This window comes from Tachypleus tridentatus, chromosome 2 (genome assembly GCF_004210375.1).
Source record: "Tachypleus tridentatus isolate NWPU-2018 chromosome 2, ASM421037v1, whole genome shotgun sequence".
Taxonomy (NCBI): Eukaryota; Metazoa; Arthropoda; class Merostomata; order Xiphosura; family Limulidae; genus Tachypleus; species Tachypleus tridentatus.
In genome coordinates, this window is record NC_134826.1 from 88,183,909 (window position 1) to 88,308,576 (window position 124,668).

Sequence of the window (124,668 nt, forward strand, 5' to 3'; positions counted from 1 at the left end):
ATACTGTATGGTGGTAGTAAACAATGTTATGTAACATTTCTAGGTATACTGTATGGTGGTAGTAAACAATGTTATGTAACATTACAAGGTATACTGTATGGTGGGAGTAAACAATGTTATGTAACATTACTAGGTATACTGTATGGTGGTAGTAAACAATGTTATGTAACATTTCTAGGTATACTGTATGGTGGTAGTAAACAATGTTATGTAACATTACAAGGTATACTGTATGGTGGGAGTAAACAATGTTATGTAACATTACTAGGTATACTGTATGGTGGTAGTAAACAATGTTATGTAACATTACTAGGTATACTGTATGGTGGTAGTAAACAATGTTATGTAACATTACAAGGTATACTGTATGGTGGTAGTAAACAATGTTATGTAACATTCCTAGGTATACTGTATGGTGGTAGTAAACAATGTTATGTAACATTACTATGTATACTGTATGGTGGTAGTAAACAATGTTATGTAACATTACAAGGTATACTGTATGGTGGTAGTAAACAATGTTATGTAACATTACTAGGTATACTGTATGGTGGTAGTAAACAATGTTATGTAACATTACTAGGTATACTGTATGGTGGTAGTAAACAATATTATGTAACATTACTAGGTATACTGTATGGTGGTAGTAAACAATGTTATGTAACATTACAAGGTATACTGTATGGTGATAGTGAGCAATGTTATGTAACATTACTATGTATGCTGTATGGTGGTAGTAAACAATGTTATGTAACATTCCTAGGTATACTGTATGGTGGTAGTAAACAATGTTATGTAACATTACTAGGTATACTGTATGGTGGTAGTAAACAATGTTATATAACATTACTAGATATACTGTATGGTGATAGTAAACAATGTTATGTAACATTACTATGTATACTGTATGGTGGTAGTAAACAATGTTATGTAACATTACTAGGTATACTGTATGGTGGTAGTAAACAATATTACGTAACATTACAATATAAATCGTATGGCGGTTGTAAACAGTATTATGTAACATTAATAGATAGATTGTGTGGTGGTAGTGAATAATATAATGTAACATTATTAGGTATATGGTATGGTGGTAGCAAACAATATTAGGTAACATTCCTAGGTATATTGTAAGGTGATAGTAAAAATATTATGTAACATTCCTAACTATACACTATGGTGGTAGTAAACAATATTAGGTAACACTACTTGATAGATTATATATCGTTGTACTTACAAATATTAGGTAACATTACTGGATAGATCTATAGTGGTAGTGAACTATATTAGGTAACATTCATTGGTATACTGTAAGGCATTAGTAAACTATATTAGATAACTTTACTAGGTAGATTGTATGGTGGTAGTAAAATATTATGTAATATTACTAACTACAAACTATGTTGGTAGTAAACAATATTATGTAGCAATACTTGGTAGAGTGTAGGGTGGTAGTAAACAATATTATGTAATATTACCTGGTAAATTGTGTGGTGGTAGTAAAAAGTGTTAAGTAACATTCCTAGGTGGATTGTATTGTGGTAGTAAAGAATATTAGGTAACATTACCAAGTAGATTGTGTGGTGGTAGTAAAGAATGTTAGGTAACATTCAATTGATTCATGGACTGTACAGCTATAAAGCATGCGTTAGTTAGTTTTGAAAGTTTGTATTTATGTAAGGTATAGAGAAGTTTTTATGGTGTAGAACACCAAATTCTCTTAACGTTGAAAATTTTGCACCTGGCACCATTCTGACGAACTAGAGTATGTGATATTATGTAGATCGATTAAAATGAAAATATGACATTTCAAAATATCTGTGTAATTACAACAAAATACGAAACGATGTTTTGAGCTGATATTCAAAAACTTGACCTGTATCTCCGTAAATAAATATGATAAAAACCCGAACTATGCTTTCAGAAAAGAAAATAGAAAATTTGAGCCGATAGACCGGAGAGAACATATATAGTTAGCAGCGCCAAACCCCGCTCTTGGGCAATTATTATTTGATCCAGTTGAATATGGAGGACATTTGACTGTCATTCCTTATATCGTATTCGCAACCACAATCTTTTGAAGAAACGAGCCATGAGCTCTCGGAAGTGCATTCTCGGGATCACTCTCTATCATACTGAATCTGGCCCTTGTGAAATTATACACACTAACGAATTAATCTTAATGTGCCCATTTCGAATGCAAATATAGAAGCGTGTAATATTTTTGGCCTATTGGTTTCTGATGCTTCGTCAAATTTTGGTGTGAAAACTTAACTTTTAAAACTTCAAAACGTATTTTTCCTCCTTGTATAGACGTAGTTTTAGTTAATTTTTGTATGTAGTTTGAACACTAGCTTGGAATAAGAAGTATTTTTCTCGAGATTTTCACGTGGTTTTATACAGGAAATAACAGACGGTCGTATCCGTTTTCAAGAGTTTAGCTTCGGATAGATACTTTAATAGTTAGACAGTGCAGCGCAGGAAATATGTGTGTAACGTTACTGCAGACAACACCTAGCACATTAACACATCTGGAGATGGGCCGGGCATGGCCAGCTGGTTAGGGAGCTCCACTCGCAAACTGAGGGTCGTGGGTTCGAAATCACTTCACAACAAAACATGCTCGTTATAAGGTTAAGTGAATCCCACTCTTCGTTGGTAAAAGAATAGCCCAAGAGTTGGCGGTGGGTGGTGATGACCAGTTGCCTTCTCTCCAGCCTTACACTACTAAATTAGGGACGGCTAGCGCAGTTAACCCTCGTGTGGCTTTGCGCGAAATTCAAAGAAACATACAAACAAACACGTGAAGCTATTTTGCGGTCAGTGGAATATTTTAAGCAGTTCACTCAAGAAGAATAAACTTTTCTTACCTATTGACACTCTAGGAACTTGAGATTTCATATAGTCTTCTGATAAGTTAAGGTAATTTGGACCTAGAAAGCAGCTCAAAATGGCGTAAGAGGGTATGTTAAAGAAATTATAAAGTTGTATTTTTACTAGAATTACACATTTCCCATCTTGGGGCGTGAGTATGTATGTGTGTGTGTTTTCTTATAGCAAAGCCACATCGTGCTATCTGCTGAGTCCACCGAGAGGAATGGGGTGTGAGAGAGGATAGTTGTTGAAAGTATGGAACTTCCAATCGAAAGATGAAGGAAAGTAGTCCCTGCTGACGGTTATTTTATGTAGAACAGAAAATAGTTCCGTTTGGGTTTATTCCAGAATATTTTTATCCAATAATAAGAGATGATAGTTCGTTTTAGGCTTATAAGGAGTATTCTGATCCAAGAATGAGATAAAATAGTTCTTTTAAAATCAACAAGTGTTATAATCAAAGAAGGAGAAGAGTTATTTGTTTTAGGTTTGTGACAAATTAGTCTAACTTGGAAGAGAGATACCATATGTTTTTAGGTGCAGTCGGAAACTTCTGCACAGAGGATAAAAGGAAACACTTATTCTAAGTATATCATTGGTTACCTGACGCTGTTGTGTGTGTTTCTAATAGCAAAGCCACATCGGCCTATCTGCCGAGAGGAATCGAACTCCTGATGGTAGCGTTGTAAATACTGAGACTTACCGCTGTACTAGCGGGGTACTCCTGTTGTTAACGAAACAATTATTTTAAGTAAAGTATGGGTTATCTCGTCAAAGTGTAAAAGAAACAATTATCTTAACTAAAGTACGAGTTATCTGATGAATATGTGAAAGAAATAATTATCTCATATGCGGGTTATCTGATAGAAGTGTAAAACAGTTATATTAGGTTTAGTGTGGGTTATCTTATAGAAGTGTGAAAGAAATAGTTATCTTACGTTTGGTGTGGGTTATCTGATACAAGTGTGAAATAAGTAGTTATCTTACGTTTAGTGTGGGTTACTTGATACAAATGTGAAAGAAACAGTTATCTTAAGTTTAGTGTGGATTATCTGATACAAGTGTGAAATAAGTAATTATCTTAAGTTTAGTGTGGGTTACCTGATACAAATGTGAAAGAAACAGTTATCTTAAGTATAGTTTAATCATAGATAATTCAGTATTAATTCCTCAGTGATACAACTTTCAGACAGCAGGTGGATCTTTACTTCTTAAGAGGATAACTATTTAATATTTAAATTAACACTTGTAGATAAGTGCATAAATAATAAGGCTGCTACGTGGGCAACGCCCATGGCTCCACGAATTCTTGATATAACTCTATTTTTATTAATTATCTATGACTTGAAGTTGCTTTTTTATCTTTCCTCCTGGATTAGATGGCTGTTTGCAACGACTGGTGTCTCCAGAGAATCAAATAAATCCAGTTGGTGAATTCAATTTAGTTTATTACCTTTATTCATTGCTTTTTCCTTTAATGTTCTGCAAATTACTGGTCTGGCTTGGACTATTAGTTACAACTCACAACCTGCGAATCACGGAATGGAAAAACCAGATCCCGAACCGGGACGTTAAAATTTACGGTGAATCCCATATTAGTTGGAGAAAGAGTATCAAGTGTTGGCGATGGGTGGTGTTAACTAGCTGCCTTCCCTCTCATCTGTCACTTCTGTATTAAGGATTGCTAGCAAAATTCAATACCTGAGCAGTAACTCCGAGAGACAAAGGAATGATGGGAAGAAAGTCACGTGCTGAATACTCATCGTTGATTGGATGTTTCGTTTAAACTCCCTTTATTGTAGAAACCTGAGAAACCGGGCCTTTTCCTGTCTCCCAGTGGCACAGCAGTATGTCTATGACTTCCAACGCTAGAAACAGGGTTTCAGTACCCGAGGTTAAGAGAAACACAAATATCTCATCATGTAGCTTTGTGCTTGACTTCAAACAAACAAAGAAAAAACTCCATCCAGAATTGTTGGCTTTATATATATATACTGATAGTATCAAGAGCGAAAACTAAGTGATATATTTGCAAGTGAAAAGAAACCATAATTTATAATAAAATTAGAAATTCGAGTTTTAAAATTTCAATCACAATGCTTTGACCTTTTCGTTTTTGAACTCAGTGAGAAACCAATTGTTATAAATATTTTCGACATAAATCGATTCTCACTCTTCGAATAATGATTGAATGTGATGTTCTGAGACTTTAGTTTTTAGTGTAATATTGAATATGTTTCAGTTCATTTCTCAAAGAAAATTACTTTCCATAATGTCCATATTTCTCTTAAACTTGTCCCCCCCCCAACAACTAGGTCAGCTAAAATCCGGAGTTCGACTCTCCGCGGTGGACATGGCGCAGATATCCAATTGTGTAACTTTGCGCTATAAACAAATCAAAAATACTTATAAATTATCTCGCACATGATCTATACGCTACCTTGTTATATATCACAATTTCTAATTGCCTAAAACTGAGTTAAATTGTAATTTAGATTTAGGAGTTACATAAATGTCAATATGTATCCAGTTTATGTTACTTGCCAATAAGACTGATACACACACTTTCTTTTTTAATACAAATATATTTTGATATACAAACAATAACACAATTTGCAATAACGGTTATAACGAATAATGATCGACGTACAAAAGTTTTACAAACTTATAAAGAATATTGAGTATTCTACCTGGTCTGAAATTCCTTGGTATTTTATCGAGGGTTCACAATAAGCGAATGAATTTCGAGTTGCTGTAAATACAATTCACTTAACAAGGAGCCAGCTAGCTCTGTATTTTTTTTTTCGCCAGCCATACACTGGGTTTTCTGCTGTTTAAATCATATAATGTCTTCGTAAAAATACTGACGTCCGATGTTACTGTGCTGACATTAAATTATTTGTAATGTTCGAAATATATTAATGTTTCTAGTCAAATATCGGAAGTTCCCGTTATATCAATTGCAGTTATAGCTTCTGAGGTTTATAGCACCCCAACTTATAGCAAACTAATAATATGTAATGTTTCTTGGCGCGTCGCATTCGTTACATTTATAGGAGTGACGAGAGTTTCAAGAAATTTCAGCCTGTACAACAGTACTAACGGTACACCAGTGTTTACGTGTACACATATACTGTTGATTCTTACTCTACACTTTTAGTGAATAGTGTGTGTGTCTATATTTTCTTATAGCAAAGCCACTTCGGGCTATCTGCTGTGTCCACTGAGGGGAATCGAGCTCCTGCTTTTAGCATTATAAATCTGGAGACTTATCGCTGTCCTAGCAGGGAACTTTAGTGAATAGACGGGAATTTCGCAATATAGATTTAACGACATAAATTATGTACATTTCTAAATGTAAATTTAACTTAAACATCTATATTAAAATAGATATATGATAATAAATACGCCACAAACTTAATTTCCATCAGAAGCTATTGATAATGTTTAAATATTTTCATTTACTACAGTTAAACTAGAATAAAGATATCAGATAACCTTGTATTTTGTATAATGTTTGTATATTTACTTACAGTTACGTTCCTCTATACAAATCTAGACCTATGATCTTCACCTTCATAAGATATATATTATTTCCATTGAATATAAAAATAAAATTACTTAAATGCATTGTACTTTATTATTTATTTAACAAATCTTTCATTGGCAGATTTATTACAATATTTACTGTATATATTTTTATTATTTTTAATTTCTTATTATCATGGAGGTTATTTAACATTGCTAACTTAGTAGATGGATTAAGAATTAATCTAACTTTCCTAAAATGAGAGAACCTCGTGAGATATTATTGGGTTTACGGCCGAAGAGGGTACCTAAGTGATGAAACAATGTATTTTCGTTTTTATAAAGTAATAAATGTGTGTTTAATTAGCTAAATTTACTACCAGGTTTACACACACATATATAGTTTATGTTTCAGTAAATTTTAATCTTATATTACAAAATTAATCTTAACAATAAAATAAAACGTTACAAATCATTTTATTTCCACTTTATAATATCTTCGTGACGTATCTATACCAGATACTGCATCTGTTTACAACAAACTCATTTTACATCTATATCTTTTATCAGTCTCGCGGAATAACATCGAGGAAGAAAGCGAAATGTTCAGTAACTTTCCTTCTCAAGTCTTGTGGTCATCTTTATAATATTTATCTGAGTCAGTTACACGTCGTTGTCCTGTCAAAGGTAGAAGAATGCAGTAACCTAGCTTCACGAATATCATTTCCATTTGAATGTTTGCGAGTGTTCTGTTTATTACACACAAAATATAAAAACTGCTTCACAGATGCTCCTGGTGGCTTAGCATTAAGTCTGTGGATTTATAACGCTAAACATGGAATTTTGATAATCGCAATGGTCAGAGCACGAGCAGCCCGTTGTTTAACAACAAATAGGCAAACGTTTAAAGCTTTTTACCGCATATTGTTTTACTCTTCCAGCTGCTATGGACTAATCTACGCACGTGACCCTATAACAAGGACATTTGCAATAACCACCATTAACGTATTTTCTTATTTAAGCTACTTTCTTTCTTATTGTGAGTTCATTACGGTTTCCTGGACTGAGTCTAAGCTGAAGACTTGAATAACAACATTCGTGGCATTTCAGGACATGAGTTCTAGGTTAAGGTTATTCAGTACATTTAATACAGCTGTGAAAATATGTTCAGTTCGTAACTAACAGATAAACTTGAATAAAAAGTTCCTTTGTTATTTATGTAACTACTGCGTGTGAATATTTGTTATTCATGTTATTTATGTAACATCTCTACTACTGCGTGTTTTATACATCAGGAATATTTGTTATATGCGCTTGTCGCATCTTCCTCTTGTTTTCTTTTTCTTTCTCATTTTTTGTCAGGATCAAGTGTTTCGAGTGCCTCAGTTGCTAAGGTTGAGCTGCACGTGACGCATGCGCGATTCTACCAATATAAAACTCCCAGGAGCCCTGGCCAAGTTACGTCAGTTGCTTCGGAAGACAGGAAAATGGCAGACGACAAGGTCGAGCATGTTGCGCCCGACGAATTAGGGGTTAAAATTTGGCCTGGCCTGAGAGGGCGGAAAGGAGCCCTGAAGAAGAAGAATGTATTTGTCATCAAAAACCACAAATTCATCGCTCGTTTCTTCAAGCAACCAACGTTTTGTAGTCACTGTAAGGACTTCATCTGGTGAGTACTTCTGTTACTATTGTTTATTTGTTGTCTTAATTAGGAGGAACTTTGGATTTTATCTTTACACGAATAAAGAAATAAATAAAACGGTACTTTTTCAGCTAGTATGTCACCGTTTCTGTTAAATAACTCGCAGCACAAGACGGGGAAACAATGACATTAGAATATCAAAATGTTTCGTGAAGTTTTAACCAAATAATAAAATTGTTATTACTATTACTGAATAGTTATACCGAAATCCAACAATGTTAATAAACATGTTATATACGACGCAGAATTTGTAAAAACTAAAATCAATAGTTTAGCATTAAGACCTTATAAATATTATAAATCTTAAACAAATTAATTTGTTTTCTATTAAGCACAAAGCTACCGAAATTGGCTGTGTCGTGCCCAACGCAGGTATCGAAACCCGGTCTTTAGCGATATATAGTCCTTCAAACTTTCTGCTGTGCCCCTTAAGTAGTCCATACATTAAAAAAGTCTATGTAACTTGAACTTTTTTGGGTATTTATGACTGAAAAGAATTTTTAGAACCTTTTATTTTACTCAAGTAGCCAGTTAGAATTAAATTGGTATGTTTTAGGCTTCGCTTAACGGATATATTAAATACTACCTAAACAGCTGTATAAGCATATTAAAACTACGATTAACCTTGGAATAAGCAAATGAAAACATGATGTCGGCAACACAGTAATTATGTATACGGTAGAGCACAGCCCGATGTTAGTGAGGAGCGTGACGTCAGTAAACACGGAACGCTCATGAATTCTCAGCGTCACCGGGGCTTGTCTGAAGGAAAAGTAATGGGCTAGCTAAGTGAGTGGCGAGCGTTTGTTTTTGTTTTTTGAATTTCGCGCAAAGCTACACGAGGGCTATCTGCGCTAGCCGTCCCTAATTTAGTGTAAGACTAGAGGGAAGGCAGCTAGTCATCACCATTCACCGCCAACTCTTGGGCAACTCTTTTACAAACGAATAGTGGGATTGACCGTACTTTATAACGCCCCCATGGCTGAAATGGCGGACATGTTTGGTGTGACGGGGATTCGGACCCGCGACCCTTGGATTACGAGTCGAACGTCTTAACCCACCTGGCCATGCTGGGCCAAGTGGCGAGCGAGGCCGTACGTTTAGAAAAAATGCTAACTTCGTCAGCTTGTGTTGAAAAAACAACAAAAAACACACAAATAGAGAGATTAAAACTGCTAATACTTTTAGGTCGGATTATATGTGAAGGTACATGTGTTGTGATAAATATAAATAAATAAAATGAGAAAAACCGGTAATTTATATAAACGTAATAGCACCGTCTGTTGGACGTCTGTGTAAATACTTCGCAAGGTATGGATGGATCTTCACCAAAACTGATATGGAAGTCCATGAAGGATGAGGAGGACACGTTCTTGATGACGAGAAACCCACTTGAAGTATAAATGTATCTCAGAACGGTTGATATGGGTATTAACACTTTAACTGATAAAACAGAAAACAAATTTTCGACCTTCCTAGGTTCTCTGCTTTATTAGTAAAAGTGTTAATACCCATATCAACCGTTCTGAGATACATGGGGAGTACATCTGAACTTTCAGTTTTGAATTTGCGGATTCTATGGGCGTTTTTTTCGGGGTTTTTTTAAGAACTAATTCGACCCTTGTTGACGAATCTTCGTTAACTTTGGTATAAAGATTTATTGGATCCTTGCGGAGATACTTGCAAACTCGCGGTTTGTGTTTTGCGGTTTTTATTTGCGTGTTTTACAATTGAATATAAGCTAAGCAACTTTTCGTGTCCTAATATAACCTGTCATTGATTATGAAATTACATAACTCCCGTTCAATGGCGTATACCCCAGCTAGTAAGTTAATAAAGTTGTTTCAAAAGTGATTTGTTTGACCATGACATCATTAATTATAAATAAAAACTTTCAATGCACGCTAAATTTTAAATCGCTTTTGTTGTAAGACTAACATTAAGTATTCATCCCGCCAGGCATGGCCAGGTGGTTAGGGCGCTGGACTTGTGCACTGAGGGTCGCTGGTTCAAATCCTCGTCACCCACAAACATGCTCGCCGTTTCAGTCGTGGGGGCGTTACTATGTGACGTACACACCCACTATTTGGTGGTAAAAGAGTAGCCCAAGAGTTGGCGGCGAGAGGTGATAACTAGCTGCCTTCCCTCTAGTCTTACACTGCTAAAGTAAGGACGGCTAGTACAAATAACCCTCGTGTAGCTTTCCGCAAAATTCAAAACAAACCCTTCGTCAGACATAACACAGACACAAGTACTGTTACTGTTATATAGCAATGGTGTCATAAAAACGATATTCTGTGTTATATTATACAGACCTAAAGAAGAGTAGTTTTAAAAAATTAAATGTCCAATTCGACGCCAGTGGGTGCTGCGATAGTCCAGTTTCTTCAACAATTTTCTTGTTTTAAATTGGGGGAAGTTCTCATGGAGTGACCTTATTTTGACTGATTTTGACTCATTTTTTTCTACTTTTATCTTATCTTACGCTAGAGTGAAACGACACTGGAATGTCCCGAAAGGTTTATCTATGTTGTTAAGCTTAAAGCTACACGATGGGTTATCTGTGCTGTGTCCATCTCAAGTATCGAAACCCGATTTTTAGCACTATGACCCTCAGACTTGCCTCTGAGCCACTGTGATCACTTGAATCTATTCTCTTGTGACAACAGATACTATGATTATTTATTACCTTCTTTGGTAATAAGTGATCGTATACCCTGAAAGGTTAGAAACGTCCAGGATCTGGCCGAGATTAAACAGTTAATGAAAACACTCAAGCACGGCAGTGTATTGTGTTAACACTTTCTGTTGAGGAAAATAAACAAAACAACAACGGTATCTTTGTTTCATTTTTTTCTCTTGGTCAGACGGATATCGAGATAAAACTGTCTCAATAGTAGTATTTATATCAAATACTGAAGTAGAACTAATCAAATATATTAAAGAGGTATTAATGTCAGTACTCTGCCATTTATTCCTGATGAAGTATTCTTGGATTCCTTTCAGTTACAGTCTTTATTGGACCGCTTACCTTTTTAAGCATTATAATTATAATTTATCTAATGTATTTATTGTATCCAGCGAGGTATGAGTTTACAATACTTTCAGTATTAGACTAAACCCATCTTTAATCTTTACCCTAGTTATGGTTTTAAATTTCTAATATAGATATGATAATTAAAGCTTTATCTGCTTAATCTAGTTCACACCATAATAACTGTTATTAACGCAGCCTTGAAATATTCATATGTAGCGAGCGTCACAACCACTAGCGTGACCGTGTCTATCGACTCCCAGCCGGACTGGTGATAGCCGGTATTGTGCGAAAGATTTTATTGGCACTCGGTATAGCGAATATAGTTTGCTTTCTATCACACTTTCCTAGAAGTTCCACCTATTCACATACGTATAAGTTGAGAGGGTGGGATGTCAGAATGAAGGTACGTAGAATTATCGATTGTTTTTACAATGTTCAAACACATTTGTAAAATTTTCTAACTGAAACTGTTTTCTTAAAGTACAGTGACAACCGAAGCCTAACAGTTTTTATTACAGTTACCAGAGGGCTATATCTGAGTTAGAAACACAAGGACACTAATTATTCTTCCTGTTTCTTACAAATGCTATATGAGTATAATATAATTAAAAGTAATACTAGGTTTTGTTTTTGTTGTTTTTTTTCAGAATAACTGTGATGAAATCATTTCAATTACCGCGATTAAAATAAAACTATCATGAAAAACAGAACACAGTGCAACTAATCAGCGATATGAAACTAAACCGATAAAGTATCTTTAATACGCTATATCGGCCTTTCTTAAGCCTCCTCAGCCAATAGCCCGATGTGGCTTTGTTATAAGAAAATACACATATATTCCTAACCCTTTTGGACACCAGAGACCAGCTCTCTGCTTCTCTTAACCGCCTCCAACCACTAAAATTCAAGTTCAACGACAACCATTACGACTTACACACTAATATTCTGCTAGTAATTTGTTTATTTGTTTTCTTGAAGTACCACGGATAGGCCAAGTGGTTACTAAACACTGCTCTATAGGACTGGCAGCAGCCATGACTCTTGGGAAAATCATGTTTCTTCATGCCTGTGGTTTCTGATGATGGATAAAATTTACCAAAACAGTTAAAATCGTCGTCTTAACCCAAAACAAAGCTACCGAAACTTTTACTGACATTTATTATTACTTTTTATCATTGAGTTTAACTAGCAAATGAAGAGCCGTAAACCAAGACACCACTGTCTGCCATTCTGTGTAACCAACAAATAGTCCCTCTAGTCGCAAGAAAATTCTGTAAATAACGATTTGGTGAATAACATTCAGTTTTACTCTTAATAAATTACAAGTACGCCTACTTTTTTACACACACATTACCAGTTGCTATGTTAGCGAGGTGTGAATTTGGCTGTCTTCCATTTCTGTGCTAATTCATGAACGGAGCGACATGATTCTGTTAACATGCGCATTTGTTTTTTCTCTTGCGAGTCTGTTAAAGCCAATAACATGAAACTTTGTCTCCTTATATTTTTGACTCCTGGTAACCGGTAAACAATATATTATTTTATTTATTTTAAGCCTAAAAATTATTAACCGTAGAAAAAAAATCATCTCCCGATAACCTTTCTAGAATGAAAACCTATTAGTTTTATGTTTACATTCTTTATTTCATTCGGAGTCAGTTACTGTAAATAAACCGTTTAGCCCAAGTGGCTCCAACCAGTTCGCTTGTTCAAAACATGAAAAAAATCGTGAATATCTCTATTTTGTAACACAGTGCTAATATATATCTTCAATTGGTACCACAAACTAATGATTTTGATCAAGTTTCTTCCCTAGTTTCAAGTAGTTTTATGCAGCTTACATTGTAGTTGATGTGATGTTTTTTAAGAATGTTGTAGTGAAGAAGTCGACCTACGTGAACTAATGAGGACTCGACAACCGAAGCGTAATTCAATCCTCATAGACACAGTACATAAGTACTTCTTGTCAAATAAAAGAATCATCAATCCGTTCTGTTTTGTTTTTTTCCGAGTGATCGAGAAGCTTTAAAGACTGGCTGTACCGCGAATCCTTAGAATAGCTTTCCGCGAACAAACAGTTCAGGAGAAAGAAAGAAAAAAAACGTGTATCGGTATGTAGGTGACAAACTAAATCCTAATTTTTATAATTTCGTTGTCCCACGTATACTACAAGTAATGCGTCTCAGATGTATAATTTAAGTTTCAGTTTTTGCGTGTTTCGATTCATATGGATGTTTTCTACCACTACTTCGTCCTCTGTTGATGGATCTTCAAATTTGGCACGAAGATTTGAACCCATGCGAAAAGATATGGAAACTTTCATTTCGCATTTCGCAATTTTTGTTATGGGAGTCTTTTACAACTACATATAAAGGAAACAACGTTTCGTGTTCTAAGGTAACCTTTCATTAATCACGAGTTAACATACGTTCCGTCCATGAAACGGATACTCCTGTTGGTGTGCAATAAATATTTTCTAGCCAATGGCAAGGGTTTTTATACATAAGTGAATAATAATAATAAAGGTGAAATAGAAACTGACTGCTAATTTTTAAAATTTCTGATATGATAAACAGCGTTTTGAAATGTTATAACCACGATATTTGTTTCTATAGAAGCCTGCTATAAAAAAATCACAATCAGTTAAATAGGTTTATGACGCTAAAAGACGGGTTTCGATAGAAAATATTGTTGGTGGAAGAGAACAGAAAGTGAGAGAGGTGTGGTCAGAGCTTAACAACAGCCAAACAAGTGTAAACGTAATTTTTGAAGTTCAGTATCATATTTATTACGTATAACAAACTTGTATTTTTGTGGAGGTAGTTTATTTTGAAATATGTGTTCTTAAAACTTCTCCCCTTCTCCGTGGCACAGCGGGAAGTCTGGCGGCTTCTAACGCTCAAAACCGAGTTTCGATAACAATGGTAGTCACAGCACACATAATCCATTTTGTAGCTTTGTGCTTAACTGTAAAGACAAACACTCTTAAAAGTGTAAATATTTCTGTAAAATAGTTTTAAATCCTACTACACAACAGCATAATTAAAGTAATGTAAAGTAACAAAAAAGGATATATTTATGAGGTTTTATTGCATTTAAGGTCAAATTTCTTTTCCTTCATAGATCAGTACTTTTCTAACGCTTATTTAGTTTTTATATATTACTTAGAGAATTATTTATATTCAAACATAACGAACCCTAACGTGCATTTTATACATCGGCAGAAAAGTTGAGCCGAACCTACGAAAACGTTTGTGGACAGTTGGTTCCAAAACGTGATCAGTAGTTTTGAGTCTTGGTTTGATTTGTTTTGAATTTTGCGCAAAGGTACACGAGTGCTATCTGCGCTAGCAGTCCCTAATTTAGAAGTGTAAGACTAGAAGCAAGGCAAATAGTAATCACCACCCACCGCCAACTCTTGGGCTACTCTTTTACCACCCAATAGTGGGATTGAGCGTCACATTCTAACGCCCCACGGCTGAAAGGGCGAGCATGTTTCGTGGGACGGGGATTCGAACCCGCGACCCTCAGATTACGAGTCGAGTGCCTTAACCACCTGGCCATGCCGGGCAATTTGGAGTCTTGAGTCCGTAATAAGAGTGACAGTCAAATTTCACTTTTCAGTCAAATACGAGTAGATCAAAAGTTTGTGGTGGGTACTGTTTATTAACTGCTCTTCTATTTTTTTTTATCAACACAAACTGAAGGACACAAAATTTTCGAAAGAGGCAAAGAAAAGCCTGGAATACATACAGTTCCAAAACTATTTACTTGAAGACGGAATATTAAACTTTAAGTGTTCTGCGTACATTATTTTAAAGTTTAATAACCTTAATTCCATGTTCTTGAAGCCCAAGTTGGGCAGGTACTACGTAAAGACGACCAGACAAGTCCACGCTATTAAACAATAACCTTAAACTTATTACATCTCTCACTTTCTGTCCTCTTCCACCAACAATATTTTCTATTCCGTTACCATAGCAACGAGACTAACAGCATCAAGTGCAAATTACGTGAGTCTTTTCAAAATGTTAAGAGACGGTGCGTCCTCATACCAGTGTATTAAGGACAAATTGAATTTCTGACTTGAAAGACTTGAACTCTTAAGGTCATGAAACCCAATGGAAATTTAATTTCTTTACTGAGGTGCTTCAAGATAATAAAAAAATATTTTATTGAAAATAATGTAACTGTAAACACCACTTTATAAAACCGAAGATTCTGTATTCAGTGCTAGCAGTATAAAACTGGGCTTAATTCAGTGTGACACAAGAAGGAAAAAATTATATGTTAGTTGACCAATGATAAATTAATCCTCACGTAATCTGCGTGACATATCTTACAAATGACTGTACAGATGGATGTATATGTGTGTATTTGTTTCTGTCTGTACATGTGGCTGAGTCCGAGCGCAACTTCAAATTGCAACGATAAAGTAGGCTTAGCTCCTGTTACAGTCTTACATTCGTTAAGCAGACGAAAATAACTCAAGAGAGAACAGTATCTCGCATAACAATTCAGCCAAGAAAGCAGTCGCTGTATATTTCTAAACATTTGGTCTCTGTCTGAGAGGTAGGTGTAATAAAAATGGAAACAACTTCGTTTTTTATTTATATATTATTACTGTGTGCACAATATGACCCGGATGAAATTTCGTGAAGATGCTTATAACCATTAAATATTGATATGGTAATAAATTCTAAGTTGTGTGTTTAGAAATAAGAAATGTTTGTACTTCCTGAAATATTTATTCTACGTTGCAAACAAGTTTGTTGAATGATGTGTGTGGAGGCATTCGCAATTTGCTATCAGGTTTTATCTGCACATTATATTCAAATATTAACCTTCATCAGTGTAGATTAAAATGTCCACCTTTCAATACATCTGGGGTCCATATGGATCCCGCATATATTTAATGATCATAATATTGAAACTATGATTTAGATGTTGAAATGTTGAAATGTGCAAATAAACTATAAATACATAACTTATTATTACAAAATATGAAATTTACTTATATCCATTTTCTCATATTTAGACAAAAAATTGTCATCATTGACATATAGTTCGATAATATAGGGCCACTTCTACTCTAATTGACATCTCACAATTAATACTAATAAAATACTGAATGAAGAAACAGATTTCTCGAATATGTAAGAAAAACATCAAATTGTACGAAAATGTGTTTGGGGTCCGAAAGGACCCAAGGGGGTCGAACTACATCAAACTTTGTTTCATAGCTAAATTAATGTCAAATTTAGGACAACATGAAAGCAAAAGTTAATTTGAGTGAACATAAAGTGTTTCTCATATCTTTTACCAGTCATTTCACAAACACTCGTGACACTATACACATAGGCCCGGCATGGCCAGGTGGTTAAGGCACTCGACTCGTAATCCGAAGGTCGCGGGTTCGAATCCCCGTCACACTAAACATACTCGCCCTTTCAGCCGTGGGGAGGTTATAATGTTACGATCAATCCCACTATTCGTTGGTAAAAGAGTAGCCAAAGAGTTGGCGGTGGATGGTGATGACTAGTTGCCTTCCCTCTAATCTTACACTGCTAAATTAGGAACGGCTAGCGCAAATAGCCCTCGGGTAGCTTTGCGCGAAATTCCAAACAAAAACAAACCAAACCGCACTGGGTGTAGAGTGAGAAGCGCAGACATGGTTTCCACATGCTGTACAGGTTTCACGGACTTTCCCATCCGCGATTCTTGGGCAAAGATAACATCGTTTTTTCATTGCTGGAAAACGTTGACCAGCATGCTGTATTGTGTCAAGCAATCCTAGATCTTCAAAGGCAGATTTGACACCTTTTTGCATTGCACAGGAATTCTGGAGACGCCTCTAAAGTAGGTTGTGTGCACTACTTCAATTCAGGAGATATCTAAATATGTAATCACTGTTTATCGCAATGAATAACCATACACACAATGCCTGATGAAGACACAAAGCTCCAAATCTGTATATTACTTGAGATCTGCACGGACCCCATGCAACTTTTTATTCACAAAAATTATTCTACTGCAGGACATCGAACGTTTTACTATTTTTATGTCAGAGGATTATAATGTGACAATTACATAAAAATAAATAAAAATGTAACTGGTCAATGAAAAAATATTAAAAAATATTTATCGTTGGGGTTCATAATTGTAATTTTACAGCGTACAAGAACCATATAAAACTATTACTTTTGAAAATTCATGCTTGTAAAATTTAGGGCAAGGAAAGAGGATAAGGCTCTAAGTTTGTAAACAAGTTTTCAATTCGTGAAACTGAAAAACCAGCCAATAGTAAAAAGTGTTTGTTTTTAAGGAGAAAGTTACAAATTAACTTATCTATGCTGTGCCCACCCCGAAAATTCGAAACCCCGTTATTAGCATTATAAACCTTCAAAGTTCCTGTTGGGTCATTGGAGAGCTGGTGAAACAACATAAAAATAATAACAAGAATGTTGGGATATTAAAACAAATTAAAAGTTACAAGCTAAGCGTTAGGAATTTACAGAAACTGAATAATAAATGGTTAGAAATGAGGACAGGACAATCTAACAGGGAAAAAAATGAAACTAAAACGCAATGAACAACAGCTAAAAACACTTAGCGTTATATGAGAGAGAGAGAAAGAAACTGAAAAATCAAACTTATTATTAGAGGTAACAAGACTGGATAACCATATATAAACAATGTGTTGTTAGTGCATAGCTACCCAATAACTATCCGCACGTTAATCATCACGGGGAATCGAACTCTGGACTTAAGCGATGTAAATTCGCTAGCCCACAGGAGTACGATAAAACGAAAACCAGGCTTTAAGAATTAAACCAAATGAAAAACAAAGTTAAAGAAAACAAAACGCGATTAACTTATGGTACTAAATTATCAACACCAAACACTAAATTGTAAAACCAAGCCTTAGAAACTGCCAAACTGGGTAGGGCTTGGTAAGCACAAGACTTATGAAACTAGAAAGTCAAATTTCAGAGTAAACCAGTAATGTCATACAGCAAAACTGGGAATAAAAAAATATAAATCCACAAAAGCAAATTGATAGAACTGGACTAACCAAAGTTTGCTAGTGAAACGTAAACCAATATTTTTGGCTTTCAAAAGTGAACAAAATTTGGATTGGTAAAATGGTAAACTGTCGATTTGAATTTTCTTTAAACCCATGTTGCATATGGTTATTTATGCCTTATTGTTCTTTTTTAACTTTGTAGTTTACCAACTTAGTGGAATAATTATCATCGAATTAGCTCTGAAGGTTTTCTACATATAGAAAACAACTCTTCAGTAAATATAAACATTTTTATTTAATGATGTCCTCAACACATCAGGTCCTTTGTATCCTCAAACAACTTGCATTAATTAAATATCCTTGGTGCTGTTGTGGTACTGACAGGATTAAACATTATTCTAGCTGTAGGACTAAAATGTGCGCAAAAGAAATATCCAGACATCGATTCCCACGCTACTCGTAATTTATACATTTCGGGCTACAAACGATAAGATCCCTGCATAGCCAGGTTGTTAGGGCGCTTGACCCGTAATCTGAGGGTCGCAGGTTTAAATCCATGTCACGCTAAAATATGTTCGCCATTTCAGCCATGAGGGCGTCATAAGTGAAGGTCAATCCCACTGTTCGTTGGTGAGTGGTGATGATTAGCTGTCTTCCGTCTAGTCTTCTCTGCTACATTACGAACTGCTTGCGCAGAAACCCTCGTGTAGCTTTGCGCGAAGTTAAAAAATAAAGCAAACAAATATATAATCAAATGAGAAATTGATTATAAATATTAAACTTATTAAAATCCAGGGACATAGACATTATGTTTAGTTGGTTTTTTTCGGCCTGAAGAATATTATTAAAATCACTCTTAACTGCAAATATTTGTCTAAGAAAGCTTTAGCTAGGCATTATTGGTTTGATTACCCTAAATGGAGACTGCACGCGTGTGTGTGTGCTTCATTTAAACGCGTTTGTTTATAAAACTTGCACATTTTGTGACTCGCCTTTTTCACCTGTGAGATATTGAGCTGAACCTTAAATGGTACTTGAAATGGAACATTTTCTACATGATATTGCTACGAATTTGTTTCCGAAAGCTTATAATCCTTTTCTTTAACGAATACACAAACGAAGTGGAACTACAACAGGATATATGATTATGGTCCCCTTGTGGTACATATTACCGAGCCAGTTCACTCGCATTTCATATAAGAAATGACTATTAAATACGTCTAATATTTGTTCAGCAGCTAGTGGGGTCTGTCTTAGATGTTAAAGTATTAAGTAGTTATTGCTCTCCATTTTAACAACACAAAATTTCATTATTCAAGTTGGAATCGCAAGCGCCACCTCTGGGAACAGATATTTTTCCAAAATCTCATTAAATATGATATATTCCAAAAGAGATAACACTTTTTTGAGCTGAACCTCAGTTGTGAGTGCAGTAGTATTTAGGAATACCAACGTATGAATTATAAATGTGATAAAACTGTTTTTGTGACTCAAAGATTGCGTATAATGTATGTACACTTACTAAACAACTTTATAATATAAAATAAACTATCATTAATTAAAACTAAACATGCATAAAACTACAAATTTCTGTTTGTAATTAAGCACAAAGTTACACAATGTGCTATCTGTGCTCATCACGGGTATCTTAGCCCGGTTTCTAGCGTTGTAAATCCGCGAGCAAATTGGGGTGTAAAATTAAATAAATGACTACCGTATGTTTTATATGTGGTCTAATCCATTTTATTTATACATAAACCTACTGTAACTTTGGTAAACTTCAAGACTGTCACCACGTAACTCAAAAGCTAGTTGTGTGTAGTGAAGAGTTGTGGTTCGTACACTGGAATAAAAGCACATAAACGTACAACGCGTAACTGTTCTGTTAGAAGAACCGTATTCCCAGATGGTTTTCACTTTAAGTATGTTATTCTCACAGCGCTTTTCAACTTACGAGATTCCATGAATTTCCATGGTTTCAATTGTGTTTTTAAGTGTTTGTGTGTTTTCTCGTAGCAAAGCCACATCCATTTATTTACTGTGTCCATCGAGAGGAATCAAAACCCTGATTTTAGTGTTGTAAATCTCGGCTTGGGAGGTTTTGTTTTTATAATGCATAAATCAGTATATATCGCTCTACCTACCTGTTGTTCATACTTCATATATTCCTTCCTCTTGAAGTTTTGGGGTGTGATATGGTCTGGATAGAGTGCTCGACTCGCAATCAGTGCGTCATAGGTTCAAATCCCGTCACTGAACAATGGGATTGTTATTATGTGATGGCCGATTCTATTTTTCATTGATAAAGAGTAGCTCAATAGTTGGCAGTGGGTGTTGTTAAGTATGTCACTCGTAAATTAAAGACAACTAAAACAGTCTTCAAGTAACTTTGAAGAAAACTCGAACAAACGTACAAATAACACTTGTAAACGTTGTATATCTTACTTGCTAGCTATATGACGTATGTATGGCGAGTTTCTATAAATCGCTGTCTCCTCAGCTTCCTTCTTCGTTTTGTTCTTTCTTGTTACGTTCTGAAAATTGTATGTACGTGTAATCCATTAGCTTTTAGCTTTGCTTCTCGAGCAAGCAAACCATAAAATTGATATTTTTATTACATTCTTCGATAGTTTGAGTCTTTCTTGTGATCGTAAGTAACAACTTTTTCAGGAAAGTTTACTAACGCAGCTGATGGAATTTGCAATTCTAATCATAGCTGGGATGAAAGTCCAATCGCTACAATATAAATACGTTTTTAATAATACAAATGGCATCACTTGCGTTTGAGTAAAAGATTCGTCGGTAGAATTAGTCCAGGTGTACGTAATGATGCACGTGAAAAAAACAACTTTTCAACACAACAATGGGTACAGTGTACACGGAGAATGGAGGGGTACACGCCCGCTCTGTTTTTCTTTAATGGGGGATTGTCCACTTCACAATTTAATAATAACAGATTGAATAAAAATGTCCTTCCAGGGGTTCCTATAAATAAATATCCATTACACTTTTACTTTCCTTAGTTACAGTTAAGAAACGTGGAATGAGGTTTAGCTTTAAGTACTTGTTCTTCGTCATCATCTTAAGTCATTTGTTATCATTCTATACAGCTCCATATCGATCATATCGCCCCCTAGTGACATAGCGGTATGCCTGCGGACTTACACCTCTAGATACCTGGTTTCGATACTCGTGGTGGGCAGAGCACAGACAGCCCATTGTGTAGTTTTGTGCGTAATTCTAAAGAAACAAAGGCGGCCAAATTCTTAACTGTCCATCAGAATTGTTTCCTGCTGGGACAACTGTAAGTCTACGGACGAACGCTAAAATCAGGGATTCAATTCTCCTCGGTAGACTCAGCATAGCCGGATGTAGCTTTGCTATAAGAAAAACACGCCATCAGAATTATTGAAGACTAGGTTTTTAGGATAATGCTTGTTTGATCACAAAATCTGAAAACTTGGTAACTACGGAAAATAACAGTTGTTCGTTTATTTCTCGTTCTTACAGAACATAAGACGTATAAATCAAATACAGAATGAAACTGATTGTGCGGCTTTCTTAAAATCTCTGATTATTTAGTGAAATCTAAACGTCAGAGGTTTTAGTTTTTTTCTGTATTAATTTATAAATTGAGGTGCTCAGAGAAAGATTTCTGTACACCTCTAGTTAAGTTGTTTTTGATGAGAAGTTCTTAGTAATGGACGACTAAATTTTAACTATATTTATCATTATAGTGGTTAGGGCGCTAGACTCGTAATCCGAGGGTCGCGGGTTCGGATCCCCGTCACACCAAACATGCTCCCCTTTTAGCCGTAGGGGCGTTATAATGTGACGTTCAATCCCACTATTCGTTGGTAAAAGAGTAGCCCAAGAGTAGGCAGTGGGTGGTGATGACTAGCTGCCCTCCCTCTAGTCTTACAATGCTAAATTAGGGACGGCTAGCGTAGATAGTCCTCGAGTAGCTTTGCGCGAAATTCAAAACAAACCAAACCAAACTTGCTGTGCCAGTGTTTTCAGAACATACACAGAATATCGTTTCATCATATCCAGGGAGTACTAACATTACTGAAAAAAAAAAAAAAAGGACCAGTTATTCTTATGAATATCGTACAACATTTATCCTGGCGGGCTGAAAAAAAAATAATATTAATTTTAAACTTGTGTCGTAAAAAACAATACTACGCACATCAAACATGAACCCCAAGGATTAGTTGTTGGTTGGTCAAGGTAAATGTTTACAACGTCCGTAATTCGGAGGATATTTAAACTGTACGTTAAATAAATGCATAATTATCCATAAACTGAAAGCCCAGGCGTGGCATAGTTTTTAGCGTTCTGGCCTGCGAATTCGAATATTTGCTAAAAAAGAGTAGAGTTCCGAATTTTTCAGAAGGCCCGGCATGGCCAGGTGGTTAAGGTACTCAAACGGCTAGCGCAGATAGCCTTCGAATAGCTTTGCGCGAAATTCAAAACAAACCAAACCAAACAAAATTTTCAGAATGTGCACAGTGGCGGATTTAAGGTTGCGTGGGTCCAGGGGATAATAATTTTACGTAGAATAAAATTATCAATAGGATTCCCATCAAGACCATGAGCCCTGGGACTGAGCATCCTCTAGCTCATACCTAAATACGTCACTGAACATAGAGCTCAAACTATTGAATCAGATGATAATAGTCCCTAAACTGGCGGCGGGTACTGTTAAGTTCAAAATTAGGGGCAACTATGGTGAGATACATCTTTTATTACTTTTGTCGAAATTCTCAAATAAATAATAAATTAACATTCTAAATTTGAAACGTGTGTCTTGGTTTGGTTGTTGTTAAATGCAAAACTACACAACGGGCTATCTGTGCTCTGGTTACCACGAGTATCGAAGCCCTATTTTCATAGTCTTTAGCAGACAATTTTACCACTGATCCAAAAACAGATGAATATCTCGTTCATTCACTTTTATTTATTTTCTTTTACAAACACCTAGACGGTCTGACGCAACAACCAAACAACAACAAAAAGCATACAATTTACCAAAATTTCGTTCTTCTAGTAACTACAACTGTACTTTTATTTTCTCTATAGTTAACCGGAGAAAAGATACCAACAGCTTAATCCTTTAGTCATGCTCTGGAAGGAAGTGAGGTTTGTGTGTAACACTTTTGATAGCTTTGTGCCAGCTTCTTGTATTAAGGTATCTTTATGGTCTTCCAACAATCCTAAGTTATTTCAAACGATAATAAGTGTAAAAATATTCTGTTACATTAGATAATGTTTATATCACTAATGTATACAGTGGTACCTCGGTTCTCGAACTTAATCCGTTCCAGAAGACTGATCGAAAACCAAATCAATTTTTCCCATAAGAAATACTGTAAGAAATACGGAATTAAATTAATCCGTTACAGACCTCCAAAAATTACGCATTATGAAGCATTTTAAGTAAATATTTTGCTTATTTATACCTGTATAATAATACTTACATGCGTAAAGTCAACCACAAAAACTATAAACACAATAAAAAACAATAAATGAAAATTTAACTACACTTTACCTGTGCTGAGGAGAGCTGATGGCGTAAGTGAAAGGTGGTGAGGAACGTGGAGAGTAGGAGGGTTATTATTGTTTGGAAGGGGAGTTGCCTTCCATAAAAACGTCAGGTAACTCTCCTTCTGGGGTTCTCTCTCTTTTATGTCTTTTTGCACCACTACAACCTGCTTGAGACTCACTGGACCTATTTCTCACTAAAAACTTGTCTAATGAGGTTTGTTTCTGCCTGCATTTTAAAATATTTCTGAAGTATGGCATGGCATTGTCATTAAAAAGGTTTATGCTGCGGTTTGCTACAGCTTTGTCAGGGTGAAATTTTTCCATAAAACTTTGTAACTCTCCATATTTTCCTCACATTTCCTTGATTAGTGAACTAGGAACATCCTCCATTCCCTCCTCCTCATCTAAAGACACTTCCATTGATGCCTTCTGTTGCTGCTCCTTCTGAAGGTCTTGAAGTTCTTCCGTGGTGAGCTCAATGTTGTGGTCTTCCACCAACTCCTCCACATCATCACCACTCACATTCAAGCCCATACACTTGTCTAGTGAGACAATATCCTTGACAACAGGCTCAGCCTCAAAGCCTTCAAAGTCTCTATCTGCTACTGAGTCTGGCCACAATTTCTTCCAGGCTGAGTTCATAGTCCTCAAAGACACTTCCCTCCAGGCTTTGTCTATGATCCTCTAGCAATGGAGGATATTAAAGTGATTTTTCCAGAACTCTCTGAGGGTTAACTCTGTGTCAGAGGTCACTTCAAAGCACCTTTGAAACAGTGCTTTGGTGTAGGGTTTTTTAAAGATCCATATGACCTGCTGGTCCATGGGCTGAATGAGAGGAGTCGTGTTAGTGGGCAAGAGCTTCACCGTAATGAAACTGTACTCCTCCACCAACCCGTCCTCCAAGCCTGGTGGGTGAACAGGTGCATTGTCCATTACAAGAAGGGCCTTGAGTGACAACTGTATTTCCGGGAGGTAATTCTTTACACTTGGGGCAAACACTTCATGGACCCACTCCATAAAATTGTCTGGTTACCCATGCTTTACTATTAGCCCTCCAAATGACATTTAGTTTACTTTTCAGGACATTATTTTTCTTAAAAACCCTCAGGTTCTCAGAATGGTACACAAGCAAAGGCTTAAGTTTTAAGTCCCCACTTGCATTACTACATAATAATAGAGTTTGCCTGTTCTTCATTGGCTTGTGTCCTAGCAGTGACTTCTCCTCCTTGGTGGTGTAGGCCCTCTTTGGCATTTTATTCCAAAAGAGGCCTGTCTCATCACAGCTGAACACTTGTTGGGGAATAAAACCCTCAGCTTCTACATAGTCCTTAAATTCCCTAACATATTTATCAGCAGCATCTTTGTTAAAACTGGCACCCTCCCATGTCTCACCACACTATGTATGCCACTTCTCTTCCTAAATTTTTCAAACCACCCCCTACTAGTTTTAAAGACATCACTTGTATCAGCACTCATTCCAGGGTTTTTTTTTCAGGAAGTCAGCATGCAACTGCTTTGCTTTCTCACAGATGATGGTCTCAGAAATGCTATCACCAGCTAACTTTTTTTTTTACCCAAATCAACAACAGTTTTTTTACCTCTTCTATTGTTTGTGATCTTTGTTTCGTAAGCACTGTCACTTCTTTTGCAACATCAGCTGTTGTGTAGCAAAGTCAGACACGCGAACACCACTCTCATACTTCGCTAAGAGATCTTTTTTCACCTCTATTGTGGTCTAGAAGGACTGGTCAACACACCTACTGCCAGCTCTTGGACTACTTTTTATCAACAAAAGGTGGGATTGATTGCACATAATAACGCCTCCACAGCTGAAAGGACTAAAATGCTCAGATTCGAACCCGCGATCTACAGATTGCAAGTCAAGGTGTCCTAATCACCAGACCATGCGAGGCCTATAAATTGGTGAACTTAGATAATTGTTTCTATCCTCTGGCTCGTTTGTTTGTTTCATATGTTAAGCACAAAGCTGCACATTGGGCTGTGTGTGCTCTTCCCACCACGGGTATCAAAACCCAATTTCTAGCGGTCACATACCGCTGTGCCACAGGGGAAGGGTCCTCACTGATTCGTTTAATTTTGTGGAAAATATTTGAACGGTACTTTTATTATAACTTAGTGAATGTCATACTCCAATTTTACACTTCTTCTCAGAGCAACACCAAAAGATAGGATCAGCGGTTGGTTTACGGACTTTCAACGCTAAAATCCGAGATTCAATTCCTCGCGGTATATAACTTTGGGCTGAAATAAACGGCCCCCCTTTTTTAAACTGTGTAACGAATAATCGCTTTTAATAATGACAGTTTCTTCCAAATAATGATTTACTACACTAAAACAAAAACCGAGAAAAAATAGACTATTTAACGTTTAATAAACGACTGGTTGATATCACCTCTTCTGCGATGACGTAAATCAAGGTTGACGAGAAACTAAAACTCATTCTAAATCAAAATATTTATCTAAAAAAAAAGACTTGACCTGTTAGAGGTGTTAACAATTATATTTATATATTAATTTTAAAATATAACGATGATTGGATAAAATAAAACGAAGTGCAAAAATAGGTAATTGTGTGTGTAAGTAGAGTGTCGATGTTATAGAATTATGCGCGTGCATTGAATTAGCTGCGTTTCTATTAGGAGACTATAGCCAAGCGTCTCCGAGTAGAATTCTTGAAATATTTAAACGTACGAAAGAAGTTTAAAATATTCACGGGATCGGAGAGAAAACTTGCTTATTTAAGTCATGCAACAACCGGAAACGGCGGACGGAAATCTTCGATTGTACGTAGGAGAAAGTGTTGCTCCGAGGCATCATATAATCCCTCGCTGGTGTATTTCTCATTCACGAAAAGAGTTGGAAGAACCTGGAAGAAGGTCTTTTTTTTCATGTTCTTCTGTGCTGTAACGTATAAAGTGTCTCTCTTCAAAAAATAAAACATAACATTACGTTCTGTATGACTTATGTTTTAAGTGTAAGGCGAATTACAGTTGCTACACTTTTTATTCTTTCGTTAATTTTTATAAATTGAAAAAATACAAAAGGATCCTCATGAGGATTATGCCATTCCAGATTCAAAGTGCTTTCGTTGCTTGTGTTCAGAGGATATGACAGCTATATCTAGACACACACACACAGATATGCTAATAAATGGCGCACACATGTTCACTTGAATGTATTCGTCATTGTTACACATCATCACTTAAACAACTTTAAGTTTGTTTGCTAAAACAAGATGAGTTCAGATAAATTTTAGTTATAAACCCTTCTTCGTGGGCATATTATTACTGGAGAAATCATAAACCTCTTCTGAGGCTCAGCAGTAAACTTCAGGGCTTATAAATATTGGGTTTTGACACCATCGTTTATTTGTTATTAAACGCAAATCTAAATGAGCCATATTTGCTGTGCCCTCCGCTGGTATCAAAGCTTCGTTTTTAGCGTTTTAAATTCTGAGACTTACGGCTGAGCCACCGGCTAACGATTTCCGCGGTGGGCACAGCACAGATAGCCCACTGCGTAGTTGTTTGCTTAACAATAAATAGAGAAAATTGCAAGTAACTGAACTATACATACCACAGGTATCGCAACTGATTTTTCCGTTAGAAGCCTTGAGGATTCAGCTGAGCAACTGGGGGTGATGATATTTGAGGTGCGCACAGGACAAATAGCCCATTACATAGCTGCATGCCTAACAAACAAACATAAGAATCGTAAAATAAACTGAAACTGCTCTCATTTTGTGAGACAAAATGTAATATTATTCTCTATCATGCAACCATCAGCTGTAACCCTAACACTGCAGCTTCCGTAAACATACTTCGACAACGATGGTAGTGATCTGCCATGGGGGACACTTTTGTACTTGTCATAATTCGTTGTACAGTTACGACAGAAAGTGTTCGTACCCTGCGTCCCGAGTAGTTTTTTGCTCATAACTTGAAAAGTATCACGATTAGGCTAATAGACGTATTATATATTATAAATATTGTACTAACACATATCTACTTACATTTTTATGTAAATTAAACGACAAATAAACTGTTTATAAACAAATGACCAAAAATAGGAGGAGCAGAAAGTGTTCGTACAGTTCAGAACGTGTGAAAAAACTTATATTCCCGTAAAAATTTTGTTTAGTTTGGCGAATAAACTACATTACACCATTCAGAATTAGACACTGGGTTCATAATTATTGGAATTTAGCCAGCAAAAAATGTACTTCCGGCAATTTAGCGCCGTCTCCGTCATTATCTGCTTGGTCATCATGACGAACAGGAAACAACTGTCCAGTAATTTAAAAAACCGAATTATTGTAAAATACAAGTCTCGTGTGTCTCTTTCCGGTATCGCTACACAACGTAATGTGCCGAAATCTACTGTTCAAAGCATAATTGCCAAGTTTAAGCTTACAGGATCAACTGCTAACCTCTCTCGTTCCGGACGCCCCACAAAATTCCAGAGAGAACCAAGAGGAAGGTTCTCAGAGAAGTTAGTAGGAACCCTCGTTTAACACGTAATGACATACAGAAGCTGGTAAGGGAAACTGGGGTTGAAGTAAGCACCTCTACAGTTACGAACATGTTACGCTCTTCTGGGTTCAAAGCATGCCGTCCTCGTAGAACTCCATATTTAAAACCTGTTCATTTAGAAGCACGATTGAAGTATGCAAGAAAGCATGTAGATAAACCCTTTACCGATTGGAAAAGTATTCTTTAGTCAGACGAGACTAAAATCGAGCTTTTCGGCCACAATGATGTTCGCTATATTTTCAGTTAGAAGGGGTAACGAAATCTTCCAAAGAACATTGTCCCTACAGTTAAACATGGAGGTGGCTTGATCATGCTATGGGGTTTCTTCAGCTCTTCTGGTGTAGGCAGCCTTCACCGCGTCAACGGAATCATGAAAAAAGAAGAGTACGTTGATATATTGGGTATTTACATCAAGAATGATGCTCGGAACATGTGCCTTTGGCGTCGTTGGATCTTCCAGCACGACAATGACCCTAAGCACACATCGAAATATGTGCAATCCTGGTTGCAGAGGAACCATATAAGCGTTCTAGAGTGGCCATCGCAGTCATCCGATCTCAACCCAATTGAAAACGTTTGGCATGAGTTGAAGACCAGGGTTCATCAGCGTCATCCGAAAAAATTGCAAGAGTTGGAGGCCTTCTGTAAAGAAGAATGGAAGAAAATACCAGTCGAGTACTGTCAAACGATCATAGAGAGCTATGAGAAGAGATTGCGCCAAGTAATTCAGCTGAAAGGCTACACAACTGACCATTAAAGTAGACGCACGAACACTTTCTGCCCCTCCTATGTTTGGTTATTTGTTTATAAACAGTTTATTTGTCGTTCAAGTTACATAAAAAATATATAGATATTTGTTAGTATAATATTTATAACATATTATACTTTCATTATCTAACCGTGGTACTTTTAAGTTATGAGGAAAAACTACTCACGACGCAGGGGTACGAACACTTTCTGTCGTAACTGTAATTAAACGATCTATCTGGACTGTCAAGTATTAAGCGACGGTTCATTGTTCCAGAACATATTTTGTTACAGCGCCATCTGTAATGCTCCCCCAGTATGTCTGCGGAATTACATCACTAGAAACCGGGTTTCGATACCTGTGGTGGGCAGAACACAGATAGCCCATTTATTAGCTTTGTGCTTAACTATAAACAAAAACCACTTGCAAGAAAAGATGTTCTGAGACAATTTATACAGCCAGCGCCACCTGGTTCTATGTATAACTCTTAAGTGGATAAGTATCTAGAATTTATCTAAAATAAATGTTTATTAATGTTATTGTCAGCTGGTTAAAATGTCATTATTTCAACTGTGCTTCACAAAACCTCGGTACAATTTGCAACTAATGTTATTATGAAAACAATGTAAAAAAAATACTAGAATTAACGCCCATTTTCCCTTTGGTGGCCTAGCAGTAAGCCTGAGATTATATAAGTTTAAAAATCAAGGTTCAAGCATGGCGGTGGGATCAGTGCAAGCAGGTCATTGTGCAGTTTTTTGTGTGTTTTTAGCTTTACCGAAACAAATAAAAAGGACAGAAATTAAAACTTGACTGTTCTGAGCGTCTCGTGTTTAACACAAGTCGGAGACGGATGTTGTTGAGTAAGAAAACACTAACTGTAGCCAAATAATTAATATCTGTTGCTAATTATTTAATTACGAGAATGTGCCGTAGTGTTTTCCTTGAACAGCACCTTCGAAAATCAATTATTATTAATACCTTCCCCTATTTTGTCGAGAAATAAAACTACACAACAGCAAATAAAAAGAATTATAATTAAACAACTCTCACCTAAACCCTGGTACGTTGATTAAGTCCAAATAAACGATTTTATGCCTATAGTTTGAGCCCTAACTTTAAGCCTAAAGTAATGAGTAACTTCATCAATGGTCAGTTTTATGGCTTCCTTACAGTTGAAGATCGGCATAATCAGGTGGTAAAGGCACTCGACTCGTAATCTGAGGATCCCAGGTTTGAATCCCCATCACACCAAAATGGTCGCCCTTTCAGCCGTGGGGGTATTATATATGATGATCAATCCCACTATTCGTCTATAACCAAGAGTTGGCTGTGGGTGGTGATGACTAGCTGCCTTCACTCTAGTCTTACACTGCTAAATTAGGGACGGCTAGCGCAGATATCTAAGCTATGGATATCTTCGCTCGCCCTCTCTAATTTAACAGTGAAAGACTAGAGGGAAGGCAGCTTGTCAACACTATCCACCACCAACTCTTGGGACACTTAGTGTTTTATCAACAAATAGTAGGATTAACCGTTATATTATGACTCCTCCCATGGCTGTAAGGGCAAGCATGTTCGATGTGACTGAGATTCGAATCTGTGTCTATTCTCCCTGCTTGAATATAAAATCGCACGATGGAATTTATACCACTAATTCCCATGTAGTCAGACAACGACGTTACATGACTGTGTATTTCTAATGGTCATGCTGGTCTTAACACCAACTATTATAATATTATATTCATCGGTTTCCTGAACGTTTGAACCACATGTTGTATGAATGGGTTAGTTATCTTCAGGAACAAACACCGTGGCGCTTCTATCGTACCCAGTTCTCTTATCGCATGACAAAATGTAATTTTTTCTTGACCTTTTTTATGATAGCCATATCGCCTCATCTTCCACAACTTGAGAGAATGAATTTTTCGTGGTGGAAAAGTTTGTTAATTTACTACATATGGTGTTTTGGAGTCATTTTGTGTCCTAATATGACCTAATGTGCGTGGCATAACATTTATGTTTTGTGTCCTAACATGACCTAATGTGCGTGGCATAACATTTATGTTTTGTGTCCTAATATGAACTAATGTCCGTGGCATAACATTTATGTTTTGTGTCCTAATATGAACTAATGTGTGTGGCATAACATTTATGTTTTGTGTCCTAATATGAACTAATGTGCGTGGCATAACATTTATGTTTTGTGTCCTAATATGACCTAATGTGCGTGGCATAACATTTATGTTTTGTGTCCTAATATGAACTAATGTCCGTGGCATAACATTTATGTTTTGTGTCCTAATATGAACTAATGTGCGTGGCATAACATTTATCTCTTGTGTCCTAATATGAACTAATGTGTGTGGCATAACATTTATGTTTTGTGTCCTAATATGAACTAATGTGTGTGGCATAACATTTATGTTTTGTGTCCTAATATGAACTAATATGCGTGGCATAACATTTATGTTTTGTGTCCTAATATGAACTAATGTGCGTGGCATAACATTTATGTTTTGTGTCCTAATATGAACTAATGTGCGTGGCATAACATTTTTGTTTTGTGTCCTAATATGAACTAATGTGCGTGGCATAACATTTTTTGTTTTGTGTCCTAATATGAACTAATGTGCGTGGCATAACATTTTTGTTTTGTGTCCTAATATGAACTAATGTGCGTGGCATAACATTTTTGTTTTGTGTCCTAATATGAACTAATGTGCGTGGCATAACATTTTTGTTTTGTGTCCTAATATGAACTAATGTGCGTGGCATAACATTTTTGTTTTGTGTCCTAATATGAACTAATGTGCGTGGCATAACATTTTTGTTTTGTGTCCTAATATGAACTAATGTGTGTGGCATAACATTTATGTTTTGTGTCCTAATATGAACTAATGTGCGTGGCATAACATTTATGTTTTGTGTCCTAATATGAACTAATGTGCGTGACATAACATTTATGTTTTGTGTCCTAATATGAACTAATGTGCGTGGCATAACATTTTTGTTTTGTGTCCTAATATGAACTAATGTGCGTGGCATAACATTTTTGTTTTGTGTCCTAATATGAACTAATGTGCGTGGCATAACATTTTTGTTTTGTGTCCTAATATGAACTAATGTGCGTGACATAACATTTTTGTTTTGTATCCTAATATGAACTAATGTGTGTGGCATAACATTTATATTTTGTGTCCTAATATGAACTAATGTGTGTGGCATAACATTTATATTTTGTGTCCTAATATGAACTAATGTGTGTGGCATAACATTTATGTTTTGTGTCCTAATATGAACTAATGTGCGTGGCATAACATTTATGTTTTGTGTCCTAATATGAACTAATGTGCGTGGCATAACATTTATGTTTTGTGTCCTAATATGAACTAATGTGCGTGGCATAACATTTTTGTTTTGTGTCCTAATATGAACTAATGTGCGTGGCATAACATTTATGTTTTGTGTCCTAATATGAACTAATGTGTGTGGCATAACATTTATATTTTGTCTCTAATATGAACTAATGTGTGTGGCATAACATTTATGTTTTGTGTCCTAATAGGAACTAATGTGTGTGGCATAACATTTATGTTTTGTGTCCTAATATGAAATAATGTGTGTGGCATAACATTTATGTTTTGTGTCCTAATATGAACTAGTGTGCGTGGCATAACATTTATATTTTGTGTCCTAATATGAACTAATGTGTGTGGCATAACATTTATGTTTTGTGTCCTAATATGAACTAATGTGCGTGGCATAACATTTTTGTTTTGTGTCCTAATATGAACTAATGTGCGTGGCATAACATTTATGTTTTGTGTCCTAATATGAACTAATGTGCGTGGCATAACATTTTTGTTTTGTGTCCTAATATGAACTAATGTGCGTGGCATAACATTTTTGTTTTATATCCTAATATGAACTAATGTATGTGGCATAACATTTATATTTTGTGTCCTAATATGAACTAATGTGTGTGGCATAACATTTATGTTTTGTGTCCTAATAGGAACTAATGTGTGTGGCATAACATTTATGTTTTGTGTCCTAATATGAACTAATGTGTGTGGCATAACATTTATATTTTGTCTCCTAATATGAACTAATGTGTGTGGCATAACATTTATGTTTTGTGTCCTAATAGGAACTAATGTGTGTGGCATAACATTTATGTTTTGTGTCCTAATATGAACTAGTGTGCGTGGCATAACATTTATATTTTGTGTCCTAATATGAACTAATGTGTGTGGCATAACATTTATGTTTTGTGTCCTAATATGAACTAATGTGCGTGGCATAACATTTATATTTTGTGTCCTAATATGAACTAATGTGTGTGGCATAACATTTATGTTTTGTGTCCTAATAGGAACTAATGTGTGTGGCATAACATTTATGTTTTGTGTCCTAATATGAACTAATGTGCGTGGCATAACATTTTTGTTTTGTGTCCTAATATGAACTAATGTGCGTGGCATAACATTTTTGTTTTGTGTCCTAATATGAACTAATGTGTGTGGCATAACATTTATATTTTGTCTCCTAATATGAACTAATGTGTGTGGCATAACATTTATGTTTTGTGTCCTAATAGGAACTAATGTGTGTGGCATAACATTTATGTTTTGTGTCCTAATATGAACTAATGTGCGTGGCATAACATTTATGTTTTGTGTCCTAATATGACCTAATGTGCGTGGCATAACATTTATGTTTTGTGTCCTAATATGAACTAATGTCCGTGGCATAACATTTATGTTTTGTGTCCTAATATGAACTAATGTGCGTGGCATAACATTTATCTCTTGTGTCCTAATATGAACTAATGTGTGTGGCATAACATTTATGTTTTGTGTCCTAATATGAACTAATGTGTGTGGCATAACATTTATGTTTTGTGTCCTAATATGAACTAATATGCGTGGCATAACATTTATGTTTTGTGTCCTAATATGAACTAATGTGCGTGGCATAACATTTATGTTTTGTGTCCTAATATGAACTAATGTGCGTGGCATAACATTTTTTGTTTTGTGTCCTAATATGAACTAATGTGCGTGGCATAACATTTTTGTTTTGTGTCCTAATATGAACTAATGTGCGTGGCATAACATTTTGTTTTGTGTCCTAATATGAACTAATGTGCGTGGCATAACATTTTTTTGTTTTGTGTCCTAATATGAACTAATGTGCGTGAGATAACATTTTTTGTTTTGTATCCTAATATGAACTAATGTGTGTGGCATAACATTTATATTTTGTGTCCTAATATGAACTAATGTGTGTGGCATAACATTTATATTTTGTCTCCTAATATGAACTAATGTGTGTGGCATAACATTTATGTTTTGTGTCCTAATATGAACTAGTGTGCGTGGCATAACATTTATATTTTGTGTCCTAATATGAACTAATGTGCGTGGCATAACATTTATATTTTGTGTCCTAATATGAACTAATGTGTGTGGCATAACATTTATGTTTTGTGTCCTAATAGGAACTAATGTGTGTGGCATAACATTTATGTTTTGTGTCCTAATATGAACTAATGTGCGTGGCATAACATTTATGTTTTGTGTCCTAATATGAACTAATGTGCGTGGCATAACATTTTTGTTTTGTGTCCTAATATGAACTAATGTGTGTGGCATAACATTTATATTTTGTCTCCTAATATGAACTAATGTGTGTGGCATAACATTTATGTTTTGTGTCCTAATAGGAACTAATGTGTGTGGCATAACATTTATGTTTTGTGTCCTAATATGACCTAATGTGCGTGGCATAACATTTATGTTTTGTGTCCTAATATGAACTAATGTCCGTGGCATAACATTTATGTTTTGTGTCCTAATATGAACTAATGTGCGTGGCATAACATTTATCTCTTGTGTCCTAATATGAACTAATGTGTGTGGCATAACATTTATGTTTTGTGTCCTAATATGAACTAATGTGTGTGGCATAACATTTATGTTTTGTGTCCTAATATGAACTAATATGCGTGGCATAACATTTATGTTTTGTGTCCTAATATGAACTAATGTGCGTGGCATAACATTTATGTTTTGTGTCCTAATATGAACTAATGTGCGTGGCATAACATTTTTGTTTTGTGTCCTAATATGAACTAATGTGCGTGGCATAACATTTTTGTTTTGTGTCCTAATATGAACTAATGTGCGTGGCATAACATTTTTGTTTTGTGTCCTAATATGAACTAATGTGCGTGGCATAACATTTTTGTTTTGTGTCCTAATATGAACTAATGTGCGTGAGATAACATTTTTGTTTTGTATCCTAATATGAACTAATGTGTGTGGCATAACATTTATATTTTGTGTCCTAATATGAACTAATGTGTGTGGCATAACATTTATATTTTGTCTCTAATATGAACTAATGTGTGTGGCATAACATTTATGTTTTGTGTCCTAATATGAACTAGTGTGCGTGGCATAACATTTATATTTTGTGTCCTAATATGAACTAATGTGCGTGGCATAACATTTATCTCTTGTGTCCTAATATGAACTAATGTGTGTGGCATAACATTTATGTTTTGTGTCCTAATATGAACTAATGTGTGTGGCATAACATTTATGTTTTGTGTCCTAATATGAACTAATATGCGTGGCATAACATTTATGTTTTGTGTCCTAATATGAACTAATGTGCGTGGCATAACATTTATGTTTTGTGTCCTAATATGAACTAATGTGCGTGGCATAACATTTTTGTTTTGTGTCCTAATATGAACTAATGTGCGTGGCATAACATTTTTGTTTTGTGTCCTAATATGAACTAATGTGCGTGGCATAACATTTTTGTTTTGTGTCCTAATATGAACTAATGTGCGTGGCATAACATTTTTGTTTTGTGTCCTAATATGAACTAATGTGCGTGAGATAACATTTTTGTTTTGTATCCTAATATGAACTAATGTGTGTGGCATAACATTTATATTTTGTGTCCTAATATGAACTAATGTGTGTGGCATAACATTTATATTTTGTCTCCTAATATGAACTAATGTGTGTGGCATAACATTTATGTTTTGTGTCCTAATATGAACTAGTGTGCGTGGCATAACATTTATATTTTGTGTCCTAATATGAACTAATGTGCGTGGCATAACATTTATATTTTGTGTCCTAATATGAACTAATGTGTGTGGCATAACATTTATGTTTTGTGTCCTAATAGGAACTAATGTGTGTGGCATAACATTTATGTTTTGTGTCCTAATATGAACTAATGTGCGTGGCATAACATTTATGTTTTGTGTCCTAATATGAACTAATGTGCGTGGCATAACATTTTTGTTTTGTGTCCTAATATGAACTAATGTGTGTGGCATAACATTTATATTTTGTCTCCTAATATGAACTAATGTGTGTGGCATAACATTTATGTTTTGTGTCCTAATAGGAACTAATGTGTGTGGCATAACATTTATGTTTTGTGTCCTAATATGACCTAATGTGCGTGGCATAACATTTATGTTTTGTGTCCTAATATGAACTAATGTCCGTGGCATAACATTTATGTTTTGTGTCCTAATATGAACTAATGTGCGTGGCATAACATTTATCTCTTGTGTCCTAATATGAACTAATGTGTGTGGCATAACATTTATGTTTTGTGTCCTAATATGAACTAATGTGTGTGGCATAACATTTATGTTTTGTGTCCTAATATGAACTAATATGCGTGGCATAACATTTATGTTTTGTGTCCTAATATGAACTAATGTGCGTGGCATAACATTTATGTTTTGTGTCCTAATATGAACTAATGTGCGTGGCATAACATTTTTGTTTTGTGTCCTAATATGAACTAATGTGCGTGGCATAACATTTTTGTTTTGTGTCCTAATATGAACTAATGTGCGTGGCATAACATTTTTGTTTTGTGTCCTAATATGAACTAATGTGCGTGGCATAACATTTTTGTTTTGTGTCCTAATATGAACTAATGTGCGTGAGATAACATTTTTGTTTTGTATCCTAATATGAACTAATGTGTGTGGCATAACATTTATATTTTGTGTCCTAATATGAACTAATGTGTGTGGCATAACATTTATATTTTGTCTCCTAATATGAACTAATGTGTGTGGCATAACATTTATGTTTTGTGTCCTAATATGAACTAGTGTGCGTGGCATAACATTTATATTTTGTGTCCTAATATGAACTAATGTGCGTGGCATAACATTTATATTTTGTGTCCTAATATGAACTAATGTGTGTGGCATAACATTTATGTTTTGTGTCCTAATATGAACTAATGTGTGTGGCATAACATTTATGTTTTGTGTCCTAATATGAACTAATGTGCGTGGCATAACATTTATGTTTTGTGTCCTAATATGAACTAATGTGCGTGGCATAACATTTTTGTTTTGTGTCCTAATATGAACTAATGTGTGTGGCATAACATTTATATTTTGTCTCCTAATATGAACTAATGTGTGTGGCATAACATTTATGTTTTGTGTCCTAATAGGAACTAATGTGTGTGGCATAACATTTATGTTTTGTGTCCTAATATGAACTAATGTGCGTGGCATAACATTTATGTTTTGTGTCCTAATATGACCTAATGTGCGTGGCATAACATTTATGTTTTGTGTCCTAATATGAACTAATGTCCGTGGCATAACATTTATGTTTTGTGTCCTAATATGAACTAATGTGCGTGGCATAACATTTATGTTTTGTGTCCTAATATGAACTAATGTGTGTGGCATAACATTTATGTTTTGTGTCCTAATATGAACTAATGAGCGTGGCATAACATTTATGTTTTGTGTCCTAATATGAACTAATGTGCGTGGCATAACATTTTTGTTTTGTGTCCTAATATGAACTAATGTGCGTGGCATAACATTTTTGTTTTGTGTCCTAATATGAACTAATGTGTGTGGCATAACATTTATGTTTTGTGTCCTAATATGAACTAATGTGCGTGGCATAACATTTATGTTTTGTGTCCTAATATGAACTAATGTGCGTGGCATAACATTTTTGTTTTGTGTCCTAATATGAACTAATGTGCGTGGCATAACATTTTTGTTTTGTGTCCTAATATGAACTAATGTGCGTGACATAACATTTTTGTTTTGTGTCCTAATATGAACTAATGTGCGTGGCATAACATTTTTGTTTTGTGTCCTAATATGAACTAATGTGTGTGGCATAACATTTATGTTTTGTGTCCTAATATGAACTAATGTGCGTGGCATAACATTTATGTTTTGTGTCCTAATATGAACTAATGTGCGTGACATAACATTTATGTTTTGTGTCCTAATATGAACTAATGTGCGTGGCATAACATTTTTGTTTTGTGTCCTAATATGAACTAATGTGCGTGGCATAACATTTTTGTTTTGTGTCCTAATATGAACTAATGTGCGTGGCATAACATTTTTGTTTTGTGTCCTAATATGAACTAATGTGCGTGACATAACATTTTTGTTTTGTATCCTAATATGAACTAATGTGTGTGGCATAACATTTATATTTTGTCTCCTAATATGAACTAATGTGTGTGGCATAACATTTATGTTTTGTGTCCTAATAGGAACTAATGTGTGTGGCATAACATTTATGTTTTGTGTCCTAATATGAACTAATGTGCGTGGCATAACATTTATATTTTGTGTCCTAATATGAACTAATGTGTGTGGCATAACATTTATGTTTTGTGTCCTAATATGAACTAATGTGCGTGGCATAACATTTATATTTTGTGTCCTAATATGAACTAATGTGTGTGGCATAACATTTATGTTTTGTGTCCTAATAGGAACTAATGTGTGTGGCATAACATTTATGTTTTGTGTCCTAATATGAACTAATGTGCGTGGCATAACATTTTTGTTTTGTGTCCTAATATGAACTAATGTGCGTGGCATAACATTTTTGTTTTGTGTCCTAATATGAACTAATGTGCGTGGCATAACATTTATGTTTTGTGTCCTAATATGAACTAATGTCCGTGGCATAACATTTATGTTTTGTGTCCTAATATGAACTAATGTGTGTGGCATAACATTTATGTTTTGTGTCCTAATATGAACTAATGTGCGTGGCATAACATTTATGTTTTGTGTCCTAATATGACCTAATGTGCGTGGCATAACATTTATGTTTTGTGTCCTAATATGAACTAATGTCCGTGGCATAACATTTATGTTTTGTGTCCTAATATGAACTAAATATTTATGTTTTGTCTTTGTCACCTTAATTCCTTAGAGTGCGTAACTGTAACTCAAGACAAACATATTGTGCAAAGAGTCAAATTACTAGAATATTGGCTAAACTGAAATGTCTAGACCTATAAAAAGAGGTCCACCAATATAAACACATATTAAAAACTGGTTGCTTGCCAGATTGTTTTATTCTTTCCTCTCCTTCTGGGGTAGAAGGTTAAATTGTTCATACATCAGATGACAAGTTAAATATACAAAGTACTCAGCTGGCTCAAAATATCTCAGACACGGTTTGTTTTACAGTTAGTAAACAGTATTGTAAGATAGAGGTTTTAGAAAACGCTAACTCGTCAGTGCCTAGCATGCACGGTTAAATAAACTTTAAACAGTGTTTTGTTGGTTCTTGCATTATTTTGTCTGTACTAAACTTTTTTTTTTTTAATTTGCCGCCAAACTATACTAATGGACAACTGAACTGGCTGGAGGAAACCAATCAAAAGCACCTACTGCCAATTCTTGAGCTACTCTTATTCAGTCGAATAATCGGACTTGACTGCTACTCTTCTGTCGCGCCGCCGGCCCCAAAGTGTGGAGCAAGTTTCAGGCAAATACTCAAAACCGAGAATTCTAATCACGCCCACCTTATATAGTGTTAAGCCTGTATCGTAGTGTTTGTGTTGATATCCTAATTTTATTCATGTAAACCAAAATTTATATATACTTGACACTGTTTTATCATTAATCGGTGCTTAGAGAATTCCACAAGTATTTTTTTATTTTATTGACAGTGAGTTTACGCAACTTTTTTATTATTGAAACTATTTTTTTTGTTCTATTTCAGGGGTTTCGGGAAGCAAGGCTACCAATGTCAAAGTACGTTCTGTAATTTCTGAAGGAGAATGCGTTGTCAAAATAAACGTGAATTGAATTTACTTCTTCGAAAATAAGTATTCGATAACCAAACCACTAAGTTTTATCTTAACGTATTTACCGAGTTAATAGTTACGTACGTCAATAAATGTCAGTTCCACGAAGATTTTAGCTACCACTAGAGGGTTGGGTAGATTGACGAGGTGAATAATGAATATTAGCTGTACATATACATAATATGAATGGATTATACTAATACAAACGAAGGCCTAACATTAAGGTTACATTTCAACTAGCAAATTTCATTAAATGTAGAATCGATTGTTTTTGCCTATCACGAGCTTATTTAAAATAAAATTGATATACCTGCATCATAAGAGAAAACTTGTTGTTTTTTTTTACACAGAAGTCTCTAAATCATTGACTGCACTTCTTTAGGTTATTGTAATTTTCTTGTAACTTAATCTCGTTGTTGATTTCTTTGTTCAGCTTGCATTTAAAATATTCAAAACAACATGTAACATGTTGCCTATAAAGTTAAGAGTACTAGATTTTAAAAGACCTCAAATCACATGCTCCACAAATAGCTCACTGTTCTTTTCTTCAACAGTCAGTTATTCCAAACTTTCCTGATCTTTTGAAATCTACTTCATTTCATTTCATTTTGTGTGTGGGTGTGTGTTATGATCCTTTGTGGTACTTATTTTGTCGTGATATAGATTTAAGATTAATGCGTAACAATTCCTTTGTTTTGTTTTTTCATGAGAGAAAATATTCATAAGATATGCAGAACAAATAGAGAGGTTTTTGTTTTACATTGTCTTTAGACGTAGAAGCGATCAACAAGTATAATTAAAGATCTTTTTAAAGTAATGCCACATTTAAAATGCACGTATTCTGGTTTTAGTTTCTCGCTTCAATACGACAACGCACTACATGTATGTTACGCACTCATGGAGACATCCATTAGACCGTACAATTTTATCGCCCACGAAGACTGTTTTAACTACATGCATTACTTACTAGCTGTTTTTCTTTCGATTCCTTGTATTTGTAATAAACAAGACTGCACTAGATTTGTTCTCCTATAAACTCTTATTTATGTTGAGCTTACAAGTTTAAAATAAACGATTTTATTACTTACCTTATTCAAACTTTAAAGAAATTTTTTATTGTAACTAAGTATGTCTTAACTACAACGTTATTAATTCAGAAAAATTCTATATATTTTCTGTGAGTTCACTTTGATCATTTTTTATTTCCAGTCTGTAGTTTTGTGGTTCACAAAGATGCCATGCATTCGTGACTTTAAATGCCCAGGAGCAGATAAGGGAGTGGACACCGACGTAAGTAGACTAACTTTTGTTGTGGTCACTTCATTAAAACATTAATCTTATCTCGCTCTCTACCGGTGGAAAAGTTAATGATGATTATGACATCCATAAACGGTGTATTGGCCCAAATAATAAAATTTCTTTGACGAAACATTAATGTATAAAAAATTCGTAGTAACTAACATGAGCATTTCTAATTAACTGACTTCCCCTATGATAGATCTAAATAGTAGTGATTTTCTTAACAAAGATACGAATATCGGGCTTACATCAGCGGGTTTATTCAACATGCGTTAAGGTGTCACGTGATCTCGGGAATTTCTATACCAGCCATCTGATATTCCTGAAAAATCATAAGTCGTCGATTCCTGTTGTTTTACTGGCAAAACCAAAGAGCAAACTATTTATGATTAAAAAAAGGGAAACCAAGTACCACTATTTCCCATAAAGCAGTTTGTTTTGTGTGTAGAAGTACCATGGACCACCGTTCTCCGTAACCCTAAACACAGATGAAACTTGTTTTAACTGAATTATTGCGTTCTTCGACTTTCCAATAAGGAAAAACAGAAAATCAAACTTAAAATAACAGCATTATCTGCCCGTCTTAAAAGAGCACCAAGAAATATGCCTTAACTCAACCTCTGCAGTCCACCATGATGGCTCGATCAATATCAAGTCCATAAAAGCAAAAGATGTGTAGAACATAAAGGAATGTGATATTTTGAAATTTTTGAAATACATTTTATCAGAGAATCAATTTTTCAAGACACCTACACGTGAAATACATTTTATCAGAAAAACAATTTTTCAAGACACCTACACGTGAAATACATTTTATCAGAAAACAATTTTTCAAGACACCTACACGTGAAATACATTTCATCAGAAAAACAATTTTTCAAGACACCTACACGTGAAATACATTTTATCAGATAAACAATTTTTCAAGACACCTACACGTGAAATACATTTTAACAGAGAAACATTTTTTCAAGACACCTACACAGCTTTATTTTAATGCTACTCCCTCAAACTCAAAATGGGAGAAAAAATATTGTCATTAATACTGAAAATATTCCGTCCAAACGAATTCGTATTTGAAAATTAAAAAATATTTACAAAACTGCAAATGCGTATCGATTTTTTTTTAATTCTTGCCTAATATGAACAGAAATCGACTCATTTGAGTCATACAAGGATGGTTAGAATGAAAACACTCCCTCCGCAGGTCCAACATGGCCAGGTGATTAAAGCACTCGACTCGTAATTCGAGGGTTGTGGTTTCGAATTCCCGTCACACCAAACATGCTCGCCATTTCAGCTGTGGAGGTGTTATAATGTACGGTCAAGCTCACTATTCGTTGGTAAAAGAGTAGCCCAAGAGTTGGCGGTGGGTGGTGATGACTAGCTGCCTTCCCTCTAGTCTTACACTGCTAAATTAGAGACGGCTAGTGCAAATAGCCCTCAAGTAGCTTTGCGCGAAATTCAAAAATAAAACAAACAAACACTTCCAAGGAAATGTATGTAAAAGTGTTCGTTTGTGTGCAGGGACGTAGATCCTGGGGGGATGGGGTATACATCCCCCTTCATTTTAGGTGGGGGTTATAGTCATTATATCACAACGTGTTTGCCTTTTGATGAGCTTTAACAGGAATATAATATATTTGTGATTGTTTAAGTATTTTTCGAGAAACTTGCAATTACTTGTGTTGTAACTAGCACACATTATTGACCCAGCGATGCCCAGGCGGTCAGTCGGCTCGGTAGTCATTGTGAGGTTCGCGCATTCGACTTAAATACATTGTACAGTTCAGTCCTACTTCCATTCTGTTCTATCTTTGTTCGTTGTACGTTAGAGTTTTTCAATAAAAACTGTATTTTAGCTTGTTGAGTCATCTGGAAAACAGATTCCAATTATGACAAGCAAGCGTCTGAAATTTTCCGATATTAGACAGTTCTGCAAGCCAGTTACTAGTACTACAAGTGACAATGCAGATGCAGATAATCCAACAACTTCAAGCAAAGGAATAGAAACTTGCCATACAGAGGAAATACCACGTTCATCAGAGGACGAATCTGAAAATGCTTGTGCAACTATTGCACATCATGAACCACCAGATAGTTGTGAAACAAGTTTGTGCAGTAATGAAAAATCTGACACTCCACATATACAGTGTGGAAAGGCATATCATCCAGACGAACAACTAATACCACAACAGAAAGCAAAATCTCAAAATATCAACTTCCAGGGCAAGTGGTCTGATGAGTTCTCATGGCTGCACTTCGACAATCAGACTCAAAAAGTCATGTGCTTTCATTGTGCCAAGGCGGAAAATTGAGGCCTTTTTACAGGGAAATTAGGGAGGCCAGTGGAATATACCTTCATATCCACCGGTTTTTGCAACTGGAAAAAGGCAAAACAGAAATTCAACGAACACCAATCCTCCTCTCAGCACAGATTCGCTATATCTCCAGAAGGTTTACTTGATGTAACTCCAGTGACTGTTCAGCTACATGATGGAAAAAGAAGCAGTTGGAAGAATGCAAAAGAAGTCTAGCCAAAATATCCAGAAGTTTACGTTTCTTACTGCGTCAAGGTTTAGCATTACGTGGACATACTGATACGGAGGGAAACTTCCTGCAGTTAATGAAGCTCCTGGAAGAGGAAGATCCTGAGTTGACGGCCTACTTGTCAAAGAAAACCACATTCACATCACCCCAGGCTCAGAATGAAATAATGGAGATGTTCAGTCATCAATACTGAGGAACATAGCACACGAAGTGCAGCAAAGTAAAATCTTTGCATTAATGGTTGATGGCACTCAAGATGTTACAAGTGCCGAACAGGAAGCAATATGTGTACGTTACGAAGATGACAACCTTGACGTCCATGAGACATTTCTTGGTTTGTACAGTGTTTCCAGTACAACTGGTGAAACAATATCCTCGACTATACTTGATGTACTGACTAGACTCAATTTACCACTGTCAAGATTAAGAGCACAAACTTATGATGGAGCCACTAACATGAGTGGTGCGTACAGTGGATGCCAGACAAAAATAAAAGAGAAGCAACCGTCAGCTTTGTTTTTTCACTGCGGAGCACACAAGGCTAATTTAATAATGCAACATGCAGTTGAAGCTTGTGAATATGTTCGAGATTCTATCCAGTGAATACATGAACTTGGTGTCTTGCTTCAGAGATCAGGCAAATACAAGACAATCTTTGAAAATATTGTATCGTCCGACAGCCACATTGGTCCAGTTAAATACATCCGCTCACTGTGTCCAACACACTGGTTGTGCCACTTATCTGCAATTACATGTGCTAATGATCACTACAGTGACATTGTTGATTCTTTGTCTGAATTAGCAAATGAAAAATCAGATGTAGCAATGAAAGCACGAGGTCTGCTGAACAGATTTGACAAAGGAAAGACAGTTTTAGTATTGTTGATGGCTCAGCATCCATTAGCTGCATTAGAGGAACTAAACCGTGCATTCCAAGCAAAATCAGCGACAGTATCTGGCATGATTGAAGCATCTGCAATGACAGTTAAGCAATTGCAGGTATTGCGAACAGAGGAAAATTACAACAAGATATTTGATGAATCTGAGAAAAAGGTAACTTCCCTATATCTGGTGCCTATTGAACTACCACGTATTCGCAGACCCCCCAGAAGGATCACAGGTGATGGCTCAGCACACCATTCGGCAACAGCTATAGATTACTACAGGATCCAGTAGTATGTCCAGTATCCAACTGCGAATGTGAACGCAGTTTTTCTGAATTAAGACAGTTGAAGACGTGATTAAGGTCAACTTTGTCTCAGTGCCGCCTCAACCATGTGGCAGTTTGTCACACTTATAAAGTTGAGGTCGACAAGATAAATATAGAAGAGCTTATGAAAGAGTTCATAAACAGATCATCACAAAGGAGGTCTATGTTTGGGAACATGTAGACTAGAGGACTAAATGAACCTTACTTCAATGAAAAGTATGAATAGTTATGTGCTACATTGTATTGATGTGTAATTTTCAAGAGTTCGCAACGACATTTTAATTAATTTTATCAAACAACATGAACAGTTTTTCAGTAGATATAAACTTATCAAGGGTAATTATTAATTTTATTAGTATTTGAAAACGTAATTCATACAATGAAAGTTATTAGTAACCTTGTCAAGTATAATGGCCATATTTTATACTGTGCAGTGTGCAGGAATAAATTCATGTGGCAGTTAATTTGTGACGCATTTGTCTTTATTTTATTAACATTTTGAAAACTGTTCACAACACCTCTCTTATACAAACCTACATGGAAACCTTGAAGCAGTGTGGCAACAAGATTACTCTGTGACTGCATGTTTACAGCTTTCAGGTTCACGTAATCAGAGAATACCAATTTGCAAATTGAACAGTCCACATAAGTGGTTGCAAAAATCATCCCCCCCATCAGGTGTAAAAAATCTACGCTCCTGTTTGTGTGTAATTATGTAACATGTAGAAATATGCAGTATCGAAATAATTAATGATTAAAGGCTTAGCTTTGAATCAGTTGTTAAAATAAAGATATAAATAAAAGTATTCAATATACTAAATTTACAGTAGTAATTCGTGTGTGTGTGTGTGTATATATATAATAAAGTCACATTTTGTGTAGGAATCCAGTTTTCATATTTACATATTTTAATTGTGTTGAAACCTCTTAAACGATTGGCCTATGCTGAATGCTTTGTAGGACAACTAAATGTTTTAACAAGCGTGAAAGGTGATTTACCTTAGATATCTAACCACTAAATTACAACACTGTAAACCTACTTGTCAAAGTATTTTCACTTCGTTATTTACTTAAACGAAATGCTATCGATATACATTTTATTATTTCAACCACCTACTCATAAAATTATTCTATCGTGAAAACTTCAAAATATTCCCTTTTTTTCATGGTTTCAATGACATGTTGAATTTCAAACAAATTTGTAATTCTAAGAGCGAGATAAAAGTTTAATATTATTTATCCGGTCAACTTTCAGTACGGTACTGTTTCCGTCTTTTTCTGTCCATGTTTGGGCATTGTTGTCAGTCAACGTTAGGGTACTGTTTCCGTCTTTTCCTGTCCATGTTTGAGCATTGTTGTCAGTCAACGTCACGGTACTGTTTCCGTCTTTTCCTGTCCATGTTTGAGCATTGTTGTCAGTCAACGTTCTATTTTTTGTTTTTTTGCAGTCCATGCCCCAGTATTGTTTCTCACCAAAACTGTATCCCGTCAAAACAATGAGGAATTTCTAAAAAGAGAAAATAGTTTTGCATATAACTCTTACAAACAAGTATATATTTATTAAAATATAACACGGTTAATTATAAACATTTCACTAATACTTCCAACTACAACCAGAAGTATAAGCTTCAAACGTAACACACGAACATAAATTCTAAAAACAACAACTAGACATTCCGGTTGGTTTTAAATCTCACAAATAATATCATAATGTCACCGTATGACGTACATAATATTTTGTAAACTATGGGGAACCAACTAATCTGTACTAAAAACTACAATCAAATTATCCTGACGTAAGCCTGTTGAGCCCCATTGTAATTTAAAGATCACATTGATTGTTGCAATTCTTTGTCAAATTATTGAACATTATAGGAGAATCCTTCTATTATTTTTTATAAAATAATATACGTTACACTTCTATCTACTGCATGTAGTAAATTTATTATACTTCTTGACACGATATATATTCACATTTTATCTTCAGTGTGCTTTTTGTACGCCAATATTTATTTTTCAACTGCTTTCCTCAACCTTACATTAAACTACGCAGAAATTTAGTTGCGTCTTCATAAAACATCGTATTCTATTTTTTAAAAAAGGGACTAGCATCCGAATTAATAGCCCTGTTTCCATGTCATGTTAAAACTCTAAGGTGAGAGACAAATTTGTTACTGGTTTCAAGGAGTCTCTTACATAAAAAAAAAAAAAAATCAGATGGTCAAATCTACCTTTAACCTTTTAGGAACTCTAAAGAAATTTCAGTAAAACTTATGATTAAATGAAGGGGTGTTTATGTGCGTTTTTCTTATAGCAAAGCCACATCGGGCTATCTGCTGAGTCTACCAAAGGGAATCAAACCCATGATTTTAATGTTGTAAATCCGTAGACTTATCACTGTACCAATGGGGAATTAAATGAAGGTGAAGATGATGGACATGATTCGTTTCCTCCGATCCAGAATACTTAAATTTTGTTATTACCACCGCTTTAAAATTATGTTTATATAATCAAACTATAACTAATTATATAATAAAGTTATAACTAATTATATAGTCAAGCTATAACTAATTATATAATCAAGCTATAACTAATTATATAGTCAAGCTATAACTAATTATATAATCAAGCTATAACTAATTATATAATCAAGCTATAACTAATTATATAATCAAGCTATAACTAATTATATAATCAAGCTATAACTAATTATATAGTCAAGCTATAACTAATTATATAATCAAACTATAACTAATTATATAATCAAGCTATAACTAATTATATAATCAAACTATAACTAATTATATAATCAAGCTATAACTAATTATATAATCAAGCTATAACTAATTTTCTCGAAAAATAATATGGAATAAAACGTATTTTGTTCCCCATGTTAGAGTTTTTAGATATATGATGGAGTAAGATGTGTAATAATGTAATACTGTAATTATAGAAAACTGTTTTAAATTATATTTTCGGTCCATCTTGCGGGATAAGTTAGTAGTTCGGAACATTTTTATAGTTTGTATATGTTGCAGAACGTGTTAGGTGTGTTAGGTTTCTATTACCTGGCTTGCACAGAGAGGGAATCGTTAATGAAAATCATATTTCATGACAAGAATCCTTTAAGACAAAAATGTATGTTTGTTACCTTTAATGTACATAATAGAAGATGAGCTTTAAGCATGTGTATTATCTTTAGTCCCCCCGTCGCGCTAAACATGCTCGCCCTCCCAGCCGTGGGGGGTGTATAATGTGACGGTCAATCCCACTATTCGTTGGTAAAAGAGTAGCCCAAGAGTTGGCGGTGGGTGGTGATGACTAGCTGCCTTCCCTCTAGTCTTACACTGCTAAATTAGGGACGGCTAGCACAGATAGCCCTCGAGTAGCTTTGTGCGAAATTCCAAAACAAACAAACAAACAAACAATTATCTTTAGTACCACTTTAGAACTCCAGCTCTGCTGATCGAAATAAAAGCGTAAAAGATTTGAGCAGTGCGACACCTAGTGCTAATAATTTGTACATTAGCGATCGGATATGCGAATTTTTCGAACACTTGTATGGATAACAGTAGCCTGATATGAAGTTTTCAAAGTGATCTATATTCCATAACCTAGACTTAACTTCACATTTTGTATATCTTTCGCTCATTTTATTGTTTATATACACTCGTACGGTAAATAGGGTTATACACGGACGTTTCGCGGTTTCCAGAAATACAAGGAATACTGAAAAGCCATCTAATGTGCCATCGAGAATAAAGACGATCATTTGATTAGGATGATCGAAACAATGGCTGAAAGAAGTAAATTAATTTTTACTGTCACCATTAGCAGAGATCGTGCGCTGCTGACTGTCACGCAGCATCGTTTGTACAAATGTAACATGTAGAAAAAACTCCATCAACCCTGATGGACTTAAGTGGAAACTGTCCTGATGTTTTGTTTGAAACTCGACAGACCAGCACTTAGAAGGATAAATATTAGGAAGTAATAATTCAACATATAAATGCGTAAGCTACATGCATAAGAATCGCTAAATTAGACCATTATGGTTCTGTTTCGTGAAAACTGTAGTACTTACGAAAAGAAATAGATTTACAATTAAGAATCAAACAAGTTATTTTTTGTACCTAATTTATCCTGTTCAGTATAGGTGGAATATGTGTATTCCGAAACGTTCAAGAATTAAATGTTTGTTACTCTAGATAAGCGTGTCAAAAGTTCGTTTTTGCTGCTGGCTTTCTACTATTCATCATTAAGCCTAACTTATGATAATCACTAAATTTGCATTTATATTGCTATCTAGCAATTTCCACAAAAAACGCCTAATCCAGAAGATACCACAGTTCCACAAATAAAATTTTTAATCGTTGTTATTCTTAAATAATTCATTTTCTATGAGCTAAATTATGTACTTACAGTTAGGCTTAAAATTAATCAAGTTATTCTGTAGTTACGTTTGCGGCCTTAATAATTAAAGTCGTTTTGTTTTGGTTTGAATTTCGAGCAAAGCTACACGAGGGTTATCTGCGCTAGCCGTCCCTAATTTAACAGTGTAAGGCTAGAGGAAAAGCAACTAGTCATCGCTACTCACTGACAACTCTTGGGCTACTCTTTCACCAATAGTGGGATTGACCGTTACCTTATAATGCCCCCACGGCTGAAAGAACGAGCATGTTTGATGTGATGGGGATTCGAACCCGCGACTCTTAGATTACAACCTTAACCACCTGGCCATGCCGAGCCACTAAATTCGATCTTAAAACAAATATTTTGTTGTAAAAACATTTCGTTAAATAAAGGAGGTTATTTGCCAAGTAATACATAAACTAAATTCGATTGTCTTGTTTGTTTTTTTAAATTTCGCACAAAGCTACTCGAGGGCTATCTGTGCTAGCCGTCCCTAATTTAGCAGTGTAAGACTAGAGGGACGGCAATTAGTCATCACCACCCACCGCCAACTCTTGGACTACTCTTTTACCAACGAATAGTGGAATTGACCGTCACATTATAACGCTGAAAGGGCGAGCATGTTTGGCACGACCGGCCTTAACACGCTTGGCCATGCCGGGCCTTTAAATTCGATTGTCAAAACGTTATTATATAATTATATTAGATGCTTCTGAAACTAAAATTTAAATGATGGTAGGTTAAATCTTTAATACTTCACTCTTACCCTAAGTACCCTTAAGTACTCACACACCATTTTAACTTTTTGCATTTACACTTTTCTACTTTGTAAAATGTTCATATCTTGAGAATCGTAAAGTAAAAATGAAACCTAAGTAACCGTTCTGGTGAGTAACTGCGCAAGTTAGAAAAAGTCGATTACTTGAACATTATGTATTAATATTACACGTCATCACAATGGAAGTTGTTTTACTCAGTTATTTACTTTAAGTTAAGAGTACATGAAATGCGCATTTGTTAACTACCTTTAATAAAACAGGAATACGAAAACAAGAAATATCTAGTGCAAGGTGGAAATACTTCTATTCACCCTTGGTTTTTACATCAAATCAGTTCTTGAGATTTTTTTGGTAAAAAAACAAGAATGTTTTATGATGGCTTCGTCCTTGCTACAACCTCAGACCAATAATAAACTAAAAAATACAAGATTCGATTCCCTGCAGTGCACTGATTGCGAACAGCCTATTGTGTGGCTTTGCGTTAAAACAAATAAACAAGCAATATCTTTATAATATGTGAAATCAAACTAATATAATCAGTAACCTTATCAACAGTCTAGCCTGTTTTAACTTGCTAATTTCAATAGCCTTAACCTTTTTTACTAATCTAGAATTGCTGCTCTGTTCATAAAGTTGTTGAACTTAACAATTTCTATATAAGTTAGTCCGTTGTTAAAGTTCGTTTTTCTGTGTTTAAAGATAAATAAGATTAGAAAAACGACAGTTTAACCTTAAGTTAAACAATAACAGTAGCCTCAAAGAAGTAAAAAAAAGTCACATTACATACACAAGGTACGGGACTACGTCAAAATCAGATGGTTTTAATATTTTCACAGACAGTGACGTAAATTTTCTGAATTCTTCTGCAGGTAGAAATCGCAGATTTTTAAAAATTCTGGCAGTCTATGGATACTTCCATAGATAAAAACCATGACTTTATTAAGATTAATGGAAGTTATGAATACTTCCACGGGTAGATAATCCTTTATATGGAAACCTGTCATTTTCATTTCTCTATTCATATCTATACATGTCATCACGTACGGAACGAAACAGATTTTTTTGCCCTTCAATCTAGAGAAAGGTTTTATATAAACAGGAGAGACAACTAAAATATCTGTGTTTTATATTGTTGTATACACTCGAAATTCTGTCGTGTATTCATTTAAGTTAACCACTTGCTATAATGAAAAGCAGCACGAAAGATAAACCACGGTACGTGACCTGTTTCCTTTCTTCATTTACTTTGGTTTTCTGTAAAAAGATAATGTTGAGGTAAAGATAGGTGGCAGTGTAAGCATACAATACGTACAATAGAATCAGTATTGTGTTGAAGGCGCACATCTAAACCAATGGCTACAGACAAGTAGATACGTTTCAGAATTTTGCTGAAAAATTAAATGTATAAATCTGAATGTTGTTATTCGAGGAGAGTTTTCGTAATTTCTACCTGTACGTTGCCATATTTGACACATTAGTGTAAAGGTCATGTCAAATCCCCATGGCTCATGCATGGTTATTTCGGATTTAAAACTGTTGATCAAATGGAGGACAAACATTTAACAGCGTCCTTAACCTATGTGGCTACTTTTAATCGAATGTCAGGATAACTGTCAGAAATGAGATACCTCTCACTGGTGAAAACATAGAGCATGTTCAGAGGCTTATCGCCGCTCGAACCTTGGATCTTCCGATCCTTAACTCAGCATTTCAACATTTAACCTTCCTTTCTTGATGAAAGTTTCATTATTTTGCTATTGTTTTATTCGTTTGAAATACGACGTCAAAGGTTCTTAGGTTTTTCCACAGTCCTCTGCCCCCCGCTAGTACAGCGGTATATCTCCGGATTTATAACGCTATAATCAGAGGTTCGATTCCCCTAGGTGGGCTGAGCAGATAGCCTGATGTGGCTTTGTTATAAGAAAAACACACACAATCTTATTTCATTTCTCGCCCTTCTTTCTACTCTCTTTTCATCTCTTATATCTGTGTCGATAAGAAAGTGTTACAACGTTAACACAAGGGAGAAGAAGCCATGATGTAGAATTCTTGGAAAAGTTTAGGTTAAAAGTGTATTTTTTATCTGTTATCTAAATAGTATGATCAATTCCAACCAAGTGGAAATATGTGGGTCTGCACACATGGTATATAGAACCTGTAAAAGTGTATTTTGTGTTTAACATTTTTCTCTTGTCTGCTGGTCTGTATTTTTATTAAACATTACTGTTCCGCAAATAAACTATTGTGATTTAAAGTATGGTTATCAAGAATATACGAAGAAACTATTTTTGATTTTGATCCTCAGATAGCACGTGTTTTGTTGTTAAGTCTATTCAAATTTTCTCCAGTTAATTTGTAACTGTTGTTTTCAACTGTTTTTATTAATCGTCATTTTAAACGTGAATAATCGCATATATATATATATTTATTTTGCTCTGGATAAAGCATTCATGCAAGTTAAAACAATAAAAAAACAGAACGTACGCACACGCGCGCGCATGCACACACGTTAGAACTAAAACTTTCTATTTGTTTTTGATGTCAAAACTGTCTATCCAGCAATAATAAAGTGCACACATGCATACAAGAATGATGTGCGTAATTACTGCTATTTGTACTTTCGTGCTATCAATTTTAAGAGGTATTTCCACTGCTGTAATTTCTGACACTCTAATACACGTGGATCACTCCTTTCTTTGTAAGAGCAGGCCAAACGTGATATACCACTCTTATGCATTATATGTAACGTCTGTAATCCCTCCTTCTTGTCAATTACCTCTGTTTGAATAACGTCGTTAAATGTTCTTAATACGAGTACTTTGTACAAACATATATCATATTTTTTCCGTTCTTTATTTTTTAGGTAAAATGGATGCATCAAATATTCATCTATAACCAGTGTAGAGATTAAAAGTGTATTTTCCATAACTGCGGGAGTGATTTTCTATCTTGAGCCCTTTACCCCACTCTCTTAGGATAACCAGTGTAGAGATTAAAAGTGTATTTTCCATAACTGCGGGAGTGATTTTCTATCTTGAGCCCACTCTCTTAGGAGTAATTTCTTTTTCACAAATGTTACCGATGAGTTTCTGGTGTTTAAAATAAAACGTGATGTTTCCACGTGACTTTTTCTACATTCTTTTCAAGCTAATGGACCAACCAGCTGACAGTATTTGTACTGTAGATATACTTGGCTGAATTAGCTGTTCTCTTGCACTTTGTTCTTGCAGATCCCTAGAGAAGTTTTATGCCTGACATTCATTATCTGTGTTTTACAAGACTGGCACATGTTTCCATTTCTTGATTGAAGACGATTTTAGTTATTTAGTGTCTTCAGACCGATAGGTTCCACCAGATGAGAGTCAATTTCAAACATCGCTTATATTTTTTTCTAGTTGTGGGCATAGCCATCAGGGTGGGAATTGGGGGTTAAAACCCTGTTGGAAATATCTTCTCCCCATTTGAAATATGAGGATTCAGTTTCTATAAAATCTATAAATTATCCTTACATAATGACTCCTACTAAAACTAAAGTGTTGGTTGTTGTTGCTTTATGTGTATGTTGTTGTTGTTTGTTGTTTGTTGTTTTTTTGGGGGGTGTCATACTGTATAACTTGAACCGAAGTTAGTACCTTCAATCAGGTGAGGCTTAAAGATGGGTTTCGTGGTAGTTTGTAATATTATGGAAACGAAGCTTGAGGTAATTCCTTGTTTAATAAGAATAAACAAACCCTTCTTTAAGACAGAAAAGAACAGCAACAAACAAACTTGTATTTAACAACACTTCACCCCATCCTTGTACACCCATTTTACTTTAACTCTTTGCACCCCATTCTGCACCGAAACAAAAAAAAAATACTAAAGACGCCACTATACTTCAAGTTATAATCTTTAAAATAAATACATTAACTCTGAGGTACATGATTTCTGGGAATATTTAATAAACACGTTTCATAAAAGAGCTAGCCATACGTTTATTCAGTTGGATAGTTTTCAGTGTTCTGGAATGACAATTACCTTAACTAAAATGTATTTTTAATTGCAAACATTGAGTACAATTTAGATAACTTACAAACGTGACTAAAGTAACGATATTTGGTGTTTCAATATTTCATGGTTCGAAAGCATAACAAAAACTAATCAAGTTAAAGACGTACTGCCAGCAAGAAAAGGTATAGAAAACAGCCAAGCATACGTTGTTACTGACCAGAATTACAAGAAACTAGCAAACCGAGCCTTGCTGCTTAAAGTTCAGATGCAACTAGAATTGCAGGAAACATCATAAAATACCAACTTTCGTATCTCAGGGAAATCGAGGATTGGTGTTTGATGGTCTAAACGATTCAATAAGACTCAGTCACGACATCAAAAGAAACGTAATAACCCTTTCCAGTTGTCATAGCAACACCTGAATTGGCCAGCGAGTGGCACGTAACGTTTGTGTGCATACAGAAGTATGTGTGTCTGTATATATATATGTTACACCAACTAAATTCTAAATTATCAACAATATTGTAATTAAACCCTTCACATTTCCTTAGAAATTCATTAACTATTATCTTTGTCTTAATGTCGAGCTCACAAGTAAACCTAGACTTAAAAACATTTCAGACTTAAACGCACTTAATACTTTACTCTTATCAGCTTAAAATATCTTATACGTAATCCCTTTATATAGCAGTTAGATACCTATCTTAAACCTTAATTTGTTTTTGTGGGGGTTAACCTCCCTTTTATCTTCCTAATGCGCAATCTATTAACGTACTAGATATCCAGCTGTTTTGGTCACCGCACTTTCTAAGACGTTTGTAACACGTACTGTTTACTTGATTGATGTCTTTGAATTCATGCGTGTTATGGACGGTTCGCGCCTTACTTAGCTATTTATTATGTCCACTGTTTATTTCATTAACACCTCTGAATTCATGCGCTCTGTTTACTTCGTTGTGATCAGTAACTGTAAGAAATAAAACTAAAAGTCTCGTCTTTTCGAAGTGCACAGATATCATGGACCTAGCTTGTCGATATATACCTCAGTTTTTTTATTACAGAAATAAACAACTGATGTAAGAGTACGCTTTTGTTTGTGTGAAGGTAAAACTGTTTGTCTCTCACTATACAGGATGTTCGGACAAAGCACAACTTTCTGGTACACACCTACACAAGCCCTACATTTTGTGATCACTGTGGCTCACTTCTGTATGGCATCATCCATCAGGGTTTAAAATGTAAAGGTAAGTTCGTAATATAATTGCAGCTAACTTTCAAAGTATCGATTATTTTAATAGTTATTTTCGTACCCTTCAGCACCGTTAGAGTCCACATGCTACATTTATATTTAATAATGTTTACACTCGATCTGCAGTTCGTTTCATCAATGTTTCCCAGTTACTCGGCGCCAGCCTTTCCGAATTTTCAACTGATAGACCAGACGGAATATTAGTCAACGTCACCTGTCGCCAGTTCTTGGGCAGCTTTTTACTAACAAATAATGGGGTTTACCGTTGCATATAACGTCCCTGAAATTGAAAGGGTTGGCATGTTCAATGAAAGGTTTCGATTCTATCACCCGCAGATTACGAATCGCATATCCTCACCACCCCCGCCACACTGTAAAATATATAAAAGTCCTAAGCAATAATTAGTAGAATCAACTGCATTATTGGTGGTATTTTTGTTTATTTCTAAACTTTCTTGTCAGATCCGTATATTAGAAGTGACATTGCAACCAACTTTTAAGCTATGGATCCACTAAGTGTATAAACAGTTTTAAAAACATGTTTCAAAAACTGGTAAGACCGTCTAAGAACATCATCAATATCTCTGGGATATGTAGCTTAATTTACTTTATTTTCTAAACTTTAAAATTACTTACCTTACCTATCTTTATTTCTGTACAGACTGGCTAACCTAATCTTACTTCGCCTACTTACCCTGCTAGATTTATCCAACTAGCCTGACTTTATTAAAGTAAAAGATGTCTCCTGAGTAACGGTAGGATTTTAATAGATTCACAGGAAACGTTTTTTATTTTTTTTTGTAAAATTTATGATGTACTAAGGTTTTACTAGCTAACAGTTTTACCTTTAAAAGTAAATGTCTGGACAGTAGTTACCTAACCAGACCTTACTTAGGCCCGGCATGTCCAGGCGGTTAAGGCACTCGACTCGTAAACTGAAGGTCGCGGGTTCGAATCCCCATCACACCAAACGTGGTCGCCCTTTCAGCCGTGGGTGCGTTATAATGAGACGGTCAATTCCACTATTCGTTGGTAAAAGAGTAGCCCAGGAGTTGGCGATGAGTGGTGATGACTAGCTGCCTTCCCTTTAGTCTTACACTGCTAAATTATGGACGGCTAGCGCAGATAGCCCTCGTGTAGTTTTGTACGAAATTCAAAAACAAACAAACACTTTATCGTAGATCTCTATATCAAGTGTAGAATTAATTAAACGGATTCTACAAAAGTATTGATTTTGAAATTGTTCTTACTTCACTGACAAGGTTGTTTTACATAATATTTTTACAGCGACGAGTGTGTTAAACGAACATTTACGATAAGTAGATCTGGTAGTAAACCTGACTTTGGTTTGGCTACCAGGAAGGTGTCATGGATTCCAACTGGAACAATGAATTAAATGCAAAGCGTGAGATTATAGTATAGGGTTTAATTATAACACACCACAGTGTTTAGAGCTTTCACTTTCAACCTTCAGGCTGGTTCTAACAACCTTTGGAAATAATCGTAATTCGTACGTTGTGAAACGTTTAGGCTGTTGAAAAATAAGATGGTAATAGGAGACGGTTCAACCGTAACAAACTGGCCATCTTACGAAATCCATACAAACTTTATCAATAAAAACTAAGCGCTTTTAAAACGTAGTTAGCTAAGGATAAAATGGTCTCGTGAATCGATAGCAATAAACAGCCCTAGAAGAAAAATAAAAAATAAAAATAGGAATATTAATTTTAAGTTTGCAGAAGTGAAAGTGAGAATACGCGCACTTTCTCTTTGTTATTACCCTCGTACATTAGCGCACCTTTTCCCTTCAGTCAAACCATTCCTAAAAGTCGATTTTCTTTGAACACAAGACTGAACTTATCTCTGTAGCTCCAGACACCGTTACCACGTTGTCGTCAGCTCTTCTAGATATAAGGATGACCCAAGACATTTATTTGTTTGCCTTTATGCTCACAAATTAGGTTACCTAGCCTTTTTTTTCTACACACAACAACTTGCATGTAATTTCTATCCAACCAGTAAGGCTTGGTTAGACTCAGTTACACGTTTCTTTCGTTGTCTTTTTTCTGTTCCTTTAACTTCCAAAAACAAACTTTTCCCTAAGTCCATAAGATTGTTTCTGCGATGACTCTTTCTTTGTCTTCAATGTTATCTCCTCCTTTCTTATGGGTCCCGGCACGATCATGTGGTTAGGGCGGGCATCTTTGGTGGGACGAGGGCTCGCACCCGCGACCCACAGAATGCGATTGAAACGCATATTGTACATATTGTTCTATAATTACATATTTACAGTCGGTTTTTCACGTTAGATTGTACATATTGTTATATCATTAAATATTTACAGTCAGTTTGTCACGTTAGATTGTACATATGGTTATATCCTTACGTATTTACAGTCGGTTTGTCACGTTAGATTGTACATATTGTAATATCATTATGTGTTTACAGTTGGTTTGTCACGTTATATTGTACATATTGTTATACCATTATGTTCAAATAGTATGAATTTAATCAGAACAGCCAATTAAATTCGTTTTCGTATACTTTAAGTAGAAATCCATTAAAATCTCTACATCTTGTATCCCACATCAAAGTAAGACCTTGATGACTAAGCCTAAGTGTGATGTCAAGTGACTTTCAGTTACGATACTTTTCATTATACAGCACTTTTCAGGTTACTTTGTACATCTAGTTGGTGAATAGAGAAAGGTTGGTATTAAGACTGTTTTTGTTTTCTGTTAAAACAGCCATGATGTACTAATCATCCGAAGACGTACGATCACTGGTTAAACATCGCGTTTAATAATACCACTTATTTCCTAATTTACCTAAATAGTCATCACTTTATAACAATAATCGTTCAACATTTCCGCATGACTTAAGATTTCTATTCTTGTCAATTTACTCCTTCTGTCTGTCTATCTGGATTAAACCTTCCTTTACTTTGTCTTTCTCATTCTGTATTATAGTTCTGTCATTCAATCTGTCTCAACAAGTTTACAATAAAACCAGAATATTACAAAACCTGTGAAACCAGGTGAAACAAATCGATAACGAAACCGTGATAATACAAGTATGTGCAGGTTTGTTTTTTAGTAACCAGCAGATGTTGTGAAGTTAGAGGTTGATATATAACAAACGAATAGACCATAAATACACATATCATAATTATCGATGGAAATTACATCGCAAGAATTGTTTCATTTAAATCTCGTAGAAACAAATGTGTTTTGTGTAGGATTTTTACAGGAATCTGTGTACTCTTCATAGCCTGTGACATGAATGTCCACAAGCGATGTCGGGAAAGTGTACCTAACTTGTGTGGCTGTGACTATACTGAGAGAAGGGGCCGAATTCAGTTGAAAGTGACCGCTAACCCAGCTCTACTGACCGTCGAAAGTGAGTAAATGAATGACAGAACTTTATTCATAATATCTACTGTTAACAAACACTGTGCACAGAAGCAGACCAAAGGTGCTTGAAACAATATACATTATAATGATTTAATTGTTCTTCGTGTCTGAATTTAGTTGTTTTTTATTTTAATTACAATATTAGATAGTAATATACTAGTACGAAAACTAAAAAGAGAGAAGTCTTACAAAATGAGCCCTAGAAACAGATTACAACTTAAAAGTAGAAAATGTATTGAGTGATTGTACTAAATTTGAACTCTCAACTAGATAGATCGTATAAAAACTAGAAAAAGTAAGCTCCGATATACCTAAATACATAGAACTCTAAGATGCGTGCTAGACAAGTGATAGCACTGTTTAATCAGACCAGGCTTCCCTCCCCCCACACTAAGCGCGCGGAGTGACCATCGCAGTACACGTGTTGTTACGCAGACAAGATAAAGCGACCAACCTGGTGAGCAGAAAATATACCGACTGATAGAACTAATTTGTGAATTTAAATGAGGTCCTAAACAAGTGAGAGAAATAAGTTACACGGTTATTTATTAAACTTTTATTTATGTAATCCTGAAGAAGGAGCCCAGTTAGGCTCATAATATTTAATAATATCGGTAGAATATAATGATGACTTACCAAGACTGTTGATAAAATTAATAGAATATTCATAACGTGTTAAAAACAACATTTAGAGTGGAAGTTTCAACGTAGAATTACTATATACATGAGTTCCGCTTAACACAACATTATGAGGTCAGTCTATGCAAGAGTTAATTTTTTAACTTGCCAACCTATTTACTTTCATGTATGTTGTTTTGTTTTGTTTTGTTTTAATTTAATGAACTAGAACAAGCAGACAAGTTCTTAGCAAGATTAATAGCATAAACTTTATTGCAAACCTGCAACAAAACCATAAACTGACATTTTAGACAGGTTAATGAGGAAATGTGAGGTTCATTCTAAAAACACGTCTAAGAATTTATATTTTAATTTTAAAAATTTTATATGTGATGTTTTTGGAAGTAATTAGGTTTAAATCTTGGCTCATCGTACAACATAACTATCACAAATGTATGTCAAGCATGGAAAACATAGCTGTTTTAAGTTGAAATGAATTCCCTGGAAAGGTAGTTAGCTAATAGTATCATATGTAAGTATCCTTAGACAAAGCTCGAGAGTGAACCAAATGTGATGTTTCCAAACAATCGGTAACTACAGTTACTTAGCACAGGTAAACATGCCTTAGAAGTAAGAAAACAACTAAACATATTAATTCGAAATGGTTACGCACACGACATTAAGGTTTATATCAAAATTTCTTATTACATAGATAAAATATCTACATTAAAATAGTCGAAAGTAACACGTGAATTAAGTTGTAACACCAAGGTGAACCACCAGATGGCTTGAAATATGTACAAGTGAACATACAAATCTTATGCTTTGTTTGTAGTTAAGCATAAAGATACACAATGGGCTATCCGTGCTCTGCCCACCACTGGTATCGAAACTTGGTATCTAGCGTTTAAGGACGCATATTGGGAGACATTCAAATTTGAGAACGAACAACCGACCAAGTACAAGAAATCATAGCTTGAATGAAATCAACACATGTACGCATTAGCTCGAATACAATTTTCACAAGCGCTAGAGACGAATAGACTGCTCATAACGTTGTCTTTTAATTCAAGAAGTTCTATGTACAAACTGGTACAGTAAGCTGGAATTAGACTAATGTTAGATTTATGTAAACGGTATGTTGTTAGACTCAGTGCTATAACAAATTTTCACGTTTGTTGTAAAACTTTTAATTAGAAAAAAACACCAAGAACCTAGTATTTTATTTTTACTAAACTAGAAAACAGTTTGTTTTGAAGTTGCAAAATTACAAGACTGTCTGCACTAGCCGACCCTAATTTAGCACTCATAGGCTAGAGAGAAGGCAGCTTTAGGGCTACTCTTTTACCAATTAACAGCGGTATTTATCGTCACATTATAACACCCCACTGTTAAAAATGCGATCATATTTGTGATGGGATTCGAATCCCCGATCCACTCGTTACTAGTCGAGAACCTTAATCACCAGGTTAGGTCTAATAGTTAGCGTGTCGGACTGCAAATCATAAAAATCTTATGTTCAATCCACGATTTACAGACACTATGTACTTTCGGTTACAAAGAGCGTTACAATTTAAAATAGGGGAGAGGGAGGTGCTTGCTGACTGGTTTGTCTTCCCCCTGGTCATCAGTTCTAAATCTGATTATTTCACCTGAATCTCAAAGATCTTTGATAGCCATTTAGCTCATGTATTACATAAAGTTGTGTTCAAGTTCGATAAACCAAATACCATCTTAATCAATCATATTAAAAGTTGTATATGTCTGAAGTTTGTTCATAAGGCGTATAATATCTAGTTTAATATGCTTTCAGTGAGGGTTGGAAAAATATCACGGCACATAACTGTATCATAATAAGGACTCAAAAATGAAATATAAACCCTATTTCATATCTATAATTCTTGAACCTACGTTACATCATGAAAGACCCAAAAATGATATTCTAATTTTGCTGTGTATTTGAGGCCAAATTGGTTGAACATTTTAGTAGCTTTACGACAATGTGGAATTTTAAAAACTCGGTCTGATTGTTCACTGAAGATTGACAACAACATGAAACGATAAATATTTTAGAATGTTACGAGACATAAAGAATAGTTACGAGGAAATTGATTTATTGGTAAACGCAGATCTTTTGCAAGTAAACGTAGGATATCAATAGCGAACTGTTTAATTCAAGTTGTGATATCCAGAACGAAAAACAGTTACGACTTTATCTACAACTTACTCTACTGCGTGACTTATATAGTTAAATTATGCGTCTGTGGTCATTGCCTGGCACGGGCTAATGTTTAGGGCACTCGCCTCGCACTCTGCTCGCCGAGAGTTCGAATCCCTTTGCCGAAAATGCTCGCCTAAAGCGTTATGGCGTGAGGTAAAGAGTGGCGTTGATAACACTACGTAACACAAATTTTGTTCCTAGATAGTATGTGTTATTTCTTAATTGCTTATGTTGCAAAAGTACAGAAAATGGCCATTATTCCCTTCAAACGTTGCTTTTGTGACCTGGATAATGAAATTTAGAAATTAATATATTTTCTAAATAAAAAAAGGCAAATTTGCACATTTTTATTTACATAAGGTCTGAATGTGGCCTGGCATGGCCAATCGCGTAAGGCGTGCGACTCGTAATCCGAGGGTCGCGGGTTCGCGCCAAACATGCTCGCCCTCCCAGCCGTGGGGACGTTATAATGTGCCGGTCAATCCCACTATTCGTTGGTAAAAGAGTAGCCCAAGAGTTGGCGGTGGGTGGTGATGACTAGCTGCCTTCCCTCTAGTCTTACACTACTAATTAGGGACGGCTCGATGCAGTGGGCTAACAACCTACTCATTTAAATACCTGTTGAAGAATCCGCAAGCGATTGCAGCCCTATGTTCCTTGATGGAATCTAATGGTGATAACTAACTAACTAACTAAGGTCTGAATAAAACAACATATGAATCAAGATTTACATGTATTTATACTAAAGTTATTCAAAAATTTTTAGAAGTGAGTAGTTTTTCGAGATTTGCGACATTAATGTAAATGACTTTCACGTATCAGCCCCCAAATATAGTCTCCCATCGTGTTTTCGTTGTACAATCCCAAGTCACAAAAGCAAAGTTTGAAGAGAAAAATAGGTCTTTTCCATTTACTTTAGGCATAAACAATTGTGAAATAACACTTTCTACCCAGGAACAAAAAAAGTAAAAATTTTGTTACATAGTGAATTATCAATCTAGTTTATCATTGCTGCTTCCTGGGCCTGGCATGGCCAAGCGCGTAAGGCGTGCGACTCGTAATCTGAGGGTCGCGGGTTCGCGCCCGCGTCGCGCTAAACATGCTCGCCCTCCCAGCCGTGGGGGTGTATAATGTGACGGTCAATCCCACTATTCGTTGGTAAAAGAATAGCCCAAGAGTTGGCGGTGGGTGGTGATGACTAGCTGCCTTCCCTCTAGTCTTACACTGCTAAATTAGGGACGGCTAGCACAGATAGCCCTCGAGTAGCTTTGTGCGAAATTCCAAAAAAACAAACAAAACAAACAAACAAAAGCTGCTTCCTAGTCGCACAGCGGACTTATATCTCTAGAAACTGGGTTTCAATACCCACAGATTGTATAGCTTTTTGCTTAATTCTAAGCAAACATCTATCACTGCTAATTAATGCAGATAGCCCGCGAGTATCTTTGGGCGACATTCAACAAAAACAAACAACTTATGTATGCTGTGTCGTTATCTATACATTCGCTGAATTTTTCTACTTACGTACGAGAATAGATTATTTTGACAAAGTAATCTCGTTCAATATTCGGACCTCCTGATTCATGTCCTTTAGTTCAACAAGCTCAAAACTTGATTCCGATGGATCCGAACGGATTATCAGATCCCTACGTAAAGGTGAAACTCATTCCAGAGAGCAGAGATTCGACCAAAAAGAAGAGTAAAACAATCAAATCCTGCCTGAATCCCCAATGGATGGAAACTATCACAATGTAAGTATCAGTCACGTATGGAAACTATCACAATGTAAGTGTCAGTCACGTATGGAAACTATCACAATGTAAGTATCAGTCACGTATGGAAACTATCACAATGTAAGTTTCAGTCACGGATGGAAACTATCACAATGTAAGTGTCAGTCACGTATGGAAACTATCACAATGTAAGTTTCAGCCACGTATGGAAACTATCACAATGTAAGTTTCAGTCACGTATGGAAACTATCACAATGTAAGTTTCAGTCACGTATGGAAACTATCACAATGTAAGTGTCAGTCACGTATGGAAACTATCACAATGTAAGTATCAGTCACGTATGGAAACTATCACAATGTAAGTTTCAGTCACGGATGGAAACTATCACAATGTAAGTTTCAGTCACGTATGGAAACTATCACAATGTAAGTATCAGTCACGTATGGAAACTATCACAATATAAGTTTCAGTCACGTATGGAAACTATCACAATGTAAGTTTCAGTCACGTATGGAAACTATCACAATGTAAGTGTCAGTCACGTATGGAAACTATCACAATGTAAGTTTCAGCCACGTATAAAGTTAAATTTCTTGCTTTTCAAATGAAGCTTTGGGTGACATTATGTTTGACATTGTTTAGACTTGATAACACTGATTTCTTGGATATTATTTTATCGGATAATGTTATGTGGAGTCGTTAGGTTCATCGGGTTTTTGCTATAGAAAACAGAGAAAATCAGTAGTATATACTCACTACAATTAACCACTAATATTGTACAAAAACCAAAGAAAATTGGATAGTGTGTAACCACTACATCCATCTGTCTGGTTCTATATAAAATAAACAAAAATAGGCAGGGCATAATCGTTTCACTGATCTATCTTGTACAGAACAAAAAATTAAAAAAGAAGGAAATCGATAAGGTGGTCCTCACTAGTTCATCAATAAGCCCATGGAGGGTGCAACCTGGGCAGCCAATTGAGTAGCTTTACGCTTACCAACAAGCAGATAAATTGTGTATTTTTACTCCATTAGTTTGAGTTGTTAACGTAAACAGCTTTGAATAACACAAACTGTGCCATGGATGATATTATATTTTCTTTGCAAACACTCTTCTTTACTTCCTGTTATTATTTTCATCATTAACATGTTCTGTTAGTAACGACAGATTTATCGTCATAGAACAGCAATAATACAGCTGAACCTTATCATCAACAGATGTGATATAATAGTACAGTAGAATCTACAATTCACGATAAAGTTCCTTAGAAAGGACTACATTTACTAAATACAAAATATTTAGAGAACTCTTTCCATTTAGGCTGACATGCAATTAAAGATTTAATTCACCCAGCTCTAGTAATAATCTCTGACTTTAACCAGCAGTAATATTTTACATCCCTCCCCCCATTTGATTTGTTTAAGAAAAGAAAGGTGGGTAGAGTTTCAAATAGCCATCTTAAAATGAAAAGCTGGTGTGTTGTGACCATGAAGTTCAGTTCTAGGTCAAACCACACAAGAGAACATCCGTAATTGGTCAGTAAAAGATCACATAGTATCACGATGTTAATTGGGAAGATAAGATCTGATCATCTTAGAGTCTGTAAATACCACTGGTTCAATTAACAAACCAAATATCCAATGGTAACAAGCAGTGTATTGTGTTTAGTCGATAACTATTGATTGTTTGTAACTCCTAGTTTTTAGTAGTAACTTAGTCAGCATCATCTTGGTTAAAGTGTTCTAACTGAAACTAATTAGTTTTATTTACTCTATATCCAGCGATTTACAATCCGAGGACAAGGACAGGAGGGTGCTAATAGAAGTGTGGGACTGGGACAGAACTTCCAGAAATGACTTCATGGGATCTCTGTCATTTGGTGTTTCTGAAGTCATGAAGTCTCCAGTAAATGGTTGGTTTAAGCTACTGACTGCAGAGGAGGGAGAATTCTATAATGTACCAGTGCCACCAGAAGGCACTGACATTGCAGAGCTGAAAAAGCAAATGAAGGTTTGGCACTATTTTTGATACTATATACTACGGATATCTGAAATATATAATGGATTTTATCATGATATTTATTATAGCCTTTCCAATCACTTAACTTATGATAACTTTTAATAAAACTTATTTGATGCATAATTATTAGATGGGATAATTTATTTGTATAGTTGTACTTCATAAAGATAATTATCCTATTCAACTTATGATAACTAAAACTTCCATTTATGCTTCTGAATAAAACTCTCAGATTGTCAGAATTAGACTCCACATAAACTGTATAACCATGTGTGTTTATTCAGGAATTTGACATCTTTTCAGAGCCACACTTTCCATCAGAAGTCCCAGAGCACTGAAAAACTCCAAAATAAAGTTGTCCCCCAACAGTCCATAGGTCGGCAGGAAGTAGAGCGAGTGTCAGATTTTAATTTTCTAATGGTTCTGGGAAAAGGAAGTTTTGGAAAGGTAAGACTTTGTTATTGTTGTGCTCAACAAAAAACAAACAAATATCATTGCCTACTTAGGCAGAGTAACTTCTAGGTTATAAAGTAAAATGATAGACTGATGCAGGGATATAAAATATGTAACAATGTATTTCTGTTTTTGTCTATCTAGTACTCCATAAATATATACATTTTCCATATTGTATTAATCTTCCTGGAATACTATGAAAAATATTGCATACAGAAAAAAAAAAGTTAAAGTCGACCATGAATTTTATCCCTCAACAAAGATGTTTAAAAATACAGATTTGTTCCATAACTGAATACAAACGTGTTTTGTTTGGTTTGGGAAGGATCACGGCCATTTAAAGTAAAGGTACTACTAAACTAACTACAATGATGTCCACATTTCCACATCTTATATGCTTTTTTTCATTGTTTAATGTACTGTGAATTTCTTTATGTAAGGATAAACTGGTACTGAATCCTGAACACTAACCAAAGTTAAAACCTATATAATTTGAATTATTTGTTACTTACTGAAATTATTAAATTTACTTATCGTTAGCTCATTGTGTAGCTTTGTGCTTATCTGTACTGTGCCCACCATGTGTATTGAAATCAGGTTTTACTGATGTGAGCCCTCAGTCTTACCACTCCCCACCCTCCAGTGGTACAACAGTATTTCTGTGGATTTGCAACACTAGAAACCGGATTTTGATACCTGTGACAGGTAGAGTACAGATAACCTATTGTGTAGCTTTGTGCTTAACTTCAAACAAACAAACTTGCCACTGAAGGGAATATTCTTAAATTAAGTTAAAGAAACTAGTGACTCTGGAGAGAGAAGTGACATCTATATTTTATTATATTTTTTGCAGATTAGCATATTTAGTATCTCTCAATGATATGCCACTTGTGTAAGTTGCAGATTTATATAAGCATTAAAGATTGTTTTTAGCTGTTCTTCAAAATTTTCTACAATATACTCGAGACCTATCTTCACATAATCATTCAAAACTCTAAACTAGGGGAGTACATGGAACACAATAAGTTAACAGCACCCACTGTCAACTCCTATTGATTGAATACAGCGATCTCATCATCACCTTTATAAAACTTATAAAGTATTCACAACTCTAACAATGAAAGCACATTTTGCAGCAATGAATCATTGGATTTATTTTCCAGACACACTACCTACAATTACCATGGCCTGCCCAAATAAACTTAAACATTTAAATTAAGTGAATGTCATCAAAGCCCTAGTTGTTTTTTTATTTTAATGCAATTAGAGCTAACTTAACCTGAAAACTCTTGATGACGAAAAATCCACTTTACTGATAAGGGGAGAACAACGTTGAAGTATTCATTCCCATACCAGCCATTCTGAGATACATTAACCTGAAAACTGTATAATCTAAGCATTATTTAATTTGAAACACTTTTATAATCTAATCAGTACTTTATCAAAAATGTTGTATGATATAGACATCGCTTAGCCTGAAACTGTGTGTAATCTAAGTATTTCTTACAATTATTTGCAAAAGTAGTTTCTAGTAATAATGTTGAATAAAGCTGCTTTTAACTGTAGATTTGCTGACATTTTGTGCATTTATAGTAATTAAAGAGGTCTATATCTAACACTTGTGGTTATAATTTACTGGACATTACCCCTGATGTTACATCATTCATGTGTTGCAGTCTCTTAGATTACAAACTTTTTGTTCTTCATCCCTGAGTTATGTAAAAATCATTTACAGCTAGTTCAGTTAGAAATAGTAATACAACACTTACAGTGTTATACCTTACTAATGAATATTATTCCTAATGAGGAGCATAGTTTGGCTCTGTAGTAGAGGGCTTGTTGAGTGTGTTATAAAAGTGGCAAAAAAAACTCTCGGTGCAGATGGTAGGTGATATGGAACTGTCCACTGTTTGCCTTCCCTCTGGTCAAAAGTTCAAAAATTCCATATAGTGGCAAATAGTCTCACTAGCTTTGCCTTAAATAAAAATATGTAAAACAACCATTTATTTATCACAAAACACAATTTCAAACAGAAGTACTCTCCTCACAACAAGAACATGACTTTCACTAAGGGTACTTGTGGGTTTGATTATATCTTTATTAATGCTCTTTGTAAATTTACCACTAAAAAAATGGAACTTTTAAAGAAAGCATACTTTTCAGTAAAAGGTGTCATCTCCAATATATAAAATTGAATTAGTAGAATGTCAGATATTGCATTTATTTTATTTCCCATCATCTCACTGCTGTCTAGTATATTGAATGTTTATTTCAATAGGTGATGCTAGTGGAAAAGAAAAGCACATCTGAGCTCTTTGGAGTAAAGATCTTGAAAAAAGATGTCATTATCCAGGATGACGACACTGAATGTACAATGATTGAGAAGAGGGTGTTGTCTCTCAGTAACAAACCTCCCTTTCTGGTCCACCTTCATTCTTGCTTTCAGACTCAGGTAGGTGAGAGTTTAACTTCTTTCTGTTTTTAGATTATGATGGTGACTCTTCTAGATTCGAACTTATCCCCACCTCCATCCCTAACTGCGTTATGGAATCATTTTCTGGTCAAGATTTACTTCTGTTTCTGCACTGAGAAAGGTGGTCTTCTTAACTTAGCCTTATCCACGCTGTCAAAATGATGAAGATAATTGTTTTTAGTTTAACTTCGTTCCTATGTCGAGATTAAACCTAGTTTGTTTTATTTTTCTTTCTCCCTATGCTAACCTCACTCCTGGTTTCAAAGTGAAGCAGATAATGGTTCTAGATTCATCTTCACTTGATTTTCAAATGAATGGAGATAATCTTTTTAGAACAGCTTCACTTCATATTCAGGCCTGATTAGAGGGGGGTCGAGGGGTTACAGTCCTGGGGCCCGGTGTCAATTAGGGGGCCCGGAGAAATATGGGATAAAGAATAATGCATTCTCATTTTCATAATATACTTCAGGAAATATTGCAGTACTGCAGGAAATCGCTTTGCGTCAAAAAATGTATATTCTCAACACATTTGGCTTCCGCCCACTAGAAAAAAAAATCATACGCCCATAAATGTACCACGAATTTATGAAGACTTCAAAAAGGGCCTGGGGACATAACTGACATAGGTAGCTGTTTATTCATCTTCATCCTTGTTTTCACACTGGTTGTTTTTACATATTTATTCACTTTTGTTTCACTCGTATTTTGACATTGGTGTTAATCATACTTTCTGATCCAGCACCACTTCTTCACGGACGCAGGCGATCTTTCTTGATCTATCTTCACTCTTGTACTCAAATGATCCAGATGTCATAATATTAATATCTTATTTTGTTCTTTCATAACTAGTGCAGAATGCATCTGTATGAAATGTTCAAGTCAATTTGTAAACATCCATGCAAGTTTTCCATTTCATACGACTAGCATTTTCGTATGTAATAGTCATGAACTTAAACTAATCAATCATCTTTCTTACCTAAACGTTATATATCAAAGTTGTATCTACTTGATCCTGTTTCTGTGACGAAGTTATATTTATTGTAAGGGTTGATATACAGACATTTACAATTTAGTATGAGTTAGGCTTATCTTCACTACATGTTTATCTGAAATCACTGTTGATGTGACATAAACATTAGGAATAATATAATACGATTCTGGTTTTACATATAAATCAGGATTTACAGGTAATTTTCTTTTAAATTATAAATCTCATTCTTGCGTTAGTCTTTGTTACGTGAGAAAATATTTAGGAAGTTTTTCTTCACCACAACAGCCAGTGGTTCTAATGAAAATCCAATAGCAATAATTTCCACATACACTTAATCTTGACGACTGAAGATACTCTCAAACTGAAATGTTTGTATATTTGTACTTTTGATGTCATTATTATACTTTGTTCAATATTGTCGTAACCTGCTTCTTGTATATACTAAACACTTGCAAAATAACATTAGATTACCTAAATAGCACATTATTCAAGCTTCATTCCTCCTGTTTCCAGAGTGATAAAAGTAATATTTATATTGACCAACTGGAGTAGGTAGTCTTTCATGGTCCAACCTTATGCCTCACGTTTCCAAACTGATCCTTTTTCATTTAGCTTTGCTTTAGTCTTCTGATTGAACAGATCATGCTTGGTTGTTTTGTTCATTTGTTTTAGAGCAAAGCCACATTGGGCTATCTCGTCTCTCCACCGCAAGGATTCAAACCCCGGATTTTAGCATTGTCAGTCTGTAAACTTACCGGGTCTTTCGCATTTACACTTGTTTTCTTATCCATGATATTTATAAGTATCGAGAACACATCGTCTGTTTACACCGATATAATCTCCTCCAAGTTTTAAAATTAATCACCACATAATAAAACAAAATTTATAGGAAGGATATAAATAACATCTATACTTTTTCTCTCTCTTTAAATATATAACTTCAGTTAGTTGCTCGTTTTTATCCAGAATTACTTTAGACGTAATCTCTTAATCTACCCACTTAATAAAAATTGTTGTAATATACCATGAATATCTCCACCACAGGTCAAATAAATGTTCCTTGTTTTCTCACGATCTACTAATAACAATACTCCAGTTATTTTCTCAATTAAGATTAATTGAAACGTAGAATTAATAATCAGTGATGTCGAGAAACCCACTAGTTGAGAAATTTATATGCAAAAACGAGCCGTTTTTGCATATAAGAAACGTAGAATTATTTTTAAATTGTTTGTTTGTTTGTTTGTTTTGGAATTTCGCACAAAGCTACTCGAGGGCTATCTGTGCTAGCCGTCCCTAATTTAGCAGTGTAAGACTAGAGGGAAGGCAGCTAGTCATCACCACCCACCGCCAACTCTTGGGCTACTCTTTTACCAACGAATAGTGGGATTGACCGTCACATTATACACCCCCACGGCTGGGAGGGCGAGCATGTTTTAGCGCGACGCGGGCGCGAACCCGCGACCCTCGGATTACGAGTCGCACGCCTTACGCGCTCGGCCATGCTATTTTTAAATTTAACGTTTAAAGTTTAAAATAACTGCAATTGCAAGATGTTAATCTTTCATACAGAGCCTTCGTTTCTTGTTGATTTTGGTGAAATGTTCAGGTTATTTGTATTAAAATTACGTCATTTTCATGGACTGATTTTACTTGACCAGTCTTTAACGTAACGTGATTATCCATTAAGAAACCATCAGAATATTTTATGGCTATATTTGAAGGCGCACTGAATCCCGGTTTAGTTAAATTATCTCGTGTGGGATTACTGATAAAACTTAAGAAAACATTTCACTTTGAAAATATTGGATTTATTTTCAGTATAAATACTTATTTTGCAATTCTCCACAGTATCTCTTCGACTTGGTAAATTATCGTCTATTACTGAACCTCTTGATGACGTGTAACTTTCTCGTTGTTTTTAATATTTTGTATGTTATTCAACCAATAGCATTCGGCCATTCATTACATTAGAAAATTACTCGACCAATGTCGTTTGAACACTTATGATGTTTTAATAACTTTTATAAATCAATATTAAGTCCGGATGCACTTGATTAGATAGTTATCTACTCAAATCGTGTTTCTATACGAGTCTTCTGTCTTCAGGATCGTCTATATTTTGTAATGGAATACGTGAGTGGAGGAGACCTAATGTTTCAGATCCAGCAGGCTGGAAAGTTTAAAGAACCAATAGCTGTGTAAGTACCACATTTGATTTTCCTATTGGCTAAATATAGAGATAGACCTCAATAACATAGAAGGTCCATATTCAATGGCCAGATCTGATTTTTTTACTTTAATCATTGTCAATGAATAATGGTCAGTAATAGTAGCAACATTACTTAACACATTGGCTCCCAAGCCTGTTTTGCCAATACTTTCCAGGATCCCACTAGTCATTTTATTGCTACTTTTTAGGAAGAGTGTTTACGTAGTCGTTGTATCCCAGCCAATAAATGGCCCTTTAGAAAGAAAATAGAGCATGACTCACCGGCGGGTCTTACTGGAAGACTAAGACGTATTGACACTGAGAAGGCAAAAGAGTTGAAAAACGTACTCTGGTGAAAAACTAAAAACATCAGAAGTGCTCAATATATATCGTTCAAATTTGTTTCATGTTCCTGTTTTCTGATACTTTGATAGAACGCAGTGTACTCACATCAGATCATGTTTGTGCTTTATGCTTGTTTGCCGACATTAGGACAAAAGTGACTTGATCTTGAGAAAAGGAACATTGTCTGTGACACTCTGATAATAAGCCTGAGATGATGAGTACACTTTATCTTCAATCAACCCAAAAATCTTCTTTGAACGTCATCTATTATTATCAATCGTATGATTCGCTTAGACAACAAACGTGATTAGAGTAACCGTATCGAAATTTTAAAACAGGCTGAGCACAGCGGAACTTTTACAATAATTATACTTTGTCGTTGTCGATTTTAAAACTAATTCAGCTGAAAAATTACAGTCATCTCAGCGTTCTTTTCACTACCCGTGCGCTAAAAAACAAAAGAGAACTGAATTGTAATTGTCGAGAATGTATTCTTTAATTTCTTTAAACAATTAATTCAGCCAGAAAAGGGGGGTGTTGCACCATAACTAATATAAGCAGGTTCGGCGCGAGCTCTTCTCTATTGTTGACTATTCTTAGCCAGTTAAAATCGTATACGATATTATTAAAATTGATCATGTATTTGAAACCTCTAGGAATAATGAACTTAGGTGTGCCACAGTGAATTTTGGGGGACAATAGCACACTACAGCACACTCCTCCGGTGTGTTGACCCTTAATCATTTCCTGAGAAAATTCAAAAATTAAATATTTGTCTGAGTTACATAATTCGCTTGCTAGTATATAACCTTACAAAATAAAGTTTCTGTAACTTATAACTGCACTTACAGTTCTGGGAAACTTATTATAAGAAGTTAATCCAAATATTTCATTAATTTGTACTTTTCATTCAGATTTAAAGTGCTAAAACTGGTGTGCTTAACTCGGGCATGGTTGACAGTGCCCGTTACCCTACCAGCTTTCTAAATAGAATATATAAAATATACAAAAGTATTTATATATTGGTGTTTCAAAGGCATTTTAGACAGTGTAGACGTATTAGAGATTTAGCTTTAGTTGTTTCTTTGTTTTGTTGTTAAACATAAAACTATAGAATAAGCTTTCTGTGCTATAATAATCAGTGATGACGAGAAACCTTTGTGAACCTGACGATGACCGAAGAAGGTCGAAACGTTGTTCGCTCTTCTATGTAAAGTGTTTTCTCAGCCCAAACGAGCCGTTTTTGCATATAAATTTCTGTGCTATATACCCACCACAGGTATCGAAGCTCAGTTTTTAATGTTATAAGCCTTCATACTTACCACTGAGTAACAGGACTTTAATAGACTCTACTATTTATCTTTCAAAACGTTTTCCTCCATGAAATTGCAGGGCTCTTAATAACAGAGTTTCACGTGAAACAAGTATAATCAATACTGCAGTTAAGCCTGTTCATTTCATACAGAAAATTAGAGTACGTGTAGTGTATGGTCAGTTCTTTACTCAGTATTAAAACTGCTTATGAATGTTGCCAATAGTGTTAAAACCGATTTTAAAGTTAGAGAATTGACTCAGGCGTAATATATACTAGATACTAAGAATTCTGCTAAATGATTAGTTCATTTCATTGTGTTTAGCGTTAAGAAAAAAAAAACTATGGCTATCTATCAATGTAACGTCTACCGTGGAAATCAAACCTCGGATTTTAGAGTTGAGTTATTTGAGAAGTTAATAACGTCTTTCTCTATGTCAGATTCTATGCTGCGGAAATCGCTATTGGACTGTTCTTCCTGCACAGTCAAGGTATTATTTATAGGTAAGTTTGTCTCCATCATTGTATCAACAACAAACTTATTTTAAGGCCTAACTGACAATATTTATATGAAAGGTTTCTTTCTTTAACTTAAAGATCTTCACAATTAATTTGTTTATAATAAACAAGTAAGGAAACGATTTATTATTTTGCAAACAATGACAGACGTGTGGCTGTGTATTGTGCATTTCGCTAATTTTGTGTTATTGTTTGGTTTTCTACTACAGTTTTATCATCAAAAACGTCAAGTTTACAGCAACTGGTGAAAGAAAAATATAGTTCAAACTTAAAAATACTTTTTATCTAACAAGCATCATCTGTCATTAGTTTACTGAAACTCCTAACTGTTACTTTTCGAATAACAAAAATTAATGTGCACAGTTTAAACGTTTAACAACATACTTAACTATCACTATTCTTACACCAACCTTTAAACTGGTATTTCTATGTGTGGAAATTGTTATAACCACATAGCAAAATAACATGAAGAATCAACATTTGATAACTACACTAAGAACTAGCTATTTAGTCAAGATCTTAAAACAACTGGTACAGGACCGATACCTGATACGGACACTTAAGAACTCGCTATTTATTGAAGATGTCAAAACAACTGTACGATAACGATAGGTGATATGTATAATAAGACCTCGCCCTTTAGTCAAGATATCAAAACAACATGTACAGCACTATTTAGTCAAGATATCAAAACAACATGTATAGCACTATTTAGTCAAGATATCAAAACAACATGTACAGCACTATTTAGTCAAGATATCAAAACAACATGTACAGCACTATTTAGTCAAGATATCAAAACAACATGTATAGCACTATTTAGTCAAGATATCAAAACAACATGTACAGCACTATTTAGTCAAGATATCAAAACAACATGTACAGCACTATTTAGTCAAGATATCAAAACAACTGGTACAGCACTATTTAGTCAAGATATCAAAACAACTGGTACAGGACCGATACCTCATACGTATACTAAGAACTCGCTACTTAGTTGATCTCAAAAGAACTCGTATATGGCCGGTACCTGATACGTATACAAAACAATCTATTTAGTAAATATCTCAAAACAACTGGTATAGGACTGATACCTAATATGTATACCGAGAACACACTATTTAGTCAAGATCTCAAAAGAATTGTTATAGGACTGGCACCTCATATGTATGCTAGAAACTCGCTATCTAGTCAAGATCTCAAAACAACCGATACCTGATATGTATACTGAGAACTTGCTATTTCGTCAAGATCTCCAAAGAACTGGTATAGGACTGACACCTAATATGTGTGTAAAAACTCGCTATTTAGTCAAGATCTCAAAAAAACTGTTATAGGACTGACAAATGATATGTATAATACCTGATATGTGTTTCGCGAACTCATTATTTAGTCAATATCTCAAAAGAACTGGTATAGCCCTTACACCTGATATGTTTGCTAAAAACTCGCTATTTAGTAAAGACTTCAAAACAACTGGTATAGAAGAGATGCATAACATGTATACTAACAACTCGCTATTTAGTAAGGACTTCAAAACAACTGGTATAGGAGCGATACCTGATATGTATACAAATAACTCGCTATTTAGTCAAGATCTCAAAACAACTGCTAAAGGGCCGACAACTGATATGTATACTAATAACTCGCTAGTTAATCAACATCTTAAAACAACTGGTATAGGACTCACGCCTGATATGTATATTAAAAATTCGCTATTTAGTCAAGATCTCAAAACAACTGGTATATGACCGACACTTTTATTCTATTCGTTTCGCTAACAATTACACAGATTTGTATATGTTTGAAAATGGCTCCTTCTCCAAAAATACTGAGCACAATTTAATTTCAGGCATTGTGATCATCTTTAAGATATTACAGTTCACCTTTCATGTAGCTGAAATGATATGACGTCATACTAGATCTGATGTTTGAAAATAGTTGTTACACATTCGGGTTCATGTATTTAATAAACATTGTATGTTTTTCCACTCCAGAGATCTCAAACTCGACAATGTGCTTTTGGATAAAGACGGCCACATAAAAATAGCAGATTTTGGAATGTGCAAGGAAGGAATTTTGGGTGATTACACAACCAAGACATTTTGTGGAACTCCCGATTATATAGCTCCTGAGGTATAGACTTTAATCATTCGTAATTTAACACTTGTATTTGGTTTATTGCTTAGTGATGTAGTATTGCTCTTGATACAACAACAAGTAATGATTTTGTTCCAATATTCAACTGTTCTTCACCTAAATAAACCTAGCAAAACGTGGTTTTTTTTAATTAAAAAGGTTTTAATTACTTTTTAAGAGGTAAGCACTTAATTTGCGAATAATATCAAGTTTTGAGTCAGCTATGTGAGGAATGTATATTTCTCTACAGCGTTTCGTCTTTAACAGTGCGGCATAATGAAGTGCAACATTAAGATAACTTAAGAAACGAAACATTGTACGGAAGTAAATCCCTTATACCATAGATAGCTGTCTCAAGACTTCATGAAAAGGTTTCTGAAACGTATCGCTTGTTTAATCACAAAAAAAATTTAAATTATTAAACAATGTACTGAATATATATTAAATAAACAATTGGCTAAACTAACAAATTGAAAGGAACAGTTAAGTAGAGTATGTAGAAAAAGTTAGTTATTTTATTTATTCGAAGTTTATATTAAATGAAATTGAAATGAGTTTTGTTCATAATTTAGTAATTCGAATAGACCAAGGTTTGACAATTAGTCTGTACAATTTGAAGTTTTTTTAACAATTATTGTCACATCAGAGAATTTGGTTCTAGTTCCTGTCATTCGGTCAGTAATATTAGAAGTTATTAACGATATAGCTTTCACTTCTTTTAACGATTACAACTGTGTATATAAAATATTTTTAATTCAAGTTCAGTAGAGTTAAAAGCATTGAATATTCTAGGTAAAAATTGTAACATCAATGTTTGTAATTCTGACAGAGGAAGTGGTATTGTAATCAGGGGAATGATGAATATTTAAAAAAAAACTTAAGATATTTAAAGTGACTTAAGTAAGGTTACTAAATGCTCAATGACCTTACTGATACAAGAGAAATCAAGTTACAAAGTTATCTATCAAAGGTGAGAAGACAATATTCTAACTGAAAAACTATTTTAAAATTAGTCTATTAGGTAGTTATTCATGAATCTTCCTGAAATTCATACAGAAAAATATCCATTGCAACCTGTAGTTTTTTTAAAAATTGGAACTTCTAACCATGTCTTGACTGGTTTTCTGTTTGATGTTTTGAAAACTTTCACCGTTTATAAAGGTACACTTAAAGTTAGCTTTGAAATCTCCATAGAAATGAAACAAAGTTTGATGGTGGAGTTATTGCGTCAGTTTGGGTGTTGAGTCGTTGTATACAAAAACACACCATTCCAAGAAACTATATTGTTAAGTGACAATTTAGTTTTCAACCACTTCTCTGACCAGCTGCCATTCCTTATCCAGTCTTGTTTCACAGTTAAGGAACTTCATTACAGCTGAATCTTATTTTCTACGTAATAGCAATCTTTACGACTGACGAAGTCGTTGTGAGTTATACACTAGCGCTCTCTCTTTCCAATCTGTAAACATTGCTTTTTTCCCCAGTTATGTGAATCACATAATTACTAGTTTTTGGAACTCTGTTCAAGCTTCTCAGTTTCTTAAGTATTTGAATAGCAAACATAACAGTAAAAACCTCATTGTTGTGCATCATCAAAATTATGAACTTTCATTTCTGGTTAGTGACGTATAACAACAACCATTTTCAATGTAAAATATATCACAAACAAGAAAAGTCCTCGATAGCTCCTACACTTGAAATTCTTTTAGGCAGAATTAGAGAAAGTTAATCTATGATACCGTTTTTTTTTCTTTTAATTAATTTTTTTTTCCAATAATGTCAAGCGTGAGGACACATATACCCGATTTGACTTCATTATTCATAACGATCTCTACCAGCCAACCTACCCTCAAATTAATTTTTTTTAGAAAGGATTAGATTAGATTAATCTCGTACCTAGGATGTCATCAAATACATCAATCGAAATGGTTTCAACTCTCGAGTCCAAAACTGTAATTAGATCTCAAATCAGTAAAGAGATGACGGAGCTATGAGCTAAAAGTTTGTACTTAAAAAAAGAACAGGTTTAAGGATTATATTCCTCCATTAAAATAATGAAATGTGATTTATAAATCTACCTTTTCCTGCTGTAAGAAAACATATACTGGATCAACCTAAAACAAATGTACTCATGTAAAAGAACATATAAACTTCATATACCCGACTAAGTCGAGTTTACTTGAACATGTCTTAGATACAAATCACTGTTCTTTCAAATTATTCTAAAATCTTAGCGAAGATCATTGAACATACCTTCAGTTAAAAAAAATAATAATCATCATAAATTGAGGCAGAAAATTGACCAACTATGTTCAGCTTGCAAGTTACTTTTAATATTTTTAAATGTTCTCCTTCATTCCAGATTATTCTATACCAACCATACGGCAAGTCTGTTGACTGGTGGGCTTACGGAGTCCTCCTTTATGAAATGTTAGTTGGACAGGTAGAACTTTAAGTTCGTGTTTACTTCCATAGTGTAACTTTATGACGTACAGGGACAGCTGTTACTGATATATCGAAGCCAGTTTGGTGTACTGCTACGCGTAGTACAAACAAATATATTTAATTTGTTTGAAATTTCGTGTAAAGCTACACGAGGGCTATCTGCATTAGCCGTTCCGAATTTAGCAGTGTAAGACTAGAGGGAAGTCAACTAGTCATCACTACCCACCACCACCTCTTGGACTACTCTTTTACCAACGAATAGTGGGATTGAGCGTAACATTATAACGCTTCCATGGCTGAAAGGGCGAGCATATTTGGTGTGATGGGGATTCGAACCCGCGACCCTCAGATTATGAGTTGAGTGCCTTAACCACCTGGTCATGCCAGGTCAAATATATTTAAATCAGAATGGTATACTACAGATTAGAGTAACATAGCTACATCACAATGTGTGGTACAGGTAATACGAATATGGCTAAGTCGTTATAGCGTTATAGAGGTAACACTGGCGAAAGCAAGTACAAAAATTGTAAGTGCAATATAGTAATATTCGATATTTAAATATCTTGAATATAAGTTTACAAAGAACCAAAATATCAACCAGCTTTACAATTGTATTTATGGATTTCGGAACAAAATTGTTAAAATCTAATCTGATGAAAAATGATTTGACATAATTTGAATTTTCTAACGATCTTTTTTCTGTTGTAAAACGAAAAAAATCTAATTAAATTACAGTTTGGAGAATTTGTACTAAAGCAGAAACTCTCATTGAAACTTTCATAACGAAATTGCTACAAATTTGGTGGAATGTTACAGGTTGTTCAGCAATCTACTCAACACCAGCATCACTTCGACAGATTGTTTAGGCAGAGTATTCATGATGAAACTTTGTAAAATGAACGGTAACAACCTGAAGACGAAAGGGGGAAGACTTTCGAAATGTCGTCCTCTACACTTATAAACAAGCAGTTGGAATCCATTCTACAAAGTTTCGCCAACATTACTACTGCAGATGCAAAATATTAAATAGAATTGTGTGAACAACGATCGGGTGAATTTCTTGTCTCAACAAAGACGTCAGAAATGCCATTTTATAAAGATATTCCCTAATACAAAACCAAATTTTAAAGATTTTAATTTTAAATGGCTCCAGTATGAAGTATATTAAATGACGATAGAGAAACATCATTTCAGACAGTGCACTAGAGCGTACATTGTCCTTCTATAACAAATATTGAAGTGATCGTTGGAGAATTAGTGTCACCACAGTTCCGTCCTTAGTGTTTTTATAAAATTATGATCCGGCATGGCCAGGTGGTTGGACGCTCAACTCGTAATCTGAGGTTCGCAGGTTCGAATCCCCGTCACACCATACATGCTCACCCTTTCAGCCGTGTGGGCGTTATAATGTTACGGTCAATTCAATGTTCGTCAATAAAAGAGTAGCTCAACAGTTGGTAATGGGTGGTAATGACTAGCTGCCTTCCCTATAACCCCAGTGTAACTTTGTGCGAAATTCAAAAAACAAGCAAAAAAAACCTATAATTTTATGACAGTTTAAAGTTTTCTGATAAAATAATACAGAGTTAATTGATGTCTTGTCATTTCTATGGCGTGTTATAGGTAATGCTGATATAGCTATGTAATAATTATATGTAGTGGTACAGGTACAGCTAAATCATTATCACTTTCATTTTAATACTGATGTACCTAACTCGTGGTATCGTAATATCTAACTGGAATATTTTTCATTTAAAATAAATACTATTAATCCATTTTTTTAATCATGTTATTATGCATCGTTTTATTCATTATTGTCATTGTTGTTGGATGAGCACTGTAAAATATTTAATATACATATATAATCAAACTTAATTTGTAAGTACGAATGTACTAATAAAATCAATTTATGAAACATTCTTTAATATAATTCTGTTAATTGTATTATCACATTCCAAGCCTCCCTTTGATGGAGAGGACGAAGAAGAACTGTTCGCTTCCATAACAGACCAGAACGTTTCTTATCCAAAGTTTCTGTCAAAAGAAGCCAAAGATATTTGTAAGAGAGTAAGTTAAAGTTTTTGAAAAACCGATAAAATTCCGCTAATTATTTGTAATGTATAAATTGTTGGAGCGAAAAATTTGTTTTGCTTGTCCCTTTCCTATTGGTTATTACTTTTTATGTTTCTGTAACCTGTTTTCTCTAACTTATTTTATTCCCTTCATGTCAATTTTTGTAAACAGCATTGGGCTGCACAATTTTAAGTTTTATTAAACTACAGATCATTCTAGCTACCAATTGGGGATGTATGACAATAATGTATTTGACAGAATTATAATTTCTAATTTTGTGATAAAGGACAGTTTGTTTCAACATCAAATACATATAAAGATTTTTTTTTCCTTCCTAATGACGTAATGTGTTCATTACAGATGCGTTGTCTTTTCTAATGTAGCTTTCTTAATGTCTAGTTTTTAACTAAAAACCCATCGAAAAGGCTGGGATGCGGACCTTCCGGAGAGGAGGATGTCCGGAATCACCCATTCTTCAGAAGGGTAGACTGGCAGAAGATTGAAAATAAAGAAGTTCAGCCTCCATTTAAACCTAAGATTGTATGTTCTTACTAAAACATAAACAGTTGCATGGAGAGTAGAAAAATATACAGATAGATAGACAGATAACTTGGTCCTTTTTTAGAAATTAAAAGATATTAATGTTAATACATGTCACTCTTACGTATGTGAGGAGAACGAACGTTGCCTAGTGGATAGCGAATTGAAAGGTCCTTGGTCGCGATATGCCGCTAAATACACTCCACACTTTTAAGTGCGAAATGAGTAACAGGCATTTCCTTCATTCTGTCAAGGATAGCTTTGTATTGCTTACTGATTAATGCTCAGCAGTTCTTAATTAGGTATAATGTCTCTAGCCTTGCCATTCAGCATACGAGTCGCGTAAAGTGTTAGAAATACTTCCGGGAATGGCCCGGCATGGCCAAGTGTGTTAAAGCGTTCGACTCGTAATGCGAAGGTTGCGGGTTCGAATTCCCGTTGCACCAAACATACTCGCCCTTTCAGCCGTGGGGGCGTTATAATGTGATGGTCAATCCACTATTCGTTGGTAAAAGAGTAGCCCAAGAGTTAGCGGTGGGTGGTGATGACTAGCTACCTTCCCTCTAGTCTTACACTGCTAAATTAGAGACGGCTTGCGCAGATAGCCCTCGAGTAGCTTTGCGCGAAATTCAAAACAAATTTTCTTATGGGAATCTGGTATACATGCGCCTGCCCCTAGTGGGTCAGCGGTAAGTTTAAGAGTTTCCTCGTGGTGGGCGCAACACGAGTGGCTCATGTATATCTTTAAGCTTCAAAACACGCAAGTAATCCCACCCGGACACGTACAAAAGCTCAATAACATGATTCGTAGATTAGTGTCGCCATCTAATGGTTCATCAGTGAAGCAAAAGGCTTATAACGCTACAAATCAGGTACACTTATGTGCAAATTAATTGAAACAAGACGGAAAATTAAGATTTTTACAATTTTTTGCGTTTTATTTCTGAGAATCCAAATTAATACATGATATAACCGCCTTTATTTTTCAGAAGATCATTAATCCGCTTGGCATCGAGTCTACGAGTTGACTGCAATCTTTACTAATTTTTGGATCGCGGTACCACACCTCAGTTATGGCCTCAATTAGCTTATCTTTCGTAGTACAGTCTTTTCCTCGAAGTCTTTCTTTACAAATCGCCCAAAGATTTTCAATAGGATTTAAATCCATAGAGTTTCCAGGCCAGTCTAGCACCTTTATTCGCGTTGTAGTCATAAAATTTTTCACAAGTTTCGATGTGTGGCATGGAGCCAGATCTTGCTGAAAATGCCAGATCCATCTGGAAATCTCTTTTCAATTCTGGAACGACTCTTCTCTGCAAAACTTCGATGTACTGTGGTCCTCGTATCATACCTTCTACGATATATAAGCCTCCGACGCCATAGTAGCTGAAAAAGCCCCAAAACATCTTCTTCAAGGGATGTTTTACGAACTGATTGATGTGAGATTCTCGAAGTTTCTCACCTGGAGATCTGCGAACATGCAGACTTCTTTGACCCTGTACAAAGAAATTAGTCTCGTCACTGAATAACACCTTCCTCCATTGTTCTTGCGTCCAGTTCTTGTATTTCAGACCCCATTGATACCGTTTTTTCTTCATTGAGTTGGTAAGAAGTTGTTTTTTGACTGGTCTCCTTGCTTTTCTAACGCAATTTTGAATGACATAATATTCCTCGAAATTTCATCATATATCCCAAAAATAGATCGACCGTACTGCAAAACACAGCTAATGACGCCTCTGTGTGAAAAAAAATGACTATTAAAGGAAATCGGCGAGTCCAGCGAGCCTACACCGGCCGCCATGTTGAAAATATTGTAAAATGACCATTTGTTTCAATTAATTTGCACAAGGGTGTAGGAATAGCATAAATAGCCTACTATGTATCTTTGTGCATGACAACGAACAAAAAACATAAGTTTCAGCCAAACAAATAACTAATTAGACAGAAGAATAGTAAGTAAAACCAAAGAGTTAATGTGAGTTTCTACATGATTCGTATAAGTGTCATGCTTATACACTAATTTTGCTTACAGAATTGTAGACTGGATCATTGCAATATAACACACACGAAAAACTACAGGATGTTAGGAAAGTCACTGTACACTTATATATTTATTAACATACATGTTTCAATATAGAATACAGGAGATAAATATGAATGACAATTATAAACAGTGTTGAAAGTGACCTCCGTTGGCATCAATACAGGCCTGGATCCTTCTTATTTTGTTTCTAAACACCGCTATCAGTTGCTGGCTTGAAATAGACTGAATAAAATATTATTACAAAACTACACAGTGACTTTCCGAACATCCTGCAGTTTCACTGACAGCGCAAACAGAATTATCTATGCTCTAGTACAATACAGATTAAATGAAAAAAACATTTTTAAATACACTTAATTTTGTGTCATATATATATATATATATATATATGCGAAGTAATGTATACATATTGGAATTACATTATTATTATTATTATTTTATAAATGGACTGGTTATCTTTAGTCTGTGAAATGACAGAAAATGGGGGCGAGTTAACCACAATTTTTTCCGCATACGACTGCCCCTCTTTTAACACATAGCTGATTTATTTTCATGAAATTTGTTTGATTGAATGAAAATGTTTGAATATTATAATTTTATTCTTCTCATTTGCACAGAAAAATCCAAAGGCTGCAGAGAATTTTGATCCTATTTTTACAAACTCCAAAATCACCTTGACCCCTGCTGACACTATGGTCATCAACAACCTGACAGGCAGCGAGTTCGAAGGCTTTACCTTTGTTAACCCTTACTTCCTTAAGAATCAGTAGTGTTACTACCTTTTTATCTAAATCTTAAATCGTTCCATATGTGATATATTTACATCCATATTATAAATACATACATATATATATTTATTTACAACTTTTTCCAATTTTCCTATATCACTTTATCCTTGGTAACGCTTGAATTTAAGAAAGTATTAATATTGATATTTCTAAACCGAATCAGAACTAATGTATTTCATTGAAGTCAACAACGTTTGCCTTGTACGCCCTGATCTAGTCCAAGAATTAATTAACATTTTACTCTAGGTATCAGTATCTGTTTGTCATGTGGCGACATCTGTTGTTAAGTAGGGATCGTTCTAAAATTGTATGCAAATTTTCAGGTTTTTTTCAACAACGCCCTACTCCCATATACAAGCTGACATTTTATCATAATTTCAAATGAATAACGGAGAATTAACTTTACAAAAGAAGAACATCTTGTATTATATTTTTCTCAAACGAATAACTGTATTAAAAGTAACAGCCACATAGATTAACACGCAAGTGCTAGTTTATATATTTCGAAATTCCCATATCAGCAGTCCATACAGAAGACGGGGCATCAAAAATATGCCTGTACACTGGCCTCACTTCAGCTTTGTGTACACCCCTAAGAATTGGCTTGACTCGTTGCTAACGGTCTGGCACTGGTTCCATTTCTTCCTCCTCATCTGACATGTATAGGTCTCTGGATATGTTTGTAGACTGACTTGTGACGGGTTACTGCAAACTGTGGACTGTACTGTATGCCACATGTATTGTACACTCTTTTTACCAAGAGCGTCCTTCATATGGCACTTCATACTTCTTGGCAGCTAATTTTTCAAGATGGCTACATGGCAGCCATATTGCTTCTATGGTTCCAAAAAAAGATTTAATTAATGACCGATATTTCTTCCCTTGGTATAAAAAGCGAAGGAAAATAAACATGAAATGTGTGTTGCAAAGACCCTGGCGGGCATACTCACGGAGAGAGAGGTAAAGTTACTGTGTTTCTTGCTTTATCGAGAGAGCAAGGGGTTAATGGTATGTTTGAAATTTCGCACAAAGATACACGAGGGCTATCTGCGCTAGCCGTCCCTAATTTAAAAGTGTAAGACCAGAGAGAAGGTAGTTAGTCATCATCACCCACCGCCACCTCTTGGGCTACTCTTTTAGCCACGAATAGTGGGATTGACTGTCATATTATAAAGCCCCCACGGCTAAAAGGGCGAACATGTTTGATGTGATGGGGATTCGAACCCGCGACCCTCAGATTACGAGTCGAACGCCTTAACCCACCTGGCCATGCCGGGCCCAGCAAGGGGATAGTAGACACACTGTTTACACCATTTTGATAATACACATGGGGATCGATGTATTACGAATAAAAAAAATAAAAATAATAATTTATTTACATATCGTTAATTAAATACACCCCTTATTTCAGTGGTTGGTCTGAGGGTTTATAACGCTAAAATTCGGGATTCAATATCGGCAATCTGCGCAAAACAAGTCGCCCCGTGTATAGCAACATGTTTACCAACCGTGTATAGCTACATGCTTACCAACAAAAGAACACTAGGTTTCTTATATTGAAAAAACTAAAAACCATTACGAACGGTACTCATATCAACAACCTTTTTACCTTGTACATACAGGTTAGGGCCCGGCATGGCCAAGTGTGTTAAGGCGTTCGACTCGTAATCCGAGGGTCGCGGGTTCAAATCCCGGTCGCATAAACATGCTAGCCCTTTCAGCCGTGGAGGCGTTATAATGTTACAGTCAATCCCACTATTCGTTGGTAAAAAGAGAACACCAAGAGTTGGCGGTGGGTGGTGATGACTAGCTGCCTGCCCTCTAGTCTTACACTGCTAAAGTAGGGACGGCTAATGCATATAGCCCTTGAATAGCTTTGCGCGAAATTCAAAACAAAAAACATACAGGTTTCATACTCCTCTTGCATACATATTTTATGAATGATCCCTTATGTAAATTTTACATATAAAAGGTAAAGTATGTAATTTATTGTTACAATAATTCAGTTTTAATAATAATATTAGTGTATAGTTGCCATTAATATCAAGTCTGGTGAATGTTAAAGTTCCTTAATCTTTTTATCTGTTAGTTCTGAGTATTTATAACCGGCTTCTTAATATACAGCAACGTTAAAACACTGGTAATGATATTGTATATATTAGACAAGTGGTTCTTTTTCAAGTGGGGAAATAAAATGTTTAAAATAAAATGATTTAAAAAATAGCATAGGTTTGGTCAAATGACCAGGCAAAAATGTTAAACCAAAACATTTGAAAAGAATATTAGTTAAATTACTTTACTAGATGAAGACAGCGTCGTAAATACATTTTAGGTGCGGATATGGTTTTGATTTATTGTACGTTTTAATTTAGTAAGGATATCATTTTCATTGAAGATTTTATTTTTTTTTACAAGGTAATACTTTAAAACAATATTGATGTACATATTGTAATTTCCTTTTAGTAAATTTTTGTAAGTGTATTTTAAAGTAAGAGTCCAGTAATGTTTACGAGGTATATTTGCCAAATTTTTCAGAAGATAAAAAAGTTGCTGTAAGCCTTAAATAATGGATTATGTGATGTTAGGAATGAAATGTTTTTTCGACTATCAGTTTATCTTTTATTTTATTGTGTCTCTTATAAAGAATATGCATGAATAAAAGCTGTAAAAATTATAGCCCTAATAATAACAATAATAATAACAATAATAATAATTAACTCGCGTGCTTAAATATCACCCTTGTCCCCACACCTTTTTTAGCTCCAACACATTTGACCATCTGAAATAAATCTGCCATACTTGAAGCTAAATGGCCAACATCTTATTTCATGAGAGATAAGCTTTATCGTAATTATTTTCAGTAAAGACGTAATCTGTGAAGAACATATGTGGGTCCTGTAATTGATTTTAATATAACCTAAAACATAATTTTTGTTTTCCTAGAACTATTATCACCTGGTGGAACTCAATAGGTTTGAACTAGATCTTATAAGTATTGAGTTAAATATATCTAACAAATATGAATTTTGTTTTTAAATAAATAGTATTTAACATTGTTTTATCGGCAATTATATGTTGTAAAAACATTTAGCAAAATTTTGAAAGTATCAAAAGTATGAGGAGGGGTGTTCAGTTTTATTGCTATCGGTATCTTAAAATGAAATGAATATTACTTTAACATGTTTCTCATATTATTATGGTAATGATATTTCATAGCTTTTTTATAATATTCGTTTAACAAATAATAAACTACAACAGTTTTAATGTTGTAACTTTAAGAATTTTAAGTTCTATAGAATCGATATTAGATGCCGATTATCAAAAATTACACAATATATTTATCAAAAACATATCAAAAACCAAAGGGATAAATATTTTGTAAATAAATTTGCTAAAATACAAAATATATTTAAAACCAACTACTAGCGACATCTGCAGTTAAAATGACTCTTAATAAAACTTTGAGGGTATAATTTATTGTCTAGAATTAAGTTTGTATTAAACACATTTCGTGCTTGATTGAAAAGAGAAAACGCAGTCATACTTTGCAATCTTTTATACTGTTTAACCAGCATGCTTTATGTGTAGTATTGAAATTTTTGAAGTGTGTAACTGTGATGTTGTCAAGCTTGTTGCTTATTAAACAAAAAGGTCAAAGTGTTAAAAGTTTTTGCTTTGGGGAAATTATGGATAGAGAAAGTGTTACTAAAACATTTTTTGACTTTTTACTGCATGATATCAGTTACGACCTGAGTCTACTTTTTATCTGAAAGTCTTGAACAAATATAAACTATGAACACTTTTCTCCTACATTTATTTAATTCAATAAAACATAATATTGGTAAACATATCTGGGGTCTCATCATCTTTTTGTGTATTATGAATACGGCAGTTTTTTTACCAGAGATTTGTCGACAAGCACTACAAATTAGTTCAAGTTACTTAAACATGTATAAACAGATATAAATACACTTTTCTTGTATCGATATTTTTAATAGTAATACCAGTAATTTATATATAACCCTTGATTCACAAAAAGTTATTGTTTAAATAAATGTTCACCAGATGTCAGTAGACCCTTTATCTACTAATATCATTCACTTCTGTATAGATCACTATTGTAATGTTCGTCACCTTACACAAACTCTACACCTTATAACAAATATTCCATTCGATCAAATTTTATGGATTCAAAGAGTGAAAGTGTGTAAAAAAAATAAGGAAAGAAATATAAGAGACCTATTAAACACGGTTTTAATAAACGTATCACAATGACTTCGATTACTATAGGCCTGGCATGGCCTAGCGCGTTAAGGCGTGCGCTTCGTAATCTGAGGGTCACGGGTTCGCGCCCGAGTCGCACCAAAACATGCTCGCCCTCCCAGCAGTGGGGGGCATTATAATGTGACGGTCAATCCCACTATTCGTTGGTAAAAGAGTAGCCCAAGAGTTGGCGGTGTGTGGTGATGACTACCTGCCTTCCCTTTAGTCTTACACTGCTCAATTAGGGACGGCTAGCACAGATAGCCCTCGAGTAGCTTTGTGCGAAATTTCAAAACAAGACAACAAGACAAGACAATTTCTGCTTCTAGTATAAGAATTACTTCGAATAAGCTTTCGAACCAGATGTTACTCTTTGATTTTAACTTTGTCATCATGCATCTCTCAATTTAACGTATATTTTCACTTTTATAAGAAAAAAAATATTTACATCATTTTACTTAATAAATTATATGAATGACAAAATAGACTGTTCGGCCTGATAATTAGCAATCCAGACATACACAAGTGCCATTCCTTACTTCACACTTAGAACCTGTACATTTTATATTGTTTTAGGTTAGTTGCAGACAACCCTAACAATACAGGGCCTGTTAGTTTGTTTGTTTGTTTAGGAATTTCGCACAAAGCTACTCGAGGGCTATCTGTGCTAGCCGTCCCTAATTTAGCAGTGTAAGACTAGAGGGAAGGCAGCTAGTTATCACCACCCACCGCCAACTCTTGGGCTACTCTTTTACCAACGAATAGTGGGATTGACCGTCACATTATACACCTCCACGGCTGGGAGGGCGAGCATGTTTAGCGCGACGCGGGCGGGCGTGTTAGTTCAAACTAGAGAGTTGGGTTAAACAAAACTGTTTTGAATCTCGCGCAATAAAACTGTTATAACTTTATGATGTACTTTCGCATAATGAATATAAGGAGCTATTGTTTAACTTACACAGATAATAACACAGATTGACAAACACTTAAGTATAACTTACTTAAATCTAGCTCCCCCCGGTGGCACAGAGAAATGTTTGCAGAATTACAACGCTAAAATCCGAGTTTCGATCCCGTAGTATTTAGAGCACAGAAGGGCCATTTTGTAGCTGTGTGCTTGTTCTAAATAAAAAAAAACTTCCAATCTAGTCTTTTGGTTCCAGTGATAGGCATAATAGTGATAGCCCACTTTGTGTAGCTTTGCATTTAACAACAACAAACAAATCTAACCTTTAGACGTGCGAGAAGGCAAGGCTTAAAAACGGTTTTATTTACATAAAGTTTTTCGTCATAATTGTAAAACTATTCAAACTATAACTTCCTTCCCTGCGAAAAACACTAGTATTTATAACTATAAATAAACATCAACAACAAAGAGAATGAATGCGTGACTTTCACTCGGTATTCTCCTGTGATACACTGATGGAGAATAAGTGAAGCGAAAACTGGTGTTACAACAGCGGACCTTCTTTGTTTAATGAAGAAAAAGCAGGATGTGTCCTAATGCAAAGCCCCGGATGTCCTTTTTACTATAGCATGGGTATTTTCCATATGTGAGATGTTAAAACAGTGACCAGAGGCTTCGTCTCAGTGTCCCCATGGGTTGGAGTAGCGCGTGTTCCGCTGTGCTTTCAAAGTTTTACAATTGAAAATACGAATCCGCGCAAATGTGTGAATTTAATGTAGGTGATGACACTTTCCTTCAACATCTTCACTGATCTGATTTCAAATGTTTCTAAACTGTAAACTAAATTAATATAAACACAACAGTGTGACGAACCTTTAAACTACCGACATCTTTCTATACCCTTCACTGATGATGGGGTACTCCACGTACTACATTATATTAAGTCCAGGGGTGGGGTCTTCCACATACTACATTATATTGAATCCAGGGATTGGGTTTTCGACGTACTACATTATACTGAGTCTAGAGATAGGGTGCTTTACGTACTACATTATACTGAGTCTAGAGGTAGGGTGCTTCACGTACTACATTATACTGAGTCTAGAGGTGAGATCTTTCACGTACTACATATTGAGTCTATTATTGGGTCCTCCACGTACTACGTTGTATTGAGTCTATTAGTGGGTTCTCCACGTACTATATTATATCGAGTCTAGGGGTAAGGTCCTTGACGTACTTGTCTTTGGTTTAAAGACATCACTCATTATTATTTTAAAAAGTAGGACTATCACAACAGACTCCTAGAAGACTCAAATATTAGGTAATTTAAAGAAAAAAATGCTTGTGATTGTTTGTAATTAAGCAAAAACTACACCATGCTCTACCATCCACGTGTATCGAAACCCGGTTTTTAGCGTTGTAAGTTTGCAGACATGCCGCTGTGCCACTAGGGGGCGAAATATTTTTTAACTGTGCAGACATATTGCACACGTGAGAAACCAGAAAGAATTAAAAGCTTTCGTAGTACATTTAAATTTACTTAGATATATATATAATAATTTGTTGAAAATTCTCACTTTTGTAAAGTCTCAAAGAATTAAAGAACAGGCAGTATAACCTACTGGCGCAAAAAACAATCAGAAGAATAAAATTTTGCCTCAGACAAGATAATATTTAGCACGTGATTGACGTCAACATTTGAATTCAGCGAAACAAGAAAGATAGAAAATTAGATTATTTGGAATACAATATTCATGTTTCATTACTGTTGTTGTTTTGTGTAAATGAACGAGAAAAGGAGCTCTAAATGCAATTATATTATTACTTTCTTTGCCCCGCTTATGGAAATAAGACATATAGAAGTTAAGCATCGAAAATATTTGTTATTATTATAATCCTAGAGTCGGGCGTGACCCATAGATTAGAGTGCCCGGAATATAAATCCGACGATATATGATTTATGACACGTTGACACTAATATTAGTTCCGAAATTTGACTGTGTGGGTTACGGTCAGATTCCACTACTCGTTTAGACGAGGCCCGGCATGGCCAGGTGGTTAGGGCACTCGACTCGTAATCCAAGGGTCGCGGGTTCCAATCCCCGTTACATCAAACATGCTCACCCTTTCAGCCGTGGAGGCGTTACAATTTGACGCTTAATCCCACTATTTTTTCATAAAAGAGTAGCCCAAGAGTTGGCGGCGGGTGGTGGTAAGCAGCTGCCTTCCCTCTAGTCTTACACTACTAAGCTAGAAACGGCTAGCGCAGACAGACTTCGTGTGGCTTTGCGCGAAATTCAAAAAACAAACAATCGTTTAGACGAAAGTATGTATCACAGTCAATCTATCAGCCCAAGAACTGAGATGACGCTGATAGAACTTACATATCTTTAGGCAATTTTCTGAATCAAACAAACAATAAATAATATAAACCAAAATACGACACCCATGTTTTACTTTATGAAGAATTTTACAAAATTAAAATCAAAATATACGGTCTTCACACGTAAGGTGTACATATGACATCATCATGTCTCAATTGCAGATTCAGCAATTGTCTTGTTTGTTGGAAAGCACAAACACACACAATAGGCAACTGTGTTCAGCATACCGCAGGTACCAAAACTTGTTTTTAGCGTTATAAGCCAACGAGCTGGTGTGTTTGTTTGTGGAGTGAATTAACGGTTGTTAAAGTTACACCTTGATGCACTATAGAAGCATTTTCAAAACACGATTTTTGGCTCGTGACATGCGCAAGGTTTGTTTTGAAGTTCGCGAGGGCTATCTGCGCTAGACGTCCCTAATTTAGCAGTGTAAGACTAGAGGGAAGGCAACTAGTCAGTCATCACCACCTACCGCCAACTCTTGGGCTACTCTTTTACCAACGAATAGTGGGATTGACCGTCACATTATAACGCACTCACGGCTGAAAAGGCGAGCATGTTTGGCGTGACAGGGATTCGAACCCGCGACTCTCGGATGAGGAGTCGAGTGCCTTAACCACCTGGTCATGCCAGGCCAACCCACAAGGTTAGATTTATTTACGCCAAGTTAGGAGTTATATTTGAAAAGAATGTAAATAAAAACCAACAGTTATTTTTTAATAATTTAAACAATAGATCATTTCAAAAAATGCAACATACTTTTCATAGTATCCGATCGCTTGTAAAATAATTCGATGTCTCTAAACTCTGTTAAAATGTAATGTTTACATTAAGAGAGAGAGAGAGAGAGAGATGTCCAGTGTAGAACATATAAATAAATAAAATTACCATTTATACATAAGAACGTGCGACGAGAAAAATAGTTAAACGAGATATATATAAAATGATTGTTACGTACTTAGTTCTTCTTATGAACGTATATTTTATCACAGCATAACAGATACGTGACCTTGTTTAGCATTTTTGAAACAATACATATTTTAAAGATCTGTTTAATACTTTAAACATAGTTTGTTTGGTTTGTTTTTAGGTTTTTTTGCAAAAGCTACTCGAGGGCTAACTGCACTACTCGTCCCTAATTTTGAAGTGACAAACTGAGGGAAGTCATTAATTTTTGGGCTACTCTTGTCTGAATGAATAATGTAATTTAATAGTCACTATCCTCAACTGATATAAGCTTCCGTCGTGAGTGCGTTTTTTTTAAACCGTGAACCAGAAATCCTCGATTTCATAATCCATGCAGACAAAGCCGCTAACCACTGCCTCATCTCTCGTCACTTTTTAGAAATATTTGTCATCTGTTTGCCTCTTCATTTTCCGCCCTTTCAGTCGTGGGAGCGTTATAATGTTACGCTCAATCCCACTATTCATTGGTAAAAAAAGCCCAAGAATTGGCGTTGGGTGGTGATGACTAGCTGCCTTCCCTCTAGTCTTGCACTGCTAAATTAGGGACGGCTAGCGCAGATAGCTCTTGTGTAGCATTGCGCGAAATTCAAACCAAACCAAATCTTCATTCTCCTGGCTTCCTAAACTTGGCTTGCTGTTCTTTTTCAAATCATGTCGAAGTGTTAACACAAACCACATTTTCTCAGTTATCACACATAAACAGTCACACCATTATATAAATAATTTTTCACTTTCTCATAACAATAAGATGTCAAGTTTGATATGAAAGTGTTATTATAAATGAAAATAATTATTATTGTTGTTTGTATGTATTTAGTAAAATAATAATAGATTTGAGGGTTTCGATACTAGTGGTGTGAAAAGCACAGATAGTCTATTGCGTAGCTTTGCACTTTTACTTAAATACACATACGTATTTCGTACAATAACTGTTTAAAAGAAATTACGGCTTGTTATTTGTTATTCAAGAAGTTCTGAGAACAAGTAATCAATAAAACTAGCGTCGTCTTCTACACAATAGTGGATAACATGTGGCTTAGTGATTGGTTTATCGGGCTTTAAATTGGAAAGTCCAAGATTCGAATCGTGATATTTTGCTTAAGACGATCGGCTTGGTTTTGAATTTCGCCCGAAGCTACACGAGGGATATCTGTGCTAACCGTTCCTAATTTAGCAATGTAAGACTAGTCATCACTATCCGCCGCCAACTCTTGGGCTACTCTTTTACCAACGAATAGTGGAATTAACCATCACATAATAACGCCCCCACGGTTAAAGGGGGCGAGCATGCTTGGTGTTACGGGGATTCGAACCCGCGATCCTCGGATTACGAGTCAAGTGCCTTAATCAACTGGCCATGTCGGGCCAAAGACGATCGTTATTTTCCATGATAGGAGAATTATAAATTCCACTATTCGTTTAAAAATGGCCACAAATGCTGTCAACTTGTTTGTCCTCCTAATGTTCACGGTATTTAAATAAGGTCTGCGCACGGTATCTTTCTAAACCGTCACAATAGGCGTAATTCAGGTTTCAAATTCCAATACCGTTTTTTAATAATTTTACACTACTCCGTAAATAAATTTAAGGTTTAAATAGCGGATGGATCAGTAACTTTACATTTTTATTTTCTACGACTTAATTCTATGAAGATATTGAAATTTGTGCAGAAACTAATAACTAATAAACTTGTATTCTCAAACCAAGGTCAAGTATGTATAGAACAAATGCTGGACTTTTACAAGATTTTATAAGAATTATTTCTATCGGGAGCATTAATAACGTTTCGTTATTTGCAATATAAAACTCATGTAGGTATGGCACGGATTATTATTCACTTGAAGCTCATAGTTCACAGTGTGTTAGATTTGCTTACCACTAATTTAATATCTATATTAATTATTTGCTATAACAGGAAGGCCTGGTATTATAACTTTTCAAATAATTTATCTACGAGTAACAAATTTGTTGCTTTCGCTTAACCTCCCCTCCTTTTTTTCTTTTTTTTTTCCATAGTTTAAATTATTCACTGTCGCCCAGCGACCCTGATATACGTTTGTGATATCATCAAGGGCCCCCTTTTTATGACGTCATTCTCTGCATGCAGCTTGTGATCGCAAAGATCTGACTGGTTTGCCATAGCCTCGGGAAAGGAACGTATGTTAAACTATAGTGCAAGGGAAAGCAAGGCCTTCACGGTTCTACTTACCTGAGTATAGCACAGCAATGGAAGGTGTTAGAGAAAGTACATTTAATTTAAAAAATAAGTCGTCAGTTTTCAAAGATGAATTCCATTTTAAATGACCAAAATTTAATACTAACTTCCAAAGATGAGAAAGGTCTACCAGTGACTTGTAAATTTGATAAAGAAATAGAACGATGTTGCCTCGAGGTTCACGGCCATTCTGGTGATAATGCACGGTAAGAAGTGGAAGTAAGCCTGACGTGTGTTTCAGGTAAAACGAAGCAGGTTGTTAAAAAACGTATTTCATTTTATAATGATGTGTATTATTTCCATTAGGTACGGGTAATACTTGTGGTAAGTCTAAAGACAAAATATCGTTTTGTACTTGAAATGTACTTTCATAGACAAGTTCTTGGTGTGTTTTTTAAATGGATTATTTAAAAACATTGTGTACTAGTTTCTTATGACAAGTCAGTGCGTCTAACTTTCAACTAAAGAAGACAGATCGATGAAAATAGTACACCAGTTACAAAGAAGTTTAGCCATTAGAACTTCTGCCAAGATTTTATAATTGTAGTAATAATTAAAAGTGTAACTGTTTTAAAAACTACTGGCAATAGATACTGTGTGAGTGTGACTCGTGTTCGGGTGATTTAGTCAAACCCAAGTGTTACGTGGTGCATACATAATATATAAAATTAATGTTAACTGTTTTATCAAGAACAATATTTTGTTAAACAGTGGTAATGGGATCGACTGTAGGTAAAGGAGTGTCTTTGTTAGAAAACCTGCCTCCTAATCAGTCCTTACACGTTGTAATGCTAGGACTAGACTCTGCTGGTAAAACTACGGTATTATATCGCTTAAAGTTTGACCAGTATCTAAACACCGTTCCAACGATCGGATTCAACTGTGAAAAAATAAAAGGAACAACGGGTAAAGCTAAAGGAACTAGTTTTTTAATCTGGGATGTTGGAGGCCAGGATAAACTACGGCCATTATGGCGGTCTTACACAAGATGCACTGATGGGATTGTGTTTGTGTTAGACAGTGTGGATGTTGAAAGGCTGGAAGAAGCAAGGATGGAGCTGTTTCGAACTGCAAGAAGTCCAGAAAATTCCGGTGTACCTATTTTAGTTTTAGCCAATAAGCAAGACCTACCAACAGCCAAAGACCCAAGTGACATTGAAAGACTCTTAGGCTTAAATGATCTCGGGCCCAATCACTTGTGGCATGTTCAGCCTGCGTGTGCAATTATTGGAGAAGGGCTAGATGAAGGTTTAGATGCTTTGTACGAAATGATTTTAAAACGTAGGAGACTGTTAAAACAATCCAAGAAAAAAGCAAGATAGGCTTGTCATTCCTTATTCTAGTGTTAAACTTTAATTTCATGGCAAGAACTTAAGGTGTTATAATGTTCTCTCACTTTAAAGCTTCAACCTGTCATCTGAATCGGTCCAAGTTTGATTCTAGAAGTGTTTAGTGTCTTAAACTACAATCATTGTTTTAAGTTTTTACTTCCCAATATCTTTAATTTGGCTTAAGTCTAATGCAAAATAACAAACCTAACCTGTATGATATAAACAGCCAAAACAGGCCAACAAAATCCATTTTTATGTATTTACCAAATGTGATCAAACATCACAGATGAGGGGAACCACTTCGTGTTTTTTTGTTAATCTAAACTTAATGGTCGTATCTTTAAATAAACACTCGTCTACTTTAAGATTTTGCACCATTCATTTTGTTCATGAACGTTTCGACTTTCATGTCTGCGAAAATGGTTCTAACGTATTTCAAACGTACTTCAGTGAAAATTAATCTGTTCTAAATTCTAAGTTTAGTCATTTTTTACAGTTATTTCTAGTCTCAATGTCATTTTTATAAATGATTAATTTTAATTAAATAAATAACAGCGGTATTTTTTTCTGTGTATTTTTCTATGACGGAATAGGCTGTTCAGAAAGAAGAAATCACTTCACGGTATTGGTATTATTTTAAATATAGACTAACATCCTAAGACAGTTTGTTCATCCTTTTTTGACACGACATAAATTTTTCAGGTTACCACTTGGATTGCACATAATTTGAATTTGGTCAAACACAAACTGTAATTTTACAAAAACAAAATTGAAATTGAAATTGAAAGTGAAAAAGTAAGACACTTAACTCGGTGATGACGAGAAAACCCACTTGTAAAGAAAAATATGTATGTAAAAACGGCTGGTTTGGGTTGAGAAATTGTTTTATGTAAAGGAGAGAACAACCTCTTTCTTTCTTCCTGAACCTAATGATGACTGAAGATCGAAACGTTGTTCGCTCCTCTACATAAAAAATTTTTCTCAACCTAAACCAGCCGTTTTTACATATATATAATACACAAACTATATCTAACCCTCCGCGAAATTCAAAAAACAAACAATCGCTAGCCCTATCACGACCAGTGAGCATTTTCCGACTGTCGAGTGCACACTTGCACAGGTAATTTTAAAACTTAATTAAAAAAAAACTTTCTGACTATATAGTATATTTTCAACAGTTTTAACCCACAAATATATTTGAACATTATCTTACTTTATGTAGTGTAATTCACAAAGGAAAATGACACAAATGTGCCAACGTTCATTCCTGCGCAGCTCCGAGAAGTTTCGATCTCTGAACAGCGCAGTTTCGATTTCTATTTTTTGTCCATCCAAAATATAGTTTCTAAAGTTTTTATTTTTTAATGAGCTGATAATCTCAAATAGCAAACTTGTTAAGAGTAGGGAAGAAACCATAGATCTGAAAAAATAGTTTTTTTTTAATTTCTTTTCATATACAGCGTAAAAAAATCCAACTCGGGTATTTAAGAATAATTTGAAAGTTTCCTGATCACATGAAAAATTTGGTTAAATTGACACCGTAATCAATATTTTACTGTTGCATTGCAGCTTTTTGGTTTTAATACTAGAAATGTAATATTGTAGACCTGTATAATTTATTACATTCACAATGTGAAATTAATATTTATTTCACTATATAATATTTTATAAACCTATAAGTTTTAAATCTATTAACGACCGCTTCCCCTTAATCTAATGTAAACCACAAGGTTTCAAGTTTTCCGTAATTTATTGATTACATGGTGAAAAAAGTCTTGACTATGTCTTATTTTGATGTTTCGTCAGTTTGGTACCTTCAAAATACGTTATTTAGTTATAAAAGGAGAGAGAAACTAGTGTCAGAAATATATTGTTGTAAAAACAAGTGTAAAACACGAGTCTTATATGCTTATTGAATTATTGTACTTATATAAACGGAGCAACAAACTGGAAATGTGAATTGTTATTGATATGAAATTTTGGCTGTCTTGTTTACACATGTATTAATTTCAAAGGTGTACAGCTTGAACTTGACCAAAACCTTGAACAAATACGGGGGGAAATCTAGTTTTTTAGTGGTTTCGCTGTTATTTTAATAAAAAGCCTCTTTTAGCTTCGGTGCTATTTTATTGACACATGGTCACCACTGTTTTTTGTTTTCTCGTCTATTTTCGAGATTGGAAAATTCGGTGACTGCTAAGAATATAGGAGGGATTAATTGGAGGGTGGGGACTAACGGTGTTATGATTTATACCTACATGCGTGTTCGTCTGATAATAGACCTGGAAAGTAGCTGATAGTGAATGTACGTTATTGTTAATATAAAGGTTATACTTCTCTAAGCTTCAAACCAATTATGATCCTCCATCAACAATATCGCCCTACTTCAAGTGATAGATATATTCTCCGCCTGTTGACTAGTCAAAGAACTTACAATAATTGATATAATATGGCCGTTAATAATAGCATCCTGCTGTATTAATATCTGGCTAGTTTGTTGTTGTTAAACTTGTGAAATAATGGGGTTCACCCAAAGTACAGCCCACATGTTAAATCGTGCTTGTTTTTTGTGACCGCGTTAACACTAAGATAAATTGGCTTATGATGTACCGATAATAAGGATTTGTTTTACTGATGTGAACATTATTCGCACAAACGTTTATTTTTCATTAATTAAACGACTACACATTCTTAGATTGAGAAAGAGATGAGTTTTAAGTAGTTTAGTATTTAAGTCGTAATTTTTCCATAGAAGAAAAAGAAAAGAAAAACTCGCACATTGAGTTTTTTAAATTCTAACGCCTTTTACAAGTTTCTCTATTGTACAGGATTACTTAGCAATCTCTTAAGTAATCTTCTTTGTAGTTTGTTATTAGTAAATTTAATTGAAAGCTTAGCTCTGTTCAGATAGTTGTTCTCTATTCTTATTTATGATAATTCCTAAATTATTGACTTATCATTGTAAATTTCATTAACTATTAAAGATCTGAGTTTTAAAATCGCTTGTAATTGTAACACCTTCTGAATGTATTTCACCATTAGAATGAGAGTAAAACACGATAGAAATTTTTGAACACGTTTTAGTTTAAGGATAATAACCTGGAACTACCGATGTACACGTGTCATCTTAAACACATTTCCTAAACCAGTTATACGCAATTTCTTGTAGATCCATGACTTGTTGGTTATAGGGTCTACAACAGCATGATCACACAAAATATATTTTCCTAGGCTGGCAAAAGTGGCGAGAAATCTTTAGAAGCATTTTGTACGCGTATGTTAAAAAATGTATGAAATTTATCGAAACTCATATGGAGGCTGATATTTACGTAGAAAATGTATATTATGTTTTGGTCGGTAAAAAAATTTGTATCAGGATGAGAAATTCAAATTATAGTTAACATATAACAGAATACACGAAAATTGTTCATACATACAATATATAATGTTCTCTCATGGATACTGTGGACTGACATCCTGTATTCTTATAAACACTTTACATAACGTAGTAACTTGTCACTATTTTAACGATGGGGTAATGTTGCGATGTATAGCATACACAGCAAATCATTTTACGTTATTAATAACAAGCTATTTTCAGTATCAATGCAATCGATAAAGCAACGTATAATGCATAGCAATATCAAATTGGTATGGGTATGTCAAGACAGTTACCCAAAGAAATCTATGGAGTAGACAGCAATCGGAAGAAGGTGCATAAGGAAACCCATGGGTGAGATGCAGCTAATCGGCTTTTAACGTAACAAATATATATATATATATATATATATATACACACAGTGTATAATTGAAATTTTTTATGGGTATATTTAGAAATGTAATCGCGTAAAGAGAAAATAGTTATTCAAATTGTTCTACGGTAAACACCCTTCGAAGACTTTAGATATAACAAATAACAAGGAAAAGTTGCGATGGAACCATTGATTTAAGTTTTGTAAATAAAATAGCTTTGATGACACATATTCAGTTAAGTGACAAATAAACGGCTGGTATACGTAACGTTGTGAAAATACGACTTGTAGACTTTACAGTAATTAAAAAAAAACACCTAAAAACATGGCCTGGCGCTCGACTCGCAATCTGCAGGCTCGAATTCCTGTCCCACCAAACATGCTTGCTCTTTCAGCCGTAGAGGCATTATAATGATACGGTCAATCCCATTATTCATTAGTAAAAGGGCAAGTAGCTCAAGAGTTGGCGGTGGGTGTTGATGACTAACTGCCTTCCCTCTAGTCTTTCGCTACTAAATGAGAGATGACTTTCGCAGATAGCTCTCGAGTAGCTTTGCACGAAAATCTTAAACCAAAGATGTGAAAATTGTTTTTTTTTGTGTGTTAGAAAAAGGAAAAAAAAGACAGATCACAAAACCATTTCAGCTAATATGTCTGACGTATTATGAATTTGTTGCAATCAAACTTTCAACCTTTCCTGTTCGTTTATTCCTCTTGTAGAACTGGCGTCGCCTGGTGCTTAACATTGTGGACTATGAATATAATGGTCCATGATTGGACCATATGCAACAAAATCACGCCTCGCACTTCGGGGTCGTGTTGACCAGTTTCCCTATTGTCCATCGTGTCAAAGTTGCATACGGCTCGCGCTAATACAGAATATATGTAATTTAAATTTCATGCAACTTGCTCATTTCTGTATTAAATGCAAACCGTACATGTATTACAACTGCAGACGAGAAATACAAGACACAGTGTCAATCGCATTAGAAACATGAAGACATGATAAACAGTTACTACGATAATTGAACTGATAATTTATCTTTTAAAACATTAATACACAAATATACATTCATTGTTGTTCTGGGGACTTTCAACTCCAAAAATATGGTTTCGATACCTGCAGTTGTCCTAGTACAGGTGGTTAATTGTGTAGCTTTAAGAATAAACAAACTGTAATTCCGCTGTTGTTTGTCTCTTTAAACTTGATAACAGTCTTTGTCTTGCTTGGTTATCCCTACATTATTCCACTTGTCGCCTTCATTCTGTACCTCTTACAACCTGTACTCTGTTTTACCCCAGTCGATGTGTAACACATCAACAACAAAGAACTTGATTTTGTTCCCAGAATCCTTGCAACATAAAGAGCTATCTATACAGAACTATAAGATAAAAATGAAAGCAGCTATAGTCAACACCTATCGCCAATTACTTAACTACTCCCTTCACTCGTGTTATTTTCTGTTGAACATAACATTAAATCTTTCGCCCATTTTGTTTAAAATATTGGTAATTTCTATACCTTAAGTGTCGTAACGTATAAGAAAAGTATTTAAAATTATCCAGTTCGATGCATTACATGTGGATCCAACCGGCAGCAAACGGTGTAAAGGAAGATATTAATTTGAGGTTTAACCATTAAACGGCGACCATCATCGATTAATGGTGCTACCTATAACATTCCAACTGTTTAAGAGTTAATGTTTGCCGACACTTCAAATGGTGAATAAAACAACTTTTGTACTTTGATGGTTACTGGGTCACGTTTGCAGAATAAGGTTTACATATAAAAACAAACAAAAGCATTTAGTTTTTAATGCATTTATTCTGCTTGATTGGGTGAGCAGAAGGTTAAAAAAAACAACTGTGGCTTTAATGAGAGTTTAGGCACTAAATAAGATTTCTTCCTTAAGTAAACATGTGATTTGTTATGTTTAAGTACACCTGCTTAAAACTTAATGATTTGTATGGTTGGCAAGAAATCTTAAATTTAGGAAAATATTATGTACTCTTTACAACCTTCTTTGTAAAACTCAATTTTTTGTTTACATAAAAATAGTGTGTAAAACAAGCATTTAAAAGCAACAAACCCCCGTTTAAGTCGCCCCAGCCATAAATATAACAATCGTTTTGGCATGCAAGCTATTTGAGAGTTGAAATAAACATAGCATACATGATGTGTGAAAGATATAATTCTACGAACGTATTTGTAGCCATTGAAGACCCTGTACCTCAATTAAAGCAGTTACTGGCTTAGAACTGAACAGTGTGTAAGACATGCATCATTATTTTATTTGCTTTAATAATTATTAATGGTAATTGGAGTAACACACCGTTCCTGTTTTAACTGATTATTTCGAGCGTATCGCATTCAAAACTTTTTTTTTTTTTTTCCCTGGCAAGAGATGAAACATTCTTATAACTTAAATATTTCTTTATAGAAATGACCACTCTTAATCCGGGTGACGTCTCAGTGGTTATTAATACTAGAACTCCTATACTGAAGTTAATCATTGCAAGCGACACAGTTCAAAAGGTATGAAGTGCCAGATCTATCAAAATTGGTTAACTGTAGAAACATCACGATATCCTATGATTACGCAATGTAAAGGTGAACAAGAAGGAAGATTTGGTAACGACCCAACTCGAGTTCCATTAAAAAGAAAATAAGTTAATATCATCATGGAGATATAAAGTAATTACATTTCAGGTTTGAACTTATAACAGGTAACGCTATCCATACAAAACAGAGTGATTTCTTGGATCGTCTATGAGTCACAGACCAGTTTTTATCCAGAGAGTGGGAGCTGTATTAAAGGAGATCAGTAGCGGTACTTTGTGTGTCAAGTATAAAATGCCTAAGTTATGCAAGTAAAACTTGTAGCGGATATACAGTGACTGATCTTGATGAGCAGAGCGCTCGCGAATCTCCTCCAACACACCGACTTCCTTCGTCGTGACCAAAGTACTTCATGATTCCACGTCTCGCTACAATAAACTCTTCAAACATAAAGCTTTGTTTATATGTCAGGAAACATAAAATTTTCAAACTTTATTTTGAATGGCTCTGAATTGAGGTGATCAAGAAAGATCAATCAATTAATTTATTTAATTCATTTGTTTATATTCTGCCTAATTACATCACAAACGTCAGAAGTAGGTCAGGATCAAAGACCTGCGATTCCTTTAATTGAAGTGATTAGAATGTTTAGAGGACTTCAAGGTTTAGCCATCAACCGTAAATTATTATACAAATACACACTCTCATGTTACAGCTTAACATAATAGTTAATCGAAACATGGACTGTTTGTTATTGAGATATACGATGAACTATATGTAATTTTTAGCGTTATAAACCCCAAGATATACCACTAAAACAGCTTGGGCATAAAAAGAAATATAAGTTAATCGAACTGTGTATCAGACTTTATTACCCCAGTTATTGACATAATTAGATTTTTTAACAAAGTTCCTCGGTGATAAGTTTGTAGACTTAGGCGTTAAAATACCAGTTTTGAAATCAGTTATGGACAGAGAACATATAGCCCATTGTGTAGCTTTTAACTGTAACAAAAACAAGGGACTAGAAAGCCGATGTGGAAAAGAAACTGACCCTATTTTTTTTAGCCAGGATCAGTTTTTGTTATAGTGTTAACGATCTGTTAAAGTTGTCCTTTTTATTACAAAAATATTCAGCGTTACCTGTTTATTAAATGCTAAAATTTAGATCTCCATTGTTCAGTTTTAACGGTAAAGTGATTGATGACACTTTGACCTGCTGACTCAAAGCTCTAAAAATACGCAGCTTTTTATGAACTATTATACACAGTTAAAGGTCTAAAAATAACAGCTCAATTAAAGTTCAGTCATATAAATAGAATATGGTAAGAGGAGGATATTAAAAACATAACTTGAATAACCCAAAGGTGAAAGAAAATCGGAGCTGTTTGTTACGTGCAAAACTACACAGTGGGTTATATGTGCTTTAATCACAACAGATATCGAACATTTAGCATTTGTAATCTGTGATGTCAAACGAAAATATCCAAACTGTGCAGTGTAGTTACTCGTGTCTCAAGACGTGTAATGCAGTGGACACATGTAGCACCCCCTCCCTTTTAGCTTTTTGCTTGACAAAACGGACAAACCTTTATCACAATGGTACACGACCTCACGTTCTCGTGGCGTTAAAACAGTTACTTGCTTTTCTTTACGAACTACATTATAAAAAATATACAGAAGTAAAACAAATGTTGATATCAATGTAGAAAATTCATTATTATCATTACTATTTTGTGACGTGTAAAGTTTGAAATGAACTGAATTTGTAAGAGTGGTATTGATATATAAAAACTTTTCTATTTATAAGAACTTTGCATCCATCATAACGCTGAATAAGTAATTATGAAAACGTAGCTTCAGCTGGGAGTAGCCTATTGGTTAGTGTGTCGGTTTGGGAATCAAAGTTTTAAAAGCGATGCCGCTAAACACCACATTCTCAGTTGTGTGCGCGTTATAAAAATGACAGTCATTTCTTTTATTTGGTTCAAAGAACTAATCACAAACCTTATGGCGGTTGATGTTGTTTCACACCTTTTACATACGTGAGCTAAATGGCAACGGCTGAGAAACCCTAGGACTTTGGAATATCCTGGTTCATTTTAAATTACTGATCAGAGAGAAAATAAAAAATGTTTTCCTATAAATCGTACTTTTTTCACCGTGCTGATGATGTATTGACACTTGTCAGTCCAGCTGAGAACTGCCGTTTCGAGCTACAGTCATGTGAAAAAGTTAGGACACCCTATGAACGCCTGTGTAATTTTGTAACATTTTTGGATATATAGATATTTAATCTCAATTTTAACAATACTGAGAGATTATAGGAGTATAACTAAATATTTAAAATTGAAGAAAAGAATTTTCAAGATCTTCTGTAAATGTAATTCTACAAAAATGCATATTCTAACTGGGGAAAAAGTTAGGACACTCCCACATTTATTCCTACTTAAAATGGCTCAACTCACACACAGGTGTATCACACCAGGTGCACATGATTAGAAGATCGTTACTCAGCATTTTGAATAAGGCTTGCTCTATTTAAACCTCAGACATTTAGTTTGGTGTGCTCCTGATTGTTGAAGTGAGAATGAGAACCAGGCCTCTCTTTCTCCGGTTGTTGCGCCTTTCGTGTTCGGACCGTCAGGTGTGGAGTGGTCCCTACCGTCTGTGGCGTTGGGACTGTGATCGCTTGTTCCCGTATATCGTGTCCAGTACCGTGTTCCGTATCTTTCGTAGCCCTTGTACCGTCTCGCCTCTGTGCTGTGTTGGTGTCCGGGTTTTCGTGTGTGTAGGTCGGTATGGCTACGGCCATCCGACCTTACTCTGCTCGGCCGCGGTCCATCCGCCTTGTGGTAACCGCGGCCTCGCTACCCTCCTCCATTATCGACGCTTTGAACGCCGCTGTCGGGGGTAGCCATGTGGAGTGTTTACAAAATTTTGGCAAAAGGCGTTATGTGGCAAAGCTGGCGTCGGCCGCTCTCGCTTGTCGCCTGCTTGACCAGGGAGACTTTCCCTTGGGGGACGAGCGTGTGCCTGTGGAGCCGGCTGGACAGAATGTGAAGTGGGTCACCCTCTGGTCGGTTTCCTTTGAGTTGTCACATGACGTCGTCAAGGTCGTATTGTCGGCGTATGGGACAGTGTGTAAGCTTGAACATGAGGCGCACCAGTTACACCCTAATGTGTGTACCAGGAACCGACGTGTATATATGAACATAAAGACGTCGGTTCCAAACTTCTTATCTGTGAACGGGTTCCCGGTAATGTGTCATTACCCGGAAATGAGACGGCTGTGTCGCCGCTGTGGCCTCGAGGGCCACATATTGGCTGAGTGTCAGACCCCACGGTGCGGGATATGTCTGGCCTACGGACATGTTGATAATTCTTGTATTGTAACTTGTAGTATTTGTAGTGGAGGCCACACGCCCTCGCGTTGCCCGAGGCATGTGGCGACGTATACCTCGGTGGCTGCGGGGCCGCCGACGGTTTCGCGGCCCAAAACAACACGGACGAAGAAGGCGGGGGGCAGCAGTTCGTCCTCCAGAGTCGTCCGCGGCGGTTGTGGATGGGGTCCCCGGCAGCTGCAGCGTCTGAGGAGGGTGTGTCGCAGTCCCCCGAGGAGGATCGCGTCTCGCCTGCCCAGATCATGGAGACTGACCCTTCTGGGGAGGTGAGTGGCGCTTTGGGTGCTGCTCCAGTGGAGGGGACCTCTGAGGAGGCTTCGACCCATCCTTCAGGCGACCCCAGTCTCCATGGAGGCTCTGGCCACCCTGTCGGGTGGTGTGGGGTTTGGGGGCTGTGTGGGCGCCCACGATCCAACCACCCCTATAAGTGTTGGGGTGGGTCCCTCTGAGGAGGGTCCTGCCCTCCCGTTCGGGTTTTGTCAGTGGGGGTTGGGAACACTGAGGAGCCCCTGACTCCCCCTGCTAGCACCACTGAGGCTGGGGGTTCTGAGGGACCCTTGGCACTGGCTTTGGGAATGGTGGTTGTTCTGGCCCCCTTCCCCGAGGCGCAGACCCTGACGATGGACGAGCTGCCGTCACCCAACTCGTTTACGAGATTCTTGGACTTCCCCCGGTCTTCCTTGCCTTTCTGGCTTAAGTGAGGACGGTGGGGAGGTGCAGGGACCTTAGAGCCCCGTTTTGTTGCCAGATCTCGGTCTGGATGTTTCCGTTGTGCAGCGGCAGTGGTCGGATGTTGGCGTTTGCTGCTGCGAAGTGGGGGCGAGGTCAGGTGGTCTCAAGAGGCTGCATGCCCCTTGCCTCCACCTACTCTGTCTAAGCAGCAGCATCACTGAGTTCTTCCCTCTGTTTGGTTGATGGGTTTTTCTTCCATTACTCTTAACATCTGGGTGATGCATAGTGTTACTAAGCAATTCTGTGCGTTCTCCCTGTTCAACCACTTTGCAGTTGATGCCATCTTTTTGTAGGAGACCCATTTTGCTTCTCAGAAGGACCATTTTTCCTTTTCTTCCTATTACCCTGTCCATGCCTTCTGGTCGTTTGGCACTACACGTTCACGTGGAGTGGGGATCCTCTTCCACCCGCATTTTAATGGGACCATCCTCGCATCACATAGTGATGCTGAAGGGCGGGTGGTGTACATTGATGTTGTCGCTGGGGGTCGTAAGATTCGGCTTGTCAATGTCTATGCACCTGTCCAGTCCGGGAAGCAGAAGGCCTTCTTCTCGGGCTTGGACAGGTTCATGGTTACATAGGCCGATATTATCCTTGGTGGCGACTTCAACTGCGTTTTGGATCCTCACCTCGACAAGATTGGGGTGATCCTCTTTCTGGTGATCAGTATACGTGGTCTCTGCATGCAGTGCTGTCTGACGTGTGTTGCATGGGTCTGCGTTTGTGGCTATCTGGACTGGTCAGGACGTTTCTTGTCCCCTTGACAGGTTCTATGTGACACCTGGATTTTGTCCCCATTTTCCAGGACCCTGGTGTGTGGCAGCTCAACATCTCCCACCTTGCCAAGGATGGGTTTGGAGACACTTTGCTTGCCCTTGTTCTGGAGCTCTGTTCTGTTGAGTCTGTCACTGGGTCTAGGTGGGCGGGTCTCAAAGAGACCTGTGCCTCCTTACTGAGGCAAGCTGGCATGTGACTTTCGTGGGCCTGCTGCCTGGCATTGCAGGGCAGGCAGAACATCTTGGTTGCCTTGCCTCGTGGTGGACCGACGGATCGCTGGGTCCTCTCGAAGATTGAGACACTCCATAGGGAAATAGATTTGGACTATTCCAAACTGTTCCGTGCAGCGAGCATCTCTAGTCTGATCGAGTTGCTCAATCCCAGAACTGTCACCAGGGTTCTGCTGTGCAAGGCACGGGAGATGGCTAAGACCCGACACATCTCCAGTCTGATGTTGGAGAATGGTCAATCGTCATCTGACATTCTGAACACGTGCCTCGGATATTATCGCCGTCTATTTTTGGCTTCACCCGTCGACGAGGGGTTGTGGGACGACCTTACTCGGTTTTTCCCCTCCATCGACCCTTCCTTTCACGAACAGCTGGTGACACCAGTCTCCTTGGGTGAGTGTTGGTCAGCCATTTGGTCCATGCTACTTGGTATCCTGGGCCGGATGGGCTGCTGGTGGAATTTTACAGCCACATGTGGCATGTCCTCGGACCCTCCTTCGTCTGACTTTTCAACAATTGTCTGGCTGAGGGGTCTCTGCCACTGGGAATGCTGGATGGACTAATTACACTTATCTGTAAGGATTCCAGCCAGTCTGAAGTTCTTTCCTCGTGGCGACCCATTTCTCTCCTAAACATGGATGCAAAGATTATTTCTAAGGTCCTGTGTGCCCGTTTGGTTGCAGTCATGCCTTTCTTAGTCTGCTGCACTCAGACTTGTGGCATGTGGGGAAGAAGTATCCAACAAAATATGGTGCTTCTCAGGGACCTGTTCCATTACATCACGGATCGAGATATCCCTGCAGTCTTTGTGTCCCTTGGTTAGAGCAAAGCTTTTGATCAAGTTCACCATGGATTTCTGTGGTTCGTTCTGGAGAGATGTGGCCTCCCTCCAGGTTTTGTCCAGTACGTGTGAGCTCTCTATACGACTGCTTCGAGCAGGCTCTTGGTTAACGGGTACCTGACGTCTTTCTTTCCCATCTTACTGGGGGTTCGTCAGGGAAGCCCGTTGTCACCAACACTTAATGTGTTGGTTATCGAGTGCCTGCTCTCTCATCTGTACTACTCGGTCTTGGTGCATGGCTGCCAGATGCCAGGGGGTTCGTGCGTGACGTATGTCGCGCATGCAGACAATGTGAACCTGTTCCTTGAGAACTTCACATCCTTAGGTTCAATCCTTGCCATCGCCCATCGTTACTCTCGGGCCAGTGCTGCCCAGCTGAATATTCCCAAGTCTCGTGCATGGGGCTTTGGCAGATGGGCCTCGTCTGCTGATTCCCCGTTTGGTCTGGATTGGACCCCCTTCCCAATCACCTGCTTCGGGGTTCGTTTTCTCGCGGGCCCTGGGGCTGCTTGGGAGGGGTGGTTCAGCGTGTTGATTCGGCCGTGCACGATTACCGCTACTGCCCTGTTAACCTGTATGACAGGGCAGATGTGGTGAGGAGAAAGATCCTCCCCTTAGTCTGGTACCTAGGGGCCGTCCTTCCTCTGGATGACTGCACTGCTCGAGCCATCGAGCACCATGTGTATGCCTTCCTGTGGGGTGGCAAGCCTGAGGCAGTGTCTCGGCACTCCTTGACGCTGCTGCCTCGTAGGGGTGGTCTGGACATCCCATATGTCCGAACCCAGTGTCTTTCCCTTCTCCTGTCTGTTTCCTTTCGTAGTCTGTTTTTGGAGGGTCACCCCTGTTGCCACCTCATGCGATTCTTCGTTGGTACGGGGCACAGGCTCTTTGGTATTCCTTTGAGCCTGCAGACACCTTTGTGTTTTGACCCTCCTGCCTGGTATATCGATGCTGTTGCTGCGTTACGGCGGTGTTGCACCACGTCTGCTGATATAGTGACAGACTCCTGTTCTCTCTACCAACTGCTGGTCCCTGCATCTACCCACAGGATCGAGCGGTACCATCCTGCTCTGCCATGGGATGTTGTTTGGGCCACGTTGCACTGCACCATGTTGATCGCTACCTCCAGGCTTTTAACTGGTGTGTGGTGCATAACATTCTGCCAGTGAGGGAGTGCACCTAGCTGTGGAACTCGAGTACAACTGAGTTGTGTCCCGTGTATCACACCCAGGTGGAGTCTGTCTTGCACAGGTTGGTCCTTTGTCTGACGTTGGTGGAGATCTGGGAAAGGGTTGTGGGCCTTTTCTGGGTCCCGTCCCTCTCGGCCCAGACCATCCTGTATCACGTGCTGGTCCCAGTTTCCAGCCACCTGGCCTTTTCCTTTCAGTACACTATTACCATCTTTAAGTACATCATCTGGCTTGCTCGGAACAACTTGGTCTTCGAGCATGCTCCGGTGTCGTAATTTTCGACACTGGGTTGGGCCAGGTATCGGCTGTTACTCCATCTTGAGGCAGACTACCAGTGCCTGGGTTCCGGGACGTTTTACCAACTCTGGCGGCAGGACGTCTCGCCCCTTTGTGCGTTGGTGGCGGGTCGGGTGGAGATCGGCTTCTGAGCTGCCCTGCCTCCACTCTCACTTCTTGTGTTTTTCTTTTTTGTTTGTATATGCTTCATGTTTTTTTTTCCTATTTGTAAACATTCGTCTTTATACATATTTCATGTTTTTTATCCCATTTGTAAATATTCGCGTTTCTGTATATTTCATGTTTTTTCCCATTTGTAAATATTCGTGTTTGTATATATTTCATGTTTTTCGTTTTTCCATGTGTCCATATTAATGTTTTTGCTTGTTTATATTTTACGTCTTTCCTTTTTGTCCTGTTTTCTTTGTTGTAAATAAATTCAAAATGAGAGCAAAAGAGCTGTCTGAGGCCTTCAGAAAGAAAATTGTAACAGCTTATGAGTCTCGTACGGGATTTAAAAAGAACCTAAAAGATTTTGAAATCAGTCATTCCACTGTCCGAAAAATAGTCAACAAGTGGAGGGCTTTCAAAACAACTGCCAACATGCCCAGATCTGGTCATCCAAGCAAGTTCACCCCGAGAGCAGACTGCAAGATGCTAAAAGAGGTCTCCAAACACCCTAACATGTCATAACGGAACCTACAGCAGGCTCTGGCTACTGTTGCTGTGAAAGTGCATGCCTCTACAATCAGAAAGAGACTGCACAAATGTAACTTGCATGGGAGGTGTGCAAGGAGGAAACCTTTGCTCTCTAAGAGAAACATCAAGGCCAGACTGAAGTTTGCCAGAGAGAATGTAGACAAAGACCAGAACTTCTGTTCTTTGGACAGATGAGTCCAAAACTGGGTTATTTGGACACCAGAACAGAGGACATGTTTGGCGTAAACTAAATACAGCATTCCAGGAAAAGAACCTCATGCCAACTGTGAAGCATGGAGGTGGAAGTGTCATGGTTTGGGGCTGCTTTGCTGCAGCAGAACCTGGACAGCTCACAATCATAGAATCCACCATGAATTCTACTGTGTATCAGAAGGTGCTTGACGATCATGTGAGACCATCTGTACAAAAATTAAAGCTGAAGCGGAACTGGACCCTGCAGCACGACAATGACCCAAAACATACCAGTAAATACACCAAGAACTGGCTGAAAACGAAGAAATGGAGAGTCCTGGAATGGTCGAGTCAAAGCCCAGATCTTAATCCCATTGAGATGCTGTGGGGTGACTTGAAACGGGCTGTACAAGAAACCCCGCAAACATCTCACAGCTGAAAGAATTCTGCATTGAGGAATGGGACAAATTTTCTTCAGACCGATGTCAGAGACTGGTAAATGGCTACAAGAAGCGTCCCACTGCAGTTATTTCAGCCAAAGGGGTAACACTAGCTATTAGGAGGTAAGGGTGTCCTAACTTTTTCCTCAGTTAGAATATGCATTTTTGTAGAATTACATTTACAGAAGATCTTGAAAAGTCTTTTCTTCAGTTTTAATTGTTTAGTTATATTCCTATAATCTCTCATTATTGTTCAAGTTGAGATTAAATACCTATATATCCAAAAATGTTACAAAAATACACAGGCTTTCATAGGGTGTCCTAACTTTTTCACATGACTATATGTAAGTTCTTTTCAGCTACGATGGTTATCTCGTTGGGCAGTCGCTAATTAAATCAAAATTTAACAATTACTTTTAATGTTTGTCTTATGCGAAGTAATTGTTAAATTATGGAGATAACATTTGGTGTAAAGAGAATGAGTTCGACAAACGATATTCCACTGAGGCTCTCAATCAGTGAAGTCTAACTCTCTTAACGTTCCCCCATAAGCATGGTTTACTTTAAAAATCCTCCCCCTCAATTTAAGAAGTGAGAAGCATATTAGGCATAATAAGTTTATAAATCAAGTGTTGGTGAACATTATGTTACCTAAGCAATGTGCTAGACTCGCGTGTCTTGTTTAATTCTTGTTCCTGGTGTTTCTGTGGTCATAGCTGAAGTATCACAGCATCTAAATCGTTTCTGAGCTTTATTGTTTCTACCACAAATGGTGCATGCGTTTTCTGGGTCTCATCCAAAAAAAAGGGTAAATCTTATAATTCGCGTCCCTCGATGGGTCATCGTATTTTTATGGGCTTAAAATAAAAACAAAACAATTTGTGGTTCAATTCTCAGTGGTGAGCATAGTGCATGACCGTTGTGTAGCTTTGCCTTAAAAAAATCAATAACAATACTTTATAATTTGACATAAAGTTAGTTCCTACATACATTAGAGACCGGCAGTTTCAATAAGTTCCTATACATGCTAGAGTGTATTCAATAACTGTCTTATAATGTTTCCTAATTATACTTTGTGGATAAGCGATAAAACATGCAAGGTATCTAGAGGTCAATTTCAAACTAATTTTAAGACTTTTGGAGACTCGTGTAACTTTGTGGCACATTGTTTGCGTCATGATAGGCCGAATATAGCCAACTAGTTAGCTTGCCCAACTGTGGACCTAAAGTTTCGTGTATCCCATTAGCTTTTATGAAAATATCGATCATTTCGACAGTACATTGGTACAAACAATGATTAAAGTGGAACATTTCTGGTTAATCAACCAAAATGCTGAACAAAATGCTCGAAAATATATCAGTGAAAAGATTTCTCCAAACTCTCAAATAGTGCTAAGCAGTTTCCTCAGACATTATGATGATAGAATATTTTAACTCTTCTATTCATGTGCATCGTCTTGGATTCCTTGCCAGGTTCAGTTGTTAATAATTAGTATGTTAACCCTACTGTTATTTTACTTGTCTTCTGGAAGTGAAATGTGAGTGCAATCTTCCTTTTGTACTGTTGTTTATATTAATTATTTAGTTGTAAAAGTTATGAAATATCCAAGTGTCATCTAGTGATTTGCTTATTAATTAAATACACATACACAGAAGTGATGAACAAAGCGTATTTATTGAACGTTCATAAACACTACGAATTTTTCGTTGATTTTCAGACAAACAATCCCAAGTTACGACTTCTGCAGTGATTGTAGTTGAGCATAAAGTTACACAAAGGGCTATCTGTGCTCTGCCAATCATAGGTATTGAAATCCCGTTTCTAGCGTTCTAAGTTCGCAGACGTGCCACTGGGGGAATCAGGTTTGTATTTTGAATTTCGCGCAAAGCTACTCGAGGGGTATCTGTGCTAGCCGTCCCTAATTAAGCAGTGTAAGACTAGAGGAAAGGCAGTCATCACCACCCACTGCCAACTCTTGGGATACTCTTTTACCAACGAATAGTGGGATTGACTGATACATTATAAAGCCTCGCGGCTAAAAGGGCGAGCATGTTTGGCGCGAAACCGCGACCCTCAGATTACGAGTCGCACACCTTAACCCACCTGGCCATGCCGGGCCAGGGGGCTCAGTGATTGTAAAGAAGACGAGAAGAGCAGTTCATTTATCTGTACTTATACGGCTCTGAGATAATGTCCAGCGAATTACGGGATTATATCAGCTCTATTTACATAGTTACGTTGCCAAAAGATGATTAGGCCTACTTAGTTGTTATTGTGCTTTATAACTAAATTTAAATCATTTATCTATCTATATATATGTAAGCATTATCACAACATAAATGTGTACTCTGGAACTTAATTATCTTTTCTTAACTCACTTATGTTTAAATGACGTTAAATACATTTTACTCATCGATTTAAATTTAGTCTTGATGTTAAAGGCAGAAAATATAAACTCAAGGATGAGTGACACAAAGTTATCTACCACTTGTCATATTTAGGCAGCGTAATGACTCAGCGATGCAAAATAATTACTCATGTATGTTAGATATGATTTCAACAAACTCTATTACTTGTAACGATCTCCAATTTTCCTTTCAGTTTCGCCACCTAGCGATTGTAATCGACCGTTTAAAAGAGAGATACTAGCGAAAATAATGGTTATTCTCTAGAAAAACAAGAGATGATGCACACTAAAAATATTCCAACGTACAAGTAAAGAATGTGATGGAAGCTATAATAACCCTTTACACCCAATCAGTAGCTAGAGATTTATTATTGCATAATATATATTATTACCAAACAAATCGCATTTTAGTCAATGACTTTTAACATAAATCAAGTTATATTTTGTTTTTGATTTAAAAACAAATATTGCGGTTTGAAATGTAGACATTTTTGGGACTACTTACTGCACAATGAGTGACAACTTTATCATGATCTTCCACATATTTGTAAGACACTCCATTTACTTGAAGGCCTGGCATGGCCAGGTGGTTTAGGCACTCGGCTCGTAATCTCAGGGCCGCGAGTTCGAATCCCAGTCCTACCAAACATGCTAGCTCTTTCAGTCATAGAGGCGTTATAATGTGAAAACAACTTCATTTTTAAGATACTAGACTTTTCCCACTTTGCTTTACTGTAATGAAATGTTTTGTTTCTTGAAAATTTTCATTACTATCAAGGTTCAAAAATGTTACGAAACAATCTGCCCATCTTGTTCTGATCTTCTCATCAGGGTTAGAATACTCATTCCACTGGCTTTATTGGTTCTTTCTCATATTTCTGAAACATATCTCCCCCCCCCCATTTGTTGGTTCTTCATCGTATTTCTGAAACGTGTCTCCCCGCTTTGTTGGTTCTTTCTTTCTCGTATTTCTGAAACATATCTCCCCCTAACTTCTTCCAGGCATTAAATTTTCTCTTTTATTCTTTCTCCTGGGTATGTGGTAGATAATACTCATCTTCTGCTTGGACTTTCTTGATATCTTTCTTTATGGTTTATTTTGTTCCACTCAACCACATTTCTCCTACGTTTCTTTTCCCACAACACTTTTTACCGCTGATATAAAAACATTCTCGAAATCTACCCCATTCTTCACTAATGCTACATGTTTCTCCAGAAAGTTCCGTTTCATATTTTCATTCAGTAAATTCGTGTCTTTTAATAACACTTTTGTACACGGATAGGCTAGTCAGGATGTAGTCAATTTGTGATCGTCCTTTTAAACCATTCTACTTGGACCAAGTAATTATTTGACTCGGGCGATTTTTTACGGGGGTGATACGTTGATAATAAAACTTTGTTGTGTGCACAGATCCAAGAACAATTCCATTATGGCTCCGTTCTGCTTCACTGTTTGCATGAGGTACTAGATGGTCTTGTTGTTCCAACTTTCCTATTGAAAGCTCCCATGACAATTACTTCATCTCTTCCATAATTTCACTTAGGATGTGAGCCAGACTCTCAAATAACTTTCCCTCTACTGTGTAAAGGTCATTACACAGTGTATACGCCCGTGAGTAGGAGAACATCCTTACTCTGTTGTCTCAGACACAACTCCTGTCCACATAAGATTATAATTTCCAGGTATCTTATTCTTAGCAACTTCATTTTATATTTCTGAATTATTTAAACAATATTTTTCTCCAATCCATATATTTTCCTTACTCTATCCTTCTCTTAATTCGTCGTCCGTTTCCATTCCGGTTCACATCCTTTGTTTTCTTTTGAGCATTCAAAAATACACTACAGGTTTGCCTGTCAAAGCTTCACCCGCTGATAGGTAAGCCAGTACGTTTCGAGTCATCCTTAATGATCACCAATAGCGGTCTTGTGGAATAAGACCATACTTCACCCAGACCCATCAATCCCTTGCTTTGACCTGTTCCCACCTTCCACGACGAAAGACGAGGGGAGGGGTTGGACGTTGGTAAGAGTAGTTACAAAGTAATTTATTTATATAGCGTCCAGTCAGTACAATAGTGTGTCGTAAGTCAGTCAGGTTCAAGTAATTACTTACGTAGAGTGAAATTACGGGTGACTAGTGTAAATGTAATGAGTTATACACTTTCAGTTGTTGGTAATGTTTAGGCCTAATACTATTGTCAGTTAGGCTGCGAAAGTTTTTTTTGTTCCGCGTACTTCGGTTACGTAGCCAGTGTTAAAGCAGGTTGAGTTGGAATAATTGGTGTGTTAAAATAGATTTATTTTTAATGTCAAGAGTAAATAACTTCCGCGAGTTAATATTTTAGAACTTGCTACACGAGTTAAGGGTTGATTACTGGTACTGCATTTGAAAAAAAAAAGTTCATCTTTTTTACGATACTCGGAATAAAATTTGTAAATTTCAAGATATGAATGAGAAAATTAGTCAGTAAGAGGGGCAGGTGAGATAAAAACCTTGTTTTACTCGACTCTTTCGCATAAATGCCGACGACAAACTTCAGAAGTTAACAACCGGCTTTAAGAACAACTATCGTTATTTCTGGGTGTCAGATCTAGGTAGAGAAATGTACCGAGAAATAATTTTACTGTCTTTAAACAGAAATTACTTATTTTGTAGTGTTTAAGCGGAAACGCGATTTGGTAGTATTTGCATGCGCTATAAAGAGACCTGTTTCAAACTTATGATATTTTAAAAATATTGAGATGTTTCATAGAAGTTTAAAAATAGAAACACAAGCGTTCTGATAGCGACCCTGCGTCACCACTCTCGTTTTAACACACACGCATACACATGTATAAATTCTCTCATTTTGTTTAAACACAAAAGTGCACAATGTGTTATCTGTGCTGTGTCCTTTGCAGGGATCGAGTCCTAAGTTTTAGCGTTATAAGCTCTCTACCTTACCACTGATTCACCAAGGGTGGAAGTGGAAGGGTTATAAGAAGGGGGAAGAAATAAGAAACTGCAGAAACTTCACGACGAAAAATTTATGGGTTTTGTTTTTGAATGTCGCGGAAAGCTACACGACTGCTATCTGTGCTAGCCGTTCCTAATTTAGCACCATTAGACGAGAGTGAAGGCAACTAGTCATCACCACTCACCGCCAACTGTTGGGATACACTTTTACCAGCCCCCCAGTGACACAGAGGTGTGTCTGCAGATTTATATTGCTAGAAAAAGGGTTTTGATACCCGTGGTAAACAGTACAGCTTTGTGCTTAATAATAAACAGTCTTTCACCAACGATTAGTTGTATTGACCGTCATATTATAATGCCCTCACGATAGAACCAGTGACCCTCAGATTACGCGAATCGAGCACCCTAACCACCTAGCCATGCTTGGCTAAAGATTTATGAAGTACAACTGTATAATCAAGTTACAGTTTCGTAAGAATGTACTGTTTCATGTTTGAATATGAAACTCTGCAATCTAAATATAATTCATATTTAGATGTGACAAGTGTAAAGCAGTGACTGTCCGGGTGTGTATGTTGTATTTAGGTGTATCTCTATAGCTGTCCCCGCTTCTGAACTGATGAACTAGAATGGAGAAAGCTAAGCAAAAGCACTCACCACTCTACACTTGTCGAATGGAATAATGGGATTTAACCATCACTTTTATAATTTAACCACGACCTCAAAGTGCAGGGCGCATTTTTGCGGCAACAGGATGCAAACCATGAACCTTCGGATTCACAGTCCTAGTACACCAACCACGAGCTAGGTTTTACATGGAGTTTCACAAATAGTTTATGTATTAAGCATAGTGGTATAAGAAGTTATATGCCTGATAAATATATAGTCAGAACCAGAGAGAATTGTTCGAGCAAAACTTGTTTACAAATGTAAAAGGTAAAACACTTTCATCTCCCCCTTCGTTAAGCCTTCATGTTAAGACAGAGTTGAAACATTCCTTTAGAGCTATAATGAACTAACCTGCAGTCTATACTCTTTATGTTGATTATTGTGTTCATGTCTTTCGATAGTGTAATAAATAACTTAATCATAATTAAACAGTGAAAACAAGAATATATTCAACTGCAGTAGAAGTTTCTTGTGGTAATGATTACAAACTAGGGCTTTCTGAATCTGTGGTCTTGTACTCGCTTATTATTAATCATCTGATATTTGTAGATTTTGTCACAACGATCAGCAAACCAAAACCTCTTGTGATTGATCTTGTACTTTGGCTTCCACTGGTCGTTGCAAAAATATCAGTTCAAATTAAATATTAAAAAATCTTCTTAAAAACACCACCTTTCGTTTTACGTGTTCACGGATATTTTGTAAACTTATCACTGCCGAATTGAAGCCAAAATATGAGGTTCTTTGTTTGTGTTTTCGCGATTTGCATCCATCAGTTGAGAATAAGTTTTCAGTTTTCTAAGAAAAATTTGTATATTAATCATTCTTATGACGTCATGAAACAGTAAGACAAGATGGTCTATGATGTCTTATGAAAATGTAAACGAGGTAAATGTATCGATTTATTTTCCTTCATCATTGCTTGCCTGCGATCTATAAATTTGTTTAAAACACGAATCTCGCCGCATTACGATCATCACGTGAATCGATGTTGCTTGGACGCATATGAAAACACGATTGTGTATTTACAGTTACAGTTAGCTTATGTAATGATTACAAGCAAAACTGTGAAATTGTTGCATTTGTTTTTATGAACTATTATAAAATTTGTTTGTCAATAACGCATACGTATTTACAAATACCATGTATGTTTTCCCTGTGAGTCCATATTTCTAACTAATTTGTATACGTTTCAGAAAAAAAACGCACGCACGCACGCACGCACACACATACACACTCAGGGAACAGTATATCAGGAACTGATATGTGTATGGCTCTTAATAGCATGCAATTTGAACAAACACAAATTAATATTAAATTGTTTGTTTTGAACTTCGCACAAAACTACATGAGGGTTATCTCCGAAACCCGTTCCTAATTTAGCAGTGTAAGACTGGAGAGAAGGCAGCTCGTCATCACAACCCCACCTCCCAACTCTTGGGTTACTTTTTACCAACAAATAGTGGATTAACTGTCACGTTATAACACCCCAACGGCTCAAAGAGCATGTTTGGCGTGACGGAGATTCTAACCAGCAACCCACAAAGTAAGAGTCATGCGCCCTAATTACCAAGCCATGCCGGGCCTATAAATTGTATATTTTCCCCTATGATTCCAAACTTCTCGAACACCCTGTACAATAAAAGTACAACTTCTTAATTTATCTCCTACGCACAAAAAAATAAACAAATAAACGTGATTTTACTAGTAACTTGCTTGTTTGCTTTGAAACAAAGTCACTCAGGGCTGTCTGATGTATGTTTAAATTCAACACAACTGTATGTGTTACAAGTTATCAAGCCATTTAATACAATTTTTGCTGCATGCAACAACTTTGTATGTTTTATATATAGTTTAACACAACGTATCTTGTAGAAATATCACAATTGTAAATGTGCAATGTTTGTATTTTGTACTTTCTAAATCACTTTTAAAACCTTGGGCATTGAACTGTGAGAATGCTCTTGAGACTATATTCCAACATTGCTGTTCTACAGTGTAATGTTGATGCCGTAGACAGTAAAGTTTATTTGAAATATGCTTTTTATATATTCTTATATTATTGTAATTATAAGATAGGAACTCCATCTCGGAAAATATATACATATAAGAATATTCACTTCCATATATCTTAAACATTAACTTAATAATACTAACGTAAATTTTATAATAGGCTTAGCTTATAATTTTCGTAATAAATGACTTCAGCCTAGGATTAACTAGGTTAGTGTAAAACACTGAAGCGTAATTAAGGTAGCTTTGAAATAAGAATCTCACTGTTAGTGTTAGACCAACATTTCAAAGTAACACCTACTTGTAGGTTTAAGTGCCCTTACACTAATCTTGTGTTTTATATTATATTTACTCCAAAGTTGGTTATGTCTAGAAATGTTACTTGAGAATTAATATGAAATAGCCACCAATTAGTGCGACGAACAAAGTGGTAGTAGTAGTATTAGTAAAGGATCCGAGAGTAAAGCCAACACCCTCCATTCACTAAAAATTATTCACTTAGGCCTATTTGCTGGCCCAGTCTTCACCAAACTAGGGAATTAACCAATCATGGAAAAACCGGCTAAAAGTGTAAAATCAGTTACCTAGTGCGCGCTAAAAAAATGTGATCAAAATGACTACTAATCAGTGATGTCGAGAAAAACCCACTTGTAGAAAAATATTTTTGTAAAAACGGCTCGTTTGGGTTGAGAAAATTTTTTACGTAGAGGAGTGAACAACGTTTCGACCTTCTTCGGTCATCGTCAGGTTCACAAAGAAAGAGAGAGGTAACTGACCGGAAGCTGACCATATGTTTGAAAGGGGTTGTGTCGGAATGTAATAATAATAAAATAATAATATAAAATTATATATTTAAACATCTAAGCCCGCCCTCTACATTCCGACACTCAGTTACACAACCCCTTTCAAACATGTGGTCAGCTTCCGGTCAGTTACCTCTCTCTTTCTTTGTGAACCTGACGATGACCGAAGAAGGTCGAAACGTTGTTCACTCCTCTACGTAAAAAATTTTCTCAACCCAAACGAGCCGTTTTTACAAATAAATTGACTACTAATAAGCCTAAATCGCTACTCACAGGGACAAGGTGTGACTATTAGCCCAGTGACGTATTATTTTAGGTTTAAGATATCCAATCAAACTTGAAAGAGCTTTGTTCAGTTTCCAACGTTGTTGGACTTTTGTATGTAAAAACAATATCACACGATATTTGGCTAACAGACGACATATGCTAATGAGCTGAGCACGTGCATGCTCTAAGGATCATGAAAACTTCAGAATTTTGTTGAGGTTTCGACATTCTTTTCAGAAATAAATTTTTAAATTAGTCATTGCCACAGAAATGTTTGATATTTTTAATTTAACCATGATAAGGTCTAGTGAAACCTTAGCAATCCTGTTTTCGTCTACTTTTACCTCTCCATTCAACAATTATCATACGTTTTTGTTTTCCCTTTTTTACATTTTTAATTTTCCAAACAAAACAAAACTAGCCCAGGTGTCTAGCCAAAAAAAATGTATCAGGAACATGGTATTAATTATTATTTTTATTTGAGCGCCATCCAAAATGTTCTGGCATAAATGTGCTATAATACACGTTACAAGGTACATGAAACCTGTGCTGTGTTCATTGAACGACTAACTACCAGCTAGTGTTACAAGAAAGTGTTGTTCTTATCTGAACATTAATTACCGAACAAAGTTGGTCATTCCAACCATATTGTCCACTCTTGGTATTTTGTTTTGGTAAGCCAACATAAAGTCAGATTTTGTACGTGTTTAATTACTATTTTCTTTGAAGTGATAAAATTATTACAGATACTGCTCAACTTATAACTTTTGAGTACCGTTAAAAGATTTTCATAATTCATTTTTATCTTGTTCCCTCTAGGTAAGAAAATACATCTCTTCAATATACAGTTGTTGTGCACATTTCAAATTAATTTCCAACTTGAACTTGAGTACACCTTATGTTTTGCCAGAATTTACCATAAACCAGTCGTGATAGACAATAGCACGGCAAAACAAAATGTGTTGTTAAACTTTCATGAAGGTATGTATGTTCCCCAGGAGTGGTTGACGAAAACGAAAAGAGTAAAATTCCTAACTGCAAAGCATGGTACCTGTCACGTCACAGTCGTATAGGGACGTGAATAACTTCAGCATTTGCTGTACGATAAATGTGCGTGTGTCAACAAAACTGTTGATTAAAAAACTTCAACCACTTATATAATTGTTCATATTATAAAATCGAAGCTGTCAAAAAGCCTGCCTTTACAAACCTTCTGACTATACAGCTCACTACACCCGAGACCTCTCAGTGTCTAAGATATAAACTTCGAGAAAGACTACGGCCAAACAGACTAAAATAATTTTTTTAAATATTTGATGTTTTAAATTGTTTTGAATCAGCCTTCTATACCTTAATAAAAACGTACAATCATTGCATTTTCAACAGTCAGTTTTTACTCGATCACATAGAAAAGAAAGACACAAGAATCCTATATTTCAGCATGCGCAATGAGACATGTGAAAAACAAAAATACCATTATCTTTCGTCGGTTCTGACAACTTACGTGAAGGTAAGAAAAGGGAAAATGTTCTTTCCTGTGTGATTTTACTATATCATACATGGATGCGTAGCGAAGTAATTGTGGGAGGATAGTTGTGAAGGGAAAGCATATTACATCAAGCTTGTACCAGGGCAACGTTCGTATTTTTAACTTTGTCTAGTAACTTGCCACCAGGGTCCGCAAAATAGTTACCGATGCAACTGCTCATTTTTAGCTATATAAAATGTGCAGTAACAGGTGCTTCCAGGAGTAATATTTGCTATTCTTACATTTCACAAAAACACTGCAACTATTATGATACAAATTTAACATCGTTATTTTTATTAAAACTATAAGTTCATATTTGCCTGTGCTCAGGTGTCAGAATTAATAATGGAAAACCATGCATTTTTGTATATATTTTCGTTAACGAAAGTAATAAGTAATTACTACAACACAAAGCACTTTCATGTATATCCGTTTCTCGTATCTCGTCACGTAACTCACTCTTTCACTTTAAAAAACGCGCAAGAAACTATATTTATTAAAAGAGGGGAAGCATGGACAACAAGATGTTGGGAAATGCTGGCGTAAACCTGCTAAAACACAAAGTAATAATAATAATGGTGTGTACTCAACAGTTTTTCTGTTTATGAAACATTCTCCAATGCAGTTTGTGAAAACTTGTATTACACAATAAAAGAATTGCTTTTTTTTTTTTCATATACCACACTTGTTGTGCAAGTTTGTTGAGTACCGGAATTTCTTCATAAAGCAAGCATTACCACTGGATCTCCTTAAACTTTCAAAAAATAAAGGTGTTTTACTTCTCCTTTCATGCTGGAGTGAACTGAAGTGAAGACGTCAATTTCGTAGGTATACGAGTAGTGAACGTAACTTGGCATACACAAGTATCGCTTTATTTCAACTCGAGATTTAGTCCTAAGGATACAGAGAAACTTCTAAATGAACAACTAACAGTCTTCATACGAATTTTGCCTGAATGAAATTACCTTTCTTGCAGGAACAGTAAAATAACTTAGTTATGGATGAAATTAAATTCGTAAAAATAATTTAGTCGTAAATCTATCCTGTTTTTGTGTTAATTGTTACTTCAAGTGTAAAAGGTTGTGTATGACGTCAGCATTGCTTCCAAAATTTCCAACTCTGAAAATTAGGGATAGTGAAATATGCGTTGCGAGGAAAAAGGTAAATGTTGGCTAACTGTATTAATCAAAATAAATCCGTATAAAAGATAATCTGTCATCGTCACTATTCTTCTAATAAACCTATTCAACTAAAAATTTAAATAACGATTGACATTTCGATATATACCGTTGTTTACTTTCGACAAAATCTGAATTTCAGCAGCTTCCTTTATCGCTACAAATTGTGGGTACCTAATATGACATATTATCTTAATATTTATTCCAAAGCGAAAAGTGTACACGTCATATTTGTAACGATAAATCAAAAATAAAAGCAGCCATTTCTTAAAAAGCGATTAAACAAACTGAAAGGCTTAATTAATAAAAATGATACAAAAAACTGGTACTAGAATATTAATCTAATTTCAAGAATAAATGAAGCCGATCGCGATTTAGTTTGAAGTATTAAATATGTACACGTTTTATTTTGTTAAAAACAACTTGAAAGTTTAGGAATTTAAAAGTTGGTAAGCATGTATTGGTTGCAGATACGTACTATGAAACAGTGTAAAAATGGTGGTTATTCGTCGTTGTGGTCTTTCAGTGTTTCTCTAGTGTTTTTTTTAAAACAGATATTAATGTCTAAGCCTTATTTAAGGGGAAGTAGGATGTAAGCCACTATGGATATATTTCGGTCCGTTTTTATTATAACTGAACAATACAAGTATGACCCAGAAACAAAATACATCTAACATGTAGAAGCTATAGTAATTCTAGTCACCTCTTCATTCTTAACCTAACCGTTTAAATCAAAAGTTACTTCCATAACACTTGTAACAAAGTTGTATGACACTTGACCACTCTGCAAAAACCACCATAAGAAACTAGAATTACTAATGTTTCTGTTTCCTACACATCTACATATGTGATCTTTCTATGTAACAAAGTGCTGAAATATCTGATTTTCCAACCACACAGACTCAAACCAAGTAAAAAATCAATAATACCACAAATATTTACAAAAATACAAACAATAAAAATGAGAAGTGTCTTATGACAAAAAAGTAGAAATTTTGAAAAAAACAAAAGATGAGGCTTACAGATTACTTTAAAAGAGAAGTAATTGTAGCCTGTTGTTCTTGTGTTGTAATAAACAGTATATCATCTGGATTCTGTTATTCAAGAAATTAGTTTTAAATGAACACAACCAAATGTGAAGTCGGGTAACTGAGACACCACCTTACATTTAAAATAACTAACAGCTCAATCATAATTCATTAAGTCTTAATTACAATGCAATGTGTTTATCAAGAAACAACCAACTGACAGTACATGCTATGATTTACTTTTGTTGCCTGGGTATTGTTTTGTAAAATAAAAATTCCTCACATAGAACTTTTTTTACAGTGAAAACAACCAACAACTGAGGGTTTTAAATAGAAACTATAAACACCATAGAAACATTTGGTCACTACACTATTTAACTGTTGTTTCTCCATACCAAACTTGTTGGAATACTAAACCACATCTGCAAAAAATGAAAGTTATTTTTTGATAATAGAATCCTTTTAGCAAGCTTGTTACTGACCATTAACACATTAATACAGTGAGGAAATATTTTGGTTTTTAAACCAGGTTCACAATTGAATCTCTGAATCAATAATGGTAGTGCTTACCATTAATAATGCTAACATTATTAGGAAAATGGGAAAGGATTTTTTTTTTTCTCAGTATATCTAGTATTACTTATGCT

The 124,668-nt window shown here is 35.8% G+C and overlaps 2 protein-coding genes and 1 pseudogene across 3 annotated transcripts; all 3 read left to right on the forward strand.

Annotated features, from left to right (window-relative positions):
* Window positions 1-7,868: 7,868 nt before the first annotated feature.
* LOC143244439 (protein kinase C, brain isozyme-like) lies at window positions 7,869-87,859 on the forward strand (annotated as a pseudogene). The gene is made up of 16 exons (XR_013025088.1): window positions 7,869-8,071; window positions 40,089-40,120; window positions 41,383-41,463; window positions 55,547-55,658; window positions 58,934-59,062; window positions 63,510-63,666; window positions 65,435-65,663; window positions 65,976-66,119; window positions 68,404-68,577; window positions 71,699-71,790; window positions 73,900-73,962; window positions 75,975-76,113; window positions 78,479-78,559; window positions 80,524-80,631; window positions 81,037-81,177; window positions 83,839-87,859. The product of XR_013025088.1 is annotated as a protein kinase C, brain isozyme-like (transcript).
* A 7,120-nt stretch (window positions 87,860-94,979) lies between these two features.
* On the forward strand, window positions 94,980-96,635 carry LOC143244441 (ADP-ribosylation factor-like protein 4C). The gene has a single exon (XM_076489090.1). It carries the CDS (start codon window positions 95,461-95,463, stop codon window positions 96,064-96,066), a length of 606 nt encoding a protein of 201 aa, XP_076345205.1. The 5' UTR covers window positions 94,980-95,460; the 3' UTR covers window positions 96,067-96,635.
* Window positions 96,636-104,393: 7,758 nt separating this feature from the next.
* On the forward strand, window positions 104,394-106,240 carry LOC143236896 (uncharacterized). Its single transcript, XM_076475565.1, has 2 exons — window positions 104,394-105,761; window positions 105,800-106,240. Exons 1-2 carry the CDS (start codon window positions 105,189-105,191, stop codon window positions 106,238-106,240), a joined length of 1,014 nt encoding a protein of 337 aa, XP_076331680.1. The 5' UTR covers window positions 104,394-105,188.
* Window positions 106,241-124,668: the final 18,428 nt, after the last annotated feature.

What these genes read in the sequence shown, in the direction of transcription:
- LOC143244441 (XM_076489090.1), top strand. Translation starts at nt 95,461, where the DNA reads ATGGGATCGACTGTAGGTAAAGGAGTGTCTTTGTTAGAAAACCTGCCT.
- LOC143236896 (XM_076475565.1), top strand. Translation starts at nt 105,189, where the DNA reads ATGGCTACGGCCATCCGACCTTACTCTGCTCGGCCGCGGTCCATCCGC. An exon ending in TATGTCTGGCCTACGGACAT is followed by an intron (nt 105,762 to 105,799) that starts GTTGATAATTCT and finishes TAGTATTTGTAG; the next exon opens with TGGAGGCCACACGCCCTCGC.